General features: G+C 40.4%; 3 protein-coding genes across 5 annotated transcripts; 2 read left to right on the top strand and 1 right to left on the bottom strand.

The window, feature by feature from the left end:
- The first annotated feature begins 74105 nt into the window (after positions 1 to 74105).
- Positions 74106 to 92815, top strand: LOC137279210 (uncharacterized). The gene is made up of 8 exons (XM_067811710.1): positions 74106 to 74529; positions 80128 to 80297; positions 81139 to 81232; positions 88939 to 89129; positions 89471 to 89546; positions 90215 to 90446; positions 91054 to 91177; positions 91648 to 92815. Exons 2-8 carry the CDS (start codon positions 80175 to 80177, stop codon positions 91753 to 91755), a joined length of 948 nt encoding a protein of 315 aa, XP_067667811.1. The 5' UTR covers positions 74106 to 74529; positions 80128 to 80174; the 3' UTR covers positions 91756 to 92815.
- Positions 92816 to 95343: 2528 nt separating this feature from the next.
- Positions 95344 to 99069, bottom strand: LOC137277456 (RIIa domain-containing protein 1-like). The gene is made up of 4 exons (XM_067809186.1): positions 98843 to 99069; positions 97491 to 97567; positions 97102 to 97148; positions 95344 to 96709 (listed from the first exon to the last, which is right to left on the bottom strand). Exons 1-4 carry the CDS (start codon positions 98957 to 98959, stop codon positions 96612 to 96614), a joined length of 339 nt encoding a protein of 112 aa, XP_067665287.1. The 5' UTR covers positions 98960 to 99069; the 3' UTR covers positions 95344 to 96611.
- A 4150-nt stretch (positions 99070 to 103219) lies between these two features.
- On the top strand, positions 103220 to 136902 carry LOC137277455 (myosin-IIIb-like). 3 transcript variants are annotated; one of them, XM_067809185.1, is made up of 30 exons: positions 103220 to 103408; positions 108255 to 108320; positions 110059 to 110307; positions 110765 to 110867; positions 112035 to 112191; positions 112504 to 112609; positions 113181 to 113303; positions 113745 to 113853; positions 114333 to 114452; positions 114577 to 114677; positions 115155 to 115241; positions 115351 to 115416; positions 116322 to 116438; positions 118180 to 118291; positions 118579 to 118640; positions 119607 to 119672; positions 120075 to 120194; positions 125614 to 125699; positions 126135 to 126230; positions 126583 to 126674; positions 127124 to 127288; positions 127569 to 127681; positions 127934 to 128130; positions 128931 to 129020; positions 129172 to 129289; positions 129961 to 130008; positions 130688 to 130777; positions 131003 to 131152; positions 131577 to 131597; positions 134632 to 136897. In XM_067809185.1, the coding sequence occupies exons 1-29, from the start codon at positions 103298 to 103300 to the stop codon at positions 131592 to 131594; spliced, it is 3138 nt and encodes a 1045-aa protein (XP_067665286.1). In that variant the 5' UTR covers positions 103220 to 103297; the 3' UTR covers positions 131595 to 131597; positions 134632 to 136897. The 3 variants fall into 3 exon arrangements, with proteins under 3 accessions (XP_067665286.1, XP_067665284.1, XP_067665283.1); XM_067809183.1 differs by having other exon boundaries at positions 131574 to 131597; XM_067809182.1 differs by lacking the exon at positions 131577 to 131597 and having other exon boundaries at positions 134632 to 136902.
- The last annotated feature ends 7277 nt before the right edge of the window (positions 136903 to 144179 follow it).

Here is a 144179-nt window from a genome sequence, read left to right as displayed (position 1 = left end):
AATCCTTTTTATCTCATCAAGTAAGTATTCAAAACCTCTCCCTAAACTAAACTCAATAGGTGGGGTGTAGAATGTTCTATGGCAAACTTAGAGCAAATTATGCTCAAGCTACAGTTTGTCAGAAATGGCAGAAGGAACTAAATACAGATATTTCATAAATATAGAAAGTGTGTATATATACTTGTATATATTCAGTATAGATTTTTAAACAGAGCAATTTATACCTGAAACGAGTTGGTGCAAATGAAGATAATTGAAACAAATATTGGCTCTCTTTGTCAATCTGAACCAGAAAGCCTCCAACATGTATTCATAAAAAGTAATCATGCACAGGAACGTTGGTTTAAAACTTCATTAACATCTACAATGACAGGTGTAACCAATGTACACAAACTGAACCGCAACGAATATAAAGAATTTTAAAAACAAACGAAGAAACTGTTAAATATTTTGGGTAGACGTGAAAACTGTCTTTAACGACTTACACTAAATACCCACGTAACCGTAGGGCTGCTCCAAGTATATTATATGGCGTGACATTTCAGCGACTTTCTTTACACTCCAGCAGTCGTCTTCACCCATCCAAGTTGAGATGACAAATTGCCTGGTTGTAAATGACGCACCTATAAACAGAATTGTGAGTGCTCGCCTCCAAAAATGAAAAGAAATATACTTTGGATGAACTAATGTCAACTAATCAAGTGCAAATGCTTCTGGAAGAACTATTTCCAATTTGCTTGACGTTTAGTTAACAAACCGCGGGAGATGGATGCCCAAACCGGTACAGCTATTAGAGCTGGTGACTGGCTAAAATATTAGAACTGTGTATTAATCTGAGATGAAGTGGAATTGTGCTCGCCGGTGTCTGGTTTCTGGGCAAGATGGTTTAACGCGTAATTGAGCACTACGGGTTCTTTTTTACACGCCCTGTGAGAATCCCATATTACACAACAGAAGCAGGTCTTTATACAGTTAAACAGATATAGAACAACACGAATCTAGTCATTTTCTAATTCCTGTTGTTGTGGTCATACATTCTAAATGGTTAGAAACATTTGTGTAAACTATTATTTAAAAATCGTCGTTTGTTCTTAAGTCCGGGATTCCCTTCGAATGTTTAAAATGAACCGCATCTGTACTTTTCTGAAGAGATGCGGCACGTGTCATGTGTATCGCCTTGCACAAACACCTAACACGATAAGGTCAGGGCGCCTGCCCATTTGCCTTATTGTTTCTATGGTGAATTGATGAAGATGACATGTTTTACTGATAAAAATGATGATTGTTTCGATAACGATCCTTCCCACTGAGAAATGTGATTCTAGTGTTACCGCTCACGTCAATCAGAAGCAAAACACTCTCGTTGAAACAATGTACAACATGGAACGTTTGCAAGGGTTGATGCGAAAATGCCGAGCTACACACGTCCTTCCTACCCAGTTGAAAATGTACAGGAACAGTTAATATACACATAGGTCATTTATTTAAGACATTCCTCCGACGCATGATCGTGCAAAATTCATGTCTTCATAACATACAGGATGTAATCAGCGCACATTTCACACTGACATCACCGTTAATTCGAAGTGGCAGTTTCTGACTCGAGAAAAAGAGAAAGCTGCACCCAGGCGAAGAAGAGTAGTCCCCATTGATAGTGGACGTAACCTCAGGAATGTCCCATTCAAGCACACGGGTACACCTTATTAGATAGGTAGATGGTATAACATTGAACGGAAACTAGTACACAAATGCACATACCCAATGTGCAGAGATATATCCGATGACGACAATTAAACTCATTCACATTTACTTAGTAACATAATCGTTTTAGAGTGTTTATTATAATCTTCTGTGATCTTATCTAGTTGCATTATCACTACTGCCTTCATGACACAAAAAAAGGAAACCTTTTGGTGGAGGGTCATCATGGGGATTAGTAGTGATTAGGAAGCCAAGTGACGTCATTCATTCATAAACGTTATAGTGTGTGTTATTGCGCAACTATGATTAGAGTATGTAATTTCAATCTATACGGCCATAAAGTGATGCGATTTTATGGTGTGTAAGAAAAGTATTACTGTCCTCGAGTCTGTCACATGAAACGACGCCCATTTTTGGTTGACTAATTTGCATAGATATACTATCAGTAAAATGGAAGTTTTAGCTAAATGATCGCTTTTACTCGTTAAATACGTTTTGAAAGAACTCGTTGTAAGATAAATGGTAGCTATATCTCTCCCAATGGTTGTGGATTTTCCTCCATGAACCGGGCTGAATTTTTAACTGAGTATATAATCTGCTTGATTGATGCCATATCCATGCAAATTAGTTCTTTTTTCATTGCTGCAGGTGAAAACCACGTTTTGATGAAGAGGCGCCACAAACAATAAAACGCCATTGTTTTAATGCGTTTGTTTCATACAGTTTCAAGTATGTTGCAATATCACTCGATCAGTACTTATACGGAAAGGTTCATTCTTGGTTTTGTTTCAAATTGCGACGGAATAATTACATATCTTCGCAGAATTTCATCAATTTTGGTATATTAAATTGTGAATTGGGTAAAACGCAAAGGTAGAAAAGATAAATGTGAATGTTTGTGTCTTTCCCAAGATATGAAATTTCAACATCACCCCGTTAATCCTAAATGTTGGCACCAAAGGCGGTGTAAATAACTATTAACTTTGACTTGGTTGATATTTCCAATATCACACCACGCTGGTAATGAACCTCTATTTGTTACTCATTATTACACATGATGGCGCACAACTTGGATATTATCAAACGTTTGTAGCATTTTGCGTTAATGATCTGCAACAACCAAGCAGCCTTTCATATGGTACTGTATGTAGAAGACCAAGCAACAAGTTGCCAAAACTTACATCGTTTGTCCTGAGCAGTGATAGTGTCTGTCTGCAATACGTTTACTCACAGCCAAATAGCAGCACTAGAGATGCCTTTCATTAGTGACAAGAAATATCATGGAAGGCAAAGTCTGTAGCAGGGAGTGGAGTCGTTGCACAGACGGCATCTTTACCCTGTCAGCTTGCTAAAGGTTAACGTCTTTGGTCATGTGAACAAGGCGTCCGATTTCGGATTACAAGGTGTTTCGAATCACAGCACGAGACTAGGAAATTGTATAACTTATTTTGTATGTAAAACATACCAGACATTATGCAACAGTGAAATAACTGACAATGACTAACGAAAGGAGCAAGCACAGAAACCTTGTGCTCCTGAAAAACAGGTTAACATATTTGTTCCCTTACAGTAATATACATAGTGTTATATAAGTTTTCCGCAAGAGGAAACCGATCTCAGAATGCTACAGTTCTCCTTGGCAACCAGAAAGGCTTAATTACGTGACAAGCTGGAATTGTGAATGCATACGATGGACCCGATAAAGACGTCAGCTCACACGTCTGTAGTGGACACTGGAGATTAGGAAATGTTGAATCCTGTAAGTGCTCAATTATTGGTTACGCCAACTCTCATGTTCCCGATAACGTAAGGAAGTAAGGCACGTTGAGAGATTCCGAGTCAATCTAATTAAGGGTAAGGTAATAGGACTGCATGGAAGGTGACAAATCAAAGAAAGATGAGGACGTTATAGTTGTTTTATCATGTACTCGATCAATCTAGAGTTGATTACTATGTACTCTAAATGGCGTACTCAAATAGTCGTTATATGAGGAAAGACACGTGTAATGGAATGTAACAGTGCACAGTCCGTGTTCATTCAACACTACAACAATCAGATGATCATCTTCAGTCTCAGTAACTTCAGACACTTGGACTTCACTAAGGTCATACAGCAAAGAGATCGATCATGACATGGTCACGTCTTTGTCAGATTCAGCACAGTAGGAACTCCAACATCAGGCCCATTCTTCCGCAATAGACATAGACACCAAGACTATACTTAATGCAACTATCATTGACACGGTCATATACAACACTTCTCCAATTATACGCGGAATCAGATTTAATTTCTCAAACTAAATCTGTTATTATATATTACACATGATCACTGGATCAGTACGATGAAAGATATGCTGCAATCTGTTCAGCCTTGAGGCGACTAATGATTGCAGTGATGTATACTCTAAGGGTTATATACTCTTCGAAACTTGACAAGCTCATTGGCGTTGACTCAAAACGTGGATATAACTGATTCAAACATGGCATCATAGCTCAATCATGACTTTACAAATTTCCCAAACATGATTATCCAGAAAGTGTTTGGTAAAACCACAGAGGCATATTTAAATGTACTTTGTGAGAGTGAAATGTCAGTATCTGACTTGCCAACCATAAGTATCGATGGCAGCGGTGGCCCATAGAGAAAAGGAGATGCCCAATGCTGTCTTGAGGAATGTTTTGACACACTTACTGAAGTGATGTATGAAGTTCTTGTGTCTGAGGTAGCGGATTACGTTGGCGGAAGCGTTGATCAAAATCTCTCATAGATCGTCAAGGAGGGACAAATTGTGTGATAGAGAAGGTCAAGAAAACGCCCAAACAATGTTTTGCTGGAGGAAACAATGCAACATGAGGCGGAGCATTGTCATGCTCCGAAGATCGGTCATCCATTAACGTCGATGACGTTGAATTGGTCTTCTGGCAAAACGTCTGGGCTTCCTATTGCCAGCTGCTCACTGTTTGACCGGCGCACTCCGGGGATTTAAATTGTTGTGGATGATGTACCGTGGTGTTTCCTGTGCAGCGGTGGTACTTCTGGGTCATAAACACTCCCTGTATCGTTGTAGCGGGTCCATAGCTTTGAGATGATCTCTCTGGACATTCTGTAAAAAATGCCTGGCCACCTCATGCTCATGCGATTCGATACTCGACGTGAGTGCAACGTTACGTTTTTGTTTAGCGTTTCTATTTTAAAACGGTTTGTCATCGGCATGTGAGATTCAATATAGATTGGTTTTGTCTCAAATATTTTCCTAAACTTCAAATTTTCGTGTGTCAAGTTTCTTCTTTTTTTTCATAAAGTATATGTTATGCGCCATATCTAGTAAACGCCTACCTGGCGAACTGTTGGATGCATTCCACCCTATTCGTCTGTCTGATGGCATCTGTCGAAATATCAAACCACGTCTTCCCGGTGTTCTCTGTCTAATATGTTATTTGATGACGTCTGTGTTGTCTATCGCATTAAGTCTGTCCACCGGGTCCCTAGTGAATAGGTAAATCATCATAGCGAGTGTTGGATATCGTTAATAGCTCTTCTTCTTTGTGGACCCTGGGTATAGTTGGTCCCCACCACCCAATTTCTGGTCGTATAAGGTCACCGAATTGGGTAACCTGTTGCTACATATCGCACTAGGCTTGTCTGCTAGTTTGTGTATTATTATATTACGTGTAACAAAACGTCTCTCTGTTAATGCCAAGGTTAGATATTACACTAAACCTGTCTTCAGATTTCTTGGTTAAATATAACACGAAGTCCTTCTTTCAATGTCTGTGCTTGATATTGCACGAACTGTGACTGTGCTTAGGGTAGATGTTGCACAAAAGCTGAGTCTGTTTAATGAGGCATGTGCTACATAATCACGTTTGTTCTGTTCTCTGAAGTCAAGGTATGATATTACATATGAACTTAGATAACTGAAAACTGATGACATATTTGTAGTTTCCTTCATTTGATATCATATTAAAGTACAATTTTGAAATATGACTTTATTCAACCCTCTGGTAAGCATACACCATATCTGCGCCAAAACGGGTACGGATACTTTATTCTGGATCTGATATTCGACAATTATACCATTCTGGAATTTCCTGTGTAGACTCACGTTACATTATGTAATTCATCCCGTGTGATAAAACTGTCGTTAATCATGAATCTTGTGGGGCTATAACTGATTTCACAATTTATTTTTGTATGGCCTAAAGTGTGGTTAAAAATGTTGCGTTTCAATTTTAATATCACCTCGTTATAGAATTTGGGGCCTCATCCACTGAATTATATTAGCGGAATACATCTGCAAGCAAAAACAATTCAGTGAAAAATGTGGCTATAATAATTTTGTCCTTGTTGCTGTCAGCTTGATAATAATGTTAACAAGACACTGGAGGGAAATCTGTTAAGTCTTATAGTTACTATAATGTCAAGGATGAGCGGAAGTGCCTAGGTGTTATAGTCATGGGATTGCAACGTCAATGAAAAAATGAAATTGACAAAATGATATTTAGTATATTTATCTTTAAGAAGCGGTAAGAATACAGTTCGAGTCAAATGAAAAACCTCTCCATAATTAATGAATTGAAAATGTCGCTTCAGTACATTCATTTCACAAGAAATATCATACATTTTTTTGCAATGTGAAGTGTGGAGAACATATGTCAAATGACCCAAGGGGCACTGGCTAATGTCCTGGCGAAGTGTTTTTAAAAGGCCAAACTGAAGATATCACGTGAACAATACCTGACATTATAAGATGTACATCTTGTCACAAGCCAAAGGATTTCTAACTATTTATTCTTTCTCATGATCAAAATACTGTTGCAATTAACTTCAAATGATTTTAGAAATGTCAGGTTCTAGCCTGTTTCTCAGGTCAGTAAACTATGTGAGTGTGCCTGTAGTGTTCAGGTGGCCATTATCAGCTGATAATAGGGACGCGCAGCTTCTTTCTCTTAAAAAGGGTTTGTGTCGCTTCAAAGGAATGCGCAAGAATTACAACCCATTACTGTTTTGTAGATCACAGGAACATTGCACCATTGCCATTTTCGGAAGTGTTTGGGGTTTTATCCTCTAACTCGGTTGTGTTATTAAGACCAAATTCTGATTATTTGCAATGTATTTTACTGAAGGGTGGTGAAGAATCACCCCAGAGCTCCAGGAGTTGCAATGACTACCTGTATCCAAGATCTGTACTTGGTCATCTAGTTGGCAGTTAGCTACTTCTTATTTGAAGTATTCTAGGAATATTTCATGCATATGATGTGTGTGTGGCGTTGTAACGGTGTTCATTCTATTCTTATTTGCTGCTAATTTGTGTCATTTCTTTTCATTCTTCCAACATCCCTGTCATCCGAGACTTTCAATGACCCTGTCCGATAACCGTCGTCACTATTGTCATCGCTGTTTTTGACTTATAAGTTCCCTGAAATCGAATTTGGGAGATCAATCTTGATACCTATCATTAAAGAGGCCATATTTGATTGAACTTAACTGAGCCAACAGTTCTTTTTAAATCTCGAGTTGCGTCATCGGGTCAATAACATTTATAATTTATCGCACGAAGTATATATTTGAGCAGAATGAATAATCCTCACATCGATGTTGTACCACGGGTTTTGTTTGTTAGTCTGTTTGTTTGGGGTTTTGTCGGGGGTGGGGTGTTCTGGTTTGTGGGTGTTTTTTTCTTTGTTTCTTTTTTTTTTTTTTTTTTTTTTTGTTTCTAGTTTGTTTGGATTTTATTTGTTTCTTTTTGTTTTTGTTTGGGCTTTATATTTTTTTCTTTTAACAACATCAGCAAGCACTCCTTTACTTATGTTGGTTTGATGACAAATAGAGCCCTCCAGCACTTTTGTCTTAAGATGAATGGTTAATCTATCTTCTGAGAGTGATAAGACCAAGATTTTATCAACGGATGATGACTTTGGTCCACTCTACACGTCCTGTTGGTCATTTGGTTTGGTGCTCATTTCATCTGGCTCCAGTTACATCAGGAATGTCATTTACGTTTTGTTTGACTTTTCATTCATTACAGGTGGTATGAAACCTAATGGTTTTGAAAATACCCATAATCCGTCATTCCGTACCATTCAGAAGGAACAGTTTGATTTTGTGGGATTCTTGGTCGGTTTCTAGTGTGATAACGATGATGCTTATCAACCTATAACCTATAACGATATTCCTACTACCTCTTTCTATTGCAAGCCCAGCATGTTTTACAGTGTACCTTGTATATATAATGAGTACAACTATTGACAATAAGGTATTACATATTACTGCAGAACATGTCTGATGTTTCAAAACATGTCTAGTGGACCACAACCGATCAAGAGTCCTGCCAACAAATAGCTGATATGTTCAACTAAAAAGTGATGATTTGATCAACATCATCCATGTAATCTGTGGTACGTTCGATCAGTTTATCATTCAAGGTAACACCCTCAGATAAACATTTTTCTATGCAAGTGAGGAAATTCTTCTAAGTGCTGAAATGCGTGGTCCAGTGTACTGTAGATATCCTTCTTGAAATAGAATTATTTTCATAGATGAAGGTGACCAAAGAAGTTGTGTAATGCCGTAAGTTTGACCCTAAGATGAAACAGAATATGTCATTTATAACACTTTGTGACTATCGTTACACATTTCTGTAAGTTGCCATTGGCGGGATTATATTTTGATGTACCTTTCATTTTGCAAGAAGGTTTACCAAACTAATGCGAGCAAGACGGTGGTAGCATGTCTTGTACCATGCTGTTTGGACATATCGACCTAAATACGGCACTCATATTCTGAAGTGAGAAACTTATGAATGCTTGAATACTCAGATTTCCTTTCAGTCATTCTGTATGCCTACAATGAAACCGGTAGGCGTTATGATCTTTTTGGTTAGAGACGTGACTTCCATGTTGTTGCTGTTGGGGTGTTGTTGTTGAAGTAGTCTTCATGGGTGAAAGTATTTGTGATGCAGCTGATAAGGTGTAACTTGTATCTGAGGCTGTGTTTGCTGTTAGATGGAAAGCAGTGAAAATGAAGTTTGCTGACTTGGTCTCTAGGCAGCGAACCTGGAGGGTGGCCTATACTGGACTATCCTGACTATCTCTTTGTTAAACGGATGGTCAGGTATGAATAAACAATGTCATTTCAAAACTAACAAAGTCAGCCGTCTAACCCACTCAGCCATCACAACTACTAGAAGCTGTTTCGGAGACGGTGTAATCCCAAAAATAGCAGGAGTGGTAAGATATTATCTCTGTACACTCGGTTGGATAAGCCAAGTAATTTCCCCATCTTATTTCTCTGCCAACCGCCTCTTGGTCTGTATGACTATAATCACGATAGGCTGGGGCTTTGGTTTGGGAGGCAGCCTACTGGTACCTTCTTACATCATGAAGAATATGACACCTTGAGCTGTCATGTTCTTTTCAAAGGTCCTGTTCAGCATGAAGCATCTTCGAGAATGTATAAGGACAAACTTTATGGATGAACAACATCTTCCATTCACCAACTTCTAAACATACAACTCAAACATCTTCTTCGAAATGTGGTATTATTTCACATACTAGTACGTCATATCGTATAAAAGAATGTACACAATATTTAGTTCACAAAGAATCCAAAAGTATGCTTGTGAACAGTGGTTTATATCCAGGTCCTGGAATGCTTTCAGCATCTGTACACAATGTCCGAACGAAAAAGACACAGGCAGCTAACTAAGGCTAACAAGCATTCATCTCTGTCACCCATACATTAAGCAAAAGTTGCTACAATACGTTAAGCGTGGCCTCTGTGAACTGTTAAATTGCAGCCGATGTTTTATTTAAATCAACTTGTGTTGTGGAGCTGAATATTTTTTCAAAACTATTTTCTAGAAATTAACTGCAGTTCGCTGAACTTGTGTAATGTCACCGCACCGTCAGGTCACATTCACGACCCACACTGCTGTCTCATGTAGATTAGTCCATGTATTTCTAACTGGCACTAATTTCAGGACCACGGGGGACGAATCACGCCCTTGACAGATACATTGACTTGTTAAACTGTTCACCACGTTCATCATCAGTTGACAACATTAACCCACAAGCAAAATAAAAGTCAATCAGTCAGCAACTGATTTCTGCCGGAGAACATGATTGGGATTGTGTCGATAGACGAATATGGCAATGGCTGAATAACATGGTGTGCAAGCGTAAATAAAATAAGACAAATGGACCCCAAGCAAGTAGTTTTTCCCTAAATGCCTTTATGTTCACTTTAAATGATCTGTCCAATGACCATAGTCCTGAGGTCTGATATCTCTCAGCCTTGGTAACAGACTTACTGATCTCAAATAATCATGACTTTAACCATGTGCACATGTGTGAGCTGGTGTCTCGGGCGTCTGGGCAAGTGGGAATTATCGTGTAATGGAATTAGTGAGGCCCGGAATCTCTCACTTAGCGCACTCGATGGCCAGAGGCGTAACGCCATCCCACGGACACAGTGCAGGGATTGACACATGGGTCACTCTAAACTGACACTTATAGCATTGTGTCGGTATAAAACATAGTCTTCACCGAACGCAAAATTCAAGACCGATCAGTCATCTCTAGTGGATGATGGTATGTTCATGTTTGGTAATGAACAATGTGTTTACGGTTTGTTTATCGTTGTGATCAGTATTGATTCCTTCCTGTTGACTATGACTGTGAACGCCAACTGTTTCGGAATTACTGCAGTATGGGATACATCAAGGATGAACACAACCGGCGTGATGCGTGGGTGTTGATACCATCCCTTGTGTGATTAAATTCTCTGTGGAATACTATCAGAGGAATAATATCTAACGATAAAAGAGATTTAATATAGTATAGGTACAATGCATGAATGGATTAAAAGTATTTGAAAAATACAGTAATCAAATACACTTCGAGGCCGATTTTCTGCCTTATTCTTACGCGTCCTCGTACTTTAGAGGATAAAGGTACTTTAATACACAACACATGGGGCTAGGGCAAACTTCTTTTCTAACGTACCACCTTTAATACACAGAGGAAGTAAACGGAGCAGAAAATGAACAAAAAAAACGACGGCGTCTTTGGCCTAAGTTAAGAATCCTCGTTCAGTTCTAACTGGCGGGCTCTTCCGGTGCCGTGATTGTCGAATAAGTCACGATTCTTTCCATATCTGTTCATTTCATTATATTCATTCAAAATATTATACCCAAGTATGCATTTTAATTGAGTAAACTATGAGCTACATGTCTACATGGTACGCGTAACACAATTAGATGTGAATATGTATAAAGCATATTTCAAACTACAGTTTTAAATGTTTAACCCCGTGCATTGATAACAGAAAATAACAACTGACAGGCGATACACTGTGTAGAAATATTTGCCATACCACCAGTTACTGGATTTTTCTGAAAAGAAATATGGCAGTTGCACATCTAACCCTATACTAAAAGATCGATATTGAGCATTGCGCTGTTTTTCTTGAATAATCATTTAATCATCTATACAGGGGCTTCCCTTTACAGAATGCAAGTGTCATATTGAATGTGAATGTTTCGATCGTTTTATTTTTCATTCCCATTTTGCTAGATATAGTATTGTCTTGATAATATACGTACCCGTATTGGACATTTACCAGCAGATCACTTTGACTGTTGGTAACTGAGAGTCGTCACTTAAAATTACGTCTACATCAAGAGCTGTTGACTTTCTTGCTTTCAACAACGACTTAACTTTAACCATTCACGTCGAAACAGTATACATTGTGTTACGGTTAATAAATTGCCGTGACAGTGGCATAAAAGATTCCCTTATAACATATTCTATAATATATTGAGCACACAATGAGCAAGTTACAATGACTCACAATACAGATTTCTAGTACAATGCCATTGATGCACAAGTCTAAGATAATGGGTCACAAATATCAGACATAAACTCATCTCAATCTTGGTATTTTACAGTGAGATCAAATATATTAACTGTAGCTTGCTTTCATTGAGAGAGCAGTCAGGCACAAAGAGTCTGTCTCCTAGGTCAGATGATTCAAATGATGTTGTTGACAAACAGTCGATGATAGGCAGTGGCACAGTAGATCCGTAATTCTGTAATTCCACAAAAAGGTGTGCATGGTATTGCTGGTGAAGTTTCTAACATAAAAAGGTTACGTACAGGTTCTCTGCTCATAGAATGCAGTAGAAAACAGCAGGCAACAAATTTGATGTCCACTGAGTTATTCGTTGGAATACCGGTATCAGTTACTCCGCATAGAACTTTGAACTCAAGTAAAGGCATCGTGCGAGACCGGGACCGACTGTTTGCCGATATGAATGAACTAGACATTGCCTCGGAAATGAAGGACCAAGGAGTAACTTTTGTGAAACGATTTATGACCCGGAAAAACTCTGAAAATAGACCAACAAATACCTACTTATTCCATTTTTCTTCGACAACTGCTCCAACATCAATTAAAGCAGGATATTGCAATATCAACGTTGACATTTATATTCCAAACCCTCTGAGGTGTTTTAAATGTCAAAAGTATGGACATGGTGTCAATAGCTGCACAAATTCCATAACATGCGCTCACTGCGGTGAAAAAACTCACGTGACTGAAGATTGTGATAGTAACTTTAAAAAATGTACAAACTGCACTGGCACTCATTCATCTTTATCTAAAGACTGTCCATTATGGAAACAACAGATGGAAATAAACAAAATTAAATTCACCAGAAATATTAGTTTTGCTGATGCCAAAAAGCTTGCTCTTCAGACCCCAGAACCAAATCAGTCATATGCCTCAGTTACTCGAGTATCCGCTGGAACGAGTCAAAAAGCAACTGCACCTATGTCCACCTTTTCCACATCATGCCAAACTGATTTGACATGGGTTGACACTGATACACCTGAGGTATACTCACCTCACCAGTCAACACAAACGATCGAATCACAATCAAAAACACCAGTCATAGTTGAAGTTCAATCTCGGTCAGTGTCAAAGGATAAATCATCATCACAGTCTACCCCAACACTCTCTCTTGGAAATTATGGGAAACAGGTTTCAAAAACCAAAGTGAAACCAAACAATGATACTTGTAAGAAAAATCAGAGTGGCAGAGCCTCTAAAGGTGCAGAAGATAAGATCCAGATATGCAATAGGTTTGGATCCCTTGAAGCCATGGACGTGTCCGAAAACATCCAGCACAGGGCACATAGTCTGTCACCCTCTTGAAAGTCAAGGGGTAGATCCCCAATAAACCCCCCAAAGAAATAGTTTCTTCGAACATTTTACAGTGGAACTGCAGAGGCCTTAAAAATAATTTGCATGAGCTACATCTATTAGACCAAGACTTTCAACCGTCAGCAATCTGCTTACAAGAAACGCATCTGAAGCAGACAGATTCTTTAAACGTTCTTCAGTTCAGCGCATATAATTATTATTCTCCTGCTGATAATAGGGCCACTGGAGGATCATCCATTCTTGTCAGAAATGGCGTTATCCACAGTCATGTGAAACTCACAACAAACCTTCAGGCAGTTGCTGTACGACTTACGTTGAACATTACACTTACTCTGTGTTCATTGTACATTCCGCCATCATCAACTCTTATTCTGTCTGATCTTCAGTCTCTCTATGATGAACTTCCCAAACCATGTGTACTCATGGGCGATCTGAATGGCCACAACCCGCTCTGGGGGAGTGCGACCACAAACACTAAAGGAAAAATTATTGAAGATTTTATTTCAAATAATAATTTATGTATCTACAATGATGGTGCAGATACATATTTACATCCTGGAACAGGAACATATTCAGCCCTTGACCTGTCAATAACTGACTCCAGCTTACTTAATGAATTTGAGTGGTCAGTCCACGATGACCTTTGTGGAAGTGACCATTTTCCTACTATACTTAAACGTGTGACCCCATCTGATACTCCTCCATTATCCAGATGGAATTTTAAAAAGGCTAACTGGCCTTTATATACCATACAATGTGCTGACAAACTTAAACCTGAACATTTTATTGACGTTCCTGATGCTATCAAGTGCTTTTCTGATGAACTAAATAACATTGCTGATGAGTGTATTCCAAAGTCCTCTGCTGTTCCACATATCCGAAAACCATGGTTCAACGATGAGTGCAAACAAGCTAGGAAGGCAAGGAAAAAAGCAGAACATTATTTCCGTCGCCATCCTATGGTGCATAACTTAAATAAATTTAAAATTTTAAATGCTAAAGCACGGCGTACTTTTAAACAGAACAAACGCCAATCTTGGCAAAATTATGTATCCAAAATAAATTCTCGGACACCCATGTCCAAGGTATGGAACATGGTCCAGAAAATGAAAGGTAAAGGTACTAAATCTACTGTCCATCATCTTAAACATGGAGATCAATTACTAACGGATAAATCAGATATTGCAAATAAACTGGGTGAAACCCTCGCTAAACATTCTTCCTCTTCTAATTATGTACCTATTCCAGCAGTATAAAAAACAACAGGAAAAGAAAACTATTAACTTCCATTCAGATAATGGGGAGGATTATAATGAAGCTTTTTCTCTTCATGAACTCCATACTGCTCTTGATCAAGCCCATGACACTGCTACAGGAGCTGATAACATACATTATCAACTCCTAAAGCATTTACCAGAATCCTGCCTAGAAACTCTTCTCAATATTTTTGATGATATTTGGACATCGGGTAAGTTTCCTCACTCATGGCGTGACGCCATAGTAGTACCAATACCTAAACCTGGACGTGATCATACTGATCCGTCCAATTATCGACCAATTTCACTAACTAGCTGTGTTTGCAAAACCATGGAACGCATGATAAATAATCGACTTGTTTGGTACTTGGAAACAAATAACCTTATCACAGATATACAATGTGGTTTCCGTAAAAATAGAAGTACTGTCGATCACTTAGTGCGTTTAGAATCATTTGTTAAAAACGCACTAATCAAAAAACAACACGCTGTCTCTATCTTTTTTGACCTTGAGAAGGCATATGACACTACCTGGAAATATGGCATTTTACGAGATTTACATGACTTCGGCTTGCGAGGTCGTTTGCCTGAATTTATTGTCAAGTTTTTAAATGACAGACAATTCCAGGTCCGAGTGGGTTCTACCCTGTCTGATCATTACAATCAGGATCAGGGTGTTCCACAAGGCAGTATTTTGTCTGTCACTCTTTTTAGTATAAAGATAAATAGTTTATCAAAAGTTTTAAATGATTCAATTGATGGATCGCTATTTGTGGATGATTTTAATATTTCTTGTCGTGGGAAAACTATGCATACTATTGAACGGCAACTGCAGTTGTGTTTAAACAAAATAAATAAATGGTGTCTTGAAAACGGCTTTAAGTTTTCTAAATCAAAAACTAATTGTATACATTTTTGCAGAAAATATAAGCCACATAAAGACCCAGAACTATCTCTAGATGGCACTCCCATCAGAGTTGTTAAGGAGGCCAAGTTCTTGGGCCTAATCTTTGATTCACATTTAACATTTCTGCCTCATATTAAGTTCCTTAAAACTAAATGCCTTAAGGCTCTCGACTTGTTGAAAGTTGTTTCCAACTCAAAGTGGGGAGGGGATCAAGCGACCCTCTTACACCTATATCGATCACTGGTCCGTTCAAAACTTGATTATGGCTCAATCGTATATGGCGGAGCCTGCAAAAGCAACCTTAAACTTCTCGATTCTGTCCACCACCAAGGCCTAAGACTTTGTCTTGGGTCCTTCAGAACTTCACCTATTGACAGTCTCTACGTTGAGGCTGATGAACCATCTCTTGAGCAGCGCCGTATAAAGTTAGCTTTACAGTACATTACTAAGTTATACTCTAATGACTCTAACCCTGCCTATAACTGCGTTTTCAATCCCCTTCATGAGGATTTATACACCAAGAAATCCTCACTTGTCCCGCCTCCAGGACACAGAATTAAACCCTTTCTTTCTTCGGCCAGCATTGAGCTGGAAAACATAGCTCCCTCCCGTCTTCTTTCATCTCCTCCTTGGCAGTTGGTCAGGCCCCAAGTGGACCTAACATTGACCACATATAAAAAATCAGCAACAAATGAATTACAATATAAACAAGAATATCATCAATTAAAACATAAATATAGCAATTATAAATCCTTATTTACAGATGGGTCCAAGGACGGTGGCGCAGTGGTTTGTGCCACTGTCATTGGATCCAGAACAATATCTTCTAGATTACCAGACAACAGTTCTATTTTTACAGCTGAAGCTAACGCAATACTAACTGCTCTTAAATATATTCAAAGACGCCCTCAGCGTAAACAGTATATAATCTATTCCGACTCTCTTTCTTGTCTTCAAGCTATTAAAAATATTTCTTGTAAACATCCACTTTTAATTGAAATTATTGAATTGTATAATAATCTTGCTACTGGCCAATACGACGTCGTCTTCTGTTGGTTACCAAGCCATGTAGGAATCTCTGGTAACACATTGGCTGACCTTGCTGCTAAAGCAGCACTCAACAAATCTGTGACACCACTTCTTATTCCTTACAGTGATTACAAAGCCACCATTAGATCTTATCTCCGTGATCTGATGCAGAAGAAGTGGGACACCCAAGTGGGTATCAATAAATTACATGAGATAAAACCCTACGTTGGTTATACCCACTTGGGTTGTCAGTCCAGATTTGAAGAGGTCATATTACGACGATGTCGTATTGGTCATACAAGGTATACACATGCATACCTGTTGAAAGGTGAAGATCCTCCGTTTTGCATCCCTTGTGGTGAGAGAACCACGGTCAAGCATATCCTGCTTGACTGTGTTGAATTCTCCATCATAAGGGATAAATATTTTAATGTAAAAACACTTTCGGATCTCTTTAACACAGTAAATGCTCATTTAATTATTGGATTTTTAAAGGAAATTGATTTCCTGGTTGAATTATAATTGCTATGTTCTGTAGATAGTTGTATTTTAAGGGATGGTAGTACAGATTAGGAACATTGATCATTGCTGGCTGTACCCTCAAAGGGGGTTGAAGTATTGTAAAATTATTGTCCTCCTGAGAGGGTACGTAAGTCCAAAAATTTTCAAAGTAAATTTATACTTTCCAGGACTTTTAAGCATAGTACTTGTGTTTTTTTTAATTTTGGCTAAAATTTCTTACACTCGCCAGCAGCTGAAGGGATGGTGTAAATCCAGCTAGGGTCCATGCAGGTAGCAAAGGTACTGTAAGTCCCCATGGTCCCTAGTATGGTGATCTACCTTCAGTTGCTGGCGATATTCTAGTTGTTTTACTGTCCTTTGACGACAGGTGTTTATAATGTATGCATGTTTCACTTTAGTAAAAAATGTTCTCGTCACGATATGGCTGAAATATTGCCGATGTGACGTTAAATATTAACTCGCTCACTCACTCGCGAATAGGAAGTAAACAATAGATTGCCAAGGACAGGTAACTGAGCCCTATCACGAAGGCCTGCCCCTAAATAAACTATCGCCATTGAACATATATATGGCAAGTGACCCACAATTCAGACAGGAAGCTCTAAACATTGTGACCCAGTGATAACTATCACTAAATCAATGAAAATACAAATTACAGAAAACACACTCTCGTAACAACATTGATTCTTGCCAAACATGGGTAATATATCATGTTGGCTGTGCTGTTGCAAATGGAAATTTCCACCTGATGTCTTTTTGTATGCCAGTGTCATACACTCCCCGATATGGAGACACTTAAAGGACCACTAAACTCAATTTTGGGGTACTCTTTTTATCACTGCATATGAAAGACTTTTGGTTAGTCATAAACGAAACACCATTTGTTTTTTAAAAAACGTGTGGTTAATTAATACCAAGCGCTTAAAAGTTGCTAAAAATCCGTCTGCTTCTCTCTCTGCTTCTCTCCCCCTACCACGCTTCCCGGATAGAAAATGGAGTTCAAGTTTCATCAAGTTTATAAAATAAAGACTGCTTACTACACATTGCTGACCAAAAGCATTTTGCATGGATATAACGTTTTCTTCCCCGGAAACGAGGTTGTGGTTGAAGTGACAATATTATCGTAAGTAATATTATATTGACCCCTTATATTGACCGATTCCAAGAAATTGTTATGTTATAAGCAATGTCATGTCAAATCCCAATGTCCATCACTAAAATGCATATTTTACTACCAGTAAAAAGTAATTGTCCTTTTGTAAGGCGGTGAAAACAAACTTAAATAGCATTCATCCCAAGACAGGGCGCCACCATTTTTGAAAATCGTGAGGTCAAATCCATTTGAATTAATGGGATTATGTATGGTTTGTTCTCATCAAGTTAAAAAATCAAAACTGCATAAATATGTATTTGAATCATTACCAAAAGGAGTTTGCATGACACAACCTGTAACATAACCTAAGCGTGGTCGGGGTCGAAGTGAAAATACTGCGCGATAAATTTCTTCACTTGCTAAATTTACTTGGTTTGTAACGTTCACTCACCAGCATGTAGACACTTGTCAATATACGTCTTTATACGTGGTCTCACAATCCTAATTACTTTATAATCATACTTGTACGTATTTTGAAAGTTAATAAAAAGAAGCGATCTGCGAATGTATAACAGGAATGTAATATGTAGACATTTCATAGCTTTCCTATATGAATCATAACTCGCACGCACGCCCCAGTGTATGTTGTCTGCATCATTACATTTCACGATGCAAACAATGATTCTGTTGAAAGCTACGATAACTTATTAAAAACAAAAATGCAAATATTAAAATTAAAGTTAGGCTATTACCTTCTTCGAGGAATGTATCCATCAATATCCACAAGAACAAGTGATATATAATTCATGTGCAGATTTCCCAAGTGATGTGTCTTTTAACAGTCTAATATACGAAAACGTGATGTATCGTCTCAGGTTTTTCACATTGCTGTATAGTTTCATTGGTTACCCAAGGTAGCACACCTGGCAACTAATTGCATAATGTGCGTCATTCTTTTTAAAAAGTTGTTTAGTTAGCCAATAATGAGCAATCAATCAATGTATTGGTGGTATATCCTTTGAAAGAAGGGTGTTGTTTTACATAGACACAGACACGACAGAGTGTATTCAGTATAGATTAGTAAATGTACATACATAAACACTACCTTTTGACAAATCCCCCATTTAAATCCCCATAAAAATAATTAATCAATCAGCGTGTTATCGGTTCATCCTTTGATCGATCCAGACAAAAGAAATGCCAAATGGGGGCCTTTGTTGGGTAATCTTAGTGGCGTTACCACTAATTATACCTGTTATAAATTCATTAACTGAGCATCAAGTGAATGATGACAAATAACGTGTAGGTTTATACCATCTAACACGGATTACAACCTAGCGACACTAAGTGATTTTGACAGAATCGTCTATGAAAACAAGGGTTGTAACTCGAAAACTAGGCAAAGCAGGAAACAAAACTAAATGATAGTAGATTGTGAGAACATATGGCTTTCATTTTTCACAACAGCTTTCGCTGTTACAAACCTGTAAACGAAATAGTTTAACCCCTGAAATGTAGATGAATACTGCACAAACCCTAATTTCTATACCCACTATTACGTCACGGAGACGCGCTGCTCTGATTGGTTGAAATTTCGTTAGCGGCTGAGAATTGTGCACTGTTTACAAAAAGGTCGGTTTAAGGTAATTAAAGACCGAAATGAGCAGTTTTAATGATGGGCTTTCATTTGTAACGATGTCAGCAAGTGATTTTGCATTTGTACCCTATTAGAGTAGTATGTGACCTTTAATGCCAATAACAGCAATGAACGACAGTATCACATACCGTTCTTACTACTGTTACGAGGAAAGGTGTGATACAGGGGTATAAAACACAGATTCATTCGCACAATGAATGGATCACACAAAAAACCTGACCAAGGAAGATTTATTAATACTATTCGAACAGAAGACTAGCACAAGATACTGTTTAACAAGTGTGATGCGTGAAAAGGGCATACGCTAAGCAATGATATTAAGAGCAAAGCTATATGGCATAGTCACTTTTGAAAACTGTGTACAACATGAATTCTACGTTTCTCACTTTCCACAAATGTCACAGTCCTGACGTGGGTACAAGTTCATGAATCACAACTGAACATTCACATCATGGGTATGAAAACCAGTTGGCTAAATTCCTGTCCTGAACCTGTTTCCCACCCAGATCAGTGCAACACTGAGCTTCTCCTTATAAGCTATCTGGCCTCCCAGCCAGGTCAGAGCAACACTGGGCTTCTCCTTATAAGCTATCTGGTCACATTCAGTTAACGGCCAAAAGCTGAATTCATCAAACACCAAGCTGTACCTCGAGTTACATAACAATTTGTTTCGCTCAATGGAAGGCCGCTCACCTCAAACTAAATCTAATAACACCAAGTATACTCATTACTATCTAAAAATGTACATTATATTTGCCAAATATGTTTCATTACCCAATATCGCCCAAGCCAATATCATCCACCGTCCACGTATTCGAGACTAACATATTTAATGAACTATCTGTTCTTACATGTATAAACACAGATATATAACTTCAATCAAGACACAGGGGAAATGTTTCAATCAACTGTCATGAAGTGTAGGCACGATTTACGCTAGCCATCTGAACCCTAACGTGTATGGTCTGACGTTTCAGCGACGTAATCCATCAATCAGATTTCCTCACCCGCGTTAACGTTACAAGCTTCCTAACTATAATAAATTTAGAGGAAATTAAGAGCACATTCATAAAACAAACTAATGACTTTCAATTGGCTTCTGGGAAAACTATTTTCAAACTGGTTGACATTTACTCACCAAACCTGGAGATACTCAGATCTGTCAATAATGGTAACTTGGCTAACAAATCAGGGCGATATCCTGATCTGAGATGAAATGCAGCTGTGACTGGTGTCTGGATGGTGTCATCACGTAATGGAACGGCGGATTCTATCTCTCCCCGTGGTTGTGGATGTTCCTTCGTGGACATGGTTGGGTGAAGTTGAACCTCGCTAAATACAGGTACAGGGGTATGGTTGTCAGCTGTTTCTTTAGTGTTTATGATCCGATCGATCATTCAGCTAAAGTGCATATTTAAACACATATTTGCAAATTAGATAGCCGAACCAGTGAAGATCTGGCTTAGAACTGGTCTTGCTTGTGGAAAGAGGAAACTAACAGGACACGGTGGTGAGCTTTTCTGACTTGGACGTAACATCGTATCCCATCTGTTAACTTTTGATCACTACATTGTCTGGTCCAGAGGTGCGGGTGTACTGACCGCTTCTATATGCTTGAAATATAGCTGAGTGCCGCCTGTAGCAACAAATAAACAAAATTTCACTGGTGCCAGTGAACGGGTATTTATACTGAGTGAGTGAGTTTAGTGAGTGAGTTTAGTTTTACGTCGCACTTAGCAATATTCCAGCTATATGGCGACGGTCTGTAAATAATCGAGTCTGGACCAGACAATCCAGTGATCAACAACATGAGCATCGATCTGCGCAATGGGGAACCGATGACATGTGTCAACCAAGTCAGCTAGTCTGACCACCCGATCCCGTTAGTCGCCTCTTACGACAAGCATAGTCACCTTTTATGGCAAGCATGGGTTGTTGAAGGCCTATTCTACCCCGGGACCTTCACGGGTCGGGTATTTATACAATCACGGGACATTGAGGGATCCTTTCATAAGGTCATTTCTTGGAAACAATGTCTCAATAGATTAAATAAACATACCGGAACATGTCATGTTAAAGGTCACATGAAACCAAGAAATCAAACATAATTAAAACACATTTATCACTTATTCGTGACATATAATATACACTGCTGCTTTTAAAAATACAAATAAGCAAAATTATAAGCGTACAATCGCGATTCAAAAGTGCAATATTTTGTCCTTGGGCTTACTTCCCCCGAAACGAAGCCCTCTTAAGATCGAACCCAGTCATAGCGGGTGGATATGCACCCAAGTGCTTCCGATTGGCTGTTTAATTTGCTGATATGCTGAGGGTTCATTGTGTGTACAGAAAGATGATCTGTTTGATGGATATTTTAGAAGTATAGCCAGTCACAAGAAAGTAAGATTCTTTATGGATAACAACTTCTTTTTGTGTACTTGATGCGTCGTTTCAGTATTAATTCATATACTGCTGTCAAACAAAATCATATACACTAAAAGAAGTCGTTATCCATGAAGAATGTACAAAGAGATGTTGGGTTTCTAAAATACATGTTGTCTGAATTTGCGCCCGATGCAATCAAAAATCATGTCAGTAGAGATGGTAAACTACTGCGTGGCTGGAATCTGTACAAAGCAGGACTTGAAACTGACAAGAGTTTGCACCAGTTTCCGTCAGATCCACTCATCCGAAAAAATGAATGTAGTTTGTTTGCAACCCACAGACATAAAAACATGTCATGTGTATCGCAATTGCCTAATTACATAATGTGGCAGACACGGGACTCGGGTGCATGAGTCATAAATCAACTTATTTTCTTTATGTCGTATAGTGTGATAGGTGTTAAGTTCAAATTTCACGTGGTCAGTGATTGAAGCTGTGTATTGCATGTTGTCTTTGGCAGACAGGCAGACAGACATATAGGTGTGAATAAACCAGACACTGAGCTTTCTCTGTGACAGAGACTGCTTACCACAATCAACAATTGTTTTACGTAACGAGTAGATTATTTACTTGTTTGTGTACATAACCAAGATTAGACTACTGCTCACGACCTCAGACACTGGGCATGCATACTGTTTCAAGCTCTGCGAACCTATTCACTGCGCATGCGTTATGGACGCAGCGCAGCACAGCTGTTGAAACCAGTTTTAGTGAAACGTTTGAACTCCGATTTCTCTGGCTTTTTTTCATCGCGTTTTTTTCAACTTTATAGGTTGAATTGGCATTTTTTATGATTTGTTTCGGTAAGTGCATACCGAAAGGTACCAGAATCTGCAAATTTGTGTGTTACGTTGCATGTGACCTTTAACCTATTCAGACTATAATCTGCCTTTCAATTTTCTCGTGTGAAAGCGAGAATAGACATCACACACAACGCTGGTTACAATGAGTTTCCAATTTCTAGTTTTATATGAAAAAGGTATTTACAAATGAATTTTAATTCAAAACTGTAATAACAACGTATTTCTATATCTTATGTCGAGGTTTAGGCAGCAAACCTGCACTGGGGAATCACAGACTGCCGTTGTTTGATGAGTAACACTGAATCTGGTTGACAGGTTACACTCACGTGTTGCACCTGTTATGTGGGTTTTTTTTCAATGTAGGTCTGTAACGCGCAATGAGATTGATATAATGTCAGTTCCGTACCATACCACCAAAGGTACCTGGAGGCAGTGTCGTTTTGAGATTTCCATGATTTCCAGGTTTCCGTTTGTACGACAGGTTTCGCTGTATGACGTGTTTGCAAGGATTAGAAGGAGCGGAGTGTTGCAATATACACGTGCCTACACGTATCAAATCATACTGGTTACTATTTATGTATCCAGATTCGTGAATTAGTCTAAAGAGTCTGGACCGTTATAGAACTAAGTTGCGCAGTAGGACAGAACCAAGTAAACAGGAAACGAGACTTCTGTAATAAATGTTTTCAATTGGTGATGAAATGTTTTCATATTTTCAGATTTGATGTTACCAGGTAGTACAGATTGGTTGAATACAGTTTTAAGCTGACGCTGCAGGAAACATGATCCCAGTAATTAGTTTCTCTACAACCATATTCATCTCATCACTATGACTTATACGACGTCACTTTGAAAGCTTCATGTGCCAGCCCCATGGGGCATTAAACTATTATTTCTGACGAGGAGAGCATTACATTACTCTAACAAACGGTTAACTCTGTTTACTGACCTTGTCAAAGGATACCTGAATTTTGCCGAACAGCTAAAATGTGTTGTGATCATCTCGTCCACCAAACGTTCCAGTTCTAAGAGACAGATCTAGAGCGACATGCTTACAAAAGTTGAAACATTACTCTACAGAGATCATTAATGTCAAATAAAACACGGACTTAGTGTTCTGATTAGAGTCAAATAGTTTCAATAATGCTGCATCATATACATCCATCAGGGGTTTTTTTCAATTAGGTTCAGAAGTACTTTTTTGTCGCAAATAAATTTTCGCAAACGAACGATTATTTGTTCCGTTTCATGTTGCTAGGGACAACTAATTACCGGCATGGAAGACAATAGCTAGAATATGAGTCCAAAACTGTTTTAGGTCACAAGTTGTAGCTAATAACAATGCATCATCGCAATAATGTAGAACATATACTTACTATGCAGATTTTGTCCTATGATTTTATCGATTGGATGTGTAAAATACTTAACTGAGTAAAACCAAAAAGTGTAAATGAAAAACATTAATAATTATGCCTTTTTCCCAATGGGAAACGTTAGCATCATTGCGTTAGTCGCTAACGGCGCGGGAATTACAGTTTAACTTTCCAATATTACATGGCACTGGTGATGAACCTCTATTTGTTACTCATTATTACACATGATGGCGCACAACTTGGATGTTATTAAACGTTTTAGCGTTTCGCAATAACGGTCTGTAAGAACAAAGCAGTTTTATGCGGCAATTAGAAAGGACGCTCCAGCTGTGTGGAGGACGTCAACAAATGCCAACCATCAAGATTCCAAAACGTATTACATTTGTCCTGCAGAAGAACAGTGCATATGTCTGAATTCAGTTCTCTCCAAATTAGATAAAAGCACATGTTTTGAAACTTCAGTAATGCAAATCTTCGAGTGGCATCGTGTTGTCGCCAGAAGCATTATGGATCCCAACATCTTTTCATGAAAATCATAACCGTTCAGAAAACATAGGGTAAAAGAAGTGACATTCACCTGGTGAAGGAGTACGCATATGCACGGTAACGGTGTGCTCCTCAAAAGGAAGTCAACATCCATACATTTTCTCTTTGGCAGTAGTATACATCACAGTGGTATTTGTATGCCAGTATAGGCACAGCGAGTGGTTGTACTAGTGTCATCTGAACTTATTTGTGTAGATACGCCCATGATCAGTATGTCACTGATATTTTCACATTGTAAGGTTTTCTCACATGCCCAAACCGATCTCAGGATCATTCCCGTCAGCAATCAGAAATAGTTTAATTGCGTGACGAGCTGAAACTGTGAATGTATCCGCTGGGTTTGTGAAAGACCTAAGCTCAGACGCCTGTACTTAAAGTAGATGCTGGAGACTAGGAAATGTTTCAATTGATTCCCACTGGTACTAGATAAATGGTTATGCCGACGCTCATGTTCCAGATAGGGTAGTCAGGCAAAGACGTAGAGAAGCTCCAAGTGACAGGCAATTCCTGGTAGGGTAATAGGGAGACGTAGAAAGTGACAAATCAAGGAAAGTTGAGGATGAAGCAGTTGCTTTATCACCTACTCAATCAATCTGTGGTTGATTACTGTTCTGGATGTAGTATTCAGCTGTCACTGTTTCATTCACCTTGAAACTTTTATCAAAACGTCAGTCTCTTCAACGTTCCCAATTCGACATGGTCACCGTGACATTATCCCAAATACCATAACAGTCCTGTAAATGAAAAATAAATCAAATATTATGTAACTCCACCTAGAAAATGATAGAACTGCAGCTGATTTTTTGTTTATGCATGTTATCTGTCAACCTCAAGCAAACTGGCTTTGCTATGTTCCAATTTCACGATCCCCATTTTGTTTGACATTTTGACATGGTACCCTAAAAACATCTGCAATAAATGCATCACAAATGTCAGGAAACAAAATATGCAAGAAATATTTTGTGTGTTTGAGATATCTATAAGTCCGCTAAAATCAAACTTAAATATCAAAGTGCACAAAAATTCACTTTGAAACTACAGTTGCGTGTTAAAGTGAATGCAGCACATTATTATCCATACAGGGAAACTGAGATTGCTTCTCCCATCCCAGTCACGTATCGTTCAGATAGATAGCTCAGGGTTACATACCCTCTAAATAGTAATACTATCATACAAAACTAGTCAGTTACCCGATCCGCGCAATTGTGAAGCAAACAGTGGCATTTATCTTCCATGTACAATAAACACTGACAAATTCATTCCTCAAAGAAAGTTTAACTAAGTTTCTGAGTGCCAGAAACGTTAAGGGTGAGGAGCATGAACAAGCTGCATTACCAGGCAGGTGTGTTTCCATCTCTTATTAATATTGTTTTTATGAAACTCCGAGTCGTGTCAGAAAATTCCATATTTCCATATTATATGCATTGGATTTTTCTGACACGGCTTTCGTTAAAACAATATGACACGCTACTGTATTAGTCTATATATACCCAGCGGGTAGTCACGGACTGTACAAAATTACATCAATGAGGAAGTGACTAGTTGTACAGAACAGTCCTATACAGCATTTCAGCCATAGGAAATAACTGGTTATATTCAGTGAAACTTATTATGTTATAACTTAGCTTCAATCGAGCTGAAACTTTCAAATGTTTCAACACACCAGAGCTAATATGACATTTTTGGAACACGTATTTTTAGAAGATGTAGGCAGCGTTAGCCTTCGCTAAAAAGGCAATTCCGTCTTACGACCAGCAAATGTCACTAGTGTCAGTTCTGTTGCAGTCGTGTTGGCGACGACGTGGTAATAATGTGAAAAAATACCTAGGGACACTGTGAAAATAAAAGAACGTCTGAGGTCCCCCATCGATGCGGCACCCGTGGCGAGCCACCTCTTCATGGTGGGTGCTGGGTAACACGATGAGATCGCCGACACCCCCGTTGTGGAACCGAGGGAATGTTTGGTCCACCAACCCGTTCGCCGTGGGTTGCGGCCCTGTGTCGGTGGAGGACGGAAGTCGGGGGGTTGAAGGCACTGGGGGCCTGTGACCGCGTTCCCTTTGCTCAACACACCCCTTCGACCCTTACTTCACCTAGACAGTAGGTTGAATGGGCCCGGTTCATGGGAGGTGATGGTTCATGGGCCAATCGGGTTGATCAATTATTCATAATTCTTCTACTGGAGTATAGCATCCGGGTATCCTTGGTGCTGCAAGCTGGAGGCCCGCTTCCTATAGCATTGTCCTTGTGATACTCCGTAATGGGTGGGGAGCTCGGATGATGAACTATATGACACCAACCATAGCATATGAAGTACCCAACAAAAAAAACAAAACGTCTACTTGAAATTGATCCTGTTGATACTGACCACAGACCGTTTCTATCGATTGAGTATTGGCCACGTTTCCTTGTTATTGAGACTCTGGACAAGACACCATTAAAGCTGAACCCTTTCGCAGTATCTAAGGGTATTCAAGGTATTGCTGGGGATATTAAGAACATTCGAAGCTTACGTTCGGGTGCGATACTAGTTGAGTGCGGCAAGAAACAACAAGCGACCAATCTGATGAGTATTGAATCTTTTGTGGGCATTCCGGTCACGGTCTCTCCTCACAAGACCTTGAACACTAATAAAGGTATCATCAGAGATCGTGATCGATTGTTTGCTGATATGTCCGAAATTGACATAGCATCAGAAATGAAAGATCAAGGTGTGCTGTATGTAAAGCGCTTTTCAACCCGAAAAAACAATGAAACATTCCAAACAAATACGTATCTGTTTACGTTTTCATGTCCAAATGTTCCTAAATCAGTGAAAGCAGGCTATTGTAACATCCAGGTTGATACCTACATCCCCAACCCGCTCAGGTGTTTTAAATGCCAGAAATATGGACACGGTGTAAATACTTGCACACTGTCTGTTGTGTGTGCGCACTGTGGTGTGAAAACACACACAACAGAAGATTGTGACAGTGATTTATAAAAAATGCACCACCTGCTCAAGCGACCGTTCCTCATTTTCTAAACAGTGTCCTATTTGGAGAGAGCAAATGGAGATAAACAGAATAAAGTTTACTCAAAATATCTCTTTTTCTTTGGCTAAAAAAATGGTAAAGATGTCTGAACTTCCAGAAAGTTATGCTACAGCAGCAAAAACATCATCGGAGTCTACCTCTAAAATAACAAAATCATCCACAGGCTGCCAGACTACCTTGACTTGGGTAAATTGCGATTCTCCACAACTTTTGTACCCTGCTATATCATCTCAGACTGAGGAATCACTTCCTAGTACATGAAAGTCTTCTTCTGATCACAAATCATCATCACCTCAGTCACACTCAAAGTCTCAATGGACAGCTGATAGTCAACAAATTGTTAAAAGTAAACCTAAACTTAAGTCTGATGCTTCAAAACAACAAAGTGGCAGAACTCTTAAAGGGTCACAAAATAAAATTCATTTTTTCAATAAATATGGGTCTCTTGAAGACATGGACGTTTCTGAAAACGTCCATTCTAGGGCACGTAGCTTGTCCCTCCAAAAGAGTGCGGGGTAGATCCACAATAAATCCCAACAAAAGATAGTTTAGTCCAATAATATTGTGCAGTGGAACTGCAGAGGATTGAGGACAAATTACATGAATTACAGCTATTAGTCCAAGACTTTACACCTTCAGCGTTATGTCTCCAAGAGACATGTTTCAAACAAACAAATACATTTGACCTTCGTCATTTTAATGCATATCATTGTTTTTCACCTCCGAGTGATAGAGCCACTGGCGGATCATCCATTTTAGTCAGACAAAACGTTATTCAAAGCCCTGTTTCACTTATTACTAATATGCAGGCTGTTGCAGTGAGAATTACTTTACATGTAGCGTTTACGCTATGCTCTCTCTATATTTCGCCGTCTTCGATGTTTGCCAAAACTGATCCGGGTAACTTTCCTCCCTCATGGGGTGACGCCATAGTAGTACCAATGCCTAAACCTGGACGTGATGATACCGATCCGTCCAATTATCGACCTATTTCACTAACTAGCTGTGTTTGCAAGACCAAGTTTGGAACGCATGATAAATAATCGACTTGTTTGGTACTTGGAAACACATACCCTTATCACAGATATACAGTGTGGTTTCCGTAAAAACAGAAGTACAGTCGATCACTTAGTGCGGTTGGAATCATTTGTGAAAAATGCGCTGATTAATAAACAACACGCTGTGTCTATCTTTTGGATCTTGAGAAAGCATATGACACCGCCCGGAACTACGGCATTTTAAGAGATTTAGATGATTTCGGTTTCCGAGGTCGTTTGCCTGAACTCATAGCCAACTTTTTAAATAACAGACAATGTCAAGTCCGCGTGGGTTCTACTCTGTCTGATCATTACAATCAGGATCAGGGTGTTCCACAAAGCAGTATTTTGTTTGTTCAATAGATGGATCTATATTTGTGGATGATTTTAATATTTCTTGCCGTGGTAAAAATATGCATACTATTGAACGGCAACTACAGTTGTGTTTAAACAAAACTGATAAATGGTGTCTTGAAAACGGCTTCAAATTTTCTAAATCAAAAACCAATTGTCCTAAATACAAACCCAATAAAGACCCAGAACAATTTCTAAGTGGTACCCCAATCAAAGTGGTCAAGGAGGTCAAGTTCTTGGAACTTATTTTCGATTCACATTTGATCTTTTTGCCGCATATTAAATCCCTTAAAGCCAAATGCCTGAAGGCACTCGATTTATTAAAGGTTGTTTCTTTTTCAAAATGGGGAGGGGATCAAACAACCCTTCTTCACTCATATAGATCACTGGTCCGATCTAAACTTGATTACGGCTCCATCGTATATGGTGGAGCTTGTCAAAGCAACCTAAAACTACTTGATCCTGTGCACCACCAAGGCCTAAGACTTTGTCTCGGTTCTTTTAGAACCTCTCCCATCGACAGTCTATACGTCGAAGCTGATGAGCCTTCTCTCAACCAACGCCGTATAAAACTATCTTTACAATACATTCCAAAATTAGCTTCTAATGAGTCTAATCCCGCATTTAAATGTGCCTTTAATCCTCTTTATGAGGATTTGTAAACAAAATGTCCTCCCTTGTTCCGCCTCTTGGGCTCAGAATTAAGCCATTTCTTGCTGCCTCTAGTATTGAGCTGGAAAATATAGCTCCTTCCCGACTTCTTTCTTCTCCTCCTTGGCAATTGGTTGGGCCCCAAGTGGACCTAACATTAACTAAATTTAAAAAATCAGAAACTAATGAATTACAATACAAACAAGAATATAATCAATTAAGACATAAATATAGCCATTATAAATCCTTATTTACAGATGGGTACAAGGACGGTGGCGCAGTGGTTTGTGCCACTGTCATTGGATTAGAACAATATCTTCTAGATGGCCAGACAACAGTTCTATTTTTACAGCTGAAGCTAACGCCATACTAACGGCTCTTAAATATATTGAAAGACATCCTAAACATAAACAGTATATAATCTATTCCGACTCTCTTTCTTGTCTTCAGGCTATTCAAAATATTTCTTGTAAACATCCACTTTTAACTGAAATTATTGAATTGTATAACAATCTTCCTAATGGCCAGTACGACATCGTCTTCTGTTGGTTACCCAGCCATGTGGGCATTTCCGGTAACGCAATGGCCGATCTTGCTGCTAAGGCAGCACTCAACAAATCTGTGACACCACTTCTTATTCCATACTCTGATTACAAAGCTAGCATTAGAACTTACATCCATGATCTAATGCAGAAGTGGGATAAAGTGGTATAAATAAATTACATGAAATAAAACCGTATATAGGTTACACCTACTTGGGCTGTCAGTCCAGATTTTAAGTGGTTATTTTACGACGATGTCGTATTGGCCACACAAGGTATACACATGAATATTTGCTTAAAGGTGAGGATCCTCCGTTTTATATCCCTTGTGATGAAAGAATCACAGTCAAGCACATGCTGCTTGACTGTGTTGAGTATTCCATCACAAGGGATAACCATTTTAATTCCCAAACTATGAAGGATCCTTTTAATAACACAAGTTCTCATTTAATCATTGCATTTTTAAAAGAATTAGATTGATTAACTGAACTGTAAATAGATAAATATTTTATTAATGGAAGTTTAAATTAGTAACTGTGCTTGTTAGTGGCTGTATCCTCGAAGAGGGTTGAAGTACCGTAAAATTATTGTCCTCCTGAGAGGGTAGGTAAGTCCACAAAGATTGAAAGTAAATTCTAAATTTCCAGGTTTGTAATCGTATTGTATGGCTAGATTTCATAAATTGCTGACGGCTGAGGGAATGATGTAAATCCAGCTAGGGTCCATGCAGATAGCAAATGTACTGTAAGTCCTCATGGTCCCTAGTGTGGTGATCTACCTTCAGTTGTTGGTAATCTGTAGCCCAGTTTTATATTGTATTGTCTTGTAGAGATCAACTGTTTTAGGTATAGTTACTAGTTTTACATTCTTTTCTGTGATATTCTAGTTGTTTTACTGTCCTTTGTCGACAGATTTTTATAATACTCATATATTCCATTTCAATGTTATGTTCCCGTCACGATATGGCTGAAATATTGCCGATGTGACCTTAAATATTAACTCACTCACTCACTGCCCCATCGAGGCAGATGGCGCCGTAACCCTAGGAATGCATATGTGTAGATGCAGTCAATATGTTGAAGAGTACACCGATCTCATGCCCAAACGAAGTCATGGATATCCGGTTCAGAAAAAAACGTTGTAGAAATGCAGATGTGGCCAGACTGATAGGCAACAGTTCTATAAAGGAGAATACATTATGGAATACTGTGTGGGACATTGTCATGATCTCGACATTTGGAAACAAGCTGAAAATGAGACAACGCGAGACCACAAGGACAGGACAGTTTCCCCTACATTACTCCGCAGAGTAAACTGTCTGCATATTATTATTTTTTTTTTACTGTTGGAATATGTACAATTTCCGGGTATATATGCAAATTATAATAAGCTGCTATTTTGCCATGCACAAATGACTTAAATCACCCGAGAGCGTTCAGGAGATGCAATTAGCTACAGGTTTGTCGACCCTGTGTATCCATGCAACGACTGACTCCGAAACTATACTGGGGGATTGGCATTGGCTGTCAGTATTTGAGAAGGAACGTCTTTTTCGTTATGGGTTTCAAAACGCTGTATGGGTTAGGGAACACTTAACAAAGGGATGCCTATGGGTTCGCAGTCTGTTACTGTCTGGTACAAACTCTTGGCTGACATCGGGAGAGTACCCAAACTTTCTGCCAGGAATGCAGTTTTTTTTCTGCCACTCGTTGTGATATAGAATCATTCTCAAAAGCGTTCTTTCCAGCGCTTGCCGGAAATGTCTCATTCACTGTCTGGACTGCGTGAATGTGAGCAAGAGCAAGAGCCTTAAACGGAGGATGAGTCCGACTTTTCAAAGATCACTCAACCCTCTTGTGCTGCGTTTAGTTATTATAAAGCTGTTAATATTATAATGCACAAGACTTTGATGGCCTCTAACTTTGAAAGGGTGTCAGGATTTAAAAGGAAGAAAGAGAAAACTCTATCACTGTAATATATACACCTGGAAATTAATCAAGCAACACCCCAATTTTTTCTATTGGAGCAACTTTGAAGTGTTCTGACAATCAAAATATGCCGGGTTGATATAGTTTGACACTTTTTTATTCAACAGACGATCTCTGACAAACAACTTAAAGGGAAAAAGTATCAAGACTTTGCTTTATTGCAACGAAATCCAAATTCTTAAAACTGTCTTAAATTCATGAAAAAATGGACACAATTTACTATTCATCCACAGACGTTGTTGTCAGGTGTATTAACACAAATGTCACATGGAAAGAAAGAACAGTCATCTGAGAGTCTGCACACCGACTTTCATCAATATCTAGTGTGTCCTCCCTGCGCACGCACCACCGATTCCAGACGCCTCCTCATTCCTTGGATGAGTCTCCGGATCTGATTCTGGGGGATCCTGTTCCACTCCTCATGCAGGGCAGCCGTCAATTCGTTGAGATTATGGACTGGTGGGTCTCTCTGCCTCACACGACGGCCAATAAAGTCCCACAAATGTTCAATGGGGTTGAGGTCAGGGCTCATGGCAGGCCATGGAATTCTGTCAATTGCATTTTGCCGCAAAAAATCATTTACAGCATGCGCCCTGTGAGGTCTAGCATTGTCGTCCATAAATATGGGTCTCGTTGCCAGAGGATGGTTCTCAAAATGAGGTACCACAGCCCTGTCAAGAACCTCCTGTTGGTAACGAACACCGTTAAGGTTGCCACGGATGGTAATGATATCCAACTTGCAGTTCATGGAAATGCACCCCCATACCATAACGGAACCTCCCCCAAAGGCCACAGTCTCCTGGATGTTCCGTGGAGCCATTGCTGTGTTCCTCTGCCTCCAGACCCGAGTACGACCGTCCACCATGTGCAGCAAGAACCGGCTCTCATCTGAGAAATGGACCTTCCTCCAAGAGGCAATGTTCCAGTGCAAACGGTCATTACACCAGGCCAGTCGGGCTGCCTTATGGGCTGGAGACAGTCTGGGTCGCTTGATTGGCCTCCTTGCCCGGTATCCTGCAGCTTTCAGACGATTCCGAACAGTCCTGTTCGAGATGGGTCTCCCTGGAAGCCACTCCTGTCTCAACCGAGAGCTCGAGTCGAAGGACCTGCGCCGTACAAGTCTCAGTAAAGCTCTGTCCTCCCGGACTGTGGTCTTCCTGGGTCTTCCTGGTCTAGGCAGGTCTTTAACTTCATTAGTGGCCCGGTATTTTTTCAAAAGTTTTGAAATTATGGAATGATGTCGTCCGATTTGAGTCCCGATTTGTCTTAGAGACATACCAGCATTCCTCATGCCGATTATTTGCCAACGAGTGGCCTCTGATAATTTCCTACGTGCCATGACATTGAAATGAATGAAAAACCGAATGCAATCGACAACCTGCGCTTGTAAACACCCCAGGGAAAAAGTGCATTTTTCGAAAGTTGAGGTTAAAGCAATGCACGTGCGCTGTGCAAGCTTCACGCGCGTCATATCAACCCATGAAAAGCTCATGCTGTATGTCAATACATCAAAATTGAATAATCAATCATCAAAATTACTTCGTTAAACTTTGTTAAGTTTTTATGTGTCTTTGAATTTGGTGTTGCTTAATTAATTTCCATATGTATATATGATATTGATGATGACTTTATAACTTTAATCGTTAGTCACACGGACATTCTGGCGTCACTAAAACCACTATGTTATCAATAGCCCTACTCGATACGCGTTCCTGCGTGCAATCAAGACACCTTAAGTGCCGGTTTTGTTGTATTGTATGTATACACCATCTATATGTTTCCTCGGTTCGGACTAAGGGAGACGAATTTATTGATCACGACAGAGCCGTTTGTCACTATGACATCCCAGTGATCAGAAGTGCTATCTGAACAGGCGAAGATAAATGCAATAAATATTGCAGGTGCATTTTTACATTCTCCACAATAGAGTCACATTTATAGCGCTTCCTTGCTTTTTACCTCTTTAACCTCTTATCGCTTCTCTGCTAAATCTGAAAATAGCACTTTTATTCAACTTGGCGACTTCACGCCGGAAAGGGTTTAATCGGCTGTCAGTGGATTTAAAACCTCAAGCGATATCGGTGTTGACAAGGATATAAGTCGGAACTGTATGGTTGCAGTGGTTAGGAGCAAGCCTTGTTCCCATATTGACCTGGTCATACAAGACTGCTAGACTGGGGTTGGTAACAGGTTCCATGATTTTTACATGAATAAAATCAAACTTTTCCATTCCAGAGCCACGTATATACTGTCACAGAAGACCCCATCTTGTACACATACTGCAACTTTTGAATAAAGAAGTACAAGACGTTTATCAAATAATAACACTCTCTGGCACAAAGGTTCCTAAAACCAAATATTTGATACCAAAGTTGTTTGGGATTTTTTGTACACCCTCGATCCTTCAGTCAAGATGATTATGGGACATAGCTTGTATGTTCACTTTCGTCATTATCTATATGACACATTGTCAGTCGGGGTTCCTACGTGTTCCTGTGAAATCTTACATGGGTAATTATGTTGCTGAAATCATTTATCAAACTAAGTGCTTGAATTAAAGAAATTTAATTTGGCGTGCATGTGTAGCAGTGTAATCACGCCCATCGCATCCTGTCACAAACACTGTCCTTTGATGGCATGCAAATATTGTAATGGAAACAGTTAACATGAAATAGGAATCTGTCAACACAACCAAAGACTCGGCCTTGTTCTTCAGACAAAACCTAATAGTCGCTCCGTAAGGGAGATATGTGCAAAACAACGAATTGTTTCCTTCAGTATTTCCGTGAAACTCTGTTGTAACTTGTAATATATTTTAAAATGAGTTATTTGACGTGATAAAGCACATTTAGTGAAACACGTTTTCGAGCTTAGCAAACAACGGATTTGTATTCAGCACGAAAAAGTACCTTAAAATATGTGGCTGGCTTCTATTTGCTTAAAAATGACACGTTTCCTTAAAATCCACATTTCTGAGACTTTTGTCTGGATTAAGCAGCTAGCATTTGGTGCGGACAACAAATCTGTAACAGCACCGTGTCTGGCTTTTCAAATGTATACGAATCCTGTAATAATCTAGTGTCTGGTATTTGATTTGGATTAACAACCGAGTACTTAGCTTTTTGACGTGTGCAACCCAGTGTCTGGTACTTAAAGTGTATATGAAGCTTTTAACAATGTAGTGACCTTTTAGTGTCTATATTAATTAGCGTCTAAACACATATCTAACATTGTACGGGTACATTGAGTCTTTAACCAACCGGTGCATTGATGTATGATAGTGGATGATCAGTGGTACAAAGCAGCCCATCCTGTTTCATAAACAACCCTGTGCCCAACGTCATTGTAGCAGGTTTTGAAGAAACCGGTAATGCAGACCCCCCTCGGGATATCTAACTGCTCCGACTCCTAGACATCAATAACGTTTATCCGACAATACAGATCATCTTGTCACTGGTTGGACAGCATCCCTTTCGTAAAGGTGTAGAGTATTGACATGTGGTCTCACACAGTTTCGCATTTTCCTAAGTGAGTGTGAGCCGTATTCCTTAGAGGGAAACGCCTTTCGAAGGAAACGCCTTGGACACATTGGTTAGTCAATTAAAGGACCAAAGTTACTCTCAAAACAAAATAATGTTACAGTTAAAAATATGTCGTGACAAAAGGTATAATAAATCCCCTCAGAACCAGCAAAATATAACACTGAGAAGTCTGAGCAAGAGGTTAGAGGTTTTAATGTACAGTGCAAATTAGTCAAATCTAACAAAATGGGTCAAATGGGTCAGTTTACCAAAGTCTTGGTTTGAGATTTAGAAACAGCTACACTGAAAGTAACAGCCATCGCGCAGGCAGCGGTTATGTAGGTCAAGCTTTGACAAAGGCAGGCAGTTTAATATACTCCTGTTAATCTGTGTGTGTCCCGTCTCAATACACCTACCAACCTTTATATACACAGTCACTGAATGTTCGAGCACAATACGACCATCGCCATTAACGTAGAAGCTTCTTGTAGTCTCCAGGAAATACACACACCTAATCAAAACAGTCAAGAGGAGGTAACTCTAAAGCGCTACCTTAAAGCCTGCTGAAATGTACTGAACATTTATGATACGAAATGTGATCCATAATACATAATAACAATCACTCAAAACATTGTGACCCAAATAGAAGTTATTACTCAATCAGTAATACAATTTACAGAAAATACACTCTCGTAACATAACGAGATAACATAAGAAGTGTTAACTCTAGGTCAGCGAAACATCTTCACGTATTCGCTTATGGCCACGTTCACCGTCAAGGTTCCAGGGTCATAACATATCCGTGATGAATGAAGACGTGCGCATTGTAGTCAAAAGAAATGTAAACTGCCACAAAACAATAAGCATACACTTGACAGTGGGATTGGGTAAATAAATATACAAGTTATGAACACTTTACAGAGTCGCCGAAACACTGCAAAGATAAGGTACTACACACAACTACATTAACAATATCCTACTACCATCGAAGAACCATCTGTTTCTGTTGACTGTTGTATTTCAGTCACCATCAAGCATGCTCATCGCCTTTAAGGTTGGACATTAGAGTCGTTAGTGAAGAAAAATGTCACTGAAATGTTTCGGAAGATTGTTTGGACTTTGTTGGCTGAGATATATCTGGACATTTTCTTCTGCAGATATAATCAAGCTTGTGATTTACAAAAATTGAAAATCTGTGCTATTACATTCCTCGCGGAGGCTAGGTAGAAAGGTGGTCCTTGTTTTTAAGTCGTACAAACCGCTTTGTCTACGGTGCCTCGGTTACAGGTTGCGTTTCTTTTACATGTGCCTACGACACGATCTGGTTGTCGTGAGGCATCTCAAACCAAGGATAAAGATGATATAAACAATCGTGCGTCTAACCGTGGACGTCAACATATCCCACCTGCATCACTTCACATCACTGTAAAAGAAGGAAATGCCAAATTGAATGCAATGTGACTAACGCTGTTTCAAACTGACCTGATTTCATCTAATTAGCCTAGAAGGCACTGCACTTTGCTATGAAGGTGTATTGAAGCTAGGTTCATTTATCTGCATCCTTGTTGACGTGTGCACTTTGTTTCCAATCATATGTAATTGCTATATTATGACATCAGACTGAAACTGCATGTTACGCGTAATGTATAATTACTAATGGTTTATTTTTGACTGATGTTATGCTAATGTCAGTTTTTTTGTGACGTGGAAGATTCTAGTGTTTGATACAGTAACTCTGCAGAGATCTCCAGTAGAATGTGGCGGAACCGGAAAGATCTCCCAGTAGAATGTAGCAGCGCTGTAGAGATCTCCACTAGAGTGCAGCACGTCCGCAGAGATCTCTAGTAAGACGCAGCAGGTCCGCAGAGATCTCCAGTCAGATGCAAACGAAGTCGGAGGGACCTTCAATGGAATGCAGCGGAAACACAGAGATCTCCCACAAAACGCCATTGAACGGTAGAGAGCTCCAGTAGGGCGCAACCGAGCGAAAGAGCTGATTAAGTTGTCTGTATTAAGTTTCCATAATATGTTAAAACAGATACCAAATAGTCGCTTCATTTCTTGTGAAGAATTGCTCACCCATAAACCCAGCTCTTGTCCTGTGTTACGACTAAGTGAAGCCCTGCATTAGTCACTGACGTTGATTATCCAGGCATTCGGTGACACCATGAAAAGGCGTAAAGTTCCATACACATAACAGTTGAACTTTGTTGCAGATCGAGATGGGTATTTCTAATATCTATTTCTCATTTCTGTGACATATAGGGATAAACGAACGGGTGGATTTAAAGGTGTTCTGAAACTGAGTCGCGGAGACATTCTCATTTCCGCTGGGTTTGATCGAGTCTCCCTGACGATCATCCGTTAGTCTATGATTTGACTGAACAGACTGAACAAGAGCAGTGACACGATCGAAACTCTCCATGGGGACGCTAGATGAATTTCCTTTGCACTCCTTCATCTAGGATAGTCTACAATTGCTACATGTGTCATCCTGACCCGCGAAATTGATCACACAATACCTTGACTGCATCCTGCACTGAGACAAACACCGTTATTTTCACTGTTAAGTCTCTTTATCTGTTTGGCCTGGCAGTGTCTTAAAATATTACAAGCAACACCTGTATATACTGATTTATTCGCAACACGCAACAGTGTCTTGCTGTCAGTGAGAGAAATCATCTGTCAAAATATGAAAACTATTATCTGCCTTATTCTTCGTTATAAAGTCACAGAACCAATTTTGTATAGGATATTTGGCAATATAGAAACCATTCATTGCAATCTTTTATGTCTGACATTGGTTGTCGAGTATGGAAACACTATACTTTATCTCTGAAGTATCGACTGCAGTACTGAGTGTGAAGTTCTCTTTAGTACTCGCTGACCGACATAGCTGTTAAGAGCGCAACCGTCACGAATATGCAACGGTTAATGAGCATGTTATTACTGGTTATCACTGGTCAGTAAAGAAAATCAGTATACTACCATCGAACGTAGCATCGAAAGGTCTTAACATAGCAGTCTACAACAGAGCTACTCATAGTATTCGAGCATTTACTTAAATTTCCATTCTATGTTGTTTTTTTTGTTGTTTTTTTGTATTTGTTAAAATGTCGCGTTTCAACAAGTCGGCAGAATGTCAAGACTGACGTAAGTGTTATAGTCCTGATGTCAAATCTCCGATGAAGTAAATGAACAGGATGGCATGTCTTTAAAAAGAAAGCAGTGACAATTAATTACGAGGTACATGAAACTGGTAACTCTCCTCTCCAGCATTTTAAAATAGAAAAAAAGACATCTCAGCTTAGAACATTCATGTCACAAGAGAGATCAAATAAAGTTAGTCCAGTGTTTACATTATTAGATGTACATTCTGTCACAGGCCATAGGATTGCATTCCTTTATAAATCTGGTAAATGTCAAGTTCTATCCTTGAAGTCATTAAACAGTGTGAGTATGATTGTGCTGTGTAAGTGGAAATGGGGGGTTGGGTGGGGGTGGGGTTGAGTGGGAGGTGTTATTACATTAAATGATGTGTCTCGTTCTACGGATATTTCTCGATGGTGCACCGGAATATTTTTTATTCCGTTCGGTTTAGCTCTAAAATTGGTAACCCTGAATTACATAAATAGATTTTGCTTGGCATGCTTGCAGCATAGAATATGCTGACCTGTCATCCGTGACTTTCAATGATCCATCTATATTACCGTCATCGCTACATGTATTTTGACTTACAATCTCATTGGAATCTACTTTGGATGATTAACATTTTTTGTGTTCCCTTTTATTTAGATGTCACGGGTAGTCGAACGTAGCTAATTATTTCTGGTGAAATCACGAGCCCGGTAGCATATAGGCTATATCATAGCATATTATCCGTCTATACATTTGAGCAGAAACAATAAACTATGACAACTATGCTGTAACAGGAACATAGATTCAAAGTGATTTTCTTTGGTTGTATCAGTACTTCTGAACTTGTAAAAGTAGATGAAAGTCTGAGTAAGGATACCATCATTAACCACTGTCTTCTTACTGACGTTGTTTTTATTATTATAGGATAATTGTATGGCGCACGTATCCATGCAACTATTGTTTGCTCAAGGCACTAGTATTTATTTCCCTCGATCATTGGATGTCCGTCTCGGCATCACATCGGGTTACCAATCTCGACTCCCTGGGGATTATACACCTCTTGCTGCCACTAGGCGCACCGAGTTTATTGTGGCTCTCTCTAGTCACAGTTCCACAGTGTCCACGTTTTGATGATAGGTAGAGTCCTCTAGCAGTTCCGCTTTAAGATGGATGGTTAGTCTTTCTCTAGATTGTGATAGTACGGGGATCTTGTTTTCTGATGATGACATAGGTTCAAGAAGCTCGTTCAATTTATTCTTTGGTTTTGTGCTCATTTCTGCTGGTGGGAAACCTAATGTGTTCAGAAAATACCCATGGTACATGATTTCGTACCATTCAGGAGTGGAAAATGTTGATTGTTAGCCTAAAGTATAGTATTGTAATCGGTATTTGTTGAAACCATTCCATTACGGCAAACCCAGTGTAGCTCAGGCTTATCACCGGCCGGCGATGTCAAGAATGAACAAATCCATGGTGTATCACCCTCTTTTGCCTGTGCCGTTGTCACTATATCACCCGAATCTAAAACAAACGTTACCACGCAGGGTTTTCTTCTCTGTAAAATAAACTTCACTGAAAGCATGTTTTTTTGTTAGAGGCTACAAACTACTTCCAGGGGCGTTTAGTTCTCTTGTCTTGGCTCAAATTCTTTGACTTCAGCACTGAACCAATAATGGCTTAATGGCCAGTCACATCTTCACGGGTAGTAAGCTTTTCCTGGTGTAAACTTCTAATTATTACCGTGTTGCAGATATATAGCCAACAAAATTCCCAGTTGGATAACTTAGCCCTTGCAATCATGATTAGCGTTACCCATATCTGGTTACCCTGGTTGGAGAGAGGTGGTTAATAATGTGAACGAAAATATAACGAGTGACACATATATACCTGTGAAGCTTCAAGATCCCTCTTATCAGAATTAAAGTGAACATCAACCTTAGTGAAAAACTAAGACAAATCATCTTCTAACGAAGTATATGGTGTTATGGACAACAATGTCATGTTTATAGTTTGAAAATGCTGTGAGAACAGTACTTGTACTGTCCTTCTTCGATAGGTTTACATGCTGCCGCTGTATTTTGGCGTAATGTATAGATTCTTCTCGTTACGACATGGCTGTAAAATTGCCGATGTGACGTAAAATATTAACTCACTTAATCACTTATACCTTGGGATGCATGGCTCAGCAACAAGGTTTAGGAAAATAACGAGACGGAGACGGTGTATCATGTCTTGACTCTGCTTCTCGGCTCACGCAGTGGAAACCGGTATGAACAGGAGGTGATAGCAATCCCGAGTTTATGATGGGAATCAGGAAAGGAAAGGAATCACTCAAACAATACTGGTTTCATTGTTTTAAACTTGCCTGTGTTCATTTAACATGTATTCAGAGAATATTTGTCATCGTCACAAACTTGTGAGAAACAAAAGGTTTGCTCCGTGTTGATTTACTGCGTGGAAACCTTTCATGTCATGTTTGTGAACAACTAAACTATTTATGAATTGGTCATGTAATTCCGGTTGACATTCTCTTAAAGTTCAAACCCTTTCCAAATGACCGCGATTTTATGGTTAATGAACGATGAACTGTGATAAACTGGAGTTCACTAAATACACGCTGAAGAAAGGATTTAAATGTAGTTGGACTGACTCCAACTGTGTGACAGTAATGGGACATAAACAAGTGAATGTTACGGCAGTTTGAACATTTTATAGCTGCATACGAATCTACCAGTCCCGGTGTCTTCACAATCCTGCCATTAAACTTTTTGTTCCGTTCTTTTCCCGTTTGTTTGTTTGTTTTTTGTTGTTGTTGTTTTTTTGGTTTTTTTTGCAAAGATCCATGTCTCCTCATAACTACCATTCACATTCTGAAGTCTGAAGCTGATGAATGTTGGAATGCTAAGATTTTCTTTCAGTCCCTCAGTATTCTAACAAAGAAACGTAAAGGCGTTTTGGGGAGAGACCCGACTTCCATGCTGTAGCCCTTGGGGTAGATGGCTTTGCTGAGATAAAGGTATTTGGGATGCAGCTGCCAGCATGTTACTTGTGGTGTTTTGGTCAAGTTAGTGGAAATGAAATTTGCTGATTTAGGATTTAGTGGCTGCAGTGGTATTACAAGTTCTCATTGGTGGTCGCTCTTCGTCTGCCATCCTTCTGCCCTGCGTCAACCGCTGCCGTGTGTCTCTACCACGTGTCTGATTTTCCTACTATTGACCTTCGTATGTTATAGGTAGTGTTGTCTAGGTAGTGTTGTAGATTTCATTCTGTATAGCAGGCGATGGCCAGTGCCTTCTGTCACGTATAACCCTCTGGCCACAGCATCCGGGCTGTTAGACCTCACCTATAATCTCTGGCCACGGCAGTTGGTCGGTGACCAATAATGGACCATCTTGACTCCAATTTCATGAAACGGGTGGTCAGATAATAAACAACGTCAATATTAGAAACTGGTCAAACGTAACTCATGTTTGGGAATACACTTACTAAGTAAAGTGTAAATTTGATCATATTAATTTTGTTGAGTTGAGTTCCGTCTGAGATCCGATCCCACACTCTCATTGTAAGGCACCCTAAACGCCAGTGCACAATGTCCGTCGTTGCAACCCATCATAGGTACTAGAATCTGTACTCTGCTGACAAGGTGTAAACCAAAATATAGCATGTGTTGTCAAATACCATATCTCATACTCGCTTGGGTTAACCCAGTAATTTCCCTGGCTCCCTGCTCCAGCAACTTCCTGTAGGTATGCATGTCTGAAGCCACGGTGCCTGTCCCTTTTGGTCCATGGCATCTACAGGCGCCATGAAGCACTACACTGGGTCAAAATATTCCTTCTGTCACATACCCGTCACATACGTTTCATTTCACATACGTCTTTCACTGTTCGAAAGCAACTACCACATATTTAGTTCACAAAACAATCCAAAAATATGCTTGTGAGCAGTGGTCTATATCCAGGTCCTGGAATGCTTTCAGCATCAGAACACAATATCCTCACTAAAAAGACACAGGCGACTAACTAAGTCTGACAAGCGTTTATCTCTATCTCACATACATTTGACAAAAGTGGCTACAAAATATCCAAATATGGCTTCTTTAAGCGTTTAAATCTCCTCCCACGTTAGTTCAACTCTATTTTTGTGAATGATTTTCAAGACTCTATATTTTTAAATAAAATGTAGCTCGTGCAACGTGCGTAATGTCACCTCACCGCCACGTGGCATTCATAACCCACATCTTTCTCATGTAGATAAGTAAATGTATTTTCTATATGGCACTGGTTTCATATCAGGATCACGTAGAAAGAAACATTGATGTCAAGACTTGTTGAACTGTTCATCACGATGACACCGTGATAATATTCATCCGCATATAAAATAACAAATAAACAGTAACTGATTTCTGTCAAAAGACATGCCTGCCATTGCGTTGATATGAAAACACGACGGCTTACTAACATGTTTTGAAAGTGTAACAAATGGCCCCTGAGCAAGGCGTCTCTCTCCGAAGTGCTTTTATATTCACTCTCGATCAGTCCTATGCCCACAGGATTCCTGGAAGCTCTCAGCCATGCTACAAGACTTAATGATCACAAATAATCATGACTTTAACCATGTGCACATGTGTGAGCTGGTGTCTCGGGCGTCTGGGCAAGTGGGAATTATCGTGTAATGGAATTAATGAGGCCAGGAATCTCACACTTAGCGCACTCGATGGCCAGAGGCGTAACGCCTTCCCACGGATACAGTGCAGGGATTGACACATGGGTCACCCTGAACTGACATTTATAGCATTGTGTCCTTAGAAAGTATAGGTTTCACAAAACGCGAAATTGAAGACAGATCAGTCATCTCTAGTGGATGATGGTTTGTTGATAATTTTGAGTGGCCGATGTGTTTACAATATGTTTATCATTTTGTCCACTGGTGATTTCCCTGCCACTGACTTGATCCAGATCTTGATTCAATGCCAGGTGATTCGAAATTACTGCAATATGAGATACATCCAGGATTAACAGACGCGTGGGGGTCGATACCACCCCTTGTGTAATTACATTCACTGTAGACTGTTTTCTCTGTAGATAGACTGCTAGATTTCATATTTAGGTCAAAATGTATCAGTGAATTGTATGTATTTGTAAAGGGTATTTCTCAAACAGGAAATGCCACCATAATGCCACTAAGGTTTTAAAAAGTCGCATGTGGATTATAAGCATGAAAAAAATCAAACTTAATAAAATTTTAATGCTCTGTACCAGTAGGGTTGGAGTACGGTACTAGTGATGATCAAATATGCGCAGGTGTTAATGAGGGCGCTCGTATTTTGCAAGGCTTATACGTGACTGCCTCTGTGCCCGTATATAAACGGGCACCACTGATGGCGTCTGTATAAGAGGAAACAATTCCCCCGTAGTGTTGTCGGTAAATTGTTCGGTGTGCCATATATACAAAACAATATGGTCCTAAATTTACAGAGTACATTTTCAGAGATCACAGGTCACCTAAGGGAAATACTCAAGGGTCAAGTTTGTCAGAGGAGGTCCAAAACATAGTTATAGAAATGAGTGGATTCAAACAGTCAGATATTGCAGAAGTTGTCCAGATGGATCAAGCACAATTTGTAAGTTTTTGAAAAGGATTGAAATTGGTAAAGATGAAGAAAACAGACCCAGACGTGGTAGACTTCCACTTTTGACAGAGAGGGCAGACCATGTGCTAATGAGAACTGTTAAAAAAACAGAAGGGGATCTCTTAAAGGCCTCACAAGTATTGTTAATGACAGATTACCAACCAAAGTAAGCAAAAGGACTATTCAGAGGCATTTACACAAACTCAAGTACAGAAAAAGGTTTGTTAGAAAGAAAAGTTCTGTGAATAGACTAACGTAAGTTCTGTGTATAGACTGAGAAAAATGACATGCTGTCGGACACGTTTGCATTGGAAAACTGAAACAAGTTGGTGCGAAGTAATTTTTATTGATGAGAGTGGTCCTTGGAATACATACATACATACATACATACATACATACATACATACATACATACATACATACATACATACATACATACATACATACATACATACATACATACATACATACATACATACATACATACATACATACATACATACATACATACATACATACATACATACATACATAGAAATACTTGTATAGCACCAGAATCCGTAAACCGCTCAAAGGCGCTTTGGCTCTAAGATGGTATTCATTTCACATAAAGTTCAAATGCCTCGGCAAAAAGACAAGTCTTTAGACCTGATTAAAAACAACTAAATTTGGCTGTGTTCTGAGGTGAGATAGTTCCAGAGATGAGGTCCGGTCGTCTCGAGTGACCTCTCACCATATGTTTTTGTCCTAGTCACGGGAACTGTCAAAAGACACTTTGATCGGAGGGTGCGTACAGGAGTGTAACGGCGGAACAGATCACGTAGGTACTGAGGAGCTAGACCATGTATACTTTTGTAATCAAGAAGTAGAATTTTATATTTTATGCGGTACGGTAGTGGATGGGAAGCCAGTGTAGTGAGTGAAGAATGGGAGTAATGTGGTCCGATTTCTTTGACTGAGAGATCACTCTGGCTGCAGTATTCTGCACCTTCTGAAGTTTGTGTATGAGATAATTCGGGAGACCGACAAGAGGCGCATTACGGTAGTCCAGACGAGATGTTACATATGCCTGAATCAGAGATTAAGCAGGCTTGACGTCCAGGTATCGTCGATTCATGCCGATGTTGCGAATGTGGTAGTATGCACTTCTACAGATGTTATTGATGCTATTGACTCTATTGACAGCGATGAATCAAATATACTACCGACAGAAAATACGGGAACCAAGAAATTGAATGTAGATGACTTTGACTGTGACAGGGTCCGTTATCGTGGCGTATCTCCCAAACGCAACATCCAATGACAATGGAATTTCGCATAATGCATGTTCAGCACGTGCTACACGTGCATACAGAAGTTAACTCCTGTAAATGTACTGGAGACGTCGCAATCACTAATGCAATAGAGATTGACACGTACTGACAGAAATGCCTCCGAGGCAGTATCTCAGTGAAGCAACAAAATGGAGAATTGTGGGGATGATAGAGGGGGGACGTCATTATGTGAAGTTGCCCGGCAGATGGGTAAATCAAAAAGTGTAATTTCACGCCTGTGGGATAAGTACCGTCAAACGGGTGGGGTTGCAACGAGACCTGGGCGTGGTAGACCAAAATCAACGACACCACGACAGGATCGTCTCATTACGTTAATTGCTCTACGCGATAGGTTTAAATCGGCCCCTGCCATCAATAGAGAATTACGCACACTCACTGGAAGACGCATTTCAACCTCAACCGTTAAAAACCGACTCTATCAAGCTCGTCTGAAAGCAAGACGGCCTTTTAAGGGTGTCACCCTTTCAGCTCACCATAAGTGCCAAAGATTGGCATGGGCTAGGCAGCATCAGGGACGGGCTATGCGCCACTGGCGTTACACCATGTTCTCTGATGAGTCAAGGTTTTGCCTACGATTCACAGATGGCAGAAAATGTTGTTGGCGTCGGAGCGGGGAGCGATATGTCAGAGCAGCAATTCTTGACCATGATCGATATGGAGGTGGTATTGTCATGGTGTGGGGTGGGATTACACATGACAGACGATCAGATTTGGTCATCATTAACGGAGCCATGACTGGTCAGCGATACGTTGACCAAATATTGCCTCCTGTTGTGGCTCCATTGGCTAGAGTTATCGGCCGAAATTTTGTTTTCCAAGATGATAATGCCAGACCACATCGGGCCCGAATTGTCTCCGCTTATCTCCGACAAGAAGGTATCCAGACATTGGACTGGCCCTCTAAGTCCCCAGACCTGTCCCCAATTGAACGTCTCTGGGACGTTCTTGGTCGAAGGATGTACGCCAGGGACCCAGGACCCGCCAACCTGGCCCAGCTTGGTGCAGCTCTCCAAGAGGAATGGCGGGCAATACCACGGGCAACCATCCGGAAATTGATTAACAGCATGCCATCAAGGTGCCGTGAATGTGTTGCCCAACATGGTGGACACACCAGATATTGAACTTGACGCCTAAAATTGATTTAGTGGATATTTAAAGCAGTTTCAAATTCGCTATTATTTCATTAGTTCCCTTATTTCTTATCGGTGGTATATAACTCCCACGTTCTTGTCAAACACTTCCAAAATGATGATTATCTTTTCCAAAATGACAATGCTCCATGTCATGAATCTCGTTTCACTAGAGAATGGAAAACAACCAACAATATCAAGTGTTTACCATGGCCATCAGAATCACCTGACTTGAACATTATTGAAAATTTGTGGTTATTGGTCAAAATCAGGTTGCAGCGAGTTGCCCACACCATCAAAACAAAAGAGGAACTTTTTCAGCAGATTCTCAGTATTTGGCATGCCATACATCTCCATCATATTCAGGCACTGTATCCGTCTATTCCACGAAGGATAAGAGTTGTGGGGATTAATAAGGGTCACATCACTAAATATCAACCAACCAAACCTTCTTGTGTAGGGTAAATAACCCTTATTTTTCACTTTTTTTAAAACGCTCTGCCAAAATTTCCTTCAAACATGGCTGCCATTTTATGACATAATTATGGCACATCACTGTACATATGCAGCCGTGGTGTCAACTGTGTGAACGATACATGGGCATCTGGTTTGGTTGTTTTTTTTAAAAAAACAGGTAGAAATGAATCGAACCGCGGGATGCACATTCATAAAATTATATCCACATGCATGAATGCACATAGTGGGATGGTATATGCATTACTATCAATCTGGTGGGGAATATTCTGGCGTCAAAATTGACCGTCGGGCTCGGCATTTTGCGGGGAATCTGCAGACGCACAAACGTCGTTGAACTGTTCTCGGAGATACACCTGTGTTGCCAAGTTTGGTGTGAGCTGTGAAGGTCGCTGGTCTTGACATAGGGTTGTTACTGGTGGGAGACCAATTTAATTTATTTGCTGAAGTTCCAAATGCTGAATCTGTGAAACTTCAATGAACGGGCGACGCCAGGCAGAGAGGTACCGGACTGAAATGTAGTTATAGCTCTCCATGTTGCAATGTCTTTAAACAAAGCATTGCTTGTTGTACATGTTACAGAACGATCACTATAGCTGTTTTTCTGACTTTTGTACTTCTTAACAGACCTCTGAAAGCAAATGAATTTTCTTCATTGGTGTTTTTTGTGTTTACAACATACATGGAAAACATAACACATCTAGATGTGAAAACATAAAGCATACGCCTAATAACAGTTTTTACAAATTTTAACAATTCATAACAGAACAACAACTGCGGGGGGCTATATTGTGTGTGTGTGTATGTGTGTGTGTATGTGTGTGTGTGTGTGTGTGTGTGTGTGTGTGTGTGTGTGTGTGTGTGTGTGTGTGTGTGTGTGTGTGTGTGTGTGTGTGTGTGTGTGTGTGTGTGTGTGTGTGTGTGTGTGTGTGTGTACATACACATACCCATACCCATATCAGCGGCCACTGTATTATTTCGAAACAGAAATATATTAGTTTTCCAACTATTCCTATGCTGAAATTGCATTCTCTTGAATAGCCGTTTTATACAGGTGCTCGCGTTTGTATGGCGTCCAGTTCAGTGTGAATGGGTATTTTGATCGTGTTCACACTTTGCACCGAATGGTATTTGCGCTCGCTTCAAGTAACAATTTACAATTTTCTTGTCCGTGTGTGGTAAATTTTAATGGCAGATCACTTTAACTGTTAGCAATGGAGGGCTTCGGTTTAAACTCACATTTCTGTCAAGAATTGTAATTGACTTTCAAGTGTCTGGACTAGCAAATAATTGCCTCGTTTTAACTTTCATCATTCACGTCGAAACAGAAAATTGTGTTATTGATTTTTGTCAAACACGGTTTACAGATCATTTACGGAGTTGTTTTGTGGACGTGCACCCAAAGACCTAGAGTATGGAAAGTTATCCCGGTTTGTTGACGTAAGAGCAGGTATCAAAATCTATTGTACAACAAAATTATACACGCTCCTCATCACAAATAACATGGAGACCAACATCCTCCACCGCCATGTCTTCCTGACCGACAATTTTACTAATGGACACCACTGTGCTTTAACATTTACCTAAATCTCCCATTCCCTGATGACATATATATGCAAAGTAGATAACCGAAACCTACCGTTCTGTTCAGTGGTGCAAGTGAACTTGTGTTTATACAGTCAGCACATTAACGTTCCTTTCATTCAGTCGTGTGTTGAAAACAATACCTCATTAGACACAAAGGGCGTGATAAAGTGTTTTCATATTTTCAGACTGCTGTTGAATGTTACCAGGTAGAACAGATTCGTTGCATACATGCTGACTGATAATACAGGAAATACGATTAAAATCATCAGTTCCTTTATTCATGTCATCGACGCGACTTACAAGTCACTTGCGTAGTTGCCATTTGGTACGTTAGGCCCGTGCCTACACTTATTGTTTTCGGAGGTAACAATCTTGCATTCAGTATATACGTACACCACCACAGCATGCAACAACTAGTTTCAGTGGATACAACTAGCACTAGTCTACAGGATTTTCTAGATGCAGGTAAATTGTATACTGACTTGTATACCACACGCACGCACGCGTGCGCGCGCACACACACACACACAACGCACACGCGCGCAAACAAACATATAGAGTTGATTTGTTTGTTTTTGACAAACAGTAAAATGACTGGTACATAGTTTCATAGTCAACTAAAATAATGACTTTTGCTGAAATCTCTAATTTGTCATTGCTTAAATATGTTATCAAATATAATTTTGTTAGTATACGGAATTTATCAGTTCAATTTCAGTAACTTTCCTATGAAAATGTCCTTTTACTTGAAGTTATTGCAGGAAATGCTGTCTACGACAACCATGTTTTGAAAATATCCTTGAGGGACCATACCCCACCTCCAACACCCCACCCCCTTGGAAGTCTCGTACGCTAAGCACCATTGCACGTCCAGTTGTGTATACCCATTCTTTCTTTCCTGAGCACACCCCTGCAAGTCACTTTGTTTGCAAGCTTAATGTTCCAAGCACCAGGGCGCAACAATCAGCAGTCTCAAAGTAACCATTCCTGGCGACAAAATTAAGTTACTTTCTAACAAACGATAACACTGATATAACTCTGTTAACAGATGGCGTCAAGGGATAACTGATTTCAGCCAACAACTAAAATGTGTTGTGACCAACTCGCCCACCTCATGTTCTTCAAGTGTCAGATCTAGACCGACCTAGTGACTAAACTAGTAACTTTACTCCACACAGGTAATTTAAGCCAAGTACAATGCGGGCTCATTTTTGTACCTAGAGTCATATCGTTTCAAGAATGCTGCTACACATTTTTCATTTTTTTTCAAATCGTCCCTGAAGCTTATTTGTTTCATTTCACGATGCTAGGGGAAATAACTGCCTGCAATATATACAGTAGCTGGGAAATTAGTCCAGCATATGTTTTAGGTCACAACAATATGTAGCAGATAACACTGCATTATCGCCATAATATAGACGAAACAATTAGTCTTCAGAATTCACTATACGGCATTTTTCAGGTTGGTGTGTATTGAAGTCTTAAAGGTAGAAAAGATGAATATAAATAGTTATGTATATTTCCGTGTGGGAAATGTCAACATCATCCCGTTAATCGTTAATAGTCGCACTAAAGACGGGTGAATTTTCGATTAACTTGGTGATGAATTCTCTATTTGTTACTCATCATTACACATGATTTGGCACAACTTGGATAATGGTAAACGTATTAAGCATTTCGCAATAATGATCTACAAGAATTCTATACTGTAGTCTGTTATATGGTACAGTACGTGGATGTTGGGAAAGCGGTGGCTTGTAATATATAATACTGATAAAAATGAGGAAATTATTCTCTCCTTGAATAAATATGTTAATGCACGTAATCTCGACTTTAACAGTGTTCGTGTCAAAACAGTGAATAAACATTTGGGATTAACATTTTCAAAAGATTGTAAATGGTCTGACCGCATTTAAAATATTCAAAAAATTACTTTAAAAAATTATGTGTTCATTAGACCCTATTTCGAATAAACGAGTGAAGTATGGGATGGATGTGCTTAATATCAAACAAATAAATTAGAAAAACTGCAATTACAAACAGCAGGAATTGTTACAGGTGTACATAAACATACTCATCATGAACAGACGTGTGAAGGTTCAAGGTTCAATAGGCCTTCAGCAATCCATGAAAGGCGAATATACTTGTCGTAAAGGCTACTAACGGGATCGAGTGGTCAAGACTTCGTTGACACATTTCATCAGTTCCCAGCTGCATAGATCGATGCTCATACTGTTGATCACTGGATTGTCTGGTCCAGACTCAATTATTTACAAAATAGCGCTCATTCACACTCATCATGAACATCTGTATTATGAAACTGGTTGGGAATCTTTAGCAGAAGGTATGAGCAAGAGCACACTTTGTCTTTTTTTACAAAATACAAAATAATGTGGTACAATCGTATCTTAATGATCTTGTTCCTGGGAATGTAGTATCTAAAAGTAACCATAATCTTCGTAGCTCTGACGATGTCTCGCTTCCCTTCTCACGATTAAAGTTTTCGTATAATTCGTATTGTCCACAATTAGGATGTGGAATGAATTTCCAGTTAAAGTGTGTGATTGAATTTTAAATCTAATATTGTTGTAACATACAAAACAGCACTTTGATTTTGGACCGAGAATTACTAATTCCAACCTTACAAAACTACTATATGAGTTGTCAACTGAATTATGATCTCTTCCATGCTCTCTTCCAAGTTGTTCTTAGAGAAATGTCTGTCAAAAATTCTTATCAACATTTGACTGTCAATTATGTACTCCAAACTCCCATGGTGACTAATTTACGCAGTGTTACCAATGTGAATCTATAGTCGGAGTTATTATTACATGGCAATGCAGATTTGACTGTTCAAAATTAAACATATTTAAAATTGTTCAAACAAAAATTTGTCAAATCAAAAAGATTTTCTTAATTATTGCAATTCTTTCCACTCTTTCCCATATTTCTGTTCCTGTCTGTCCATCTTGTATAATGAATGTCAATACTAAGAAGGTGTTATAAGTTGTATAACTTGTACCCAATCCTATTCTCATGAATAAACTATCTTTAAAACAAAAAACAAAGTGTTATCTGAACGTATTTGTGAAGATTTACCCATGTCAAGAAGATCAGCATGCCACTGATAGTTTTACGTTATCATATATGACAGCTTCTTCGTCCAGTCATCAGTCCAGTCGGCAGTTGTTAAGGCTGAAACTGTGACTGTATCAGATAGGTCCGTAAAAGACTTCAGCTCACAGGTCTGTATTTCACACAGACATTGGAGACTACGACATTTTTCAATGGAATCCCTGCGGTGCTAGATAAATGGTTGGCCAACGTTCGTGTTCCAGGTATGGTAGTAAGGCAAAGACATAGAGAGGCAAGTCCAGGTGAGGTAATAGGGCGACCTGGACAGTGAAAATTCAGAGAAAGATGATTATGAGATGATTTATCATTTACTCAATCAATCTATGGTAGATCGTTGTGTGCTTTAAACCCGGTAAAGGCAATACCTCAGACATTGCAATTTCAACAAAAAGAGGCCATGACGTGCTCGACCTTAGCCATGTCTCATTTGGAGATCATGATCGTCCTGTATCCTTGTGTCATCTAGCACGGAAGCAACTCCTACATCGGTTCTCACCCTGCCCCATTCAGACATCCTTTTAATGAGAATAATTTTATCGAACTGTACGATGTACCACATTATATCAATTGTACAGAACAGTCCTTGACAATCTACAACCCTGCAGCGGCACCCGTGAAGAGCCACCTCCTCGTGGTGGGTGCTGGGTCACGCTAAGCGCTCTTCTCCCGTGTGGACCTGGGGCAGAATGTGTCCACAGCACCCCATTGCTGGTCGTAAGAGGCGACCAAATTGGGCAACCTGTTTGCCGTGGGTTGCGTCCCGTGTCGGTGGAGGACGGTAGTCTGCAGCTGGTTGAGGGCACTGGGAGCCTGGGACGTGTTCCTTTTGCTCAACACACCACTTTGGCCCTTACTTCACCTAGACGGGTGGTAGAATCGGCCCGATTCTATCAATCCGCTGTCACATCGTGCACTGAGCATGGGCACATTCATCTTGAAACTGACAAATGTGAAAATTATTGTGACTGATTTGAATGAATATCATCCATAACCTGTTCTCTTCCAATTGCCTAGAGTCATATGCCAGAAGGCGGTGGCTCATGGGCCAATCTGGCAATAAAGACCTCTGAATTCTGTGTTTCTCCAGAAAGGTGTGAAGGGCGAACCAACTTGGCATTCTTCTGTTTGATTCCATAGCTTTTCAAGTTTTTATTAGCTGGAGTATAACATCCCCGTAGCCCTGGTGGTACAGACTGGTTTCCGCTGTTTCACCGTCCTCGTTGACACTCCATGGTGGGTGGGGAGCAAGGATGTCGAACTTTCTTCCTACACCATGGTACTTTCTATTCCATCTGGTTCATCCAAACATAAACGTCGATATGTGGAGTCTATATCGTCTGATGAAGGATCTTCTGATATTGTTGACACGTGGCCGAGGTTCATAGTTATCTCATCTCCAAACGATATTCCGTTGAAACTTAACCCCTTTGCAATATCTAAAGGCATTCAAGGTGTCTGTGGAGAAGTGAAGGACGTTACACGTCTCCGAAATGGTTCGCTTTTAGTGGAATGTGCACGGAGACAACAATCGGACAATCTGTTGAAACTAAAACAGTTTGTGAATACACCTGTTGTTGTCTCAGTGCATAGAACTCTGAATTCCTGTAGAGGTATAGTCAGAGACAGGGCACGTTGCCTTTATGACATGAATGAGGATGACATTGTCAATGAACTGAAAAGCCAGGGAGTAACCGGAGTAAAGCGTTTTACTAAAAAGAAAGATGATGGCACAATCATGAAGCTGAACACTTACCTGTTTACGTTTTCACTTTCTTCACTTCCAAAATATGTTAAAGCTGGATACTTTAATATCGGAGTTGAGGTGTATGTACCATCTCCACTCCGATGCTTTAAATGCCAAAGGTTTGGTCATGGGGCCAAGTTCTGTCGTAACAAGACGATATGTTCTCGTTGTGGTGATGCACATCAACTCTCTGAGTGCACAAATGACATCAAGTGTGCCAACTGCAATGGTTATCATTTGGCTTCATCCAAATCTTGCCCTTCTTATGAACTTGAACATAAAATCCAAAATATCAAATACACCAGCAATATTTCATATGCTGAAGCTAGAAAATTGGTAGCTATTTAAACCACTTCATCAGTGTTATATTCTGATGCAGTTTCATCACGTGCCACTACTTCTAAACCTCCCATGAGATCTACGTCGTGCCAAACGTCAATATCATGGGTACACAAACTTACAATAGGTGACACAGATGAGACCTCTCAAATGGTCGAATCCAATACTTCAACATTGGCCTCTCAGACAGATTCTATAACATCGACTCCTTCAGCTGATCCTGTGTCTGTAACAGAATGTACATCGAAAATGAAACATAAATCATCTAAAAATGTGCAAAAGAAAAAGAAGCAATCGAGAAGAACCAGAACAATCCAACACTTGGAGGTGCTTTCCTCTCAGTCGTCCCCCATACAGGTTCAAAATCAATTTGATCCTTTGGAGATGGAGGTCACCCCATCTCCCCCAGTCTGTGGGAGTAGACCCCACACCAACTCACGAACTCCGATTGAGCCTCCATGAGTAGTTTAGACACCATTGTTCAATGGAATTGTAGAAGACTAAAGAATAATTTTTATGATTTGCAACTACTAATACAGGACATTTTGTTTACAGGAAACTTATTTTAAAGCAACAGATCAATTTGATATGCGGCAGTATGCTTCATGTAACTTCTTTTCTCCTCCAGGATTTAGGGCTACTGGAGGATCTTCCATTTTGGTGCGACAGGGTGTCATTCACAGCCCTGTTCCCCTCAGTACAACACTTCAGGCCGTTGCTGTGAGATTGACTTTGAGCATTGTTTTTACATTATGCTCCCTATATATACCACCATCTACTCATCTTCACCAAACTGATCTTCAGGCGCTCTATGACCAACTGCCGAAGCAGTAGTTCTGACACAAACCAAACTGGAAAGATACTGGAGGATTTTCTTTCAGACAACGATCTGTGTATATTTAATGATAATTCGAAAACATATTTGCATCCTGGTACAGGCACATATTCATCTCTTGATTTGTCCCTCACTGATGCAGATCTGTTAAATGAATTTGAATGGTCTGTCCATAGTGACCTGTGCGGCAGCGATCATTTTCCAACCATTCTTAAACCATCAATCCCGGCTTATATTCCTCCATCATCACGATGGAACATTAGCAAAGCTAACTGGCCTTTATTTGAATTACTATGTACTGACAAACTGAATCCTGCTCGTTTTGTTGGTGCTCCTGGTTCTGTGCATTTATTCTCTGATGAACTAAACAAAATTGCCAATGAATGTATTCCTAAGTCCTCTACCAATCCACACATACGTAAACCGTGGTTTAATAATGACTGCAAACAAGCTCGAAAGGCACGGAAAAAAGCTGAACACTATTTCCGTCTCCACCCAATGGTGCATAATATGAATAAATATAAAATCTTAAATGCTAAAGCACGGCGTACCTTCAAGCACAATAAGCGCCAGTCGTGGCAAAATTACGTTTCGAAAATCACTTCACGTACGCCAATGTCTAAAGTATGGAACGTGATCCAGAGAATTAAAGGTAAGGGTAACAAATCAAGCATACATCATCTCAAAACTGGAGATCAGGTATTAACAGATAAATCTGATATCGCAAATAAACTGGGTGAAACACTTGCTAAACATTCTTCTTCATCAAACTACGTTCCTCAAAAATACCAAAAACTGCAGGAAAAGAAACGAATTAATTTTCATTCTTTTCCATCCATGAGCTTCATACTGCCCTTGAACAAGCTCACGATACTGCAACAGGAGCTGATAACATACATTATCAGCTCTTGAAACACTTACCTAACTCCTGTTTAGAGACACTATTGAATATTTTCGATGAAATTTGGATATCTCGTACATTTCCTTCCACGTGGCGTGATGCTATAGTTGTGCCCATACCTAAACCTGGACGTGATCATACAGATCCATCCAACTATAGACCCATTTCCTTGACTAGCTGCGTTTGCAAAACCATGGAGCGCATGGTCAATAACAGATTAACTTGGTACCTAGAATCTAGCAATTTAATCACTAATATTCAATGTGGTTTTCGTAAAAATCGAAGTACCATTGACCATTTAGTCCGATTGGAGTCGTTTGTTAAAAATGCCCTTCTTAACAAGGAGCATTCTGTGTCAATATGTTTTGATTTGGAAAAAGCTTATGACACAACATGGAAGTACGATATTTTAAGAGATTTGCATGATTATGGTTTACGGGGCCGTTTGCTTGAGTTTATAGCTGAGTTTTTAACTGACAGGCAATTTCAAGTGTGTGTGGGTTCTACCCTGCCTGATTATTATAAGCAGGACCAGGGTGTCCCACAAGGCAGTATTTTGTCTGTCACTTTATTCAGTATTAAAATAAATAGTCTTTCAAATGTTTTAACAGATTCAATCAATGGTTCCCTTTTCGTAGATGACTTTAATATTTCTTGTCGTGGCAAAAATATGCGAACCATTGAGAGACATTTACAAATCTGTCTCAACAAAATTCATAAATGGTGCCTTGAGAATGGGTTTAAATTTTCTCAATCTAAGACAAATTGCATTCACTTTTGCCGAAAATACAAACCTCATAAAGACCCTGACTTGTCTTTAAATGGTGCACCCATCAAAGTTGTCAAGGAAGCTAAGTTGCTTGGTCTTATCTTTGACTCACACTTAACCTTTCTGCCACATATTAAATACCTAAAAACCAAATGCTTGAAGGCGCTTGATTTGTTGAAAGTCGTTTCAAATACAAAGCGGGGAGGAGACCAATCAACCCTCCTACATTTATGCAGGTCACTCATCCGTTCTAAACTGGATTACGGCTCCATTGTTTATGGTGGAGCCTGTAAAAGCAACCTCAAAATACTTGATTCTATCCATCATCAAGGGCTAAGACTTTGTCTCGGATCATTCCGAACTTCCCCTATTGACAGTCTATACGTTGAAGCAGATGAACCTTCCCTTGATCAACGCCGTATTAAATTATCGTTGCAGTATCTCACTAAACTGTATTCAAATACATCCAACCCTGCATATAATTGTGTCTTCAATCCCCCGTATGGGGATTTGTACAATAAAAAGCCTTCACTTTTTCCACCTCTTGGACTAAGGGTGAAACCTTTTCTCTCAGCTGCTGGCATTGAGCCAGAAAATATAGCCCCTTCTCGCTTGTTTTCTTCACCTCCTTGACAACTAGTTAGACCACAAGTTGACCTTACATTATGTAAATACAAAAAATCAGAAACTAATGAATTACAATATAAACAAGCATATAATCAATTAAAAAGTAACCATAGTACGTATAAATCCTTATTTACAGATGGGTCCAAGGATGGTGGCGCAGTTGCTTGTGCCACTGTCATTGGATCCAGGACAATATCTTCCAGATTACCAGACAGCAGTTCCATTTTTACAGCGAAGCACATGCCATATTAACAGCCCTAAAATATATAAAAAACACCCAAAATATAAACAGTACATCATTTATCCCGACTCTCTTTCTTGCCTTCAGGCTATTAAAATGTATCTTCTCAACATCCACTTTTAACTGATATTGTTGAATTGTATAATCATCTTGCTTCTGGCCAATACGACATCGTCATTTGCTGGTTACCAAGCCATGTTGGAATCTCTGGTAACACACTGGCTGACCTTGCTGCCAAGGCAGCAGTCAACAAATCTGTAACACCACTTCTGATTCCATACTCTGATTATAAAGCTGTTATTAGATCTTATATCCTTGATCTGATGCAAAAGAAGTGGGACACCCAAATGGGTATCAATAAATTACACCAAATCAAGCCAACAATCGGTTATACTCACTTGGGTTGTCAGTCTAGATTTGAAGAGGTCATTATGCGACGATGTCGTATTGATCATACAAGATACACTCATGAGTATTTGTTAAAGGGCGAAGATCCCCCTTTTTGCATCCCTTTTGATGAAGGAATCACTGTCAAGCATGTCTTGCTTGACTGTATTGATTTTGCAATCACAAGGGATAAATATTTCAATATCAAATCAATTAGGGATCTTTTTAATAAAGTAAATTATCATTTAATAATTGGATTTTTAAAAGAAATAGAATTGTTGGCTAAATTTTGATTAATATGTTTTTTATATAGAAAAAAGTTATTTAATTAATGGTAGTCTAAATTAGCAAACTGCGATTGTTAGTGGCTGTGCCTTCAAAGGGGGTTAAAGTATTGTAAAATTATTGTCCGCCTGAGAGGGTACGTAAGTCCCAAAAACTTTCAAAGTAACATTTTCACATACCAAGTTTTTAATAGTAGTATTTTTGTTATTTTAAATTTTGGCTAACTTGTCTTACAATCGCCAATGGCTGAGGGGATGGTGTAAAACCAGCTGGGATCCATGCAGGCAGCAAAAGTATTGTAAGTCTCTATGGTCCCTAGTATGGTGATCTACCCTCAGTTGTTGGTGCTTTATAGCCCGTTTTTTATATTGTATCGTCTTCTCTCATTACAGTGTTTTAGTTTTACATGCTAGTTTTATGTTCATACCTGTGATATTCTAGCAATTTTACTGTCCATTGTCGACAGGTTTTACTCTTCCAGACGTTTTCAATTTATTAAGTGAATTGTTCTCGTCACGATATGGCTGCAATATTGCCGATGTGACGGTAAATTTTAACTCACTCACTCACTCACAACCCTGCAGCCATAAGAAATGCATGGGTATCTAAAGTTCGCGCTGATCATATTATGACTTGGTATTTACAGTTCCCGCTGATCATATTATGGCTTGGCATCAGTCGACCCGATAATTTCAAATGTTTCAAGAGACCAGAGCTAATATGGCATTATTGGAACAGGTATATGTAGAAGAGGTAGACAGTTTTAGTCCCCCCCCTAAAAAGCCAATCCCGTCTTACGAGAAGTAACTGTGACTCGGTTTAAAACCACAATCTAATAACAGTTCTCCTGTAGTCGTAATAGCGACGTGGAATAATGTGAGAAAATACCTAGTGACACTGTGAATATAAAAGAACGTCTGAAAATCCTTCATCGATGCAACTGGCGCCATTAACCCCGTGCTGCATATATGTGAATGTAGTCAATATCCTGAAGAATACGCCGACCTCCGCCCAAACCAGGACATGGGTCCACAGTACAGACCCGTGTTTTTGTAGACACGTAAGTGTGGCCAGACTGTAACGGAGATACATTATGGAATCCTGCGTGGGACGTTATCCCGATCTCGCCATTGGAAACAAGCTGAAATATGCCAATGCGAGACACGACAGTTTCCCCAGCATTATTCCACAGAGCTTTGTTTGAGTGTTATCGTTGGTTGTCAGTATTTGGAAAAGCGTAGGCTTGAGTTTGACAAGTTCAGATGAAAGTTCAGTCGGCAACAAGTTTGTCGACTTTGTTCATCGATGTAGGCCTGACTCCGGAACGTCTCTGAGGGCTGGGCATTGGTTGTCAACATCTGAGAAGGAATGAGAAGTTTCACAACGTTGTAGAACATTAACAACAAGTAGGAGATATTGGATTTACAAGACTGATAAAATGAAAACGATGAAGCCAAGGAGGAAACAGGTGATGATGAGAAATGAAGGGAAAATGCAATAATTTTAATTCCATTCCTTTGGAAATGTTTTTACTGTTTATATTTTACATTTTCTCATTTGCATTTGCGTTGACTAGTGGTATACTCGCAACATGGAACATTACCTACTTTTTTAATGGTATATGTGTTTCACAACACGTGGCGACTGCGATTCTGTTTCATCCCTGACATGTGCCTCACAGGCCACCTTAACATGTAGATGAGATACTACATCACGACTCTTGGACCAGGAGGTACTGGGCTATCCTGTAACACTATCACAGGTAAAGCACAGAGGTAAAGCACATACAATATACGTTCTAAGACTGAAAATCGCAACAAACACACGAGTTGTTCATGTGGCATAATTCTGCTCTTGATCACAACGCCATCACCTTCATGTGGCATAATTCTGCTCTTGATCACAACGCCATCACCTCCAGAGTGTTGTATTGTAGATAAGCATCACCTACTGTTTCTGCAGTGAGATCCGTAGTCTCATTCAAACAGTCGAAGATTAATACATTATATATTGGAAGTAGCCTCGCGAATGTGTTTTCTATTATCTCCATTAAAGTTGCTTTTATTGCGCTTCCTTGCTTAAACTACCTCCTTAAGCTCTCATCACCTCTCTGCTCCATCTGAAAACAGCAAAATGTCGACTTCATACCGGCAAGGGTTTAATCGGCAGACAGTTCGCATAAATTTCAACACATACCAGCTGTGTTGGCAAGGTTAGCATTCTGAGTTATTGGCAGTGGCTAAGAACAAGCATTGTTTCCCTTTCGACCTGTTTGTACAAGGGCAAACTCCACATCGATAATGTTGTCGACAATAAATTTGTGATATGAAGTAAACTGTATAGACTTTCTCTAACAGATTGATTAATATGAATGTCTGTTTTTGCCTACGAAGTAATGTACCTTTTTATCGGATAAACGGGCTGCAGTAGATGTTTCATGTGGACAGGACACCTTCAACAATCTCATGCCCCGAGATTCACGGGAATATGTAACCTTGAACATTCCAGTGCCTAGCATTAAACTCAAAAATGAAAGTTTTGTAAGAATCCGGTATTTGGCATTTTACACGTACATGAATCCTGCAACGAACCCGTACCTAGCTTTTCACGTCAATATGAAACCTTGAACAATACAGTGTCGAGCATGTACATGTACATGAAACCTGTAAAGAACCAATAAGTGGGGATAATTACTTGTACAAATCAACTCATGCTATTTCATAAGCATGCCTGTGACCAACTTCATTATATCACGGTTTGAGGAAACCGGCCCTGCAGCCCCTTCGGGATATCTAACCGCATCGCCTCCCAGACATCAATAACGTTTATCCGACAATACAGATCATCTTGTCATTGGTTTGACAGCATTCCTTTGGATACAGCGTTCTGTATCGACATATGGTCCCGTCCTTCCTCCACTTCGGTCAACTAGTCACATCTGTAATTTGTACCCCTTATGTATCGCCTGGTGCCCATGTCAAGGAAAACTACATGGGGCCCGTTCCACAAAGCTCCCGTAAGCCAAAGAACTTTTCTCGTAGCATTTGTACCTGGTATACTGTTACATAGGAAGTGCAGCTGCTATGAGTAAAGGTACGAGATCTTAGGCGTACGAGAGTTTTGTGAAATGGGCCCATGTGGTTACGAGGGGAAATCTTAGGATTTGCATTGTGTTAATATTAATCCAAACGTCTCACAGAGTTTCAGCTTAAATAAATGTATGTGAGACGTTTTCCATGGAGACAGTGGCCTCTCCTACATTATGTCTGACAGAAATGCTGGACACGAAATCAACTACAAGGTTGTTTATGTATGCTGACATGTTTACATGTACGGTAAACATTCCCCAATAAACAAATTACGTTCACTGCATAACCATGGCTAAAAATGATACGAGTACATCACTGTTCTAATTGACATGATGGAAGCTTTTATCCACATACCATTTCCGCCACCAAACCTTGCCCTTGTGGGACAGCCCTAGGGAATTCCTCAACGATATTGACCAGTTGTTTCAAGGACAAAGATTATAGTCAGAATAACACCAAAAGCATTAACTCTAGGTCAGCGAAACCTCTGAACGTATTCACCTAATTGCTCAAGTCGCGCAGAGACGGTAGGATTAAATGACATCTTTATAAATACAGTGGTCGGTAACTGTCAAGTCTGTTAAATGAATGAGGAGCGCATCATTTCGATTCTAAATTTGAACTGCTCCTGGGGACAACATACTTGGTTTGTATGCCATCTCTCCTGGGGATGTCCTTGAATGACTGAACTATGACAGATGGTCACGTTCACTGATAAGGCCATGGGGCTATAGCACTTCCTTGATGAATGAAGGCTTACTAGTGAGAACTGATTTACAAGTGTTATGACACTTTACAAAGTATTAATCAGTCGCCAAACACTGCAAGATTTAGGTACATAACACATCTTTGATAACTATATCCTACTACAATTGGATAACCATCTCATATCTGTTCTACGTCAGCTACCCTCAGACATACGGCCTTTGGCGGTGAACATGAGAGTAGCCACTTAAAGATTGATGTCACTGAAATGTTTCTGAACGTAGTTGGGATTTTTGCTTAAAGTACCGAACCCTTGTTGACATATGTCTGGACATCTTCCTATGTTTGCAGTCGAAGATAATCAAGTTTGGGATGTTCTGAAATTGAGGATTTATGCCATTGCCTTCCTCATTAAGATCGATGAAGAGAGCGAGAAGCATGGCCCTTGTTTTCATGTCGTACAAACGGCTGACTGGGTGACTGATTTGTCTAAGGTGCCTCAATTAAGGGTTGCGTTTCTCATACATGGGCGTACCACGATCGTGTTGATGTAAGGTGTTCGCCTCAGACCTTGGTTATAATCATATCAACGATCGCGCGTGTATCTATGGAGGTCAGCGTATGTGACCAAATTGTTTGACTGGCATTCTAGAAGTTATATTGCATACCACTGCTGTAAGCAATAACCAAGACAAAGCCATCCCTAAATGTTATGCATCAGACCTGCATCACTTCATCAAGCTAACATTATAAGACGCGAGAAAAAAAATCTCATGTAAAATAAACTCACAGATGAACATTGACCTAATTTCACGTAAATGAATTGGAAGGTATTGTACTTTATCATGTAGGTGTCTGAAAGCAAGGTTCTTTTATCGGCTCCCTTGTTGTAGTGGGTACCTTGTTTCCAAACAAATGCAATGGCGCCAGGTTGCAACTGCATGTTATGTAATGTATGTACTGCAAATATTTCTTTGGCCTGCTGTGGCTGTTAAGGGCCTGATCCTCTTTGGTAAAGGACTTGCAAGTGTTCCACATTCGATTAATGGGATGAGAATGTCAAGGTTGCTTTTTTAACTCGTAAGAGTATCAAAGCATTGCCTCATATATTGACAGGGACTCCACGTTGATTGAAACAAAGCGACACAGATCTCAAAGAGGATGCAGCATGTCTGGTGGGAGCCGCAGAGATCTCTAATAGGATGCAACAGGTCTACAGAGATCTCCAGTAAGATGCCGAAGAGCTGTAGAGATCACCAGTAGGATGAGGGACAGCTGCAGGGACCTCCAGTAGGATGAGGTATGACTATTATGAGATTGTAGAACAGATCGTCAATCAAGTTCAACGTCAAGACAACTTGTACTGTCAAATAGTGCACTTTCCGTAATAACATTGTTCTGGAGTATTATGAAATAACAGCGTACAAGCGTGTACGATCTGTAGAATGTCAGTGTGGCGAGCAACCCGCATCGTCAGTCAGATGAGCACACGGTCTGTACAATGGCTGTTGTTGGGTTAGCCTCATTGTCAGATCGATGAGAACAAGGTCAGGTTCTAATTTTTCCGGTGTAGTCAGGTCAGCAAAACATCAGTACAAGCAGTAGGAGGGCCTATATTCACTGTATCTTGGAAGAGGGATGTTCGTGTTGCCAGCGAGGAATGCTTTTGTACATCATCTGATGGCAACACTACACTATCAGAGACTGACGTTCATGCCACAGCTGTAAAGCGTGAGCTTACTTTTACGCCGCGTTTAGCAATATTCATTCTCTGTGGCGGCTGTCTGTAAATAATCAGACATTCCAGTGATCGATAGCATGAGCATCGATCAACACAGGTTAGGAACTGATAGTATGTGTCAGGCATGTCAGCGAGCGTGACCATCCGATCTCGTTAGTCGCCTCTTACGACAAGCATGGATTACTAAAAATCAATTCCAATCCGGGGCTACTCGGTGTAAATGATACACATATGTCCAATTAAATTTAGAAGAAAAACGAAAACCTGGCCCTTCGGTTAACGCACAAAGAAATTTGTTCAAAGAGCTGTAAGAATAGGTAGGAGCACGTATACATTTGGAAGTATATTCCGAATTCTCACATCCCTCTACACAGTTGTATTTGTTCATTCTTGGCATGAACTAAAGGAACACTCCAAGCAAACTGCAATTAAGGCAACTGCTGGGGACTATATTTATATTGTTTTCGTTTTCCGTATTTATATACCAAAATATCCAAGACAATACTGAAGTATTTTGTGGGTTCGGCAAGTGTAAAGCCTTGTTCTGGTTACTCAAACAAATTACTCCTCAATTTTCTGTTGTATGTAAAGCACGTACAATCTGGAGTGGATTTTAAATTCGATTATGTCCTGAACATTGCTTAAAAATCTCTGTCAAGCCAACCTGACAAGGGGTTTTCTTAAGCAAAGAATCTGTTTTAAGACACGCGTTTCTGCATTAGATCATGTGCTGGTCATTTTTTCACGTCGCTCTGCCATCAGGGTGTTGACACTCATCAACATGGAGCAGGCTCTGTTGTAAGAAGATCAAAAACAGTGTTTAACTCTGCATGCAAATTAACTATGAGGCAAGGCGATTGCCAGTCATTGTTCAAGGACAGAGTTAAATTGAGGCAAGATAGCTTTAATGTGTTGTATAATGAAGGACTCCCTTGGGGAATTGACGTGAAAATGAAGTTTAACTTTCCGTGCAAGTTCATTTCACGTATATAAAGCTTATACACGTGCACGTACTCTTCCGCACTCTTTTAGTACCATTCATTGAACATCTTACCCAGTTAAGATACCTCAGATCCGGTCAGTTATACCTTTATTCCCTCAATGACGAGTGCCCGGCAGTTGAAAAACAAGTAAAGTCTTTCATGTCCTTTGATGTGACGTGATCAAGCGACCCGAAAGAACAGCCTTCGTTTCCTGCCAGATGTTTAATCAACTACACCTATGATACAGTGATGATACATGAAAATCATAGGTGAAGATCTCATGTTACATAACTGCCATGTTCAGATCTCATGTTACATAACTGCCATGTTCAGATCTCATGTTACATAACTGCCATGTTCAGATCTCATGCTACATAACTGCCATGTTCAGATCTCATGTTACATAACTGCCATGTTCAGATCTCATGCTACATAACTGCCATGTTCAGATCTCATGCTACATAACTGCCATGTTCAGATCTCATGTTACATAACTGCCATGTTCAGATCTCATGCTACATAACTGCCATGTTCAGATCTCATGTTACCGAGAATACCGTGTAATAGCGTGAGCTACACACGTTGTGTGGGAAATTATGATCCGCACAACAGCATGAGATGTCAAGCCGCATAATACACATTACAAGAGATATCATGCTACACAATGTGAAGCTGTATCCTTCACTACAAAGTGTGCGATTTCATGCTTTACTACACAGTACGAGATGTCATGCTTCACAACACATTGTGAGATTTCATGACACACAGCACAGTAAGAGATATCATGGGACACAACAAAGTCTGAAATATCATGTCGCACAGCACAGTGTGAGATTTCATGTCACTCAATACAGTGTGAGGTCTCATGTCACACAATACAGTGTGAGATCTCATGCCACACAACACAGTACAAGATGTCATGCTTCACAACACAGTGTGAGATATGCCACACAGCACACTGTAAGATCTCCTGGTGCACAACGCAGTGTGAGATGGCATGCCACACAGAACAGTGCGAGATTTCATGCCACACAACACAGCCTGGGATAGACAGTACGAGACGCCATGCTACACACAACGAGTTGGTTCTCTTCCCAACATTTCATCTTTCAGATTAAAACGACTATTTGGGGGAAAACAATGTATGATGACTATAATGCCGTTCTCTACGAGATTATTAAAACTGTACGTCATACATGCTCACAGAGGGCGTGGGGGGAGTGGAGGGGGAGAGGTTGGAGGTTTTACACGTCTTAAGGACTATTTAAGGATTATATGCTAATTGCGTTTGTTAGCAGCAGCTTTCTACACTGACTACAGTCATACCCATTATAACATAGCGCCTATTGCATAGCAATGTTACACGCTATGTTGGACAATCTGGATGTTCTGGACATTGTCTCCAAGGTGTGTGGAATCAGGTCGGTTAGCTGCCAGATAGATGACGTTTACCTGGTCGAATCCCGTACCTGCGATGGACGGGCCCTTACCCGAACTACGGTATACCCCCGTACTTCGGTCCTGACGATAGGGGATGTGCGAGAGGTACAATGTCAGTACCAGGGGGCCCTTGGAGCTTTACCGTAGTTCCTCCAGCAACCACAAGACGATGATCTTCGTTCAATAGTTTATTTGGAACAGTGTTGCTGGACAACCCACTCTATGGTCACTCTATAAGACTTCAGCCGCAAAGCTTCCGTCTTAAGCCAAATGCTGGTGCCTTTTAAGATAGTTCTTCCGACGATTCCTTGTGACCAAACACCAAGAGTGGGAGCGCACCAGACTCCCGACCCTGGGCTTTGCTACCGCTTAAAGCTGGGTCCCTACGTCACAGCCAACACCCTCTTCTTTTTCGCCCATTGGTCAAAAACCCCTAACCCTGCATACTTTTTCACTCCCCCCATCCTTATTTCATACCCCCAATTCCATATTTGTAAAGCTGTGGGGTGGATTCCAAGAAACTCAAAGTATCTACCTCCTAACCATATATGTCCCGTGGAATACTACGAACTGCTGCCGAGGTCCCCGGGCAAGTTGCTCCATCTTGACAGCACCGTCCCTATCCTTTTACCTAATCTACGAGTCATCTCGCCTTGCCCCCACTAAGTTCTGACGACCTACTTCCATGCTTATTTCCTCCGCAGCCGATTACCTACCTCTCCTACATTGTATATGTTTTCTACCTCACAGGCCTTTATCTACTATTTCCCTTTCTAAATATACTATTAGTACACCTTGATCACTTATTATTAATAACATCATTCTTAGATCTAAATATTATGACCACAATAATAATTCCTCGCCCATGATTCGCTATCATCATAATAATCATAATTCCATGCCTCTGATAATTGGACCAGCAACAAACCAAGACGTGGCCATTCTCACGGCTACGTCTTAAACTAGTGATGTTGGACCGTTACACTGAGAAAATATCTGTGTTTGGACAAGTTAATCATCAACTACAAGGTGGGTTTAATCGTAACATTAGAATTTGATGGCAATACGTTTGGATTGTAGACTGGCCTGCGGTGCCAGATACACCGAGTTTAGCTTCCTGCAGGGTCGGCCGTTTTTTGTTTGTGTTTCAGGATCCCATATCCCATCATATTGTCGAAATGCTCACTATGTGAACGAGTTTCAGTAGATCTGCAAGCCATATAAACAATTGCAATCTGAATTTGCAATCCATACATTATGTTATATTATGAGACCGCAATCTGAATTTGCAATCCACATTTCAGACCGCAATCAATCTATGCAATCTGTAAATCAGTTCACAACCTGTATCTACAGACTACATATCACACCGCAATCTGTATCTGCAATACACATATGAGATATACTGCCTTATATCCGACCGCGTTTCGCTGGGCTGATCACTGATCCTGAAATGTATTTCTAGTCAAGCAAGTATCCAAATTATCCTTTTGGTGGCTGTCAGACGTTTTTGAGGTTTATTACGGGGTCAGATCAAATGCGTCATGCTGAAGGACCATTTGATGACTGCAACCCATGTGTAGACATAGATTCTATAGAACGTTCATGTCCAGACGTGTGAAATGTCGATGTTCTTATGCATTGGTGTCAATCTGTGTTATGAATTCATAGGGGTGTTGTGCGAGAAACGAAATGTGATGGGTAATTCGGTGAGTGTAAAGATGGATAAATGACGAGGTGGTTTATAACAAGTAGAACCAAAATATATGACTTTTCTACCATGATGAGAAGTACATGTCTCGCATTATGCCCTGCATCAAATCAAATCCTTGAAACTGCCAATTGGTCAAAACACGTTTTTCACAAACTCCAGTTCATACTGATTTCAGTTACATGTATATTCGCCCCACAACATACACCCCCAAGGTCGCCAGATGACAGCAGGCATTGCTGCACACCAGATGAAGTACAGGCACATTGTGCCAGATGAGGAAAGGTTGAAACGGGATCCATACGTTTGTCTGGTACCGACGGAAAACGGTAACGAGTGATGTCGAAACCATGGGCTATAGGCATCAAGTCTGCATCTACTAGAAAATTGCTCTTAAACGAACCTGTCGGCATGAGATCTCCAAAAGGTCACCGGTTTGTCTCCCGTAGTGAGGGGAACAGAATAATCCCGAAGCATCCTTTCTCTAAATGGGATCTCTTACCATTATGTGACTTTGTGTGTATTTATCTGGAAGACGTTCGACACCTGTGGGAACGTCGTGTTACCGATATAATGCTCAGGGTTTGTTTGCTTGTTTGTTTGTTTGTTTGTTTGTTTGACTGTTAATCCAATAGCTTTGGCACATTTATCTAATGCTTTAAGTAATAGCGTGTCACATTTGCAGTTTGAAACAGAAATGTCTGGATTTCTCAGCTGACCTGTGCTGTTTCTCCGCGTTGAAAACGTTAAAGCTGCAGTGCCAATACATCTTGGTGAGGTTGAGGAAAAGTGCGCTTTCAAAGAAGAGTGTTGAAAACTAAACCATGTAAGGTTAGATCAATAGATAGTGTGTTTAGTGAGTGAGTTTAGTTTTCTGCCGCGCTCAGCAATATTCCAGCTATACTTCGCCTGTCTGTAAATAATCTGGACCCGACAATCCAGTGATCAACATGATGAGCATCGATCTGCGTAATTGGGAACCCATGACATGTGTCAGCCAAGTCAGCGACCACCCGATCCTGTTAGTCGTCTCTTACGACAAGCATAGTTGCCATTTATGGGCAAACATGGGTTGCTGAAGACTCTCACGGGTCATGTATGTAGCATTTGACCAACAATGACGCCATCGATGCTGAAAAGGTTATAACAAATAGTCCACTTGAGTCTCTGTCTGGCGTATGTTTGTATCTACCTGTGTAGTATTCAATTATGTCCTGAAAGAATTATTGTACTGGTGCATTGTAGTAGGTCACGAAATTCACTCTGCAGTTCATGCCAATGCAGTTTCAAGCAATGTTGTTTAGCTGTACATGAAACCACTTTGTACTTGGTTATGCTATATTTTCAAGTAATGTTGTTTAGCTGTGCATGAAACCACTTTTTTCTAGGATATGATACATTTTCAACTAATGCTGTTTAGCTGCACGTCAAAGCCACATTGTATTTCACTTCTTTACACTTTCAAGCAATTTCTAGAACTCAAGAAACTTCTCTTTTTAACTTTCTGATCTAGACAGTATATACGTTTTAACTTTCCGATGTACCTAATAAATCTTAACAACTTTTCTATATGCTGAGCATATATTCGCTCTCCACCATGCAGAACAAACAAGCCTTTGGGACGCCAGTGACCTTAAGTCAATGCTTCTGTCTCCACAGAAGTCCTTCTGTTGCTTGATATCGGTGAACCACGCACCTAGACAAACATATGTGCTCCACTGCGAGAACAATAGTCGACGAACATAGCTATCCTTTCAGTGTGACTATTATCTGTAGGAAAACTATTTGTACAAGAACGGCTATCTGTTCCCTGTAGAATAATGTACAAACAAGAACCGTTTGTGCACTGTCGAACAATGCATAAACATGAACCATTATCTGTACACTGTCGAACAATGTATAAACAAGAACGGCTCTCTGTTCACTGTCAAACAATGTATAAACAAGAAAACGACTTTCTCTATACTGTCGAACAATGTATAAACAAGAACGGATATCTCTGCACTGTCGAACAATGCATAAGCAAGACCGAATATCTCGGCATTGTGAAACAATGTATAAACAGGTGAGTTCAGCTGAGTTGAGCTTTACGTCACATCGGCAGCCATATAGTGACGAGATCATGTTTGCATTTGTGACTGTTCACGGCACAAAAAACCTTTGTTTTAAAAACATATAAATATATTTTCAATTCACTACGATTTAAAAAACAGAATATATAATATAAAAGCAAGAAATTCGTTATTCTCTTTACAAAACTACAATTTATGATACAAGTCGATTTCTCTCGGGAAATTTATGATCAGATGCCCGCTCACACGGGAAATCATACCTTTACTTTTTTTTCTCGCAACATAACGAGAGTTTCTTGTGGTCGAAAAGTCCACACAGTCAAGCAAAATATGCTTGGTTGTGAACACTTCAACGCACGAGATACACGTGGGAGGTCCATCCCCATCCGTTTTCTACAGATAGTCGTGAGTAAAATGGCTGTGGACAATACGACATCGTCGTAAAGTACTTCATCACCTCGTGATTGACAACCCAATCAGGTATAACCAACTGTTGGCTTCACTTCCCGAAGTATATTTCTTCCTACATGGGTGTCCCACCAATTTTGCATACGGTCCCGAGTATGCAAGTAGCGGAGAAAAGTGCTGTCGATAACAGCTTTAGCTGCAGCATGGGCCTTTGTGTTCCCTGCTATGCCGACGTGACCTGCAACCAGCAGAGGACGATGTCACACTGGGCAGTAGAAATATCATTGTAAAGTTCTAAAATATCTAGGATGATAGGGTGGCTTGAAGTACCATTATTAGCCAAGGTTTAGTATAGGTCAAAGCTGTCAAGATGGAACTGTTGTCTGGGATTCTATAGGAGACAGTCTTGGATCCAATGACTGCAGGACAGGCAATTTGGCCATCGTCCTGTGATCCGTCTCTAAAATGGATCTATGGGTGTTATACTTGAAACGTAGCTGATTGTGTTCCTGTTGGAACACCAAAGGGCTGGTTTCTGACTTTAAGAGTTTGGTGAACGTAAGATCGATCGGTGGTTTTACCATCTGCCAGGGTGGCAAGGACAGAAGCCTGCACGGTGCTATGATATCGAGATCAATCTTAGCTGCAGATATATGGGATTGCACCCGGATTCCAAGTGGTGGAAACTGGCTATAAAGAATAGGTTTTCATAAAGAGGGTGGAAAACACAATTGCACGCAGGATTGGACTCGTTTGTACGCAGTGTAGTCATATACTGTAGTGCAAGATTTTCTTTGATGCGTTGTTCAAGGGAGGGTTCATTAGCTTCCGCATACTGACTGTCTACCGGAGAGGTCCTAAAAGCTACAAGACAGAGCCTAAGGCCTTGGTGGTGGATAGACAAATCGGACCCGTAATTCAGTTTAGAGCACACCAGTGATCTGTGCACATGAAGGAGAGTAGTCTGATCCCCTCCCTACTCTGCATTTGGAAAGACGTTTAGTAGGTCGAAATATTTTATGTGTGGCAGGAATGTGAGGTGACAATCGAATATGATTCCCTGGAATGTGGCCCCTTCTACAACATTGATAGACGTACAACACAAAGACGGGTCTGGATTCTTGTGTGGTTTGTATTTACGACAAAAGTGAATAGTTTCTTTAGGATTTCAAACACTTGAAGCAATTTTCATTGGCCCGTTTTTGGACTTTGTAAAGCCACAGTTGTAGCTGCCTTTCTATTGCATGTATATTCTTGCCACGGCATGAAATGCTGAAATCATCTACGAAAAGGACTCATCTACACAACTATTTAAATTTTTTGTGAAGCTGTTAATTTTGCTGCCGAAAAGGGTGACAGACAAGATGCTGTCTTGAGGGACGCCTTAGTCTTGGTGGAAATGGTCAGACAATGTGGAACCCACCCTACTTGAAATTGTCTGTTGTTTAAACACTGACATATAAACTGAGGTCAAGTTTCCGGTTCTTCAAATGTCATCAAATATACTGAGTAGAGTTTCTAAACTTGAACCAGGGAGGTGTTTCAGAAGCCGTTAATGAATATCATCAGCTCCTGCCCCTGTGCCGTGAGCCTGCCCCAGGGCACCATGTGGGATAGTTGCTCACCTCACTGTCTGCTAATTACTGCATGTTAAGGAACAAATGTAAGTTATTTTGAGCTCATATTACTTATACCTTTATTCCTTTATTAGTTGTAGTAATAATGAATTATATATAATTACTGGTAAACAATGTTTGATAAGTTTAATGAAATGCTGTTCAAATGTGTATTCAACCAAATGTCTTTGTACAATTTCAATACACAGTGTAAAGTTTAATGCCTAAAGTAAATAAGTTTGAAGTGCATTGGGCAAAGATCATGTCATTGTTTTTGCTTAAATTGTAGTTTTGTAACATCATCAGAGCTGAACAGATTTCTTCATGCCCCTGATTTGTGAAACGATCTATCCTGATGTATTATTCAAGCATTCATCATTCAGTCAACGTCTAAAGAATCTTTTGAAAGATAAATTGTAGCTGAATATGAATATAATAAACTCCGATGCGGGTCTCGAGTATTTTGTTCTCGCGTCTACAGGGGCTATGCCCGTTCATGTCGCCCATAATTATGCAGGGCTTCGGGAGTTGATCGTAAAAGTTTTGAAGATCTGATAGGCGGACAGTCAGGGATGGAGGTTGTAGAGTAAACGTAATGTAAACCCCTATGTTCAGAGTCATGCGCACAGCGACACTTTGTTGGTGTTTAGTGGAACAGGGCTGTGGAACGGCTATCTCTGCACTGTTGAACAATGTACAAACACGAATTGCTATCTGTTCACTGTCGAACAATATATAAACAAAAACGGATATCTCTGCACATTGCATAAACAAGAAAGGATATCTCTGCCCTGACTAACATTGCATAAACAAGAACGGATATCTAATCGTTATCATGGGCAATATGAGCACGCAGCTTATTTCCCGGCGTGGTGTTCACATTTCTTTGTCAGGCCATACATTTTAAAGCTCTTCAAGTATGAGACCACCCTAGCTGAAACTGTACTTATCTACATTGTCTGTACAGTGGAGTGCAGGTCGTTGCATGAAAACCATACATAGTAGTGAAAACAGGCGGCTGAATGGCAAAACCTAGTACTTCGATTGTTGTATGATAGGATGGAGGGATGGTCAAACTGTTGTATGATAACGTACATTTGACACGTTGTGGTGTAGGTAGGGGTAGGTTGCAATACATGTAGGTAGATGTCGCTGTATGACAACTCCTAACGTATATAACCTGCTGGGTATATAGAGTTAGTGTTTACGTGTTGAAGACTTTGCCTCTGGGACAATGTGCCTGTGTGAACCTTGTTAATCAATTACCGACAGTTAACGTCGGAGGCCTTGATTTGTGATAATGTTTATACTGTCTAGCAGATGACATCGATCGGGACATAAATCAGTGATCGATCAGTAGATCTCCCTACAGGGCAGTATATATGCTGGTATCTCTGTAGAACGTTTAGACACTGACAGTTACCTGTAGCTGGGAGACGGGTGACGAGACGAAACCCTCTCCCTTACACTCCCAGACAAGTCGTGGCTCACTGCCAGTTGGGTGCGGGGTGATCTTGCCACGAGTGCATTTAGCACAGTAGAGCGTGCTCATGTTCCACCTATGTGGTTGGTTGTTCGTTTGGGTTTTGTTTTCTTTCGTTTAAAGATATTCCAGCTGTATGGCGGAGTCTGTGAATATTCGGGTCTTGGCCAGAGAATGCAGTGCTCAAGCATGAACATCGGTCTACACATGCCGGATACTATCAGTGACCAGACCACCACGTTAGTCGCCTCTAGCAACAAACATGGGGTCCTGAAGACCAATTCATATCGGTATCGATTTGTTAGTAGTTCAGGATGATGTAACAGTGCAATACGTGAAGTTCTACACCTCATCCGTCACACTACCCTTAAAGATTCTAGACTTTCTCGTCCACATCTACCCTCGATAGTTCTACCCCGTATTCACACTACATTCAACAGATGTTGCCCTCCTTCATCCACACCTACCCTCGATAGTTCTACCACACTTTCACACTACCCTCAACATGCTCTACCTTCATCCTCATCTACCCTCGATAGTTCTACCCCTTATTCACACTACCCTCAACAGGCTTTAGCCTCGTCCATATCTACCCTAATAGTTCTCCCCCTTGCCGCCCCCATGTTCTCCTCACACGATACCCGGCCTCAGAGTACTTCCAGTGCTGGCAAACCTGTGTCAATGAGGTGGACTTTTTAAGGGTTTACGTGCAGTCTTATCGACAACTTAATACTTCATGTCAATAGCGACATGCATATGGCCTAGCGTGTCTGGGAGTATCTATAACTGGATGGGTTCGGGGTACACATGCGTGCTGTCGTACACTGATCAAGGCGACCCAGCCTGGGCCGAGTCTCGGTGTTGAGTCAGTGTTTCACTGCCTGCTCACGCAGACCTTTGTGTGTCTTTGTGTTCAATTCAGCCTTTCCGCTAGGTACAATTATCGAAATATTTTCAGTAATATTCCTGCTCTTATTAACATACCAGCACTGTTGACGTCCTGGTAGTGACCACGTACATAACATGGCGTGAGGTAAGTGGACTTGGTATTTCCATGGCAGTTTTGCATTCGTTGTTTAAGCACTATAATCAACCATGGGTAGAATATTGTCACCGTTTACGTTGATCTGTTTGTATTAAAGAATGTAAATATACAAACAGCCAAGACATTAGCACCCAGAGATGTCTGCACTATTGCTCATTCCATTTTTAGTGGCAAAAACTATCAAACATATGCAGTTCCTTGTGAAGGTTGACAGCAAAAATAACTGTGTTGCTAGGCAACTAATAGATTTCCACGTAGTCTACCATATCATATGTCATTTCCGCGAGATTTGAAAAAAGTGTGCAGGGATATTTGACGGAAAACTTCTCAATGACTTCATTAGACGTCATCTGCTGAATATGGTATCAAGGAAATAAGAAAAAAAGACTTTGTGGTGGACAGGTCAGCAACATGCGACGTGTGTGTCCAGTCTGGTGTGTAATATGTGTGTCCGTATCCATCCTGAAATATTATTACTTATTACACAATCCTGCACTTACCTTCATGATAACAAATATCAGCATAAATGTTGTACGCACTACATCCATGGGTCGGTTCAGGTAGTGTCCATGTTCACCATGCCTGTCTCCTACCTCTGTCTGTACACCCTGTATGCTTCCTACCCCAATCTCTACACCTTTTTGTGTCTCCTACCCCAATCTGTACATCACGTACGTGTCCTAACCTTTCTGTACACCTTACATGTCTATTACCCCAATTTGTACATCATGTATATGTATGTCTTCTAGCCTTTCTACACCACCTGTATGTCTCCTATCTAGTCTGAACGTCCTGTATGTCTCCTATCTAGTCTGAACGTCTTGTATGTCTCCTATCTAGTCTGAACGTCCTGTATGTCTCCTATCTAGTCTGAACGTCCTGTATGTCTCCTATCTAGTCTGAACGTCCTGTATGTCTCCTATCTAGTCTGAACGTCCTGTATGTCTCCTATCTAGTCTGAACGTCCTGTATGTCTCCTATCTAGTCTGAACGTCCTGTATGTCTCCTATCTAGTCTGAACGTCCTGTATGTCTCCTATCTAGTCTGAACGTCCTGTATGTCTCCTATCTAGTCTGAACGTCCTGTATGTCTCCTATCTAGTCTGAACGTCCTGTATGTCTCCTATCTAGTCTGAACGTCTTGTATGTCTCCTATCTAGTCTGAACGTCTTGTATGTCTCCTATCTAGTCTGAACGTCCTGTATGTCTCCTATCTAGTCTGAACGTCCTGTATGTCTCCTATCTAGTCTGAACGTCCTGTATGTCTCCTATCTAGTCTGAACGTCCTGTATGTCTCCTATCTAGTCTGAACGTCTTGTATGTCTCCTATCTAGTCTGAACGTCCTGTATGTCTCCTATCTAGTCTGAACGTCCTGTATGTCTCCTATCTAGTCTGAACGTCTTGTATGTCTCCTATCTAGTCTGAACGTCCTGTATGTCTCCTATCTAGTCTGAACGTCCTGTATGTCTCCTATCTAGTCTGAACGTCCTGTATGTCTCCTATCTAGTCTGAACGTCCTGTATGTCTCCTATCTAGTCTGAACGTCCTGTATGTCTCCTATCTAGTCTGAACGTCCTGTATGTCTCCTATCTAGTCTGAACGTCTTGTATGTCTCCTATCTAGTCTGAACGTCCTGTATGTCTCCTATCTAGTCTGAACGTCCTGTATGTCTCCTATCTAGTCTGAACGTCTTGTATGTCTCCTATCTAGTCTGAACGTCCTGTATGTCTCCTATCTAGTCTGAACGTCCTGTATGTCTCCTATCTAGTCTGAACGTCCTGTATGTCTCCTATCTAGTCTGAACGTCCTGTATGTCTCCTATCTAGTCTGAACGTCCTGTATGTCTCCTATCTAGTCTGAACGTCCTGTATGTCTCCTATCTAGTCTGAACGTCCTGTATGTCTCCTATCTAGTCTGAACGTCCTGTATGTCTCCTATCTAGTCTGAACGTCCTGTATGTGTCCTATCTAGTCTGAACGTCCTGTATGTCTCCTATCTAGTCTGAACGTCCTGTATGTCTCCTATCTAGTCTGAACGTCCTGTATGTCTCCTATCTAGTCTGAACGTCCTGTATGTCTCCTATCTAGTCTGAACGTCCTGTATGTCTCCTATCTAGTCTGAACGTCCTGTATGTCTCCTATCTAGTCTGAACGTCTTGTATGTCTCCTATCTAGTCTGAACGTCCTGTATGTCTCCTATCTAGTCTGAACGTCCTGTATGTCTCCTATCTAGTCTGAACGTCCTGTATGTCTCCTATCTAGTCTGAACGTCCTGTATGTCTCCTATCTAGTCTGAACGTCCTGTATGTCTCCTATCTAGTCTGAACGTCCTGTATGTCTCCTATCTAGTCTGAACGTCTTGTATGTCTCCTATCTAGTCTGAACGTCCTGTATGTCTCCTATCTAGTCTGAACGTCCTGTATGTCTCCTATCTAGTCTGAACGTCCTGTATGTCTCCTATCTAGTCTGAACGTCCTGTATGTCTCCTATCTAGTCTGAACGTCCTGTATGTCTCCTATCTAGTCTGAACGTCCTGTATGTCTCCTATCTAGTCTGAACGTCCTGTATGTCTCCTATCTAGTCTGAACGTCTTGTATGTCTCCTATCTAGTCTGAACGTCCTGTATGTCTCCTATCTAGTCTGAACGTCCTGTATGTCTCCTATCTAGTCTGAACGTCCTGTATGTCTCCTATCTAGTCTGAACGTCCTGTATGTCTCCTATCTAGTCTGAACGTCCTGTATGTCTCCTATCCCTGTCTGAAAACCTTGTTTGTCTCCTTTCCCAATCTTTACCTCTGCATGAACACCCTGTATGTTTACTATCAAAGTCTGAACATTCTGTATGTCTCCTAACCCAGTATGTACACCCTGTATGTCTCCTAACCCAGTATGTGTACACCTTGTCTGTTTCCTACTCCTGTGTGTACGCTCTGTATGTCTCCTATCACAGCCTGTACGCCATGTATGTCTTCCACCTCAGTCTGGACACTCTGTACGTCTCCTATTCCAGTCTAACCACCCCGTACGTCTTCTGTCCCTGTCTGAACACCTATCTCTGCTACCCAGTTTGAACACCTTGTCTTCTCTTCCTATCAGGATACCCTGTATGTCTCCTATCATAGTCTGGACACCTTGAATGTCTTCTATCCCTGTCTGAACACCTTGTATGACTCCTACCTTAGTCTGAACACCTTGTTTTCCTCCTATCCCAGTCTCTAATCCTTGTATGTCTCTTACCCCATCCTACCAGTGTCTGTACATCATGTATTCACCTTACTGTATGTACCCCATTTGTGCACCCGACACTCACAAGGTAGTGTAACAGTAAAGACACAACGACAAACACGGTTATCTACTTCAGGTATCCAGATCCTTACGCTTGTGAGTACTTGTATGTATAGCAGTGTGTACGCATCAGACTATCAGACAAAAGACACAATGACGAGAAACCCGAACGCAAAACACTGCTACAGAAGTATACTTTTCCGTGTCCGAACAAGGTTTAGTATCCCTGTTTCTACACAGACCCACGTGTACCTACTTTGCGTCAAATTGTGGGGCTACTACTAAGGGCGCCGTCATGCAAACAAATTGAGATAAAATACAAATTAAGGCCTACGTTTACCAGTATGTGTGTAATTATCACATAATCTACTTTGTTCTAATTGCATGTGCTTCTACATATAAACAGTAAACTACGTTAATATCCAACATGCTTATAACGAACTGACAGATAAATTTTATTTGTCCCGCCCCATTGCTGTGTATTTTAATCGAATTGCTTACAACGAATGAAGAAATATTCAATAGAAAGGACATCTATATCTTGTATTGGGGCAGTGTTGTTTTCGCTGTTGGTACACGTTGTACCTGTGGATTCAGTGAAGGGCACAGTTATGACTGATGGTTATCCTTCTCACCACACATTACTCAAGAAGTTACCACAAGACCAGCACAACGTGTGATAACCGTATAGCCTACCAAGGCCTTTAGTTGAAAGTCGGGTTAATGTGGTTGAAGGGAACATTGTACCATTTCTGGTTTTATTGCCCTCATCACGACTCTGAATATGTACTGATAGTCTATTTTTGTATTTTCATAGTGATACCGTTGTATTGTTTTAAACTGTTTTGCGAAATTACTTTATTTTTGTTAGGTTCGTTAATTGTTTCGAGTAACGTGCACAAACCAGACAACATGTCGACTGGGTGACGACTGCCACACGACTGACGAGCCCTTTATTCCATGACCTGTACATTTCACGTGCTGCATGCGGTAGTGTTCTTGCAACGACTAATCATATATGTTACCCTCGTATATGATTAGTGATGACCTACAATTGTTATTACAATTATAGCAATTTCAGAATATAGTTGTAATTACAGAAGCATATTTATTGTTAATTGGTTCCACACCTTTCAGTAGTTCTTTCAGGGGCTGATTTCCGGTTAACGCTTTTCTTTACATCTTCTGGATCAACACGGAACAATATTTAATTAGATAAATGGATGAAAAGCGTAAGAGGAACATCAGACTAACATTTCTCGCCACACAAAGGAGACATACAGGATGACCGTCAAGGACGTCCCAAGTAAACCTTGGTTTATCCGAAAACAATTTTCAGAGCGGCAAGACATCGTCCAGTAATATGACGTCCGTCAGTCGTGGATAACACCTGGGCCCCGTTTCACAAAACTCTCGTAAGCCTAAGATCTCGTAAGTTTTCTCGTAGCCATTGTGCCTCCTATACTGTAGCATAAGAGATGCGAATGCTACGAGAAAAGTTACGAGATCTTAGGCTTACGAGAGTTTTGTGAAACGGGGCCCTGGACGTTGGACAGGCTTGCTCTGTTTGTATATCCTGTTACGAATCATCTGTCCACTCACTGTATCACACGTGGTTCTGGGAAACTGGTGCTCATTTTTGGAAGGAACCTTTTCTAAGGTTTTCTGAGGTTAACCTTAAATCCTATTAACATTGCGCCAAGATTACTTTACCTACAAACAGTGTGCAGAGCAATCATTCATTTGGAAACACGTGAGCCGTTATGTAAACAAACGCACATGAATCTCTTGGAATACCCAACTGTCCTTGGACCTGTCCTTATTAAAAAACTACAAAATATTCAACACAGATCTGTTGGCAATGTTCTGTGTAGAGTCAACATGACGGTATAGGGTTTTCACGATTTTTTAAACAATCACAATAATACCATAACCGGTTGAAGTACTCGGGATTGCCTAATCAATGTACCTCAGTCCTTCCGCGGATTCTGATTGGTGTGTAGTGTTTTCCTGCTTCTCATACATTGATAACGGGACGAGTCTTCTTACAGACAGGCGCTGATGGTATCTAATGGGTATTGTACGCCAGTTCTCACTCTTGGTCGATCAGATTAAATAGATTTTTTCATTTGATATCATTATTGTAATCTTTTACATACATATAAGTCCATGAATCACCGAAAAATATCACATCAATAATGGAAAGTCCCCTATTTTTGTATTAGTATAAATGTGCATATGCACGTGCATAAATCCATTTATACTGAAACCATTTGTTTATGTGGTTTTGGTTTTCTTTCAGACTTGAAAAAGTACAGATCTACAAAAACATTCAACGGAGCAGTCGTCATGCCAACTGCAGTGCCCCGCCCTTGGTCCACCCAGTATAAGGACACCTACAAGAGGAGGAATAATAAACACGTGACCATCAAGGCCACGCCCATTACATACCCACCCTCTCCTCCTAGCAAGGTACGCCATTAGCTGAATATGGACGCCGGTCTTGCAAGACAATAACTCGACCATGTTAGACAAATACGTGGATGTACATCTCCTGGGTTCACACAGACCAGGGCCTCCTTTCATAAAGCACTGAGGTGATCGTAAGTCACAGTAACCTTAGAGCAATGTTAAAGAGTGGGAGTAAAGGTTACCTTAGTAGAGGTTGCTCCCTGAAATGAACCTCAGTACGTCAAATATAAGGACATAGAGATCACATGCTCACCTCGATAACATACGTCATAATGTCATAATACTCATAATGTATGTGCAGACGCGCTCATCAACTCAAAGACGTGCTCTGTGCATGTTGACTTGGGAACATTTGTATATTTTATTGCGCTTCATTCATTTTCTATAACAGTTACCTCCCATGGATTGTGACGCGCCAAATCTCTCTCCCTCTCTCTGATAACCAAACTCTCTCATCCAGATTTTCTGCATAACTGTGGAATGAGAATATATTTTTTATTAACTGATAAACGTTGACTAATCGATAGCCTCAAACAGGGTTACTTACATGCAGTACCTATGATGTGTTCTTTTTACCGGATAACCGAACGGAATACATCATACCAGGTACGCCAATTTGGGTACCTTTTATTTGTTACCTAAAATCCGGTATTTGTACTGCACACCACATATAGCATATGTCATACTTTGTACACTTCTAAGGATACCTCGCATTGCATGTGTCATACCAGGTACCTGATACCTACTGTAGTAGTAGTAGTAGTAGTAGTAGTAGTAGTAGTAGTAGTAGTAGTAGTAGGCTACGCTCATCGTGTGTAAGTGTACTCACTCACTGTTGTAGGGGCCAGCGGGCGGTCAGGTATCCCTACTTCAAGCCAGGAGGTCTGCAGAACATCATTTCAAGACTGATGTTGTACCGGTATACCATGAGCAAGGTGAGTTGACATGAAAGTTGACACGATATCAGGTGAGTTGATGAGTTGATGAGTTGGAGTGTATGTGTGAACGTATCCATGAGCACTTTGTCTCCTTGTCTCTCATCGGTTGTGAGTGGGAGAGTATATGTCACATAACGTCACATTCCCTAGTATTATATACAGTTTGTGATATACATGTAATCTTTTATTGCGTATACAACGTGCTATGCACCGGTATTGTATGTACAACGTGGTTTAGAAATAAATAGAGGAAATAAAATTAGCTTTATATACCTTCTGACGTGATCTGGTGTTTTGTGATATAATCTTTTATTTTGTGATACAATCTGGTATTGTATACGTAACGTAAATACAGTTTGGTATTATATACATGCAAAATAGATCTGTATTGGTATACCGACTGGCGTAGTATTACCTATATCTAATGTATCGTAGACTATAATCTGATATTTGGCACTTTTATAACGTTGCATTTAATTATCGGCGTGAAACAATGTAGCATTGGATCAATATTTAGTTTCTTTAAGCAACTTGTAATGACAGTGCTACTGGTAGGATATGGCATGCCTACCCTTTTCTCGAATATTGATGGTTATCTCCCCTTTTGTTGGACACACTTCAGATTTCACGTCCTGCTTTTTGTACCGATGATATGGTGTCTGAGTTGACAGTTTGGCAACATTTTGGACATTTGATTTACCCATTCCTAGAGAATCGGGTAATCGGGCTTCTTTGTGGTATGTGGTAATGTTTCGATGGCTATGTTGAACAAATGGGCGATGACGGCTCGCGGACGTTGAGGTCTAGTGTTGTCAGCAGTGTTTATTGGTTGTCAGCAGTGTATATTGGTTGTCAGAGTGTTGCTCGACGACAGTATCCTTCCTGTTGATGACGTGGACGATTCACATCCAGTTTGAGCAACGCAAACCAAAACCATCACTAGGCTATAGCCAAAGGATTCAGTTCCCTTGATCTCTTGGGGCGATTGCATCGTTACGCAGTCTCCATTAGTGACCGATAAGGCGTAGAAGGTAGTGACTTTCATCGGACCAATGAACCCAACGCCAAGTCCTCAAGATGTTATTTTCTCTGAGCGCGAAACACATCATACGTTCCTGCATGCCTGTGAAGAAGGGGCATCTGACCTAAGAGTCCAGCAGCTTCCCCACCTTCTGATGGCACAGGTGGAGAGAGGTAACCCCTCAACATTGCCAACGACAGTCAAGGAACTTCGTCTGCCAGACGGTCGTTACGGTCAATGGTCCTCATCATCCAGGTCTTGGACGATGTTACGTTTCACGTGGGCACGTGCACCCACACAAGTCGTTAATGGTCGAGTTACCACTGACATGACCACGAGATATCCAAGCGTTTTGTTTGCTAATAACTTGTTATAGATATTTCTTAGAAATGACCTGACATTCAAGAAAAGTTATCTTTTGTCGTCCTCTTTCAAATCAGCGCAGAAAGCTTTACTGCGCATGCTGCAATCGTGAAATTCATACCTCGGTATGCTTGGCGCTCTCGCAGCTATGCTATGCTGGGGAATGATCGCCGGTTTAGACCATTTTGGAGGTAAAATTGCCGTGGAATCAGGTGGCGTTTGAGTAATGATCATGTGTAATTTTCTTTGGGACTCATCTTACTTTTTTCTCAAGGTCTCAAAAGGTTTAAATGTCCAATTGCTCACGGCTACTTACCCAATTACATACATGCCAGAGTAGAAGGAGATAAGCTATTGGGTTAAGAGGATTCATGGAGGATTTGTGTACACCTTAATCAAACTGTTACACACGCTTCATCTTTCACGTGACTACACTGTTGTGTGTTATCGATGGTTGTCTCCCCCTTGGTATTATCTGAATTAAGCTCAGCCCTTACACACTTCAAACCATGTAGCCAATAGTGATGAAAGACACTGAACGATTAATGATCTGATCACGTGACCTCCCTTGCTCAAGTCAGTGAGGCGAGGGAGGCAGTGGGTGGAAATAACACTCACTATCAGACACAGGCACGAAAATCAAGAAAACTAGGTTTCGGATTCAGTGAAGCATACATGTCTTTATCTTACCGTCATCACGATACAGCTGACCTATGCTGAACCAGACACGGCTAGAAATTAAAAATAACGGTTTCCAGCTGGAATGATTGAATGAAAACAAATCGGTCTATATCTGGTCTATATCTGGGCTGAGAGGCATTCAGCGGTTAGGGTATTTAATTGCACGGAGTGCGGGGTTCTAGGATAGATAAGCAGTCGAGGTAGACGTATTAGTGAATAAATCCGGGCCTCCGACCTGTCGTGCACCTGTCAGATCTACCAACGTCCACGTCGCCGAGTTGTTCATGCCGTAGTAACAGCGAGTGACAACAGGTGACATTATGCACGTGTGGCCGGTTTCTACCCCGCAGCGTCCCAACAGAAGGCCCATTCTTAAACCGAAGTACCCTGACACCTACTACCCTTCTGACAACGACCAAGGTGAGTGGCGACGCCGTAGGACAAGATCAAGAATCTGTTAAGCCAAGTGGTATCCGGTTTCTGCACCCACGTGAGTGAAATAAGTTGTCTTCGTCCTGATACAGTGCACTCTGTCTAATTCGGTCCGGCTTGGGACAGACTAAGAAGTCCACATAGACAGCAGTCCGAGTTACACAGACATTTCCTGTGTCGATGCCTGAAGACCCGAATTACACTGACATTCAGTTTACAAAGTTGTATAGTTATAATTTGCTGAAAGTGGTCAAAAAGCATCCTACTCATGCATGTCTTTTGTCCTCACTCGTGAACCTCGATGGTCGTAAAAGGCAATAATGTGGTAGACGTCCTACAGTGGTTGTCGAGATAGATCAGTCTTGGAAAGGTTGTCGAGATAGATGTGTCTTGGTGAAGTGGCAGAGAGGATGTGTCTTGGTGAAGTGTTCGAGAGGAATGTGTATTAGTGAAGTGGTCGAGATAGATGCGCAATGTTGAAGTGGTCAAGATAGATGTGTCTTTCTGAAGTGGTCGGGAGAAATGTGTCTTGGTGAAGTGGTCAAGATAGATGTGCCTTGGTGAAGTGGTCAAGATAGATGTGCCTTGGTGAAGTGGTCAAGATAGATGTGTCTTAGTGAAGTGGTCGAGAGAAATGTGTATTGGTGAAGTGGTCGAGATAGATGTGTATTGGTGAAGTGGTCGAGATAGATGTGTCTTGGTGAAGTGGTATAGAGAGATGTGTCTTGGTGAAGTGTTCGAGAGGAATGTGTATTAGTCAAGTGGTCGCGATAGATGCGCAATGTTGAAGTGGTCAAGATAGATGTGTCTTTCTGAAGTGGTCGGGAGAAATGTGTCTTGGTGAAGTGGTCAAGATAGATGTGCCTTGGTGAAGTGGTCAAGATAGATGTGCCTTGGTGAAGTGGTCAAGATAGATGAGCCTTGGTGAAGTGGTCAAGATAGATGTGTCTTAGTGAAGTGGTCGAGAGAAATGTGTATTGGTGAAGTGGTCGAGATAGATGTGTATTGGTGAAGTGGTCGAGATAGATGTATCTTGTTGAGCTGTTTAGCTGAATAAAGTTGCCATGGTAGATTAGCGCAAGTTAGTTAACATTGAAGAGAGCTATTTCCATCAGCACACATCAAAATCTGTAGTATTTAAATGGCTATGAAACGCAACGTTCAAAGATGTCAAAACTAAAACAATATAAAGAGATAATTCATGTCTTGCAGTTTAAAACACACATCGACAAACGACTACGGCGTGTCTTCCTTTTCCGCCAGCCAACACAATAACATACAACGATAACACATATAGCTTGCTAACCAATGAACAACGGGATGATATGCAAGAGTCTAGAGATCAAAGTGACTTTATTCCACTAACAACTGCTTGAGTCTACCTGATGTTTTGTTTTGGTTGTTGTTTAACGTTGCACTCAGCAATAATCCAGCTGTACTACTCATAAAAAGTTTAGACTCACTAGTGTAAATGTAGCCATTTACTTCAGTCAACTGTTCTAAACTGGATTTTGCAAACTGATCCATTCTGTTTAAAGGTACTGTTTACACATAAACTGATGTGTTGTAAAACGAAGTCTTAACGTTGAAAAGATTATTGTCATGAGTTCAATAAACAAGGAAATTCCGTGACAGTTGGCGAATTCTTAACAAAACCTTAAACCAAACTACAGCTTTTCAATATGCACAATATTTTTTCGGGATTTAAAGCATGATCCTCGTGTAATTAACCTGCATGATTTGCAGCTGGTTCCCTCGCGTTAAAGGAAAAGCTCAACTTCGCCGTAGCCATATCTATAAACAAGATACAATGAGTTCTTTAAGTGAATATAAACTATTGACTGGTAGTATATATGGCGACGGTCTGTAAATAATCGAGTCTGGAACAGACAATCCAGTGATCAACAATTTGAGCATCGTTTTGACCGTCGAGGATATACAATGGCACAATTCGGAGGTCGAGTTATCCAATTGCATAATGACTTTTGAAACGAGTGGTTATGTTGTTTATCACATGTATATATTGGTAGCTAAGGTTTGAATGCTTGCCACTCGCCATTACTTGATATCTAGCATGCATGCGGATTATTGAGTCTTCACAATACATTCTTGGTATATGGCGAAATATCTACGTCTGTATATCTAACAAACTCTCGTCATGTCTGGCTCCTAACCCCAAGTTAAAACGGTTTACGATGTACCCGGAATGTTATTGACTGGCCCATTGTGATTCCAATTATCTGGTAGGTGGACATATCCCAGTATCTCTGTCCACAACACGTGGAGACACGTGTCAGACAGCGTCAAAAGACGCCTCCAGTTCATTTGTTCGACAACCTGATTTTCTGATATGGTACACTGAATACAGCCAGGGCCTCCTATATGTACCTTGCACACTGCTTGCTTTCATGTCAACATGTGTCTTATGTACATGTACTACTGTATTAAAAATACGACAGAGAAGTCTATATCGCGTCATTGAGTCCTGTGCAATATTACACAGAGGCAGGGAGACGGGTCGTAGGCAAGTGCGTTTCTAAGCGGGGGTTATGTCACGGCCAGCTATTTAACTCGTTCCTTCTGTGTTGGCCACACAGTGGACTGGCTTGCCTGACTGGAAGGTGAGATACACATCGATATTGCTGATATGCCTGATAGCTACTAGCGCACTCCATACTCATAGCGTGTACCTTACCTGGATACCTACATGTTTTAATATTGATAAACAGTGACTGAACTTTATCAAAACTCAAGTGATTGATGTTGGTATTTGACAGGTTGAAGGAGGCTGGTGTGTTCAAACTTTCCAGTACGTCTATCGATTTTAAAATTAATGTTGACATACATTTTAATAATGATGCATGCATGTAAATGTGTAGTATTAAACCCTCTTTTCTTTGACACACACATGGGTTTGTTAAGAGGCAGTACCCGTGGTGTATGTACGGTAGTGATTGATTGCTAATACGTTTGTTGGGAGGATCTACCACTGCACGTGAATGCATGTGATTGCTGATCTGTCCACTAAGGTCTAATGTCATTAATGTGTACACGTAGCTGAGTGTTACGCTTAGTGGGTTGCATCTGAGCTTCTATCGTGGCTGGTGTGTTTAGTTTGGAGCACTTCCCTTAATGTTTGCTCGTAGCAAGTCTTACATCATATTAATGTGTATATTATTTGGGGTAGCGCCTTCACTGTTTGCTCGTATCTATCTGTCTTAATCTGTATTTGATATGGCAGCAACACCACTGTATATATGTAGCTGTCAGACACGTTTAATGGGTTGTACGGGGTATAAGGTACACACGACATTGTGTGGAGGTATCAGATAGCCGTCTGTGTAAGCAAATATGCTGCATTGTTGATAGTATCACATACTTTTGTGTTCTAACAAATAACCGTTCAACGGCTTCAGTAAATAATGTCAGTGTCTTAGAAATACACCAAGTGTTTGATCCCTCGACATGAAGGATAACAACAGGGTATTCCTCGCCTTTCTAAAAGTCTATGTGGAGGATCCGTCCAACTGTAGAGACACTGGTATAAGGTCGTGATAAAGAATATTAGTCATAATGTGCACACGCCATTATCCGTTAATTGTACATTTAACTGAGAGATAGAGCCTATGTATAAGATTATTAGCTTGAATTGCTCACAGTCGGTGCATTGCGATGTCGTCTCTTTCTACTAGCTACATGTATCTCCCTTGCATTCGAAGACAGGATCTAGCCAATCGGCGATGAATAGTTTGCCATTTGTACGAGCTCTGATACAGTCGTTCAATCGGTGTGCCCCAGTATCTAAGTTGGTCTGTCGATAATCTATTAATCTGTTTAGTCGTTAATCCGTGGTTACTAATCCACTTATCCAGTTACCTGCAATATTCACATATCTGTATCCAGTTCCCTGCAATATTTACCTATATGTAGCAGATCCCCTCAATATTTACCTGTCTGCACCCAGTTCCCTGCAATATATACCTGTCTATAACCATTTTCCTACAATATGTGAATGTCTATATGGCGTTAACTGTAATATGTACCAAACTGCATCCAGTTCCTGCAATATTTACCTGTCTGTATCCACTTTCCCACAATATTCTACAATCCGTATTTATGAATCTGCAGATCGCCAGTTCCCCCTGTGTCTAGCAATATTGGCAAAGAAGAATTCACACCACCCTGGCAAGAATTGCACCTTGTAATAAGAACCATTGGTTTTCGTGACTTGTTCACAAAAACTTGCTGAAACATTTGATATGGAATTAAACAGCATTGTTTGGTCGGTTAATCATCAACTACAAAGTCTCCTCCTATACTAGTATGTATATTATAGTCCTCAAAACCTAACCGGTCTGTTTTGCAGTTCTTGATAATCTCCCAACTCTTCTATCAACAGTGTCTACAGAGACTAAGCGTTAGTCTAGCCAAGCCATTTCCACAGTGCCAAAGTCTTAAACGAAGCTAGTCTATATTTTCCTCCGGGCTCTGAATTTTAAAGAAATGCTGTCGCTCCTTTACAAAGACCGTCAGTCTACTTCTTAGGAACGATGCTGATGTGCAGTATGCAACTAACAATTTACGTGGGTGTGTCACCGCTGTCTGGCGAGGCCGAGGTTGCTATAGGGACTATCGCACGGCAACCTTTTTCCACACGCTTATCGCAGAAGGTGTTGTTTGAAAGAGAATGATTTTTTAATGTAATTAGACACACAGATTACATGACAAGCAACATTAACAGTTTGTGTCGCGGTACACGGAGGTCACGCTCCATGTGCACGTACACACTTGTATGTAGACTGTTCCTGGAGACACAGTACTGGTTTGGATATTGGTAACAACAGCGTTGACTAAAGTCCATCACTCAGAGTCCATTCTCCATATTTGTTCGGAACCTTGCTCAGACTGGTCTTTAAAGGAATACGTTTTTGTGAGGCAAAAGCAAAGTCAAGGTAAATACACGTGACTGTCATGGAAAGCTAACTTGAGCAAACGCAATAACACTGCAGCTAAAGTGATCAAGGAATATAGGTAAGAGTGGTCCGAGTCTTTGTTAAAGTACGAACGGTACGACCACCTTAACTACGGCCACTTTGTTGAACGGACCTTGTGCCATTGACCTCGCTACTTGTATTGCGGGCAGCGGGGAGGAGCTAGATTAACTACTGTGATGCTATTGTTTCAATGTATTTCCTGTGTTTCTCAGATTCACCTGCTGCTCATCACTGGAGTGAATGGCCCGAGCGTAGACCAGTTGACGTAAGCTGTCACCCACCTCTCCGCCCGCACACTAACATCGGCATCCACCGCGTCCCCACCCCCTACTTATCTGTACCCGGCGACATCGAAGACAGGCCCCACTCCGTCCACCCAGGATATGCGTTTGGAGATTCTGAGGTGAGCTTCACATTTAAATATGTTTGTTTGGTTCTTCGTTTGTTTGGACGCCAATATTTTAATGTTCAAAATCAGTCTTCAGGTTCTTAAACTGCGAAAAGAGTGGTACATCAATAGTGCAGTCATCAGCCTATGAGCAAGCATGATTATGCATTCTGTGTCAAACAAGTACTGTAATTCAGGTGTATGGTCCATGTTAACTGTTTCAAGAGTTCAGTGATATGCCTGATAGTTTGAGAGGTTGGGGTTGGCACCCCTTCAGTAAGTGCCATGTAGATGCCAGGCTCTGGTGACCGAACACTCTAAAGACTCACAAGGCATCACTTCTTCTGGTCATGTAGGCTCTAGAGAAAGGATCCCCACTGACTTATGTGCCTGAGCTGAACTCCTGGGTCACCAACGCCTCCACAGACTACGGTGAGTCATCCCGTCAGCGGAAGCGATAAAGTCATCTCCTATATTAGGTGTGGATACAGCAGCAGACACAATTATTTTTTATAATATAATTTTTATTCTTCTTCATAATAAATCGGGGCCTTATTACAAAACGTCGTCCATGATTTTGTCTTGGACCTGGACTTGGGAATGGACCCCTAGAGGTCCATATCCCGTCGCTTCCTGGTGTGAAAGCAACGCTCGGGCTTAGTGCACATATATATCCTGGGAAACATACTGTATATCCACGGAAAACGTCCATAAAACTTAAAGTTGACTTGTATCAACTGACAGTTGAGAGAGATTCACTCTACGCCTCCTTCAAATCAGTTCAGCACTATCACGCCTGTCTTCATTGTTTTGGACAAAAAACAATAAAAGTTTCGGACAATAAATGTAGGTCATGAGTACCATGTTACTGTGAATCATCAAGTGGAGGTGTTATCAATTAACATGATCTGTGTGGGTCATCCGGCCAGATGGCAAGTGTGGGGGTATCGATCCTGTCCCGGAAGTGCCCCTGGCAACGGTCTGTGTCAGATACATCTATAATACATGTTATATTCTTGACATTAAGACTGTGTGTTTGTGTATAAGCCGTATCTCTTTCACTGGAACCTAGTTGAATGTTGTTACACTCTGTATTCCAGAGAAAAACGCTGCCTGTAGAGTGAGCAAGACGATGAACCGTGGAATGTCCTCCTACCAGCGGTCCCGCAGTATGTCCCCAATGAGGACCAGACCCTACTTCGGCCGCTCCCTGACCCAGTCGGAGGGTCTTTACTTTCCCCAGCCAGAGAACCAATACCCCACGACGTGGAATCCTTACAGTAACGGCTTCAACCAGATGGACAACTCTGGCATGGTCAGACACTTAGAGAGGTAAGGCACCAGATACATCATCTGGTGATTCTTGTGGTTGTTGGTGCATACACCGTTACAATATGTACATACACGTGAGAGATACACGTTTTAGTGAATACTAATGCATTGTGTGGTCGTGTCATAACTGCTTGGCTCTATTATTGTAAAGGGGTGCACCTTTGTCAGTTGATTGTCAACATGTCCTAACAGCAGAGACAAAGTGTCATATCTCAGTGTCGAGAAATCGTCAGCAATGTCCTCGCGTTTTTCTTTGAAGAGAAGCTACAGATAGTTTACTTTTTTTCGATATATGCATGCTTCGCACGAAGGTAACATTAATAATATTCTCTGTTCCTCTATTTAATGCCGTTAACACGACCTGGCATTTGTGCCATTTTACCTCCCGGGTCATGCATATGTAGAGTAGCTCAGGTCAAGCTGAACAAGCTGTAGTACAACATGATCCGACCCTGTGCCTGCTATACACACGAGATACACAGACTTCCGGTCCCGTACATCATGTATATCAAGCCTTTCAGGCGACACATGACAAACTGTCCATACTAACAATGTGTTACATAGAAGTCAGGGCCAGTATTTACGTTTTCCGGGTGCCATGTTTCAGCGCCACCCCCATGGGTAACTACACCATGTACCCCCAGTCAGCCCGGGAGTCGAGGCCCATGGGCCGCTACAGGCGCAGAGCGTCCTTCAGCAAGGACTACGTCCACGATCTCAGCTGCTTCCAGGTACGTCCACCATGATCAATCACTATAGCTTTCAATCGATACAATATTATCTTATTCCTGCTAATCAATATGTCATGCCTTTCTATCAATATACTTCGACCTTATCAATTAATCAGTGTTGTACCTTAAAATCAATATGTCCTGTAGTCAATATACCTTTGGGCTCAAGGGCGACGCAGCGGTTTGGTGTACAAAGTTACCTCCCTTTGACACGGGGGAACCTGTGGACGTTGAATCGAATCGAATTGACTAAGCGGTATCATTCCCTATTTCGAGGGGTTTCACAGTGACAAAAAGCTAAGGCCAGCGTCATTTCGCAGCAGAATGTACACCATTACACAGAGAAAAATACGCATTCCTTCACCTGCAGGTTACACTATTCACCCAACAAATTCAATTCCGATTCCAACGCTTACAATGATAAAATTTGCGTTAAACTCTCTCACAAATCTTTTTCATATTTGTTGCAGTCGACACAGCCGATGGTTACTGGTCATTTCATCATCCACCCAGACTGGGTGTCGGAGCGAATGACCCCTCGGAGACAGCAAGTTAAGAAGAACCAGCTACAGTATTAGCCCTACCACGTGGTTCACCACACTCAGGGGGCGGGCCTACCTTCAGGTCATAAAGAACTGTGATAAACGCCTAGTCTACAACTTTGGGAATCTAATTATGAACTGCAGAAGTTGATAATTGCTTCTGACAAAATAGTATTATTGAAACGATTTTTTTAACTCATCCCGTGTTTCCATTTCTAGTATTACCTTGCCCTATTATTGTATCGATCTATACCGTTATATACTGTGCTTGCTCAAACATTTCAGCTGTAAACACTCGCTACTGTGTAGCCATGCCACTGCAATCTCGCCCATAACTCCACGGCACTGTTGCCAGCTCAATCTGCCGACAGTAAAATTAAACCTGTGATGGTGAGTTCACAGGTATTATCCATAACATAAAAGAGGATATATCCAGTCTGCTTTTCTACCAGGATAAATAGAAACATAAATAACCCGACACCTGAAGCACTATAACATATACTGAGAAAAACAAATAAGGGAACACATGATAGCATAAATGTTCCTTTATTCGTCTTTCTTTCTTCGCAGCCTCTGTATTGCACTGTAGGTGAAAATGTGAGAACAAATAAAAGAACACTGAGATGAAGTGGTGTTCCGTTGCTTGTTCAGTATATAATCAAGGAATGTTCAGGAGTAGATAGTCCCCTTATAAAGGAGATTATGAACATGGCATTCTTCGGACAAGTACGTTCGGGAAGAAAGTGTCCACCGATAAAGAAGGATGATGTTAATACACACATATTACACATTAGCTGCGTCTTTGCGTTTGCCCGTTGGATGTTCAGGGTTTCCCGATGCACCTACTTCCCCGCGGATCCTGCTATGAATGGGCAGCACTTCCTGTTTTGTCACAGTTTGTTGTTTCCTGTGTCTGAGATTGTCAGATTTACTGTCAGTATTACGGCATTTGCCTCCATAGTATTGCATAATTATTCCTTTGCGTTTCTTGTACAGATTACCAAATTGTGATGTAATAACTTTCTAGCATAAAATAAATTATTATAATTGTTTATTCGTTCCTTTTTCAAGTTTCAATAAAATTTATTTAACAAAACAGAGGTCTTGTTTTTAATACGTTGGTATCTAAATCATTGTCTTGCCTTGATGGAACACAGCTTTTAATATAGTTCTCCTGGTCGGACAGGTTGCCTGGGGGAGATAAAGCATCCTCATGGGTTGGCGTGCCAGCACCATTGACTGAAATGTCAGCATGCTGTAACATCAATGCGTCATGTGTAAAGCCGTAGCACCTGTTGCCACAATGAAGCCTGATAGGAACGTCAAACATGTCATATTTATGAGTGATATGTTCGTTGTACTTGCACATTTCGTCTGTAAGCTCAACCTGGTGTGCTTTCCAGGATTGTATCTTCTCATTGGAATGTCACAGAACGTGGAGATTATCTAAGGAGATAATGTGACAATTCCACGGTTCCTACAGGTTTCTCGGGGATTAATTATCTGGCCCTGTGATAGCAATGTCATCATTACTTGAAACTATAAGAAACACCGGGCCACATTTTTAGGGAAGGATGTAACAGCATGTTATAAGATATAAATACCATACCAGTGGTAAATAACAGGATACTGAGTTTATGGCACACAAAAGTATCAGCTTCGGCAAAATTCAAAACAAGCACTTCACAAAAGACATCAAATATTATGATAGAACCAAAGACGTACAAAGCAAAGACACTGACAAGGCTCAGACGTCTGTGATCATATTTCAGAGACACTATGACAGGGACCATATTCATAGTATTCTCCCATTCTCCAAAATATTCTTCGTAAACCCTGATTTTCTCAAAGATCTTGAAAACGTAGTGGGTATTATATTATATAGATTGGAGATTAGAAGGATTTCTAGGCTCAAACAATCAAAACAGGTTAACCAGCATCCAGCATAGTACATACTTACTATATGCCAAAGAAGGGACAAATAAGATGTCCTATCTGCCTAAAATATGAAACTATATCGACATTGCCCAACTAAGTTTGAGAGACTTACAAAGTCTCATGAAACATAAAACGGTGACAAAAAATGCCGTTTTTGAAAGCGTACATGTTAACTTCTTCACAAAACTGCATTTACTGATCAAAAGCCGCCATCACACTAACTGGTTTAAAGTTGACTGGGTATGTATGTCGATGTGTTTAAGACTAGAGAAACGGTACACATTTGGAGCAACAGATCCTCTCATCATCACTGCAGACTTGCTTAACTGTCACATAGGAGAAGAGGAATTTTTCGGTTTTGTGATTTTCACAGATAGTAAATGACTGAAGTTCCATTAAAATATCAAGTGTTGTCTGGGCCCATGTCATTGCAGTAGTAGCTACAGTTGAAACATCTCAGGCTTGACCGTTTGACAGGTTTTGGGACCGAACGATTTCTAAATAGTAAGCTAGACTTATAAGGGTGCGATCTTTCACTGATCTGGCTACATCTTATCTACTTACCCGTGAAGATCGGGGTTAGAATTGATCTTCAGTAAGCCATGCATGTCGTAAGAGGCAACTAACGTCATAGAGTGGTCAGGCTCGCTGACTTGGGTCACAGTTTCACAGATCGATGCTCATGCTGGTAATCACTGGATTGTCCTGTCCGGACTCAATTATTTACAGATCGCCGCCATATAGTTGGAATATTGCTGAGTGCGGCATAAAACTATACTCACTCTCATTCACTCTTACCTACTTGTGGGTTCGATACCCTTCCGAAAACCATACTCCCAACAAGCCTCCAACAGGTACTGTTCTGGATTCAAGAACACACTCCTCCTTTCGGCCAATCAGTAGTTAGGCGGAACTATTTTCGGAGCATTCGTGAAAGCATTCTTATACTCTGGAACATCTTACTTGCTTCTGCCATTATTCTGGATGATTGTATTGTATTTTATTACCGTGATTTCGTATGGTCCTTCTGTAGTTTTGTACGTGCCTATTTCTGGTCAACCATTGCAGTTTTAGTTTGGAAGTGCCCAGATTCCTACGTCAGAGTGAGTGAGTAAGGGAGTTGTGTTTTGTGCCGCTTTTAGCAATGTTCCAGCAATATCACAGCGGGGAACACCAGAAAAAGGCTTCACACACTGTGCCCATGTGGGGAACGTCAGAGGTATCGTTCTGTTTAGAATATTTCACATTTGTGAAAAAAAATGTTTATTCCTTAGTTCCTACTGTTCCACCTGCTTTACATGGGGGTTGTGTGTAATCAACCTCTGTAACAGGCTTTCAAAGTGGTCACAATAACAACAATCAATGACTGCATCAAAGACAGGAATGGTGGGGGTGGGGTGGGAGGTGTGGTCATATTTTGCACTGGCTGGGAAGCAGGATGGCCTAGAGTGTCCACTGGTCACCGTCATCTCCACATGTGTACAATGTGTGAAGCATATTTCTGGTGTGCCTTGCAATGATATTGCTTGAATATAAAGCAGCGTAAAACCATATTCACTCACATTTGGCACTGGAACCTCACTGAGGCTAGAGAGGCCATTGTGGACACACATGGGACATGTAGCAATGATCACCATGACAACCTCTGCCTGCTAACGCCTGGCAGAAAGAAACAAACCACAACCATTTCACAGTACCAGTTTATATTCACTTTTGTATAAATTAGAAGCAACAAGAATAATACACATCACAAAACTATATCAAAAACATATCACTGTCTTCACTCTCATGTCGATGGCTTTTAGTGAAGTGAGACAAAAGCTCAGAGTGTGACAGAAGTTGCTCAGCATCGCAAACAGGCACTGATGGAGTAACAGCTTCACCCCTCTGTAGACAACACCAGAGTCTGGGCAGAACTATCAACACAAACATGAATGACATCAACCATGCAATATGAAACATTATGGTTTACATACCCTCTAAGGAAATATCATTTGTGATGAACTGTTTTCTTGACAACAAGAGGTCAGGCCAGCTCATGGGAGCAGTTAATAAGAGTGTGTGCAAAACAGAATTTAGACTTGGCTGAAATCATATCTTGGAATCATTTGCAGCTGACTTGATTGAATATATAAAAAACTGACAGATTTGAAGATCCAACATATTGACATGACTAATGGTTTAAATGTTGACCATTTCTATTTATGGCAACGTTACACAGCATATACTGAGAGGATTACAATGAGGTGATCGGTCCCCGGTCAAGACAGTAAGATTTGTCTCCCCTTTCTAAAACCCTCACCAACCCACACCCCTCTTACTTTCTGTCAGACACTACCATTCTTCCAGCATTTAGTTAGACCAGGTACATAGGTGAGAGAAAAATAAATGGAAAACAAGACAAAGTATCAAAATGAAAATAAACGTCATAAATAAAACTGGTAAATAATACATAGGATTATGCACAAAAGGTATTGAACTGCCTGAGAAGTGACAATGATGACAAACCTCCCATTCATACACACAGGCACTGAAAGGTAACAGGCCAACGCACTGGATGCTTCACAAGTTATGGATTACCCAGCAACACATACAATGGCCGTTTTGTGTGCTTGGTCCAACATAGTTTAACAGTCATGCAGACAATGACGGACAACATTACAGTAACTTCCACACAGGAAAAGGAATTTGTGAGACCTTTAAAACCCTACATTTAACAAGTTAATACCATCAGTAGTGCACAAACACTGAAGAAATGGGGGAAGCTCTCGGGCAAACACTGTTACCATGATTACTGATATATATTTCCTTGTTGTACCCCAAATCAGTAAGCTTTACATTTGACAGTTTTTAAATAATTGACGTTCGATAAACAACATGTTTGAGATAACATTGGTCCTCGCTGCTGATCCCATCAGTTGTCAGCCACAATCAGACATTAGTCAAAATGCCATCTAAATCTTCTGAAGTATACGGTTCTGTTTGATCTTGGCCTGTCTCTCCTCCAGTTGTGTCTGAACTTTGTCTGGAAGACCTGGTTCCGTGAAGTAGTCTTAAAAAAAGAACATACATTATACCGGGATCAACACAAGAAGTACACATATCATACAGGTTTCGACAGTTGTGTACTAACACCAACATGTCCTGATGATGAGTGAGTTGGGTGAGCGAGTGAGTTGGGTTTCACCTTGATTTTAGCACTAGTCAAGCAATGAATGGGGACACCAAATATGGGCCTCACACATTGTCCTGATGAAATGTGTCAGTGTATAAATGTTCTACACACAAGGGATGAATTTTGAACATGAATTTCATTTTCTAAATAATACAGTGAATGTGTTTACCATACTATCACATTCTCACTCATTCTCACTACAGTTTTTGCGACTGGATCACATAGGCATCTGTGAATAGACTTTACTCCTCCAAAGAAACAGTTCTCACCTGCAGCAAATTCACGGATGTTGTCAGGTCTCTTCTTCAGAACATCGCTAGAAACAGAGAATCAGGCCAAGAATAAAGCAACACATTACACATTCAGGAAAGACAGGACTTTCTTGGCTTAAATTATATCAGCAACTTAGAGTAGTGAATGTTGTTCACCACTGTAGTTATTAACAGCAACTATGTAAAGTGTAAATGATCAAAAGCTAAAGGCTAATATTATCTGCAACCATCTGGGCATGTCAACTCACAACATCAAGAATGCTACAAGCTACTACTGTACTGACATGGTTACATGGGATCTGCTTTCTCAGAAATATGCATTGGTAAATCAAGGTACTGATACTTCCTTAAACATCTGTGTCTCAGAAATCCATGGATGAGCTTACCCCAGGAAGCCAGCTAGCAGACACTCAACCTCTGGGTGGTCACGTAGATACTTCTCATTTGCCATTCTTGTCTGCACCTGCAACCAAATAAATTCATAATGCTCACAATTAAGTCAGCAAATGTTTCATACTAGAACAAAATCAATTTTTGTCTCTGTATTTCAAAAACAGCAGAATGCACAATAGGTCAGTGACAATAGGCAATGGAATATTATTTGTTCTGTTAATTGATTACTCACTGAACATAGTTATTGTATGACTATCATGACAACACTTTTATTACTATATCTGTTTGCAACTTAAATAGCATCTTGTTGGAGAAAGAGAATAGCAACTTTACTTCTGTATATTTTGACATAAATTCAGCTAGAGGCGAGTTACTACGTTTCTTGGTGTCTGGCTGATAAAGTTGGGGTTTGCTCATAGAGAGTGTACGAAATAACTGCCTGTCCGCTAGCAAAATACGGACCTTTGCTCAGGTCTATTAACAGTTGCCAGAGTATGACCCCAGTGATTCACCACTAACTGAAAGCAAAACCCAGGCGGCTTAGGACTAGGAGGGTCCTCCAGCTGTCTCAGGAAGTTACAGACAGTGAGCAGATAGATTTACATGCATATGAGGCAGAGGGTGGAGAGGATGGTGAGGCCCAAACAGTTCAAGATTCATCTACAGTATTAGCCAAGAGCCGCGATGCGGTCCTATAGATCTACAGTCAAGGGTCATGTCTTGACTGTATAGGGCCGCACCGCGGCTCTCAGCTAATACTGTAGATAATCATAAATCTTACCTTTGGTGCGAGTTTATCCATCGGAAAAAAAATCGGAAAAATTGCGCCCGGTATATAAGCCCTTGGGCACCCCCCTTCTAGATCCTTAGCCCTCGGGCACCCCACTTCTAGATCCTTAGGGTTAGTGAATAAAGGTTAGGTTTGGCTTACCTTTGGTGCAAATATGTCCATCAAAATAAAAATCGGAAAAATTGCGCCCGGTAAAGTGCACTACCTGCCCTTTGGGAACTTTATCGATATCTTACTATAAGTCGATAGATGCCCAAACACGCTTTTGTAAGTTTTGAGGCAGATCTATTGACATTTCATTCATAAAATACATTTAACACATATCAAGAACTGACGTGGAGGCGTGCACATATACATGACAGGACATAGCAATGAATAGACTTGTGTGGAGAATTAATCTTAATCAGTTTGGGCTAAATCAGTTTCTGTAGTGCTTTAGCAACTAACTATCAGTTTTGTTTTGATCGAAAACAGAACACTCTCTAAAAATCAACATGCATATCCAATATGTCTATTTATGTCACCATAGCAAAGGCATTTCTATCATAATCTTACCTTAAACTTGTTTAGTCTCTCCTGTTGCTCTGCGCTGAGGGCACCAAGATCCGAAGTTTTCCCCAAATCATACGGTTCCATTCCATGAGGTGCATTATGTTTGGGTTGATCCGCCATTTTGAAATATTCCTTGACGATGAGTTCCAAACTCCTCTACAGTGCCTGGCTACGGGGAGCGAAATGAAAACGACACCTAGCGGCGCGGTGGTGTTTCCGCAAGGTGTAAAGAAGCGACCCCTAACGGCGCTTCGAAGTTGAACTGTTTGAAACTCGCTACAACGTTAATATGCATACTGCCGTATCTGGCAAAATGGTAACAGAGTTCAATTTATTACGCATGCTCGAATTCGCTGAAGGAAACTGAAAACATGTTTGGAAATATGTAAGATACATAGCTACTTTCTTTACGTTGCGACCACTCGATCACTATGTAATCCATTATATCGGGGATAGTCTACAGCCTGCCTCTATATAGGCTCCCTGATTATATAGATGTACTGTCATTTGGAATCTCTCCTAGGTAATAGAGATCAGGGTCATATTTCAAGGAAGAAATTTAAAAAAGAAACGAAAAAGAAGCACCTCAAACCAAACACAACAACCTGCATCTTTCAGCAGTTGTGCGCGCTCATTTCATCCTTAGTCGATCGTGTCGTTTCATCAATTTCTGTAGCACGTGCAGCGTTCAACCAGCCCATGCATATGTTTTTCACCTGACATACGTGGTTTTTTTGTTTGTTTTTTTTGTGTGTGTGTGCGTGTGTGTGTGTGTGTGTTGTTGTTGGTTTTTTTTGTTTGATTGTTTATTAGATATCACGGTGGGTGACACCAGATAAAGGGTTTGCCCTGACGAGCGATCGAACCACCATAGCTAATTTAACTAAGGGTTAACGACGGGGCACATCTATGCTCCTGTCGATGTATCACAGCGTCTCTCCGAACGAATTATTACAAGCCTGATAGAGCACTGATCATTCAGTTCTGGGCCGTGCCCCCAACGCTGACCGAGTGTCTGGTTATCACAGATACATAAATTCAAATCAATATAACGGCCTAATGTATCAAAGGTTAATTTAGGTCAATTTGTTGGCAGGGTGGGATGAATAAATAAGGAATGTCAAACATGAAGTTATAAGTAAACAAATTCAAATAAAATCATTAATGGCAGGAGATAAGCATCGATTCGCCGCCAGCATAAATGTAGCGAATTTCAGCCAGGGTGTGGTGCGCTGAGCACCTGAACCCAGTTTAACAATCGGTCTGACAACAGAGCCAAGACGCAATCGTTCATTGAGAGAAACATGACCGAACGCTTTAACCACTGTGCTACCCGTACGTTTCTCTTATACGTTCACTTGAATCAGTGTCCATGGCCTCTGCTTGAATGAAAAGCAAGAATCAAAAGACATATATAGAAAACCCTAGTATTTGGGTCCTCACGTCATACCAAAAGACTAAAAACAAAATTGTGCTGTCGACCTTATATGTTTCTATCCTACATGCACGCTGGACTTCACAAACAGATTCGGCCCACGTGGTGAATTACACAATCACCTACTTTTAAAGCATGATTTCAAGACTTCCTTGTATACACCTACCCAGACCACATGTCTGTTTAGGGGATGGGGATTATCCGCAAATCAGAGGGCAGAAAGTATCACGTTTATAACACAGTCGGCGCAGTCAGTGCGATGGCATATTTAACAAGAATGCTTTATGTTGAAAATAGGTCGGCAAAACATCACTCAGGTATAGAATATAAATACAGACTAGCATTTGAGACGAACCCTTTGTCCGGAGCTAGAGCTGTACTAAAGACAACCGGTTTTGCCAGCCTAATTGCGGAAGAGATCCTTTACAATATAAAACATTAAACATAAAAACATTGAGAAATTGCACTGTGTGTGAAACACGTGACAAAGCTCTTCCTCTAAGTACTACCGTTTCGGGATGCATTATGTTCTAGTGAAGTTATCAAACAATGAAAAATTCAAATGCTGGAGCGTTGCTTGCAACAGGCCCTATCGTCGTCTTTAGGAGGAAATACGATATTTCAGTGCGCGAGCTAATGTTTACTTTCAGGCTAAAATATTATCCAAGTATTTTCGATTGGGTCGGGGCGATATGAACACGCTCATGGTATTAATAGGGAAAACGATATAATGACGTACAGGTAATCAGATATGAAACGATCGATAGGCAGACTAGGTCCTATCAACGGTATAACTGCTGTGGCAGAGGGTATCAGCTGTGAACTGACTGAGTGTGTCATTATGCCCCAGTGGAGTTGATAGAAACTCGTGTTATAACTCCCTTGATTCGTTTGCATGTCCCGAGTAGATATTGTGACTGCTTGTGACACATCGTGAGCATACATATATGTGGTAACGTCCATGTCCGAAAGTCGTAGCACTAAGAACACTTTGTGGATATGATCCATCACTGTGAAATATGTGGAATTTATGAAAGGAAAACCAATCTAGCCTACAAAAGTTCCCAGTCATCATCACCTGGACGCAATCAACCTTCTGATAAGAGTGAGTGAGTGGGTTTAGTTTAGTTTTACGCTGCATTAACACCAGAATGGGATTCACGTGCAGACAAGAAGTGTTTAAGAAAAGATATCATGGACTAGTCTCTTGAAACTACTAAACACCACAATACCACATCACCATTCTGCATGCAGAATATTCTTATATTCTGCATGCAGGGTCTTACGTACAAACCATGTCACTGTGTGTTCTCTAAACAATAAAAATGGAGGGTGACGCAGATCAGGTGACGACAAAACGATGAATGTCTTTCAGTGTCCGAGATATGTTCTAAATTTTACTAGCCAGTCGGGCTATCTATGCCTAAAATTACTAGCCCACAGAATAATTCACTAAACCGAAATTTGATTGTAGAAACTAAGTAAATGGTTGCAAAAATATTACAATACAACTGAGGAAAATTATGGCCAGACTGCATTGTTACTAGCCACGAGCTAGCGGGCCAGAGGTTATTTCTGACACTGATGTCTTGTTCGCCACTAGGCACACACGCGCACACACGCACAGATACAGTCAATAATCGTGAAGGGCATAGGTTTATCTATTCTGGGTTTGACACTCATACATTAGCCTGCATGACACGTCTATCGACATTGCCGACCACGTTGTTATGTCAATGGCATTTAATGTTGTCACGACATTTAGTTTCGATATTGATCGTATAGATAGAAATACCTAATCCACCTTTCTACAGAACCTGTCCATGTGCCATGTTTTCCTTACTCACGCCAGCGTATCATGGAATAGCTACATGCCACTGTTGCGTGGCCACAGCAACTCTGGCTTTGACTTTCAGGTATGGCGATGGGTTAATATCAAATTATAATTTTTATCATAATGAGTTCAAAGAGTCGAGGATCAAAGTTCGATTCCTTATATATGGCATAGCTGATAAAACCCCAACTTCTCGAGGTCTTTGCCACTGTGACAGGGCTAGAATAATTAAGAAAACATCATGCTTAATATCTAAATTTCACGTTCGTTGAAATATAGATAGCATATATAACCAAAAGGTATTTTAGTTGTCCCCACCGGCAACTTTAGTCAGTGGCTTTACATGGGGTATCGTTGATAACCTTATTTCACACCAAACTTCGAAATTATACTTACGTGTGTGTGTGTGTGTGTGTGTGTGTGTGTGTGTGTGTGTGTGTGTGTGTGTGTGTGTGTGTGTGTGTGTGTGTGTGTGTGTGTGTGTGTGTAAAGTTGAATTAATAACCTACTAAACTAACAAGGAATGATGATGATATGAACCTCACGTTTATATGGCTTTACTACCCAGTAAATGTGTGTTTGCAATTAACATGATAGTTTTATGATAACATATGTGATTAACCGCCAAGAGAATCTCGAATCAGCAAGATGGATTAAATGCGTATTCACTCCACGAAGCATTACCAAACGAGTCATCTTTTTGGACATTGAAAGGTCTGAGGTGAATCATAGTGCGGTCCCTAAACAGTAGCATACTATGTCATGTCAGTTTACATAGTAATTCAGTCTAATTAGATTTATGTTGACACTTTGATCCCCAGGCAACAGATTACTTTTAGGGCCCATTTGTTCTCTGACGCAAGGGTGAGAGAAACTCGTGACCATATATTCTTAAATTCCAATCACTTTCAATGTTTACCAAGAATTGCTCACAGTCACATTACATTCATGAGTCGACACAAGTGCGCTTGACTGTGTATATGTACGTGGACCTACGCAAGTGACGTGTACAGGTAACGCGAGCCACTTATCCCTGAATTCGGCGTGCGATATGCATAAATGATATCAACTGTGACGTCACGCGTCGTGTTGGGTGAAGAGTATTGTTACTATCTTTAGCTCCGCATGCCATCCTGCTAGCCCTGCCCACTTCGATGATCAAGACGCTACAGTAAGTGAAGAAGTAAACATGGACAGGCCGCCTGTTGGAGACGTTGACGATTTGGCCACTTTGGCAAAACTTGACGAGCAAATTCTACTGGGAGAACTGCGTGAAAGATACAGGAAAGGTCGAATATACGTGAGTTGAAAGTTGTAACGTTGGTCTTGATCGAGACGTTTGCGAGCCACGAAGTCATTGACTGGAACGGGTAGCCTTGACTGGAACAGGTAGTTGTTCTTATCAGGTGTCTTGAACATGTTCAGAGACACGCTGATGACAGATCATAGTCCTCGGGTTTGTCACGAATGCAAAATGTGAATAGAATAGCGTTAATGGTAGATCAGCTAGAGGTCATTCTGTAATGGTCTCTGGGTAGAGTATGTCGGTGTAGATTGTTGTAATGTCAACACTCACGTTAATGTGTGCCACATTTGACTTGACAGGGCAACTCATTATCAACCAACTAGGAAGTAGATTCACGTCGGCCTGCTAGAAGACGTATTCTAAGAAAATGCGTCCAAATATGACCGATTTAAGTACTGTTACTCATTTCTCTGCTGATCTTAATGTATTGTCTGTAATATGGCACATAATGGAAAAATATAATTGTACACCTGACAAAAACGTAACAAACATTACAGTACACTTTGCTCGTAGTTTCGTTGTATCATACTGATCACACACAATAAGTTCACCCTTAAACACCATAAGAAGTGTAACTCTTGAAAGTTTATGTGAACACTAGAAGTGAGAGTTTGTATGGGGACAAAATAAACATTACCATTGTCATTCCGAGGGAGGGGAACAGATTGTGGGGCATAGCCTGGGGGTTAATGGGGTCACACTGTGAGGTGAGTGTGATCACTGTCGGGTCCAAGTGTCTCAATGTCACAGTGATGATTGATAGTTGTTTCTAAGAAAGAAGGATGTCATGTGTCAGTTTGACTCACTTAATGGTTTCATCATTGCAGTCTTAGATCATGTATGTGCATACATTGTAATTAACTATTAGCACAAAATTTGATTAATTACTGAATCTTTGATTAATTACTCAACATTGAACATAAATACATGATATTGGCACATGTGTACAAAAAGATGAAAGTATCATAATTACAAAAAACACTGTTAAAACAATGTTTCATATAATGGAAAAAAGGTACTGGGCAAGGAAATAAGTATCTATTTAAGTAATGACTTTCTCATAATGGATATTTTTTTAGAGTATGAAAGTTCTGAATTGTGTACAGGAATAGCCAATTGTATAAGCATACCCTGACACCAGGAATACACTGGTCTATATACCATATTAACACCACGAATACACAGCTGCATATAACCTTGAAACCAGGGAATACACCAGTGTACATACCCATGACACGGGCAATATACCCATGACTCCAGGGATACACCAGTGTATATATAGTCTGGTTCATAATTATTGAGAATTTTTCTTCTTACTTTGAGCTATCCTAACACCTCAACTGATTCACTGATACTTAAAACTAAGTAATGGTATAAGGGAGGTAACTCATCTTGGCCTACTGAGTATAGTACAATTAGAGTTACCTCCCCTGAATTTTTTAGCAGACGTCATTTTCCTCAGTACTGTCAACAATGTCTGCTGAAGATAAAAGAAGGTTGATTTTTGAGTTGTGTAATCAAGGAATTGATGATGTAAATACATTGGTAGGGAGAACAGGAACTCCTCTTTCTGCTGTGTATAGGATTAGGAAGACTTTTAAAGAGGGAAAGGATTTTGGGCACCAGAAAGGAGCAGGGAGACCCAGAAAATTGGACTTCTCAGATCGCGTCCGGCTGGGAATTTTAGCGACTAAAAAGCAAAGGGCAAGCATCTCCAACATCAGGTATGAAATGATAGATAGGGGATCAACAGTTGTATCAAAATCTACAGTTAGAAGAAATTTGATTGATCTTGGATGGGAGAAAAAGACTGGAATTCCTTCTCCTCTCATGAAACAAGAACATAAAGACAGGCGTGTTGAGTGGTGTTTGGCATATGAAAACTTTGACTGGGAAAATGTGATTTTTACTGATGAAAGCTCAATATGGGTATATCCCAATAATGTGAAAATATGGACAAAGTCTGCGTCAGCACCGTTGTATCGACGACCTAAATACAGCCCAAAGTTTCATGTATGGGGAGGGATATCCTTATTAGGAACGACCCCGCTGTGTGTGTTTGAGGGAAATCTGACAAGTCAACGCTACGCTAACATATTAGATAATTTTCTCCTTCCAAGTGCACATGTGTTTTATGGAAATGACTGGATTTTGCAGCAAGATAATGATCCTAAACACACCGCAAAACATGCCAAGCAGTGGTTTCAGGAGAAAAATGTGACTGCATTACCATTTCCTGCATATAGTCCTGACTTAAATCCCATTGAGAACATTTGGGGGATGATGAAGGAATGTGTGAATCAAAAGGGGTTGACAAAAATTGAAGACATGAAGAGAGAAGTGGTCCGATACTGGGACAGCATAACTCACGAGACACTAACCTCTCTGATAGGAAGTATGCCTACCCGTCTTAGACTGTGCCGTGAAGCTCAAGGAGACTTGATAAAATATTAAATTGTTACCTACACAACATGAAAAGGTCAGTTCACTTTCACAATACATTCAATTTTATCTGATTTGTTCTCGTTTAATAATATGAAATGCTTTAGCTATTCTCAATAATTTTGAACCATGTACAAGTGACTCTGGGCATATGTCGGTAAATATACCTCTGACACTAGGAATACACCAGTGTGTATACTTCTGACATACCTCTGACTCAAGTGATACACCAGTGCATACACCTCAGACTCCAGGGATACAGGGGTGTGTATGCCTGTGTATATACCTCTGCCACCAGCAATACACGGGTGTATATACCTCTGACACCAGCAATACACTGGTGTATATACCTCTGACACCAGGGATACATTGTAAGGGTCTTACAGTCCTGTACACACTTTCAAAACACCGCTTGACATACATATATTACCCTTAAGAACTTTTAATTTAGATTATCTTTAATCACCATCATTCAGCTGTCAGCAGAATGAGATGCAAAACATTTCGCCATGATTTTTTCGTGAACGGCCATAAGGGGAGATAACTCGGGATGGCTTAGTTTATGATAAATATGATGAAATCTGATGTTTTGTTAAACAGCAAGTATTTTTTATTGTTTCAATATAATTATTCTCACAAACCAATAAAAAATAATAATAGTGACAATTGTGTTACTCTGTATTACACAATACACCAACTCTATAGATTTCAAAGCGGTCAGCCATTTGGCAGCCACATTCAATCTAAGGCCAGTGTCATTTGTACAATCTGTGTAGTGTGTCACATGACAGATTAAACAGGGTGTACGGTTCGTATGACAAGTGTATATGCCTTTGACATCAAGAATATCCCAGTGTATATACCCTTAACACCAGGAATATTCCAGTGAATATACCCTAGACACCAGGAATATCCCAGTGTAATTACCCGTAACACCAGGAATACCCAGTTATATAAACCTATGACATCAGGAATATCCCAGTGTTTGTACACATGACATCAAGAATACCCCAGTGTATATACCCCTAGCTCCAGGAATATCACAGTGTATATACCCTTGACACCAGAAATACCCCAGTGTGTATACCCTTGATTCCAGGAATATCCAAGTGTATATACCCTTAACACCAGGAATATTCCAGTGTATATACCCTTGACACCAGGAATACCCCAGTGTGTATACCCTTGATTCCAGGAATATCCAAGTGTATATACCCTTAACACCAGGAATATTCCAGTGTATATACCCTTGACACCAGGAATACCCCAGTGTGTATACCCTTGACTCCAGGAATATCCAAGTGTATATACCCTTAACACCAGGAATATTCCAATGTATATACCCTTGACACCAGGAATACCCCAGTGTATATACCCTGACTCCAGCAGGAATATCCCAGTGTACTGCTAGACACATATTAGATGATCCTGCGCACTAAACACATTTGTGACAAGAGAGGCAGTACAACAAATTGGGCGAGTACACTTGGCTGCTACAGGTAGCTTGACGATTATGCACGTGCAATACATGCTAACCGTGACATGAAATCAACACTGCTACTGATTAACACCTGTCTCACTACTGTTTTACACCTGTCTCAATACCGTTAAACAGATTTCAGTTGTAGTAAAAAATGTCCAAGTTAGGAAAACATGGGCAAATTGTTCATTCTCAGGCAAGGGAGATAGCATACAATGTTATCATGTATATGGACAAATTTTGTGCAACCAAAGCAGATTCTCTATTACAAAGTAGCCTTGCTACTGGACTCTCAACGGCAACTTTAAAGCGCATTAAGGCAGAAGGTGGTAGGAGAGTGAGTGGACCTACAGTTATCAGTCCCACCAAGTTGCAGAAACCCAAAACTTGCAGTTACAAACTTGATGATTTCGACTGGTGTGCATTCCGTCAATTTGTACAAAGTTTATAAGGCGTAAAAACACAACTACCCACTCTGGATACAATGTATGATATGGCAATTTGTTGGGATTGTACCTGTTCCCAAATCGAGTGTGCTATAGCAATTCATGCGTGAAATGCACAGGGAAAATGAACTTCTTGATATTTATCAGACAACCTGTCTCCCTCTTGTTTCAAGTGGATCGTTCTGTGGGGCGTTCCCAAGTATGCAAATTAGGGTCATTTGTCAGGTCGTGGATCATCTTATATGTGTTTACCAGTACATACCCTTAACACCAGGAATATCCTACTATATATACCCTTGACAACAGGAATACCCCAGTGTATATACCCTTGACACCTGGTATACTCTGAGTATTTATCTCTGGATCAGGGACATATGCAGGGTTACTGATTTAGGTAGGTAGTCTGGTTTAGACTAGTTCATTCATAAGCAACGGATCAAACAATACTGATGTGCTTTTTGTTTTATTTCAGACATATGTTGGAGATATCCTGATAGCAGTCAACCCATATAAGGATCTTGGAATTTATGGCAAAGATGTGAGTGGTCATACAGCAATCTCTCTCATGTAGTGGTACTAAGACACAGACAGAAATGTTATGATGGGTGATATTGTGGCTCTGTCATATGACTGTTTCTCTGTTTTGTCATTGTTTTTTCTGTCACATCACTGTTTCCTTGATGTCATTGTTTCTCTGTTTTGTATTGGGTTGCCTGTCCTGTCATTTTGTCTCTTGTCATGTCATATGTTTCTCTGTCCTGTCATTGTATCGCTCTTCACATTAGATGTTTTCTGTCCTGTCATTGTGTCTCTTTTCACATCAGATGTTTCTGTCATGTCATTGTGTCTCTTGACATGTCATTGTGTCTCTTGACATGTCATATGTTTCTCTGTCCCATCATGTTTCTCTTCACATCAGATGTTTCTCTGTCCTGTCATTGTATCGCTCTTCAGGTCAGATGTTTCTCTGTCCTGTCATTGTATCTCTGTTCACGTCAGATGTTTCTCTGTCCTGTCATTGTATCTCTGTTCACGTCAGATGTTTCTCTGTCCTGTCATTGTATCTCTCTTCAGGTCAGATGTTTCTTTGTCCTGGCATTGTATCTCCCTTCACATCAGATGTTTCTCTGTCCTGTCATTGTATTTCTCTTCAGGTCAGATGTTTCTCTGTGCTGGCATTGTATCTCCCTTCACATCAGATGTTTCTCTGTCCTGTCATTGTATTTCTCTTCAGGTCAGATGTTTCTCTGTGCTGGCATTGTATCTCCCTTCACATAAGATGTTTCTCTGTCCTGTCATTGTATCCCTCTTCAGGTCAGATGTTTCTTTGTCCTGGCATTGTATCTCCCTTCACATCAGATGTTTCTCTGTCCTGTCATTTTATCTCTCTTCAGGTCAGATGTTTCTCTGTCCTGTCATTGTATTTCTCTTCAGGTCAGATGTTTCTCTGTGCTGGCATTGTATCTCCCTTCACATCAGATGTTTCTCTGTCCTGTCATTGTATCTCTCTTCAGGTCAGATGTTTCTTTGTCCTGGCATTGTATCTCCCTTCACATCAGATGTTTCTCTGTCCTGTCATTGTATCTCTCTTCAGGTCAGATGTTTCTTTGCCCTGGCATTGTATCTCCCTTCACATCAGATGTTTCTCTGTCCTGTCATTGTATTTCTCTTCAGGTCAGATGTTTCTCTGTGCTGGCATTGTATCTCCCTTCACATCAGATGTTTCTCTGTCCTGTCATTGTATCTCTCTTCAGGTCAGATGTTTCTTTGTCCTGGCATTGTATCTCTCTTCACATCAGATGTTTCTCTGTCCTGTCATTGTATCTCTCTTCAGGTCAGATGTTTCTCTGTCCTGTCATTGTTTCTCTCTTCAGGTCAGATGTTTCTCTGCCCTGGCATTGTGTCTCTGTATCATCATGGTTTCTCTGCTTTGTCATTGTTTCTGTCTGTCCTCACAGTCATTGTGCCTTCTATCACATCACATGTTTCTTTCTGTCCTGTCATTGTGTCTCTTATGACATCACGTTTCTCTGTCACGTCATTGTGCCTTGTCATATTGTTGTTTGTCTGTCGTGTCATTTTGTTTGTATAATGTCACTGTGTCTGTGTCATGTCATTGTGTTTGTATCGTGTCACTATAGCTATGTCAAGCCATTGCTTCTCAGAGTGTTTTATTTGTTGTGCCTTTTGTCATGTCTGTGTGTCTCATGTCATGTCACTGTTTCTCAGTCATGTCATTGTGTCTGTATGATGTCACTGTGTCTCTGTCATGTCAGGTGGCCAAAAGGTACAAAGGAGCCAAGAAAAGCAGCAACCCTCCCCACATCTTTGCCATTGCTGATGCTGCCTACCAGTCACTTATGGGCCAGGGAGGTCGTCTCCCAAGCAACCAGTGCATCCTCATCAGTGGTGAGAGTGGAGCAGGGAAGACTGAGAGCACAAAACTCATCATTAAACAGCTGATCAGTTTGTGTGGAGGCAATCTCCAGTCCTCCACTGCTCAGTTGGAGCAACAGATTTTACAGGTACACTAAGACTGGAACAGCCCTCCTCACTTTCTTACAGTGCCTAACAGAGTCAACAGTACAAAAGGAATACACACAAAGTTTGACATTCTTATACTGGTTTGTGTCAACTGAAATGAGGTCTTTTGTGTTCCTAGATTTCGGAATAATGAGCCAGATGTTAAAAATATGGAATACAGTATATGTGGAAACTGTTTTGTAAGCCACTGAAAAACATTGAAAATATGCGGTATGCATGCTTCAGGGATTTATAACCTTCAAGTGACTTTTAATCATTTCAAAAGAGCTCTCAGAATATATCCATGTATGTCTCTTGATTGTATGTCTCAATCAACATTATTAATGGTTTTGAAAATACAAAGGTTGTAAAGTTAGGCTGAAATACTGTTATAATACTGAAATACTGTTCAAAGCAGTCTTGTGTAAAGTTAGCTGTCCTGTTCTTGTTGACTCTCAGGTAAACCCACTCCTGGAGGCATTCGGCAATGCCCAGACCAACATGAACGACAACTCTAGTCGCTTTGGCAAGTACATCCAGCTCAAGTTCAGAAGAGGCGTGGGTAAGTTATGTCATGTAGCCTGTGTGTACTTCACTCTGTGTCATAGTGATGATATACTAATATACAGACCACTGTGTGTACTTCACTCTGTGTCGTAGTGATGATATACTAATATACAGTCCACTGTGTGTACCTCACTCTGTGTCATAAAAGATGATATACTATAACCAGGACATTTAGAGTTGAAAATTTTAAAACCATTTGACTAATATTTAAGGAAAATTTAAAGTTACACAAGGAATGGTCAATGTACTGGGAAAGTGCATTGACCAAGTAATCAAAATTTTATGGATTCACTTTTTTTGAGGGAATGGCAATTTCTCTGAAGTTACATAAACAAGGACTTTGTGATTCTACATGATTAGGAAGATGGACATTTGGACATTAATGGTCAAGGGGCACTCACAGGTTCCAAAATTATTTGATTAAGTATCTTCTGGCACCTACCAGTCTGAAATATAAATTGATATTTTGTAAAATTTGTAAATGTTTGGTTGCTGGGTGGCTTAAAGCTAATTACCGAAGCAATTTTGTATGGTATCAAATAAAGTTTTGGAAAGGGACTAATGAAAATGACTAATTATTAAGATTGGGTATGAGTCATTTTGTATGATGTAGGACATTATTTCTGGGGAAGAAGCCTAAATTGTCATTTTGTCATTGTCTATTTTGTTAGTTGTCCGGTGAGTATTGCGTGATTCTGGGTCCCACCGTTGACTTGAGAGGTTCTCTCTGTATATTGAAAGAATGGCTCAGATGAACTTATAGTATCAGAAGTTGTACAAGAAACCCACAAGTTCTTCCAGGTAGTTGTAAACTAATGGTGTGCGTATTCCAGTAAAACTAGGAAATATCTCAGGACCTTTGCTATTGAAAAACCATTCCAAAATAGAAGGACTTGAATGCCATACTGGACTTATCTTTTAGTATTCCATCTAGCTACATCATCCCCAGACTGAGAGTGGAAGAAATACAGAATGCCTAGGGAGAAGGGTATTTAACACCCTGACACCCTCAGGTAATATTCAGTCCATTGTGTGTACCTCACTCTGTGTCATTATGATGATATACTAATATGCAGACCACTGTGTCTCCCTGTCCTATCTGAGTGTCTCTACATCAGCTGTGATTCATTAATGATGCCCTGAACCCCTTTCTTCTTGCCAGTGATGGGTGCCAAGATCTCGGAGTATCTGCTGGAAAAGTCACGTGTGGTACGTCAGAGTCCTGGGGAGGAGAACTTCCACATCTTTCACTACATATTTGCTGGGCTATCCCCAGAACTGCAGGACAAGTTCGTCCTCAGGGATGTCAGCAAGTATAGGTAGGTGACAGGATAACATCTCCTTGGTGATGGAAGAGACCATATGATAACTTTCAGAATACACAACAGTTGAGCAGAGATTGAAAAGAATTTCCTGTGTATAGTTCTTTGTATGTGTAGTCTGTGATTCTTCACTTGAAAAATGTTACATTTATGAGGTTTTTACATCACATGTGAAAGAGAGAATGGGTAACAATAAAGGTAGTAAGCTCCCGTAGTCATTTCATATATGTAGCAGATGATATAACTTTTAAAATATACCGCCTGACCATATTTACCAAGGAGAGAATATAACCAATGTCATCCACACAGGTATCTGTCCAATGGCCCCAAGGTGCTGCAGCAGAAGAGTGGCCTTTTGAAGGGGCGATACGAGGAACTGTGTAACGCCATGGATCTGGTTGGCTTCACAGACGAGGTATAGATACATCAACATTTGACAAGAGCTGCAGGGTTGTTACAGAAAACATTCCAACAAGCTGGAAACAGTATCTACAGAAGGACTGGTTACCGATATAGATCTTAGAAATCAATATAACTTAATCAATCAATATAACAAAAAATGTCATAATTCACACCACTAGTGAGCGGTGATATGTATTATCACCCTTAATTTACAGTATCAAATGCCTTATTCCAATATGCACACCATGAACTTCTGGTCAGCCTGTAAGTAATCTTGATCAGTGTTCCCAAGAAGTTTGAAAATGTAAATGATGGTCAATATTGAATTGTTTTATGGTTGGGTAGGGTAGTCTTGATGTTAAACTGTTTGTTCATCAAGCTAAAGACTCGGGTTCAATTCCTACATGTATGCTATGTGTGAAGCTCATTTCTTGAGTAATATTTCTGAAATCAGCTCAAAAACCATATTCACTTACACTCTTTTGCACTCTTTTGCAGAGTTACACTCATTAGTTTCATTCATGTTTGTTTGTTCCAAGGCTATTATTATGATGTGTGGGTCAAGTATTCCTTGTGTGTTTTAGGAACAAACTGATGTGTTCACTGTGATAGCCAGTGTTCTGCACCTTGGGAACATCCGATTTGGCTCAAATGAGCAGGATGCGGCAGTGGTTTTGGACCCTAATGGAGCTGTTAAGGTGGCATCAGTAAGTTACTACACCACATGGAGATTAGCCTGGAGCATGGACAAATCCTCACCTAGCAGGAGCCTGGTGACCTAGCTTTCTAAGGGAGTAACTATTTGCTCTGCAGAACTCCATTAACAGGTTGGGGGGTGAGCGGTGAAATGATTTTAAGGGGGAGGTAACCCATTTTGTTCTGGAGAGGTAGGGAGGTGTCATCAATTTTGTACATCAGTGGGGGTCACTTACTTTGCTCATGAATTTTAGAGGGGTGGGGAGCTCATTCACATTGTACATGTTGTTTCTCAATAAAAATAATCACCCCCAAACCCCAGCCATAAATTATGAATGGTCCCTTAACCTGAGACACATTGGACTAGAATTGAAGTGCTAAGACTGTAAATTATCTCACTGTACAGCAGTGGGTAGACATGTGTAAGATAAAGGATGTGATGCTGTGTGTAGATGCTGCTGCAAGTGGACCCAGAGGAGGTGGAGGCATGTCTGACATCCATGGTGACAGTCATCAAAGGGGAGTACGTGAAGCAGCTCTACAGTAAACAGCAGGCTGAGGGTGAGCCACACAGTAGACACAGACCAGAGAGGGGTCATGTGGAGGGATGGGGATTGATGGGATGGGATGACAGATGGGATGAGTGACAGGGATGTGCGGTGAATGACAGTGGTATGGGATGAGAAATGAGGTGTGATTCAAGGGATGAAGATCAATGGGAAAGTGGATGAGTGATGGGCAGGACTGGGACAGGGAAGGTGGTGAGACAATGGCAGGAGGATGGTGAATCTAGAGAACTGGGTGCCGCTGTACAAAGCAACCTTACCTTAAGTCTCTCGTAAGGTATCTGATTTACGGTCATCTTAGTGCTAATGTCGCTTTGTACAATTACGTCACTCTGGATGGTAGATTTTGATGAATAACTGTATGGATGGTACTAGTTAGAGAACTGTCATTAAGGGTGTAACGTTTAACAGGGGGATGTACAGAGCAACTATCCTGATAGAGTCATTACTTACAGCAGTATTCCATGTTGACAGACGCCAGGGACGCCATGGCCAAGACACTCTACGGACGTCTATTTGGCTGGATAGTCAACAAGATCAACTGCTTGCTCGCGCCAGAGGAAGATATTCCCTCTGAAGAACTCCGGGAGATTGGTGAGTTTCGTAGAACCTTGCTGTGTGTGAGTATAAGGTATAGCAGTACTTATTAAGGACACTACAAGTCATTAGAAATGTCTAGACTGAAATTTGATGTATGATCTTGTGTGTTCCATTCCAGGTATTCTTGACATATTTGGCTTTGAGCATTTTGAGACAAACAGTTTTGAGCAGGCGTGTATCAACTTAGCCAATGAGCAGCTGCAGTTCTTCTTCAATGAGGTAACTCCTTCCTCTACAGTCTCTACTACTGTAGATCAGTCTCAGATGTCTGTCTGTTCCCAATGTTTTGTCTGTTTCCAATTGTCTGTCACTGAGTGAGACTTGCCAGTCCCCAATTGTCTGTCAGATCCCAGCCATCTGACTGAAGTCTGGCCATGGATATTTGGCTGTTGTATATCTTCCATTGTCTGTTTTTGTCTTTTTACCTGTTCTGTCTGTTCCATACTTGTCTTTCTGTTTTCTGTTTAAGCTGTTTGATCCCCACTGCATTCTTTTTTCAAATTGTCTGTCATCTGTTTTCCTCCATTTTCTGTCCATTTGTCTGTTCTGTCCTATGACTGTCCTTGTGTCCCTGCTGTGATGTGGTCCACCACAAATATTGCCTGTCCACAGAAACCCTTTCTGTTGTCTATCCACGAAAAGCTGAATCATGTCTGATTTCTGTCCACTAAAAGCCTGTTTGTTGTGTGTCCACAGCACATTTTCAAAATGGAGCAAGAGGAATACATTAGAGAAGGCATCGACTGGAAGGAGATCCAATTTGTGGACAACAAGCCCCTTCTGGTATGTATGCAGATGTACACACATCATTTCAGTGTCTGTATATTTCTTCCAATGAGTTATTGATTTAGCTAAATATTCCTTGCAGTTAATGAATATTCCTGTATTTCAGGATATGTTTCTGAGCAAGCCGATAGGACTTCTGGCACTCTTGGACGAAGAAAGCATGTTCCCTAAGGTAAGTGTTTGTGGTCCACATACAATCCAAACTAGAACAGATATAACTATGTCATTGTGGAGAGGTGCAATTTCTACACTGTTATAGATAAAGGCTTATCTGTTCTTATGTGTCTGTAATGTTTAAAATCATTCACTGTCCAAAGTGTTCCACTTCTACTTTAAGCTCACTGGCTCGTCAAGGAAGACATATGGGTCATTAGGCCAACCCAAGCTACTTGTAAATGTCACAATGATATATTGCCCTACTTGTTTTTCAGCTGTACATATATATGAATACATACTATGTTGTTGTTGGAGGTTTTGCAGGGGTAGTCCATTCAAAAGCAGACTTTGATAAGTATTTGTTCAATGTTGCCTATTCATAATTTGAAAAGAAATCTGAAAACAAAATAATATTTGGGTATGTTTAATTGATAGCTGAGACGTTTTGGTTGTACCATCCAAGGTCTATTGAAGTCTTTTTTATTTCAACTCTTTTGAAGTGAGAATCAGATGATTATTTTGAGTGAATGTTGATGAATTCTGTCATAACCTGCTCAAGGTTTCATGATTAGAAACAAACATTCAGCCTTTCACTGTCCAATCGAACAAGGTTCATTTGTGTCGAATGAAGGAAGTATTTGTTGTAGGTAACTGAAGATCAATTCTAACCCCAATCTTCATGGTTTGGCCTGTTATGGGATCTTTCTCCAGCTGTAGGATTCTCTATGACCTGAAAATAATGAGATTCACGTGTGTTTGGGTAGTCTTTTAGAAACAAATTCTATAATGTGTCAAAACAAAAGCACACAAGTATGATTGGGAGTTTTCTCCTCCAATAAACATTATGAAACTTATCAAAATTTCAATAAATGGTGTAGAAGGCTTTTAAAGCAATGTACCCAATTACTGTCTCTCAACCAGGGCACTGACCAGACATATGTGGAGAAGGTCACTTCACATTTCAAGAAGAACAAGAACTTTGAGGCATCTCAGCAGAGTCGCAGTGTCAACTTCTCTGTCAATCACTATGCTGGCAAGGTGAGATAACTCCGTCAACAACTATGCTGACAATGTGAGATTACTGTTGTAATGGGACGAGTCTGGCCATCATTGGACTTTGCGTTGTGTATTTTTAAAAGGAAACTCTAATGGCCAAGCTGGTACTACTGACCCAGGTTCTTTCCGCTCTTTGTTGCGGGTTGAAGGACAACTGAAAACAACATGGCTTTAAGAGAGAATATTTATTATCATAACACAGTATAGATAATTGCACTTATAAGAACGTTAATGTTTTACATTACGAGTAGCACGAAAACATCACACAGAAGCAAGTCAGTATACACTTTCTACATCTAATGCCAACCTGACTAAGTTCTGCAGTGAAGAGAGTTCACTGCCAATACACCAATCTGCCACAGTGTCTCACAGATAATATTCCAGAGTCACATCTGGTGCCAACTTGAATACTGCAAAACAGCAACATGCATCAACATCTCATAAAGTCTACATGTCAGACTAGATTCTGCAGTAAATAGCTAACTGCTACAACTCAATGTGAGACAACAACTGACGACTGCTACAAACTGTATCACACTGATGCAAACTCCACTAGGTCCTGCAGTAACATCTAACTGCTACAAGTCAACGTGGAGCGACAACTCATGACTGCTACAAACTGTGTCACAAATGATGCTAACTCAACTAGGTTCTGCAATAAACATCTAACAGCTACAAAATAACAGAGAGGGTTGAACTGCAAATGAAGCCTAGGAATGATGTCTTACTCTCATTCCAACTCAACTAAATCATGCTATACTTGCAATGCAACATGTTAAAACGAATAAAGGTGCATAAAATCCTCCAACCCAACAAGATCGGACTCTACATGCAACTTTTACTTTCCTACTTGCTCTAACCTCTAATGTTTTATAAATGAAATGGAATACATGGAGTCACCACGCTGGCTGAAATGAATCCATTCACTCTGTTTGAACTAAACTGCCTCTCACAATAGCAATTTTATTGTTAAACAAACATATTAAGAGGAGGTGGAAAAAGGGTTTCGTTCTGATACAGAACGTATGGAGTGGTGAGCTCTCATCTGCAACCAGCTACTGGTCGTCATGGACTCATTACTGACAGGCGCTACAGCACTTATATAACCAGCCCGAGCAACTATCCGGATGATGAAAGTTAGGCTATCAGTGATTAGCCCGCAATGCTCATACCTCTCCAATCTCTCCTTACTAAGTATATGCTCAAATGGATAGCTAAAACATGTGGCAATTAGCCACAAGAGACGAACTGATGGACTGACTGACGGACTGACTTACTGAACTAGGAAACATCCGAAGCACTCAACACCGCAACCGGAATACATACAAGCTGCAACCCTCATCAGTACATGCAAGCATTGACGAGTTACAGATGCCAAAAAACCCTGTTTTACCACACTGTCAACCACTATACTGGCAAGGATAGATAACTCTGTCACTGTTATGTTAATTGACAAGGTTAGATAATTCTGTCAACCACTATGCTATCCAGGTGATGATAATTCTCAATCAACACTATCATTGCTTGTTGGGATAGGTCTTTTGACAACCACTTATTTACCTGCCACAGGGATGTCAACCAACATGCTGAGGACTGTTTCCATTCTCTCAACTGCATGGGTATCACTGTAGATGTTGTTGTAACATAAAATATTTTCAGCCAGTGAACCATGATATCACATGGTTTAGCTGAATGCTGATGTGAGTGTTGTATGTTGATGAAGGTGGAGTATAATGTCACCCAGTGGTTGGAGAAGAACCGAGACACACTGCCATCAGGCATCATGGAGATCCTCATATCCAGCAACACATCACTGGTCAAGACCATCTTCAGAGGTAAGCAGCTACTGTTCTTTGAACACTCTAAGAATGGCCTTCATTTAGCTAAACTGCAACAGAAATATTCAGCGAGTACATTTGAACACTATAAGAATGGCCTTCATTTAGCTAAACTGCAACAGAAATATTCAGCGAGTACATTTGAACACTCTAAGAATGGCCTTCATTCACCTAAACTGCAACAGAAATATTCAGCGAGTACATTTAGATCATGATGATAAAGGAAATATAATCTGCATTCATGTGTATCTCGTGCTGACAATCTGTCATGTTGTCCTCTCCAGCTCAGATTACCAGGACTGGCAGCTTGTCCCTACAAGGACGGACTTTGAGGAAGTCATCCAGGGTGAGGAGATAGCACTATCATGTCCTAACTAGAACACTTGCATCCTTGACTTAACCAATACAAGTGTAGTTGGCAAGGACAGTCAGACCCATGTCTTATGTATTTTTAAAAGGTGTTATATGGAAACTCTAATGGCCAAGCTGGTACTACTGACCCAGGTTCTTTCCACTCTTTGTTGCGGGTTGAAGGACAACTGAACACATCATGGCTTTAAGAGAGAATATTTATTATCATAACACAGTATAGATAATTGCACTTATAGGAACGTTAATGTTTTACATTACAAGTAGCACGAAAACATCACACAGAAGCAAGTCAGTATACACTTCCCACATCTAATGCCAACCTGACTAAGTTCTGCAGTGAAGAGAATTCACTGCCAATACACCAATCTGCCACAGTGTCTCACAGATAATATTCCAGAGTCACATCTGGTGCCAACTTGAATACTGCAAAACAGCAATATGCATCAACATCTCATAACGTCTACATGTCAGACTAGACTCTGCAGTAAATAGCTGCATAAATCCAGGTTGAGGAGATAGCACTATCATGTCCTAACTAGAACACTTGGATCCTTGACTTGATCAATACAGGTGTAGTTGGCAAGGACAATCAGACCTGTGTCTTGTATAGCAGGGAACATGGATCAAGGACATTCAGTACCTTGATTTGTCCTTAATGTGTCACCTTCATCCTACAGGCATATACCAGGGTCTCAGTTTGATGTGGCATAATAACCTCTGTGGTAAAATGTCCCTCAAGAACACAAACCAAGCTGGATGAGAATTTTAGCATATTGCCCAAACAAGTAGATAATTAACAGTTTCTATTATATAACTACTACTGACAAGCAAGACATAGGAGTATTGCTGTTATATATTAACTACTAGCAATACAGTGTTATACACTGATTATGAAGCAGCAAAACTTACAATCTCTTATGTAAAGTCAACTTGGTTCCAGTTGAGGAAAATAAATCCGGACAAGATTCGAGCCAAGCGAAAGGTGACTGTAGGAGCACAGTTCAAGGTAAGGGATTTCCCCGAGAGTCAGGTATTAAGATGGGCATAGATTATACAGAATCATCACCAAAAGCCAGTCCAATATTGAAATGACCTTCACAAAATATTTGACTCTATAACCAAACTCACCCTTTTGATTTGTAAATCCAAATCTTTGTTTACAGAAAATTTGTTTCTTGGCAATAATAATTTTTGACATTTAGATAGTTGATTTAAAGGTGTAACATTTAATCGGAACAGTTTCAGTTTGGCATTCTGACAAATTTGTGATGACCCTGAAAATATAAGCTGCTCTGTAAACAATTGGCCCTGATTTCACCATAAACCAGTTGATTGTATTTGAGGCTTTGATGGGAGCAGGATAATGTCAAAGACAAATTCTTACCATGGTTGTCTCATTCACCTGCAGAAATCACTCAGTATCCTGATGGAGAGGATGCAGTCATCGACACCGGTGTTTGTCCGCTGCCTCAAACCCAATCATGTCAAGAAGCCTGAACAGTTCATGGATGAATACATTCTGGCCCAGGTAGGCAGACAGTCATAATGTGTATCACATAATCCAGGTAGGACTATGGACAGACAGACAGTCATAATGTAATTACGTCATAGTCCAACTATGTGCGCAGACTCTTTCAGTGTTGTCACAAGGCCTAGTGTACAGTACACAACCCTGTGCACTTAAAAGAACCCACGAATCCGTTGGTATATGACCAGATGGTGCCACATGAATGTGTGCAAACACCCAGTTGCGGGTACAGCACCGTGCAGTGAACTTGGACAAAGTACTGTGACTGTGTCCCAGTCCACCCAGCTGTGCATGGGTACCTCGTTAGGATGAGAGAGCCTCAATAAACTTGGTGTCTCAAGTGTCAGGAAGAGTTGTATACTCCCCAGGGAGTTGAGATTGAAATATGATGTGGTGTTGAGATTGACATCCAGTGATCTAGGGCAAAATATCAGTGCCTTGAGCATGCACTGGTGCGTGGATATGTGCACTATATAAATATTATATATCAATATCTATGGATAGATAGACAGTCATAATGTATACAACATAGTCCAAGTAGGCAGACAGTCATAATGTGTATGTACAACATCATCAAGGTAGACAGAGAGTCATAATGTGTACAACATAGTCCATGTAGGCAGGCAGTCATAATGTGTATGTACAACATCGTCCAGGTAGACAGACAGTCATAATGTGTAGAACATCGTCCAGGTAGACAGACAGTCATAATGTGTATGGGTATACCATTGTCAAGGTAGACAGACAGTCATAATGTGTACAACATAGTCCAGGTAGACAGACAGTCATAATGTGTATGTACAACATCGTCCAGGTAGACAGACAGTCATAATGTGTACAACATAGTCCAAGTAGGCAGACAGTCATAATGTGTATGTACAACATCATCAAGGTAGACAGAGAGTCATAATGTGTACAACATAGTCCATGTAGGCAGGCAGTCATAATGTGTAGAACATCGTCCAGGTAGACAGAGAGTCATAATGTGTATGGGTATACCATCGTCAAGGTAGACAGACAGTCATAATGTGTATGTACATAGTCCAGGTAGGCAGACAGTCATAATGTGTATGTACAACATCGTCCAGGTAGACAGACAGTCATAATGTGTACAACGTTGTCCAGGTAGACAGACAGTCATAATGTGTATGTACAACATCTTCCAGGTAGACAGACAGTCATAATGTGTACAACATTGTCCAGGTAGACAGACAGTCATAATGTGTATGTACAACATCTTCCAGGTAGACAGACAGTCATAATGTGTACAACATTGTCCAGGTAGACAGACAGTCATAATGTGTATGTACAACATCGTCCAGGTAGACAGACAGTCATAATGTGTACAACATTGTCCAGGTAGACAGTCATAATGTGTATGTACAACATCGTCCAGGTAGACAGACAGTCATAATGTGTACAACACTGTCCAGGTAGACAGACAGTCATAATGTGTATGTACAACATCGTCCAGGTAGACAGACAGTCATAATGTGTACAACATTGTCCAGGTAGACAGACAGTCATAATGTGTATGTACAACATCGTCCAGGTAGACAGACAGTCATAATGTGTACAACATTGTCCAGGTAGACAGACAGTCATAATGTGTATGTACAACATCGTCCAGGTAGACAGACAGTCATAATGTGTACAACATTGTCCAGGTAGACAGACAGTCATAATGTGTATGTACAACATCGTCCAGGTAGACAGAGAGTCATAATGTGTACAACATAGTCCATGTAGGCAGGCAGTCATAATGTGTAGAACATCGTCCAGGTAGACAGACAGTCATAATGTGTATGGGTATACCATCGTCCAGGTAGACAGACAGTCATAATGTGTATGTACATAGTCCAGGTAGGCAGACAGTCATAATGTGTATGTACAACATAGTCCAGGTAGACAGACAGTCATAATGTGTAGAACATCGTCCAGGTAGACAGACAGTCATAATGTGTATGGGTATACCATCGTCAAGGTAGACAGACAGTCATAATGTGTATTTACAACATCGTCCAGGTAGACAGAGAGTCATGATGTGTACAACATAGTCCATGTAGGCAGGCAGTCATAATGTGTAGAACATCGTCCAGGTAGACAGACAGTCATAATGTGTATGGGTATACCATCGTCAAGGTAGACAGACAGTCATAATGTGTACAACATCGTCCAGGTAGACAGACAGTCATAATGTGTACAACATAGTCCAGGTAGGCAGACAGTCATAATGTGTATGTACAACATCGTCCAGGTAGACAGACAGTCATAGTGTGTACAACATCGTCCAGGTAGACAGACAGTCATAATGTGTATATACAACATCGTCCAGGTAGACAGACAGTCATAATGTGTACAACATTGTCCAGGTAGACAGACAGTCATAATGTGTATGTACAACATCGTCCAGGTAGACAGACAGTCATAATGTGTACAACATTGTCCAGGTAGACAGACAGTCATAATGTGTATGTACAACATCGTCCAGGTAGACACACAGTCATAATGTGTACAACATAGTCCAAGTAGGCAGACAGTCATAATGTGTATGTACAACATCATCAAGGTAGACAGAGAGTCATAATGTGTACAACATCGTCCATGTAGGCAGGCAGTCATAATGTGTAGAACATCGTCCAGGTAGACAGACAGTCATAATGTGTATGGGTATACCATCGTCAAGGTAGACAGACAGTCATAATGTGTATGTACATAGTCCAGGTAGACAGACAGTCATAATGTGTATGTACAACATCGTCCAGGTAGACAGACAGTCATAATGTGTACAACATCGTCCAGGTAGACAGACAGTCATAATGTGTATGTACAACATCGTCCAGGTAGACAGACAGTCATAATGTGTACAACATTGTCCAGGTAGACAGAGAGTCATAATGTGTATGTACAACATCGTCCAGGTAGACAGACAGTCATAATGTGTACAACATTGTCCAGGTAGACAGACAGTCATAATGTGTATGTACAACATCGTCCAGGTAGACAGAGAGTCATAATGTGTACAACATAGTCCATGTAGGCAGGCAGTCATAATGTGTAGAACATCGTCCAGGTAGACAGACAGTCATAATGTGTATGGGTATACCATCGTCCAGGTAGACAGACAGTCATAATGTGTACAACATTGTCCAGGTAGGCAGACAGTCATAATGTGTATGTACAACATCGTCCAGGTAGACAGACAGTCATAATGTGTACAACATCGTCCAGGTAGACAGACAGTCATAATGTGTATGTACAACATCGTCCAGGTAGACAGACAGTCATAATGTGTACAACATTGTCCAGGTAGACAGACAGTCATAATGTGTATGTACAACATCGTCCAGGTAGACAGACAGTCATAATGTGTACAACATTGTCCAGGTAGACAGACAGTCATAATGTGTATGTACAACATCGTCCAGGTAGACAGACAGTCATAATGTGTACAACATAGTCCAAGTAGGCAGACAGTCATAATGTGTATGTACAACATCATCAAGGTAGACAGACAGTCATAATGTGTACAACATAGTCCATGTAGGCAGGCAGTCATAATGTGTAGAACATCGTCCAGGTAGACAGACAGTCATAATGTGTATGGGTATACCATCGTCCAGGTAGACAGACAGTCATAATGTGTATGTACATAGTCCAGGTAGGCAGACAGTCATAATGTGTATGTACAACATAGTCCAGGTAGACAGACAGTCATAATGTGTACAACATCGTCCAGGTAGACAGACAGTCATAATGTGTATGTACAACATCGTCCAGGTAGACAGACAGTCATAATGTGTACAACATTGTCCAGGTAGACAGACAGTCATAATGTGTATGTACAACATCGTCCAGGTAGACAGAGAGTCATAGTGTGTACAACATAGTCCATGTAGGCAGGCAGTCATAATGTGTAGAACATCGTCCAGGTAGACAGAGAGTCATAATGTGTACAACATAGTGCATGTAGGCAGGCAGTCATAATGTGTAGAACATCGTCCAGGTAGACAGACAGTCATAATGTGTATGGGTATACCATCGTCCAGGTAGACAGACAGTCATAATGTGTACAACATAGTCCAGGTAGGCAGACAGTCATAATGTGTATGTACAACATCGTCCAGGTAGACAGACAGTCATAATGTGTACAACATTGTCCAGGTAGACAGACAGTCATAATGTGTACAACATAGTCCAGGTAGACAGACAGTCATAATGTGTATGTACAACATCGTCCAGGTAGACAGACAGTCATAATGTGTACAACATTGTCCAGGTAGACAGACAGTCATAATGTGTATGTACAACATCGTCCAGGTAGACAGACAGTCATAATGTGTACAACATCGTCCAGGTAGACAGACAGTCATAATGTGTATGTACAACATCGTCCAGGTAGACAGACAGTCATAATGTGTACAACATTGTCCAGGTAGACAGACAGTCATAATGTGTACAACATAGTCCAGGTAGACAGACAGTCATAATGTGTATGTACAACATCGTCCAGGTAGACAGACAGTCATAATGTGTACAACATTGTCCAGGTAGACAGACAGTCATAATGTGTAGAACATCGTCCAGGTAGACAGACAGTCATAATGTGTATGGGTATACCATCGTCAAGGTAGACAGACAGTCATAATGTGTACAACATAGTCCAGGTAGGCAGATAGAGAGTCATAATGTGTACAACATCGTCCAGGTAGGCAGAAAGTCATAATGTGTATGTACAACATCGTCCAGGTAGACAGACAGTCATAATGTGTACAACATCGTCCAGGTAGACAGACAGTCATAATGTGTACAACATAGTCCAGGTAGACAGACAGTCATAATGTGTATGTACAACATCGTCCAGGTAGACAGACAGTCATAATGTGTACAACATTGTCCAGGTAGACAGACAGTCATAATGTGTATACCATCGTCAAGGTAGACAGACAGTCATAATGTGTACAACATAGTGTATGTAGGCAGACAGTCATAATGTGTACAACACACTCCAGGTAGGCAGATAGACAGTTATCATGTGTACAAATCGTCCGGGTAGGCAGACAGTCATAGTGTGTACAACATAGTCCAGGTAGACAGACAGTCATAATGTGTACAGCATAGTTCAGGTAGGCAAATAGACAGTCATAATGTGTACAACATACTGCAGGTAGGCAGATTTGACATGTTGAAAAGATGGTGTATCATTGTGGTACATGCGATGCATATGGTTATGATGCAAGTGTTGTAGCTAAGTATGTGTTGTAGTAATGCATGTGTTGTAGCGATGCATGTGTTGTAGGGGTGCATGTGATGTGGGAATTCATATGTTGCAGCAATGCATTTGTTGAAAAGACTCATTTGTTGTAGCAATGCATGTGTTGTACATGGAGTGGTGATGTATTTGCTGTGCATGTTGTAGCTGCTGTACACTGGCATGTTGGAGACGACAAAGATCCGAAGGGAGGGCTTCGCAGTGAGGCCTGTGTTCCAGGAATTTGTTGACAAGTATGCTCTTATCTCTTTGTCATGACAACCCAGGTTAGAGTCGATCTTCAGTAATCCATGCTTGTCATAAGAGGCTACTAACAGACAAGGGTCGTCAGGTTCGCTGACTTGGTTCACACACGTAATAGTATCCCAACTGCATAGCTCGATGGTCATCCTGTTGATCACTGGATTGTCTGGTCCAGACTCGATCATTTACGGATTGTCACCGTATAGATGAAATACTGCTGAGTGTGGCATAAATCTAAACTCACCCACTCACTCTTTGTCATGACAGTCTTTTACATATTTATTTTCTGTCTCTATTTTTCCTGTCTGTGAAGGTCTTAGCCAAAAATATTGGCCATTAAAAAAGCCAGTAAAAGTGGATGATGTTGTGTACTTTTTTAGAAGTGTCACTACAGTGTACGTCACATGTGAACCTTTGTGTCATAGGTACAAGATTCTGCTGTGTCAGCACAAACTTAAGGGGTCATCTGAAAACTGCAGGAAGATTCTCCAGGCAAGCGGCCTCAAGGGCTGGCATGTTGGGTTAGTACACATGTACTTACTGGGAACTTCGCTCTTTAAACTTTTAGCAAATATGAGGAACTGTTAAATTCTATACTGTGTTGGATAGAAAACACTTAGTATTTGTAATGTTGTAATAGAGGGTAAATTCATTGCAAAGTAAGGTTTGTGAATTTCTTCTGGCATCAAACAGGCAACTCAGGTCGTGTTACCAGAATGCATGTTGTTTCCTTCTGCTTTAATGCTTGTATTGTGTTTGGTTGTATTATAATGTATAGATGTTTGTTGCTATGGATACACATGAGGACAAGACTTGCAGATGAGTAGCCATTTACACAAATAATTTAATGACTCGCTATATACATGTGTTTAGGAAGACAAAGGTGTTCATGAAGTACTGGCACATCGAGCAGCTGGCCGATATCCTGCAGCGCATGGGAGTGTCAGCCGTGATGCTGCAGAAACGTGAGTAGAGTGCCTAGAGGAATGCATGTAGAGAGATGAAAATGTGTCTTTCTTTCTTAAACATGATTTCTCAGCGTTCATTCTTGCTCTGTCTTCAGATAGATAATACAGACTAGATGTGAATATGTATATATATTCTTGAGTGAATAAATGAGTTTTACTCGCATTTTAGCAATGTTTCTGGTGGGGAGGCACCAGAAATGGCCTTCACGCACTATATCCCTGTGGTGAGCCAGGTCTTTGGCATCACAACAGATGCTTTAATCACTAGGCTACCCTACTCCCTCTCTTTATACTTGAGCAATATACTGAACAAGATAGCAGTGAAGAGAAATGAATCAAGAACAGTTTGTGTAACTTTGTCAGCAGATTCTCTATCACTGGACAAATTGTGAACTGTGCTAAAACTTATATTCACTTGTTACAGTGTTATAATTGTATTTCTACAGTTGCACGAGGGTTTGTGGCACGTCGCCATGCTGAACGTCTACGTCAAGCAGCAGTAGAACAGCGGCGTCTAGTGGAGGGCCTCCTTCAACAGATTGAGCAGTTGTGTGTGACATGCAGCCTGAACCATGAGCGCATCAGACAGGAGGATGTCAACAAACCAAAGGGTAGGTAGGGAATATAACTGAAATATTTAAGTCAGCATCCAACACTAAACAATCTTATACACATTATGCAATCAGCTGATGTCAGCGTGATCAGTGAGATTAGATGTCTGTCTGTCTGTCTGTCTAATTGTGTTGTAAGGTTGGTGTGGAGTATAGTTCTGTTACAAGGTTGGTGTGGCGTATGATTCTGTTGTAAGGTTGTTGTGGAGTATAACTGCATCTTAAGGTTGGTTATAGTCCCAAGAATATGGCTCCTGTGACCTTCATATTTGTGTTTCAGACAAGAAAAAGAATAATCAACTTCAGCCGCCTGCTGTGCCACTTCACTCTCCAACTGGTTCCATAAACAGCTACCTCCAGCCAGAGAAGCACACCGTATCATGTGGGACTGGGGTGGGTAAAGTGTGAAGCTTGTCTTTAATATTCTTTAGATGTATCCTTGATAATGCTGACAGTCCACAGTTAGGTATTTTAAGGAATGAATTTCATCCTTGTAAGAGAGAGTCGTTTGTCCAATGACAATGTCTCACATTTTAACACTCACTCACCATGTTGCTGCATGTAGTAGTTGCCTGGCAACTATGAGATCAGTGAACTACACTACCTCCATCACACAAATCTACACATTGATAAACTGATTTCCAGATGGATGATGATGCTGATGATGAAGACGATGAAATTTTGGATGATGATTTCAAAGCTGATGCCTCTAATCGCAACAAGTTTGGTGCCCCTGGGCGGAAGGCGGCCACTATCTGGTTCCAGTCTACTCAGACCGAGAATGTCGTGGAGCCACAGTCTGGAAAGTTTGCCCCATGGTTTCACGGCATCATCTCCAGGAAGTAAGACTTGTGTTTATGCTCTTACTTTATGTGGCATTTTGTGTCATCTGCAGTCCAACCATGGTAAAAAATATCTTATAGCCCCATGATGTGTGATACTTGCCACCATAATGTTTGATACTCGCCACATAATGTGTGATGCTTGTCACATGATGTGTAATACTTGACACATAATCTATGATGCTCGAAACATCATCTGTGATCCTTTCAACCTTGGTAAAATAATATGGTACAGCCACAGAAATTATGTGATATTTGCAAATGTTTGATACTTGCCACATCATCTGTAATGCTTCCAACCATGGTACAATAAAATGTGACAGCCACATGAGTGATACTTGCAACATGATGTGTGATACTTGCCACATATGTGATACTCACCACATCTGTGAGTCTTTCAACCATGGTAAAATAATATGTGATAGTCACATGTGTGATACTTGCCACATATGTGATACTTGCCACATAATCTGTGATCCTTACAACCATGGTATTTTGATACGTAATAGTCACAAGTGTGATACTTGAAACATAACCTGTGACACTTGCCACATTATCTGTGATCCTTACAACGATGGTAACATGATATGTGACACTTGCCACATTATCTGTGATCCTTACAACGATGGTAACATGATATGTGACACTTGCCACATTATCTGTGATCCTTACAACGATGGTAACATGATATGTGACACTTGCCACATTATCTGTGATCCTTACAACGATGGTAACATGATATGTGATACTTGCCACATTATCCTTATTGTTTTGAGCACTGTGCTTCACTTGTTTCACAGACAGTCCGAGGCTTTGTTGAAAGGGATGCCAGTTGGCTGCTATCTCATCCGAGTCAGTGAAAGCCGCTTTGGCTACACCTTGTCATTCAGGTAAGCACTTGTATATATATCTGTATTCCATGACAACAAGATACCCATCATGTCTTACAGTGTTTACACATCTGACTTACTTGATATCATGGTGGTAATGGCTACAAGTCAGCGATATATTTCCGAATTTTCTGAACTTGTGTGTTGACAGAGCTGAAGACAGGTCGCGCCATTATATGATTGACCAGTTAAGAAATGGAAAATTTATCATTCTTGGAGAAAGCAAAGTTCATCGGTCACTACATGACATGATCGAGCACCATAAAACAGTAAGTACTCAGTGCTCAACAACTATTCTACATACGATGTGCCTGTGAATGAAGTAATCCCCATCCAACCACCGGAGACAGTCGAGATTGGTCCATCTAATGGATGGTCTAAATTTACAGCTAGCCAACCAGACAGTCTGGTTCAAATTTTCCATGTTCCATACATCTGAGTGAATTCTTGGTGTCTGGTCTGGTTAAATCCATTTTGTGCTGGTAACATCGTTAAGTTACTGGGTGGGTGGGATTTGGGCTTATTTTATACACTGTATATGTAGAACCAAATCTGATGGTAATGTGTTGAAGTCCCATGTTGTATGATGGTAGAGTGATTAAGGCCCATGTAATAAGACAGTGGTGTTGTGTAGGCCTATGTAATGTGATGGGGGCCATGTAATGTGATGGGGGCCTTGTAATGTGATGATAGTGCAATGAAGGACCCTGTAGGGTTATGATGTGGTTGGGGGCCCATGTAATATTATGGTCATGTAATATGACAATGGTGTGAAGGCCCATGTAATATGATGATAGTGCAATGGGGGCCCATGTAATAAGACAGTGGTGTGATGGAGGCCCATGTAATATGATAATGTTGCAAGCTTATGTAGTACTATGAAAGTGTGCTTCAGGGACAATGTTGGCATGTGATATAACACCCTTCTTATATGTTGCAGCATCACATCTCCAACTGGAAGGGACTACTAACAGACCCATGCGGACAGGTAACAATGGAGACAAACCTGTCTTATTTTATATGTTACGCTGGGAAAAATGGTTCCTAATCATTGGTCTTACACGTACAGTTTGTGCATACTTATCAGTGTATTGTGCAAGATTTTGATTATTATTATTATGAATCAGTCATGTTGATGGATTGTAGTACTGATTAGGTGGTTCAGTTGATATAAATGACACTGACAAACTGCATGTCATTGGAGAGGACGAAATGTCTGGAACAAACACACATTACTTGTTTTGTGAGTCTTCATGTGAAGATCCAGGATAGAATTGATCTTCAAGAACCCATAATCGTCATTTGACGGGACTAGCAGATTTAGGTGGTTAGGTTCACTAACTTGGTTGACACCTGTCATCGTGTGCCTTTAGTGTGGTGTAGTGGCAGTACTAACATTTTTCTGACATGCTGCTTTTCGGCCAGAGCTTTTGTGAACCAACTAAATAAAGGTGTGCATTTGAAAACAATGTAATATTCTCTTAATACATATACAACATGCATAGTTTAGAAACTGCTTTGTTCCTCAAGTTCTGTAAACTAGTAACCATTAAGGTGAACTCTTGTTATGCTTTACTACATAATGCGTTCCCTCCCATCTTCCCCACCTCCATATCCCTCCCCACCTCTAGCTCTCCCCACCCATCCCTGATTATGCTGTCTTACAGAGTGGTGATTGTGACTACATGGACCTTATGGACGATTCCAACCGCATGTACTTTGTCCTTGACCCTGACGCTTCACCATCAAGGTCAACGGTAGGTGCTCTGTCAGTCACATGTCTGGTATCCGCATGGAGAATTCATTAACAAACTAAAATAAATTTGTTATGTCAAAGGAATAATAAAAACTTTGTTACTTACAAAACATATATTGATACCAGGTCATGGCCTGTTTAAAGGGAGATTCATGCTGAACGTCTATCATGCGTTAATGCTGTTTACAAGTTCATGGATGTTAAAGTGTATGTTTATGATGTGCAGAGGCAGAGTGGCGCGTCCAGCCCTGGACTCCCTCCCAGGAATTACACTGTCCAGCGAGAGCCAGGACAGTCAAGGATGGCCGGGAGACCCCTGCCCCAGGTGCCTACTCAGGTGCCACCCCAGTCCTACCAGAGGCTCATTCAGAACCAGGTATGTGCACCCACAATGTTTACACTCCAACATTACCTGAGGTGTAATACCAGGATTGATGTGGGATAAACTTGGCTTTCGGAAACATGTTTGTTGTTTAGAAGCTGCCAACAAGATTGGGTGGTCAACTTGTTATCATATCCTGATTATGGAGATTGATGGTCAGGGTGTTAATCATCAGATTGTCTGGTCCAGATTTGTGTATTTACATACCTTTGTTATGTAGCTGGAATATTGCAGAATTTATATATAAAGAAACAACAGGAATGATATTTTAATTAGTTTAATTTTAATTAGTTTAATTTAAATTAAATTTAGTTCTAATACAGTTGTGCCCTTCACAGTATTGTACTGTTACCCCAAGTACTTGATAATCAAGTACATGAGAGGAAGAGGATAAATATGCTCACCTTACTTTTAGCAGGACCATTTTGGCAAGTGAGAGGTGAGCGGAGATTCCAGACATATTTGATGTAACTTTATTGGTAGCTAACATTAGCCATCATCCAGAACTAGCGCTAATACACAAAACACTCTAACAGCTTAATCTCACAACAAACACTCACAGCTTTTGGTTATTGTATTTGATCAAACCTGCTGATTAGAACAGATGCCCAGCAACCTATACTGGTTGCACAAGGTGTCTGAATGAGCTGGGTGGTAGGGATGTGCTGTGTAGCCTGTTTACCAGTGTTTACCATTTGAGACATGAAATGATACGCTTATCAAAACTGGTCTTTCGACATGAATTCGGAAAATTTGGTAACACTTGGAAATGTTCGCATATTTCCGTTGTCTAAGCTGTTCTTTTCTTTGTTTCATAGTTGTTTCAGATATTATTTACATTTTTATTTTGTCATTATTAAAAGTTTTTATCAAATTTAATCAAACAGTGATTTTGTTTTTGCTTTATAATGCAAGCATTAACTCAATTATAAGTAGTTTTTTGTTTACAAAAATCTTACAATGCATTGCAGTACATATTGCAATATATGCTGTCACATTGCAATATATCACAGTATGAAATTGAATACCCACCCCTACTGGGTGTTGACTGACTTGGTCAAGACAACCAGTGTGGCTCTCAGTGAGGAAGCTGTGAAGAATATGTCCCCCTCACAACTTTTTTTTGTCTTCCTATGAAGAACCTGGGTCCAGTCTCACTAAAATCATAACTAAGTGCTTGCTACCATCAGGCAAGGACCTGAGGACAACCTATTTAAATCAGAACAACCTTTCATACAATGAAACAGATCAGGAAAGATTACTTCTGTGGCTTAAAAAATTGAAATGGAAGACTCATTTCATAGCCTATGTCCTGACAAAAATCTTGACCATATGGTAAATAATTCGGAATTTAATGTACACCACATTCTGAATAAGTATTGTTTTGTCAAAACAAACAACTCTCAAATGGAAGTGTACAGAGTTAAACTAGCTTGAGAGAGCTGCCTTCTGATTTGCTAATGTTAAATTAATATCATTTCATTGGTTGATCAGAGTTTGCAGAGGTCTCTCTCATGTTGCTATATGATGTCCAGAGAGGGTCTGATTTAAATGGCAATGACCCACATTAGAATATGGTTAATTGACAATGCAACTATGAGGTCAGTCACAGGGACTTAATTCACTGGATGTCATTGTCAAGTGTCTTGGAGCAGAAGAGCCTTATGGTGTAATGGGGGTGGGGGTTGGGGGGGGAATGTGGGTGGTGGTGATTATAAGTTACTTACTGGCCTAAAGTGTTTAAGTGTTGTGGCGTAAGAGCTTTACAGTTTACTGGACCAGTGGTGGTGCTAGTTTCATGGATGCCTACAGGACAGTGTGTTTGTATCAGTAGTTGTTTACACTGCTGATACCGCTATATCAGGAATAGTCTATTCTCACTGTACTCTCTCAAACTCTAGTAACATACTGTATTAATATGCAGTATGACAGATTCACCATTACATGTTATAACCCATAACGTATCACGCATTCTGTGTGTGAATATATCATGACTACTGAAAGGTAGAGGGAAGATTTACACACCAGACACAGATTTACACACCTGCTGATGTGACTATTGTAAAATGAGACTTTCACATCTACCCACGTCTAACCCCTACTTCTGAACGTCTTAGTCTTTTCTGTCACTTTCTCAAACTTTAAACATACATAGTGAAATTCTTTTATGATTTTATTAATTACACAATGTTCATATATCTGTGCTTGAAGAGGAGAGACATGAATCTGTTTGAGGTTAAAGAAAACTGTAGATTTGAATATGGCTTCCATCACACTGCCTTTCCTTTTGTCTAACTTGATGAAATTGGATGTTGCTGTGTTTTGTAAGTTGTGTGGTGAAGCACAGGCAAACTGTAGCACAAATGGGTTTGTGCAGCATAGAGAATATGACAAGTCTTCTTATATGCAAGCGAATCGAGCAAAGGAGGGCAACGTACTTCACTCGCCTCTGATTGAAAAATATTTTTCATGTCAAAATACAGTATTGCCACCATCAAAGGTACACTCACATTTCCTCACTTGGTTGTGCTCTCAGATTTTGTACCCCATGTTTAATAATTACTCACGTGAAATATTTTTTATTCGACATTTTAAGCGCCACTCATTATATTCAGATCGTTCTTCGCCTCCATTACCTCTGTCAGCTTCTGGTTGAATGGAGTGACGGAACAAGAATAAGCAGAAATTAAAAAGAAATACCATATGCATATTGCCTAATTTTATCATGAACCTGTTGGAGTTTATTTGTCTGATCGTAGTCGCTATTGTTAGAATTTTCATAACATTTATTCTACATAAAAACACTCCTGGCATAATTGGCGAAGTAAGCAGGGTTGGCAACTGTATGTGTCCCATATGAAATAATACCCTCCTGTTCCTTCACTTCATTGAACTGGAAGCTGGAAGGGGAAATGGAGACGAAGCAAGGTCTGATATACCACCAGTTGCGCTTGGAATGTTGAATAAAAAATATTTCACGTGAGTAATTGTTCAACATGGGGTTGGAAATGTGAGAAAGCAACCAAGTGAAGAAATGGGTACATACCTTTGATGGTGGCGATATTGTATTTTGACATGAAAAATATTTTTCAAACCGAAGCAAGGAAAGTACGTTGCCAACCTTTGCTCACTTCGCTCGCATGTAAGAAGACTGTCATTTTCTCTAAGCTGCAAAACCCATTTGCTACAGTTTACCTGTGGCTGAAGCGATGGATATGACCCAGAGTGGGGTTGTAGGGGTGTGCAACACCCCTCCACCTTTTGTCTTGAGATTTTATTAAAGGCCATTTAAAAACTCTTGTGAAAATGGGTGAAAAATAAGTATGCACCCCACTTTATCAAATGTGTACAGACCAAACCCCATCTTTCTCAAAAAGCTGTATCAACCCCTGTTACCTGTGTCTTTTTGTATCTCATGTGAAATATGCAGTATCTGTGTCCATGGTAACAAAGAGGTCTATTTCTGTATTCAGGAAGAACAGCACAGATACAACCATCTAAATCAGACCTCGGGGTCGCGAGCACGTTTATCAACTACCAGAAACAGACTTCACTAGTGGCAGGACCAGCTCTCTCCATCCATCCTGCCGACATACAGATATCACCTCATATTCATCAGATATATAAAGATGCACAGATATCACCTCATATCCATCAAATTCTATAACTCATCTTATCTGTCACTATCTATGCCATCGTACTGATAACTTCTGATATAAAGCTGTACAGATATAAAGGCTCCACGTGTGATAGCAACCATCAATGAAATTTTCTTATTCAACAAAAAATATGTACCTCACTCTGTATGTAATACAAGCATTGCAGTATTGGCCAGAAGTCTCCAAAGGTAATGAGTATCCAGGTTTTATGCCTCTGTAGCATTATTCAAACAATATCATGGCAAGGGCTGCTGAAATGGATTCATACTGTCCCCGTGTGGGGAACCAAACTGGTTCATCAGTGTTACAAGCAAATGTTTAATAACCATTTTACTCAGTCAACCTATATTATCTACTGCTACAGGTGCTGTAAGTCTGTTTAATGGAACTGTGTTACAGTCATGTTCATTTATCTCATGCCTTTGTTGACTAGTCAAGGTCAGTGAATGACCTGCATTGATTGTTTTTCTGTCTGTCAACCCCTGGTTTGTATGACTCCCAATCGAGTCAACTACAAGCCTGCTAAATGTAGCATTAATTGTACCTTCATGTTCTGTCAGCATTATTCTCTTTATAACCACCTTCATGGTGCATTGTACTGTGCGCCTCAGATATAACTTCCGTGCAGAATTCTGCACGACTGGATTGTGAGTACGACATTGAATCTTTAGCAGTCTTGCAGAATACTGCAGAGATGGTATATCAGGGTACAGTGTAGAACCTTATTTAGTCCTGCTTGGGTTCATAGTGGATTTTGTCACGCTGCCTGTCATTAACATATGTACTGAGGAGGAAGATCATGAATTTTCATGAAAAGACAGATAACCAAAACATGTGAAGGGATTGACAGTTTGGAACATATGTGAATCCACAACAGATTGAGAACTTATGACCTGTACTTAATTCCACACACAGTCGTTATTTGTCCTGCCTGTATGCTTTGTGGTAATATTAATGTTTGTTGGTATGTGATGGCTTCCATGATCTTTAGATATATTATATATACATACAAGAGAACTAACAGTATAATCAGTTTATGAAAATAGTACATGTGTTGACTGTATTGATATGGATCTTAGTAGTGTTGATAATCTTGCTCTATTCTCCTATGTGAATTATGGATCCCAGCAATGTATACTGTTACCAGGCTGGATCTTCAGTCCAGCTCACAGATGAGGATGATCGTACCCAATGGCTGGACTGCTGCTAATAACATCTACCATTGGTTTGCCTTAAACTTTCCCAGGACACTAAGATATAGCATGAATATTGTGAAGAGTTGTGTTAAACAACCGACTGACTGTTTATGTCCATTTCAGCTATTGGAGCCCCTGCTATGATATTGCTGTAATATTGCTGAAGATGTGTAAAACCATATTCACTCACTCACTCGATCACACTATGGATGTATATCTCAGTTAAATTGTAATGGAGATTTAATTTGCATACTATCAGCAGTATTTCTGCTGATACTTTTTGTGTTTTTTTTTGTATTCAATAAAATTAAAGGTTACATATATGTTGTCTTTCATGTCAAGCTAGTATCAACTAGTTGTGTGTTTTATTTGTTCAATGCCCCCACCTCTGAACAGGACCAAGAAAACTTCTACTTTGCTACTCTCACCTCCCTTGAGTAAACGATGAAGACTTCAATAACCATGATACCCATGAGCCAGACAATCTAGTGACTGATGTCATCATCAACCTAGGCAATTGGAATAGGATGACATGCAATCAACTATGTCACAAATTGATGCCATTTAAGCCATGCAGTCACCTCTTAGGACAAGAATGAGGGGACATGCTGTCTGAATCACAAGTACATCTTGGATGTAAATTTCAACATGATGTGGGGAAGTGTTTGTGTGTCCCTTGGCATATTAATGTATGTGTGTGTTTCTGTAAAATTATGTTAGCCATGGAATTGAAAAAAAAGAGGAGAGAATGTTGGTGTGTGTATGTGTGTGAGTGTATTCTATGAAATGATTGCTATATGCTCTGTAAGTACTAACATCAAACTCCAGACATCTACTTCCAGATGATTTTAATCAAATATGAAGAATAAATATTATCTTTATTACTTTCTAGTATTTCTTTATTATTACTTTCTTTATTACTAGTCTTGTTTGTGAAACAGATAACAGATTCCATCAGAGACCATATAATAATGTAATATTTATTATATGGTCTCTGGTTCCATATATTTCCGCTGAAACAGTGTAGGAGAACAGGCTGTGTTATGCTGGCAGTATTTGAACATTTGAACTAGCCTGAGTGTATAACTGACTCCGGCTAGGGAACAACAGAGCACTTTACCTTTCTTTTCTTGGATACAGTATTGCATGCATTATCTGTCATTAATAAGTTATTGGGCAAGTATTGTTGAACGAACAATACGCATGCTCCTGTTGCTGTGGAAAATGTCAACCCTGAAACATCATCTCCCTGGTACTCTGAGGTAGTGCGAAATGCAAAACTATATCGCCGTAAAGCAGAGCGTCAGTGGCGAAAGTCAAGGTTAGAAATACGAGGGGATGTTAATAAGTTTTGAGCCTTGCATAGAAAAACACAAAATATTGGTATGAACCACATTTACTTTTCAACATAGTCCCCTTGTGAGTCAAGATACTTGTTCCATCTTTTCTGCCAGGCACTGAAGCCATCTCTGTAGAAGGCGCCATTTTGGTCCTCAAACCAAGCCACAGTAGCAGCAATAAGCTCATTATCATCTTGAAATCTATGACCACGCAAGTGTTTCTTGAGATTTGGGAACAGATGGTAATCACTTGGTGCCAGGTCTGGAGAGTAGGGGGGATGCGGCTAGATTTCGTACCCGCATTCCTGGACAGCAGCGGCTGCAACGCGAGAGGTGTGTACTGGAGCATTGTCTTGATGTAGAAGAATACCACGTCTGATCTTCCCCGGCGCTTCTCCTTGATTAACTGTCACACTTGCCTCAACAAGCGTAATATTCCCCATTCATTGTTCTTCCTTTTGGTACGTAATCTATGTGGATGACGCCTTTGCTATCCCAGAAGACTGTCGCCGTTACCTTCTGCATTGATCTGGAGGCTCTGAACTTTTAGGTCCTGGGAGAAGTGACATGTTTCCATTCCATGGATTCTTGTTTGCTCTCGGGATCATAGTGGTGGATCCATGTTTCATCACAGGTTACTAGCCTAAAGTGAAAATCTTCTGGATTCTTGTTGTATCTGGTTAGCATGGAGTTGCTTATGGTGACCCTTGTTTGCTTCATTTCGTCTGTAAGCATTCTTGGCACCCATCTTGCGCACACATTAGACATGACGAGATGTTCATGAAGAATTGTCTCGATGGATCCGTGTGATATGCCTGTGGTCTCCTCTAACTCGTGGAGTGTGATTCGACGATTTTCCAGCACAAGTCTATGCACTCGGTCAATGTTTTCCTGACTAGTGTTTGTTGTTGGGCGACCTGGACGGGGGTCATCTTCAAGACTCACTCTACCATGCTTAAATGCATTGACCCATCGTTTGATGGTAGCAGATGAAGGGGAAGACTTCCCATAAACTGCTGAAAGCCTTTCTTCAATGTTCTTCGCCGAGTTTCCTTCAAGAAATAAAAACTTAATTACTGCTGTATACTCAATTTTATTCATTTTCATTGCCGTGAGGGGGGTCTCTTTGTGTCAATGTGAGCTGTTCAATAACTTCTGAGAGTAGGATACCAAAACTTATATATCACATCAGCTACACCCCAAGGTTCAATGTTGTACCATAGGCTGTGACACCTGGGTATGAAAAATGCTCAAGGCTCAAAACTTATTGACATCCCTTCGTACATAGGCAAATTTATAAGAAACCTAGAAATGAAGTTTCACAAGTAATTCGGAACGCAAAAGCGACTCACTGCTTGTCTAAAACTGTCAAACATTCAAACAATCCAAAATCTTTAGATCGATTTGTTTCCTCTCTTATGGGGAAAGAAACGAAAAGTGTCTTGCCTCCACACTCCTGTGAAATACACTTAGCTGATGATTTCAATGGATATTTTCTTTCCAAGATTGAGAAGATTCGTGTGGAATTGGACATTGCAACTTCTGGTCATAGTGTCGGTTGTGATGTCCCATCTTTCAGTGCTGCTCCTATCGATTCCTTCAAAGAGTTTTCTGAGAGTGAAGTGCGGTCTCTCATTAACGATTGTAGCTCCACTACATGTGAGCTGGATCCGCTACCTACCAAAGTGCTGCTCATGTACTCTGATATCCTTCTGTACACACTGTACACTTCTGTTTCTCAGACAGCTCCACAAAGGACTGACTCTGGGCAGACATGGTAAAGGACTTCACCTGGTTTACTCCCATCACTGTACCGTCCAGCAGTACATCGCCATCTACAAAATCAACTTCAAATTTCAGATTGTGTCCAACAACCTAGGCACGCTTAAAGTAGCTGTGGAATTCCTTGTTTTCATCGTGAGTCTTGACATGCATCACCAGAGGATCATCCGATAAATGAATATGTTCAAAAGTACACAATAAAAATCTATCATGAAGAGCTTCCACATTAATCAAAACCCGACCTCCAGAATTGATTGGCATATATAAACGATTAATGATTATAAACGAGGGTGGTGTGCTCTGTTATCAGACATAGTCCTTCTGGTAAGGCGATCAAGACTCTGGATGTCTTGTTTTGTCCAATCAGCTACTCCAAAGGAATAGGACAGGACTGGCACAGCAAAGGAATTGGTGGCTTTGGCCTTGTTTCGAGCATTTAGCTCGGGACTCCAGATTTTCTTTAAACGGGATTCATACTCGGCCCGAAGTTTATCTTGAATCTGGGCGCCTTGGAGCTTATCTCGAACTTGCATTCCAAGGTAGGTGTTGGCCTGATCTTCCACAAGATGCTCAATAACTCCTCCCCCTTTTAACTTGACCGATCCATCATTAGTTACCTTGCCACGTTTCAAATGAAGAGTATTACATTTGTCGAGTCCAAATGTCATGCCAATATCATTAGAGAAGGAGACAAGGAGAACCTGTTCTTTCAAATTGCTATCTCTTTGGCAAGGAACTCGATGTCATCCATGTTGAGACGATGAGTAAGAGGTGTTTGGGATCTGTGCTGATTAGGTCCGGGATGGTATCCCTCCTCCCTATTGAGCAGAAAACTCAAAGGATTTAGAGACAAACAAAAAAGCAAAGGACTGAAGGAGTCCCCCTGAAATATTCCCCTTCTGATTGGAATAGATTCCGAAGTCTGCACCTGCCCTTGCGAGTACATCTCAAGATGAGTCGCCCAGCTACTCATTATAGACTTGAGTAAATCAAGTAGTCGCTCAGGAAGGTCAATACACTGAAGAGACTTCAGAATCCATTCATGAGGGACAGAGTCATATGCCTTTTTGTAGTCTATCCTGCACATGGAGAGGTTGCGGTGATACGTTTTAGCCTCTTCCAAAATCATTTTCTGTACAAGAAGTTGATCCTTGCACCCCCAACATCCCTTTCTGGCCCCCTTCTGCTCTCTGTAAATTATATCATTGGAAGAGATGTAAGAGAACACGGGGTTTGTCAAACACCCTGTGAATAATTTGTATTGAGTATTTAAACATGTGATAGGGCGGACATTTTTGGGATCAGTCAAGTCTACTTTCTTGGGGAGAAGTATTGTGCGACCTTTGCAGAACCATGGAGGAACATAACCTGTGTCCACAAGAGAGTTAAAACAGTGAAGTAATGGTGTTTGGACACAAGGTAAGAGTTTCCAACACCGGTTTCGAATGTCATCAGGCCCTGGAGCTGTATTAGATTTGGACTTCTTTATAACATTCTTTAGGCAATCTGGTGAGATGTAACAGACAAACGACCTGGTTAATTTCTCATGCATTGCATGGTCATAATCATTGACCCATGGTGCCTCCTGGTTACAGTCACTGGGTATAGACCACAACTGATTCCAGAACCTTTCACTGGCATCCATGGGACGCCGTTTATCATGCTCATCAACACCTCTTGTCTTGATGTGATTCTTCAAAGGCATTTAGAAGTTGGCATAGTAATACATGACAGTTTTATGGATAGCAACTTCTTGGGTTTATTTTCACGACGTTTCGGGGCTTATCCTAGCCCCCTCGTCAGGTTGAGCTGAACAGAAAGGCTAACTGTTAACTGTGCCCATGACCTCACAATGCTGATGACGTCACAATGCTATGAAAACATGATACCAGTAGCTAACAGGAATGCTATGACAACATAACATGACTCATAGAATGAATACATCTTATTTTGTATATATAGTAGTGTTGTTGGATTATTATTATTATTATGACAGATCATTATCTTTACATGTTGCATTTTGTAACACGAAAAGGTGATATTTAGGTACATGTAGATCTAATCTATGGATTGAATTACAATTCAAGATACATGGGTTAAGTTTAAGCTGCTTTTGAGAGGTCGGGCCAAGCCGGACCGAAAGTTTGTGATACTGTGCCCTTATTGAGAATGTCTAGAAAATAGGGTTGACTATAAGCAACGTGCCTGCTTCAAATACTACGTGTTGAGACTCAATAAAGAGGTATTTAGGTACAGAGAATAGTCATCTGTCATTGTAAACAGAAAACAGTACACGTGTGTTAGGTTTAACCCCCTGGATGCCACAGGGACATATATGTCCTTCCTCTACATACCTCACTTGGAAGTCAAATAAAATTTTAAATATACCACGCATATATAAATACTACACAGTTTTGAATTCTGCGGCAAATTCCCAGTTTATTGATACCATCCACTATCATCTCAGACCAAGCTAAAGTGCTGAAAATCGCCTTTCAAAATAGGCTTCATCGTAAATGTCGCCATTTTTCAAACTGTACAAAATCGAGATTAACAGCGCTATTTGCAGTATGTTTTGAAATGTGAAAATCGGATAATTACTGGGAGTAATGAATTTCAAAAATAGTATATTAATGATCACTGATATCAAGTTTTCATGTAACCAGGAATGATAATTCTGAAACGTCACCGATGTACCCAGAATCGGTTGGGATGTTTTCGAAAATACACTTACACGAACGCCGAAGTGCACTTTCCGCCATATTGGATAGTGTTTACAAAATCACGTTTCGAGAAGGCCGGTATTGAGAAGCCCATTACATCATGTATACTTCATAGATAGCTGCGACAAATGCATCATTGAATTCCCCATATATCTTAGAATCAAATTACAAATGGTCTTTGTCACCAATACCAAGTGTCTAGACAAAACGAAACGAAATATATTTAGTATGAAAACGAACGCTGTGCTCGAAAGACAGCGCTTGACTGAAATGTAAACAAAGAAAAATTCCAATTTTACACTGCGTAGCATTTTCGGAAATTTCCCAACATCCATCCCTCTAATCATTGCTTACAATGGCTCAATACGCTTAGTATATTCAGGGGAAGAGTATCGTGGCAAGAAATAGCAAATTGAAAATAGATACAATGAAATAATTTGGTAATTCATAAGAAACTGTCAAACTTTCAGTGCAGCGTGACGCCATGACTGACGCAAAATCACGCAGAACGACAACGGTACTTATCGGCATTTCTGGCTTGTTCCGTCATTTACAATGTAAACGATAAGAACATATCACAATACACAAATAGTCAGAATAATTCTGATTACTTACATCTCACATTTATATTACAAAAGATCCCTGAATCAAGCAAAAAGTCGTCGCAAAATCCCGTGTACCCTTCTCAGCTAAGCCGCCATTTTGAGAGAAATCGGTCATCGGTAGTGATGTCATACGTCAACATTGTTGCACATATTAGGCAATTTCTTTGAGGTGAAGGTCGGTTGAACAAGAGTAAACACAATGCCCATACCATTCCGATTGCACTTATAGTATTGTGATGTATATTTTGCGCATCGTTCAGATATTTTTTCATGAAACTGATTTCAGTATCTACATATATCCATGTTCAACACCATATCATGTGTGGATATAAGGTATCCGTTTTTATTCTTTGAAAGCTTTTGATTGTTTGAATAATATCTACATGGGAAATTGACTCAGTAAGTGTATTATACCACATTTTAAGCCCCTACACAAGTGTTGGAAGATCACACGTAGCCATTACTGCAACATGTGCTTTAGTTCACGTGATGTGCAATATTCAACACGTTGGGACAAATATTGCAGTTACATATGAACAGGTTAATAAACAGCGATTTAATTCCAACTTAGAAGTAAAACGGATAATATTAATGAAAATGATTTGTACATTTTATCAAATGTAGGGGCACACATACTACTGTTTAAAGGAATTGTCTTGTTCATTGTATTGGTTTGTGTCGTTTTTATAGACAAAACTATTATGAATATTAATTGACCAGGTGCGACTTTGTCAAAACGTTTCATGATTCATTATCATTGTTTTTCGATAATAAAGTCAATTCAAATGCGATTAAAATATATCTGATGGCAGAATGTCTAACTCAAACAATATTTATACGGAAATTGTTAAAAATATATACATCAGGTCAAGTCTTAATTTCGACAAGCATTACGTCCATTTTCTAATACTTCTTTACTGAAAAAGCGATCTCTTTGTACCTTTCATTGCATACTTATGAAGGGAATTGATTTCATAATCATGAGAAGAAAAGTCTTTTTCCTAAATGAAAACTCAATGAATATTCAGGTGTTGTGAAATTTTCATTTAAGCTAAATTGATGCTAGGCAGGTGCGCGTGTTGCTCACAATAAGATATGTAGTAAAACCGTGTAATTGTTGATATATTCAGGACACTATTTCAGTGATAAAACCATTCATTTTATATTTTGGCTAAAAAGTGTTGAATTCTGACACAGAAGCCGATATCTTTTACACATTGAATGGAAATTAGGTTAGATATATACTAATCAGCAACCAGAGTAGTCTTTTTCCGACGTCACAAAATGCACAAAACATGCTGTGACGTCAACTAAAATGTCGCATTATTTTCAGTTATTTCATTACGTTTGAAAATGTGGCTGTTACTCCGTTAATAATGATGGAAAATTAATAAAAATACATATACACAAACAGGAGAATATGGGAATCTAAGAACTAAAATATGTATCGGATAGGGACATCCAAATCGCTATTGCCTGATTTATGATGTAGTACACTTGCATCTTTTCTTACAAATTTTGAAACTACCAAAATTTATCCTCTCACACTGGGGAAATTTGTATTGGAATAGTTTGGTTCACTGTGAACAAAACATCACGAAAATATACTGTCCATATCCACAGCAAATTCTCTCCATGTGATCGGAGTTACATTGACCTAATGTAAACCATAGCTGAGTTATGCCCCCTTATCTTTATACGTGCATGACCTCTCTG

Source organism: Haliotis asinina, chromosome 3, assembly GCF_037392515.1.
Source record: "Haliotis asinina isolate JCU_RB_2024 chromosome 3, JCU_Hal_asi_v2, whole genome shotgun sequence".
Taxonomy (NCBI): domain Eukaryota; kingdom Metazoa; phylum Mollusca; class Gastropoda; order Lepetellida; family Haliotidae; genus Haliotis; species Haliotis asinina.
Note: the sequence above shows the minus strand (reverse complement) of the source record. Positions and strands in the feature narration are given on the sequence as shown.

What these genes read in the sequence shown, in the direction of transcription:
- LOC137277455 (XM_067809182.1), top strand. Translation starts at nt 103,298, where the DNA reads ATGGACAGGCCGCCTGTTGGAGACGTTGACGATTTGGCCACTTTGGCA. An exon ending in ACAGGAAAGGTCGAATATAC is followed by an intron (nt 103,409 to 108,254) that starts GTGAGTTGAAAG and finishes GTTTTATTTCAG; the next exon opens with ACATATGTTGGAGATATCCT. An exon ending in TTCCAGGAATTTGTTGACAA is followed by an intron (nt 125,700 to 126,134) that starts GTATGCTCTTAT and finishes TTTGTGTCATAG; the next exon opens with GTACAAGATTCTGCTGTGTC.
- LOC137279210 (XM_067811710.1), top strand. Translation starts at nt 80,175, where the DNA reads ATGCCAACTGCAGTGCCCCGCCCTTGGTCCACCCAGTATAAGGACACC. An exon ending in ATGCGTTTGGAGATTCTGAG is followed by an intron (nt 89,130 to 89,470) that starts GTGAGCTTCACA and finishes CTGGTCATGTAG; the next exon opens with GCTCTAGAGAAAGGATCCCC. An exon ending in CAACGCCTCCACAGACTACG is followed by an intron (nt 89,547 to 90,214) that starts GTGAGTCATCCC and finishes TCTGTATTCCAG; the next exon opens with AGAAAAACGCTGCCTGTAGA.
- LOC137277456 (XM_067809186.1), bottom strand. Translation starts at nt 98,959, where the DNA reads ATGGCGGATCAACCCAAACATAATGCACCTCATGGAATGGAACCGTAT. An exon ending in CTGCTAGCTGGCTTCCTGGG is followed by an intron (nt 97,149 to 97,490) that starts GTAAGCTCATCC and finishes CTCTGTTTCTAG; the next exon opens with CGATGTTCTGAAGAAGAGAC. An exon ending in CATCCGTGAATTTGCTGCAG is followed by an intron (nt 96,710 to 97,101) that starts GTGAGAACTGTT and finishes TCTTTTTTTAAG; the next exon opens with ACTACTTCACGGAACCAGGT.